The sequence below is a fragment of the Sturnus vulgaris genome, chromosome 3, assembly GCF_052056855.1.
Source record: "Sturnus vulgaris isolate bStuVul1 chromosome 3, bStuVul1.hap1, whole genome shotgun sequence".
Taxonomy (NCBI): domain Eukaryota; kingdom Metazoa; phylum Chordata; class Aves; order Passeriformes; family Sturnidae; genus Sturnus; species Sturnus vulgaris.
The window spans coordinates 95668306-95812484 of record NC_142245.1 but is presented as its reverse complement, the minus strand read 5'-3'; the positions used below and the strand labels follow the sequence as shown (position 1 = coordinate 95812484).

Sequence of the window (144179 nt, the reverse complement as noted above, 5' to 3'; positions counted from 1 at the left end):
CATGTGGAGGTTATACTTTTAGGAATCATTTAATAGTTTACTTTCACTCTTCTACAGATGCATCCACAACTAATTTCATAACGTAACAATTAATGTCATAACCAGTAACAATGGCATTACCCAGAATTTGCATATGCAGTTATTTTGGGTTAAGCATCCCTTTGAACAATTAAGAGACTGGACCCTATAAGGGATGCCTTTTAAATTCAATAGAGCTACTACCTCATGGGACAGAAAAGAGGTCTTGATCATTATTTGTGTTTTGGTTAGTAAGTGATTATAATGGACTGAAAAATAATTAATACCATTTTAACTAACGATCAAAGAGCAAGGGTAGTAGTAAGGAGACCCTATCCACTGTTCTATATGACTTAACCATACAGAAAGTGGATATTTGTTCTTCCAATAATGGTACATATTTTTGTGGGTTTATATTTGTAATAAATATTGATATATTAAAGACTTACAGCTGTTTACTTAACTTTAGTACAGACTGAGGAGAGGACTGGTTTTTTTCTATTAGAAGATCACTTGGCAGTATTTGACAAACTTGTAAATATGTATCCATTGGAGCCACATTAAGAGGTATTTTAATGTAGAATTTTAAAAATCATAAATTGAAGGCCAGTTCTCACTGGATTTATATCACATTTTGGAATAAAGGTGGTGGAATGGCACTTTCTGGTATCCGAGAGGACATACTAATTTTCAGAGTAAAAGAAGGTATTTCATCAGAGAAACATAAACAATGACACAATTGCACTTTTTCTTGTATTCACTGATGAACAGTAACACTAAAAGGAAGCTTTCTTTTAAAAGAGAAAACATATATATGAAATCAAAATTCACACGAATTTACACAATTGCACTATGACAACAGAGTGAGTATAAAATTATCTTGGAATCATTTGCAATAGCATATTCTTGAAGTTCTGTGTCACAAGGTCACATTCTGTCATCCAAAAGACATCATTCTGTCTTCCAAAGCACAGGAAGAACGTCTGGGTGTGGGTTACAGCCACGCAGCTGCCTTATGAGTGCCTGCCTCCAAATCCATCAGTACCTGTCTTAATCAATACCTATCACTCCAGAGTAACACATCTGTGGTGTGGTATTTTCAGTGGTCCTGTGACTCTGCATTAGGTACCATTCCACTGCTGCTACTTACTGTTCATTGATAAGTACCTATCCTTCATTTTTTTTTGGCACTCAGTATTGCAACTCAGCAGGGTTCATTTCTCAGCAGTAGCAGTGGAAGAAGGTGTGAATCAGATAGCAAAGGATAATTTCAACTACCCACTGCCCTATCATCACAGGATCAAGCAGGAATCAGTATAGTAGATAAGGTATACTTTCTTGGAACAATTGATTTTGTGGTTCTGTAATGCAATGACACATATTTGCTGTATATGTCCAAAAATGTACTTTCTGGAAACACATTCCTACATTATCTTCTGCTTCAGTTTCATTAATTGTAAAACTGGATTTATGTCATTGTCTAGATTGCTGGATCTGATCTCATTATGTATTTCTAAGAATACGCAGTCCACTTGTAGTTGGATATAAGGGTTTGGAAGAATCCTTTTTAAAATCTTTTATTCAGGTTAAGATACAGAGCCAGAATACTCTTACAATTAATGTCTTTCCATTCTTAAATCTTGAATGTTATGTCAACCAACCTGACAGCCTTCTAATAAGTGATGAATGGCTTCACGAACAAGGGGAGAACAGCAGAGAAAATGCTGCTCTCCACAGCCCGGAGGACTTCTGGAGAAGGCTCAGGAGGTGGAGATCTTATCAGTGTACATAAATACACGTTGAAAGGGAAAGGAGAAAAGAGGGACAGGCTTTTCTTAGTAGTAGCACCCAACGACAGAACACCACACAATGGGCACAAACTGAAACCCAGGACATTCTCTATGAACATAAGAAACCTTTTTACAGTGTGACAGTGGCACAACTTGTCCAGAGACACTGTGGAATCTCCCTTCTTGGAAATGTTCAGGAAGAGACTGGACATGGTTCTGAGCATCCTGCTCTAGGTAACCCTGCTCTAAGCAGGGGGTCAGGCTTAATGATCTTCTCAGGCCCCTTCTAATTTCAGCACTTCTGCAGCTCTGTGTCCACCCCTCTTTCTTGCTCACTCACATCTTCTGTTGGTTTATACTAAAGTCCATCAAAAGCAGAATAATTTTAAGAGACTTTCACTGTTCTCAGAATCAAATTAAAATATTAATTACTAAACCAGATTTTCCAATTTATATGTTAAATGCATACATTGAATAGGAACACATGTATAACTGAGGGCACAAATAGCCCCAGGTACTGTACATTATTTATGATGGAGTTCAACAGTTTTTTGTATTTAGTTTCTCCTTCATCATTTAAGCCAGAGTGCTACTACTGAAGGCAAATGAAAATATTTACAGTAGATGATCAGGAGAGGTAATTATTTTAGGCTCATGATAAAAAAATAATGCATAGTTTTATGCTTTGGGAATTCATCTCCCATGTCCTGCAAAATATAGTACTGAGACAGGTTATAATGGATCTAGTTTATCTGGTGCAAATACTGTAAGATATGATTTCCCCTTCAGCTAACAAGAATTTGCTAATTATTATCATGGATGATTAAGTGTTTTGAAAGAACAGTGAGAAGGAAATTGCTGTGAAAAAAATCATATTAGAAACTTGAAGCAACACTTATTATTCCCATTAAATATGAATCATTTATTAAGAAAAGTGACTGTAAGTGATACACATGCATTCACAGATAACCCAGTGTGAGGCTTATGAAATTAATGGGAAATAAAGCAATCTTTGTAATGTCCTGTGTAATGGCTAGATGGCTAGTCCCTGCTAATATAGAATGAAACACTTTGAAGGGTCATGGCCTTATCTCCTTGCCTCACTTCTTGTCACTGTACCGCAAACTTGGTACCATGACTTGCGTGGAAATACCCAGATGCATGTCGTTTCTTTGATTAGATACATTGTATAGGAAAAAGCACAGTCAGACCTGGTTAAGAATGAAGTTAGAATGAGTAAAAATTAAATCAGTTGCCCTGGAAACAAGCAGAAATGGTAGTGAGTAAGGGCCATATCACAGCAGACATTTGGGTGCCTTACATTTTATTTTAAAAAACAGGTATAAGGAACTCAAGTTAAAAAACCTGGAATTATTTATTCAAATTCCATTTTACTGATATTATTACGAAAGAAGATCATAGAAGCGTTTGGGTTGGAAGGAACCTTTAAAGGTCATCTGATCCAATGGTGCTGCAATGAGCAGGGATAGCTTCAACTTGATCAGGTTGCTCAGAGCCCTGTCCAACTCCTGAATGTTCCCCAGGGATGGGGCACGTACATATGGATGCACCATGGAAATGGTAAATATAAAGATTTTTCAAAGGATATACTGTCAAATTACTCTCTCTGCATTTAACAGAGGGAGGCCATACATCTGCAATATTGAAGTTACCTTTAAAAGAATTATGAACCTTTTAGATGAAATTATAAAGATGCTTTCCCTAAGCTTTCAAGCACCACACTGAGGCTTTCTCCTGCAAAAGACAGGCAAACATCGTGATATTTGCCAATACTGTGGAGGGAAGTTTTTTATACGTTGAAACCACTGGGCTATTTCCTTGCCTTTAATCTCCTATTCTCTGTACAGTTCCCGAGTTGACCCAGTAGCAGACCTAAGGACTACTGTATCTTCTATAATTTTTGATTAAAAAAACACATGAAGAATATAAAGTAAAGCATAAAAGGTAAATAGCAAGACAATCTGACTTGAGCTCATTCTGGTGTTTGTTAGAGAAGTCATATTTGGTTCCTGAGTGTGTACATCAGTAAGAGGGTGAGGGGGCCCAGGTCCCGGCAGATGCTCCGTGAGGGGAGGCTGGGGATCCCCCAGCCAGACACAGCCGGTTCCAGCCGGACACAGCCGGTTCCAGCCGGACACAGCCGGTTCCAGCCGGACACAGCCGGTTCCAGCTGGACACAGCCGGTTCCAGCCGGACACAGCCGGTTCCAGCCTGATCCAACTGGATCCAACCGCCTGCTGCAGGGCGCAGCTGAGCCTTGAAGATTATTTAACAAAGGGAAAAAAACACTGCACAGGCAGTCAGGAGTAAGGAAACAAAAGTGAGAGAAGCAGCCCTGAGAGGTGGGGAAAAGAGGAGAAATACAGGAGGAGGTGATCCAGGCACCAGAGCAGGGATTCTCCTGCAGCCTGTGGAGGGAACATGGGGAGCAGACACAAACACTGCAGCCCATGGAAGACCCCACGTTAGGGAAGTGGGATATTCCCTGAAGAACTGCAGCTCATGGAGACCCCACACCAGAGCAGGCTTAACCTGAGTGCCTGCAGCCATGAAAAGGATCCTTGCCAAAGCAGAAGTGTGAGGAGGAAGAAGCAGCAGAAAGGAACCACTGTTTACTGACCATAGCTCCGCATCTCCCCTGTGCTTCTCAAGGGAGCAAAAGAGGAGTCAGGAAAGGGGGGAGGAAGAGTGTTGGTTTAATGTATGTTTCTCACTATCTGAATCTATTTTTATTGGCAACAAGTTAAATTACTTTTCTTCAAGTCAAACATGGTTTGTCTGTAATGGTCACTGGTAAGTGATCTTGAATTTATCCCAGCCCACAAGCTCTCTCATCCTACTTTTTGCCATGTCCCACTGAGGATGGGAAGTGAGTGAGCAGCTGGATGGGAGTTTGGCTGCTGGCCAAAGCTAATTCGCCATTGTTCATAAGTCTTTTTCATCTTAAAATTTAGCTGACAGATGAGCAATCCTCGAATCAAAAATATTCCCACAAAGATTTCTCCGTACATCCTCATCAGAACATGAATGCTTTCCCTTGTGACAATAAAAAGGTAGACATTTATGTCCAACTTAGATCCCTTTCTGCAATCTAATTTGGTTTAGATTTCATTACAGTTTTCTCACAAGCTTTAGTTTAAGAAATGGCAGTAAAGAATAACAGGGTTATGGTGTCTGAAAAACATTTCTAGCTCAGGAATTTTATTAGTAAAGTTTGTCCTTGATTTCATTTGTAAATCCAGATATAAAATCTGCCTTCATTTCTTCTCTTTCATTTATAATGTCTAGATTCTTAAAAAAAACCAAGAGTCATTATACTAGATTTTATATTTATTAGTCTCTATTTTGTATCTGACTCTTTTCTTCCAAGTAGACTGTTTACATTGGTTTTCCTTTTACTGTTATACATCATTTCTTCGATTTAACAAAATCATGATGTGCGTCCCAAGGCTCTTGTGATGTCTCCAAAACTGGCCTTGTCAGCAAATTTTATCAAGCACTTTCATCTTTAATTCACTAAACACAAAGTTTCTCTGTAAGAAAAAGTATAAACTAGAGCTTACAGCTGGGAATTCCTCTGTGACAATGTAAGGAAGAAGCTTCAGTTTCCATTAAAACCAAACATTTACTTTTATATTTAATTATAATCAAAATCTGAATAAATGTGTAGCACAATATGTTGGAACTTTAGACATAAATGGAAAAGTGGTAAAGTGTGTCCAATTTTCCATTTTTTGTAAGAACTATCCAAGCCAGATTAGTGGTCTTGTATATTCCTTCATCTGGTTCTTCATTAGTGTTTCAAGACTACATTGACTACTTTAACAGACTGAGTCATAAACCAGAATAAAAATAAACCAAAAAAATGTACTTTATTATTACTTTTGATCCTTCTGCAAATGCAAAAAGTCTTGCCTTATCAAGAATTTGGGCAACCTTCCATGGCTTCCAGTGCTTCTTCATTTGTAATCTGAATCTTGAAATGATTATGAAGTGGAAAAAAAAGGTGGATACAGAATAAACTCACAAAACCTAGTAATGAATACATGGGCATGTCTGTTGCTTAGGTAATCTACCCAATCTGAGAAGTCCCAATTTATGGTTAAATGCAACTTCCTTCAGCATAAGGGCTGGTGCACACAGATTACAAACCCCATTCTCCTCCCCTCTTACCAACTGTTCCTTCCTACCCTGCAATGTCTCACAACAAAATCACACAGCTGTTTGAGAGGTTTCCTGTTTTATCCTTTAAAAACCTGGCACCAATGAAAAATAACTCTTTAAAGATGACTCATTCAAGAAGAAATTGCTTCTAGCGTTATTTTCTGTCTTCCACTCAATCTACTCACAGTTTAACATTCAGGATTTGTAGAATGCTGGCCTCAAGTCCATCAAAATGTCCAAAGAAAAGCTATTCCAGCTGAAGAAATGATATTCATATTTACAGAAGCTAAGGAAGTCTTCTTCAGGGACATTAAACCCAGGTTTCAATTCTCAGCAATAAATCTTGCCTCTGTGTGATCACTTCAGAAATCCACAAATCCACTCACCAAAAACTGACATATTCAGTATTCAGCAATTTAATTTTTCCACTACATATGCGTCAAATTTCTGTGTCTATTCATCTACAGGCAACTCAACTCTATTAGAACAGACAATTCAAGGACACATAAGTGTGTGTACATATATACATATATACATATATACATATATACATATATACATATATACATATATACATATATACATATATACATATATACATATATACATATATACATATATACATATATATATAAGCTAGCAAAAGATAAAAAAATTGAGTAATATAGGAAAACTAGACAGGGACATGGGAACAAAGAAGGCTAGTATCATCATCAGGATAAAGGAAATCCAAAGACAAAAACTAAGAGTAGAAATTGGCAGCAGTGCACCTTACAAATTACTTCCAGAGACTTCTACTACATATTCTGGGATGCATTTTTATGTATTTCTTAGACATGTATGACTATAACCACAGACACGGTGTGACACGTATTTAAAATAAAAAATATAGGATCCCTTGCAGTTAAAGTATAATGCAACAATCTAAGGAAGTGGAGAGTGCGTGAAGAGTCAGCCTTATCATAGATACTTTCAGCTATTGTGATACTGTAGCAGAGATTTGAATGGAATGCAAAACACACCTGAGTATGCAACTATTTTTTGCCTCAGAATCAAAATCAGGTATGATTTAGTTTATTTCACTTATATTATGGCCTAATTTTCCACATACATCCGTATTTGTAATTCTAAATATATTTACCTTGTTTTTTACTATATGCATAATTTAAATCACCACCAAAAGCATACAAGAACATATTAGTGTAAAGAAAAATGTACTCAGAGCTTTTCCACTGAAATTCTGGTTCTGAACTGTGTCTTTGATGGAATGACTTTTACTTTTTTATCATTCAGTAATCAATACTCCAATCAATAATATTAAGCACTCAGAATTTTAATGATGGAATTATTAAGGTTTTCTTTGTTTCATACTGCCTAATTTTCATGGACGTTTTTAGGGAGGGAATTATTACCTGATATTCTCCTGATTATGGGATATTTATTTCCATATCGTCTTTACCTCCCAATATTACGTTTTATTTCTCTGTTTCATTTTGCCTATAACAAAACAACTTCTTCTCATGAAATCTATGCTAGTTTTGGGTGGGGTAGAATTACTTTTCTTACCAGTGGCTGGTATGGGGCTGTGTTTTAGATTTGTGCTGAACACAGGGTTGATAATACAGAGATGCTCTTGTTATTCCTGAGCAAGGTTTGCACAGAGCCAAGACCTTTTCTGCTGTTTGTCCTGCCACGCTGGTGAGGAGGCTGAGGGTGCATGGAAGGTTGGGAAGAGACACATCCAGGACAGATGACCTAGACTCACCAGGGGAATATTCCAGAGCACCATGCTTAGTCTATAAAGTGGAGGGAAGAAGGGAGATGAGGGGGACATTTGGAGTGATGACATTTGTCTTCCCAAGTAACTGCATGCGATTGGACCCTGATCTCCTGGAGATGGCTGAACATCTGCCTGCCCTTGGGAAGCAGTGAATTTATTCCTTGCTTTGCTTTGCTTGTATGTGAGGTTTTTGCTTTTCATATTAAACTGCCTTTGTCTCAGTCCATTAATTCTCTATCTTTTACCCTTCCAGTTCTCTCCCCAGTCCTTCTGGTGGGGAAAACAGCAAGTGGCTGCCTAGGGCCTGGTTGCTGGCTGGGACTAAACCATAACGTCCCAAATAATCTGCTTAAAACACATCCATTGCTACAAATGAAATAAAATGACAGAATCTTCCTCTGTTGATAAAGCAAAGCTAGCAGTATAATTTTTATTGTCCTGTTGGATGCAGGAAGATGGCTGCACTTGAAGTACAATGATTTGCGTCTACTTTCATTCAGATAAAAGCAATCCTTTTTCCTCTAAGTCTATGACAAATTTATATTATGAGTCACTTTCTGTAAGGTCACTGTAGGTGCATTACATCACAGGGAGAGGTACAACTCAGCATTGCATTTCTGTATTATATCACTGGAACAATTCTGCCAAGTTTTGTCAGAAGGATGAAGGGTCAGGTTCAAAATCTGTGAGCTCTTTGTAAAATTACAAAACAAAACCAGATGAGTATTCATTCAAGCACCTGGGAAAATGAAACCCTTCCTCTCAAGGCCAAAGGTAGTCAATACTTTTCTCTTTTCAATACTTTTCTTTTTTCTTTTTGTGCATATAATAAACAAAAATAAAAGAAACCCAAAGCATTTATATTAAGGTTAAAGACAGCACAAGCAGCCAGGAATTAACAAAATGTTATGTATAACAAATTAGCAAATTAACAAATGTTATGTTTGTTATGTACAAAACCCAAAATTAATTTTGACAATAAACCTTTTCCTTCACTTCTTTTTGTACTGACACAAGTATTCATTGAATAAATGTCCTATTGACACACTTATCTCTTGGTTTTATTTTTCTTGTGACTTGGATTTATTTATTTTAGTCAGTGAACAGTCAGACTCAGGAATTCACTTCCATGGGTCCATTTCGAGCCCCTCAATGGAAAAACTCAGTGGCTTCTTTGGACACAGCTCTTCTGCTCTCATTAGCAGAGCTTTACTACTAAAGTATCTAATTTATGATCAGCCCAGAGCCATCTTCTACATGGTCTGCTCAGACAATGGACAGATGATCTTTCTAAACCCACTCCATAAGTGGACTACACCCATCAAATGACCTCTGGACCACATCTTCAAGCATCTTTGCAATAAACCAGTGAACCATGAGAATCTTACTTTCAGATGTTTAAATGCTGTGCCAAAAATTATTTGTATTTTTTCCCCAGTAAACTGCTGTACATAACAATCTGTAACAATTTGCAGCAAAGAAATGCCCTTTTATTTTTCGTGCCAAAACGATGCTGATTTTATCTCTGTGCTTATTTTGAGAACTGGTTTAAATTCTCATTCAGCTCTTGATGCAGCCTAGCGCATCAGCAGAATGTGTCTTCCCTGTGATTTCTCCTCTTGATTCAGCTGTAAATTGCAGAGCACTCATTTGGTTTTGACCCATGAAAACAAATGGAGAAAAGTGGTCCTTTCTTCTGATTTCTTTCTTCTGATTTCTTTCAGCTGTGTCTAGAAGCTAGAAGATGGAAAATCTAGTTTCTTTGTTAGGTATGGAAGAATGACTAGTGAAAGCTGAAACACTATCAGCCTTTACGCCCTTTAGATTGGACATGTAGAATCAATTCTGAGGTTTGGTGTTTGTATTTCTTGGTTCATATTCCACTTGAGGATCTGGACCATAGTCTAAATTAACCAAATGTGATCATCTAATAGGCATAGCAAAAGAATAAAAAACTGAAATATCATTATTTCAAGTTTCCACTGAGCCATAACCCATATAACCTCTGACACTAGAAATGCAGTTGACAGCTTTCTATCAAAGAAGGTAATTTGTCCAAGTTAAAAACAAAGCTGCAGTTGGTTTCAGTGGTAAAGACCAAACCGTAGATGTTTAAATCTTAGAAGTGAAGTTCTGTTTCTGTTTGACCTCCTAGATGACCTAAGGTTATAGATGATTTGAAACAGATGATGCAGAAAGAAAAACAATGATACCACCAACAGTTAAAGATTGGGAATGAATTGAGGAGGGGTTTTTTTCCATATGTTCTTCAGGAGGTAAAGGCAAGGTTCTTGGACTCACTAATGAGAAAATCTGTTCTACTTGATGGACAGTTTAATTCTTCATTCATTACTTACCTTCATTTGGTAGGTCCTTGTTTGATAATTCTTTTTTCTGTGTAAATAAAATGAAATAATATGAGGCAAAAGAAATAAAGGGAGTTTTAAGAAAATTATTTCCTTAGAAGTTCTTCACTTACACCTTTTGCCATTTTGTAACTCTATTTATATTTTCTACATGATGCGTCATGAACTTGTGTATAGAAATGAGAAATAAGTCACTTTCGAATCTGGAAAAATATTTCACTCCTGAAAAATAACAGGTCTCTTCCAGAAAGTAAGAGCAAGAAAAGCAAGACTAAAAACTGAAAAATTATGCATGGTTTTGGTTAAAATATGTTAACAAAATACTGATTTAAAATCAGAAAAGCCAGGAGATGTTCATAGTTTCACTAAGTTTCAAAAAGTCAGAGAGTAGACATTTTGCTTGAAAGCTGTTCGACACTAGAATAAGACAGGTTCATCCCAGTATGGCTGCATCTGTTAGTACTCAGTAGAGGACCTAACAGGAAAATCATATGTCTTAAGTTATTTCTGATTTATTAGAAACATAGCTCTGCATCCATTCTGGCTGAAAACTTCCAATACAGAAGGACAAAGTCCATCAATACAAGATCTTTGATAAGGATTCTGTTTGTTAGATGATCAAAAGTTGAATATTCTGGTTTGAATTAATAAAAGGGATGTTTCTGCTATAAAAGCCTTCCTTTTATGCCGTTGCTCTTTTTCTGCAGGGTACTACTGTGACACGTTTCCTAGGATTTTTTCCCTGATCTATTTCCCTCTTTTCTAAATAAGCATGAAAAGCTATCAGGAAGATTGAAGAGGAGACATGTTCTATGAACCATATTCAGTATTGTATCTTTTCCACCATATCTATCCAAAACTTCTGAGTGTCTCAGAATGTGGATGAAACTAAGTTTATAAAATGAAAAGATATCATGTGTACAAAACATCAGAAAGCTGGTAGAATTGACAGAAGTGATTTTTCTTGTCACGTGAACCACTTTGCACATAATTCTGTGAGCATTTTCCAGTATTCTCAGGCTGCAGCCCATTGGCCCTTCAGCTCCGGGTAGAGATGGTTTGCCAACTGTTCCGCATACCTGTAATCACTACATCAGAATTAATAAAATTCTGCAGAAAAAAAATAGTGTCAGTAACCTTCCTTCTCCAAAATACACCCCATTCTATTGAAGAGCACGACTCCACAGTAATTTAAATAATTTTGGATAGCAGAGGACTGTTAAAGCTACTCAGGTCTTATGTCTTTTTGCTGTCTTGACATTGTCTTCATTCACACCAGAAGGCTACTTTTTTTTTAAAATGTATACAACCTGTTGAAGCAAAATTTTAAGAAAACTCTCAAATACCTAAAAATTTTGAAAAAAACTACTGAATTATGCACAACATTTCAGTGTGTAATTCTGACTTTGAAGATAATTTTATTTATTTGTTACATATTATCTTTATCTCTGTTTTCAGGTAACACAAGATTATGCAAATCTTACTGTTGTTGATTCTCATCTTGGTTATTCACTTGATCCCACATTTCTCCAACTCTCACCTCTCTTTGCCAATAACAAGTGACAGAATTAAAAATGTTGAAGCATGGTCTAAATTTTCAAGAATGGATAATGATTTAAGAATGCTGAAGCAGCTGGGAATCAAGCACATGAAATTTTATAGATGCAAGAGCTAGCTTTCAACCAGTGAACTGCTTAATGTTTTGGGGAAAATAAACTTAAAAACAACACAAGAACTGAATCATTCAAAGGATGCACTAGAAAATTCTGAAATACAACTGAGATTATCTTTTCAGTTCTTTATTCTGGTTCTGAACTGCTATGCAGTGCAAATTTACCATACTGACAGTAGTGGCAATATCAGGATATAGACAAAACAGCAATAGACCTCATCTTTGTGTTGAAAGTGCCAATAGCTAAAATCAGAGATCAGCATAGTTAGCAGCCCAGACCAATCCATTAAGAGACTAACTTTCTAAAGGATAGAATAGGATAGAAACAAACCCAAACCAAAAACAAACAAACAAACAAGAAGGCAGTGTTGTACCAGGTAAAAACAAAGCTTCTCTGATATCCCTTCCAGCTTTTAAATGCAAGCAAATTAGAGTAGCAGTCTTTTCAAAGCAGAGAATAGTCGTTTTGCAGAGTTTTAATTCACAATGGTAATATCTTTTTAAAGATTTTTATTTTTACAGCATGGAAAAAATATTTCCTGTCTATCTCCAGCAACAGGAAAGAATTGTGGCATTTTGTCAGTGCAGAAAATAAAGAAAGAGTAGAGCTACATCAGTCTTTGGGAGCCATGGAAAAAGTACTTCTGGACACTTGAAGGAATGTAAATTGATTTTTAAGGCATCCCCTGTTATTTTCTTAAATCGGTTTGGCATGAGGAAAGGCTGGGGTTGGGACTTTTCCCCTTTTCTAGACCCAATGAGATTGGCATCCCAAAGGTGAATGCAGGTAAAAATCCAGACTGATGGCATTTGTTTCAGAGCCTTCTGACCCTGGTAGAACTTGAGCAACAACCTCAGTTCCACTGAAAGGTCACCTCCACCCAAATTTAGGAGCACACTAGATTTCTTACATACCCTCAGCTAAGATGACTGTTATCAGATGGCTGAGTTATCTAATCATCCAGGACTTTCACTTTCAATGATGAAAAGAAATAAGTGTCTACAGTAATTCAGTCTTAGATAAGAACACAGATCAGAGTGAACAGCCTTCTGAAAATATCTGTCATTTCCTCTCTACATTGAACAGCAAAGTTCCTCAGTTAAGCAGTTAAAATTAGGAGAGGTAAATCTGGGCCCATTAGTCCCAGAGGCACTACAACCTTAAGAAGTGCCAAGGGTCTGCTTTAAATTTCTGCTAAAGGAGTACCACGGTTTTGCTATTCTGCTTGTACATGGTTAAATTGTTCTCTTAATGATCTTCTTTCTGGTTAATTTAAAATTCTATTCTTTCCTTACATTTCTCAGTTTATCCTTTATACTGGATACTAACCACATATGTTACTTGGAAATACAATACTATTAAAAAGTGATAGTACAGGATAGGATCTTCATTTTGTGGGACAAAGTGCTAAATAAAAGCAATCCATTTTACTAGCTGAGATAATCTGTAATTGTAACAGCCCTTGTTAATAGAGAGATGATTCTTTGACAGTTGGATCTAACATGTTCACAAAAAATTGACTCCTTTTTGAAAGTTGACCACTAGTGAAATAAAGTATCTGATTAAAAAAAATTGATAACTTAAATTCAGTTGTCCAGGTTTTTCATTATAATCTCAAAACTCAGTCCAGAGGGTTGTCTCCATATGGAAGAAGGAAAATTCACCATCTTAGAGAAAGTCTTAATGAGACTAATGACTGTTAGATTAGATTTTTCACACTAATCTGCTCTATCCTGTATTACGACACCCATTTTTAAATTACCATAACAGTTTCTGGGAGATGATAATCAACTGGGCAAGCGGTGAGAATACATTTAGGTTTTTCCAATTCACAGCATTGTTGTTGATAAAGAACCTCACCAAATAACTTGGTTTTCTCCACATGGAAGCAAGTGACATATTTTTGGTTCTCCAGTCAGACTGCATCAAATAATTCATATTTAAAACAAGGATTTTTTCACTCATACATTCTGCAGCCTACTACAAATAATAACCAATAAAAATATTTATAGTTCTCACAGAACTTTGTGGATGACGTGTTTGTTTAGGCACTTTTACAATTTAACCTCTGGATTGAAAAAAATTACTGAAATAATAGTGCTCTTTAACTGAAACAATACTGCTCTTTAATTTGACACTCTCCAAAATTATGATCATAGTCAAGAAATCACAAAAATTTTAAGTTTGGATGGCATCTCTGGATATAGTCTAGTCCAACTTCCAATTCAGGATAGGGCAGGTGCCCAGGACTGACTAATCTGGCCTCTATAATGGGAGCATCTGCATGAATGGCTAAAGAAGAGCAACTGATGTCCTTTCCCTGGACCGCTGTAAGGGCTTTGGCATGGTATCACACAACATCCTTGTCTCTAATAGGAGAGATGGATATGAAGGATGATATATTTGATGTATAAGGGACAAGCTGGATGGATGAACACAATGAGCTGCAATTAGTGACTCAATGTTCAAATACAAAACAGTATCAAGTGATGTATCTCCACATCAGGACCAGTACTGTTCAATATCTTTATTAATGATACAGACAGCGATCAATAAAATTTCTTCAGTAAGAAACTTGAGGATCAGCACCTGTTTTCCATTCTTTTTTCAGAAATATCTGGAGAATGAGATTGCAACATTATTTTACTTGCACTACAAATACTGCAAATCTATGTGCACCCGTGCACTTCCATTTACCTGCATAAACATAAAAGATTAATAAACAGGCTAACTTACGCTCATCTTGAACGGAACTGGTTTTCTGATCCTTACTGATTCTTTGCTTTCAGAACATATTACTGAGGCTTGTTAACAAAGCACATGCTTCACTCACCTCGTGCTAGCCTGCATAAAGATCAGTAATCTGCTATTGCCCTAGTGTTAATGAAGTCGACTGTATTACTTTATTGCTTGTTGTTATTACTTTAGATTTGCATAGCTTCCAAAATGTAGTCTCATCTCTTAATTTCAAAGGGTTGATTTGTGATTCATCTTATCTTTTTTTCTACTTAGAGTGGTAGAAAATTGGAAAATAATCTGTGTTCAGATTCAAGTTGGTAAAAAGACATGGTTGTCCATATGGTACCATTAAAGTACTTTAAATATAGGAGAAGTTTACCCAGGTCCATTCACATATGCTAAGAAATTCCTGCTTAGTGCTTTCTCTCAGTAAATCTGCTGAGTAAATAAAACCTTCATAGATTTTTTTATCTCTTCTCATTTGTCCTGTATTGTGGCTGTTTAATTAGAATCCTTGGACTGCATAATCCCTATTTGTAATGTTCAAAAATATCTGTTCCTAAAAAACACATATCCAATTTTTTTTCCAATAGTTATTATGCACTGTCCCTCTGAATTTAGTAGACATCATGAGGTAAATAATTACATCTACAATGCAATGCATCTTTAGGGCATTTTTCAAAGTATGCTCATAAACCCTGTCTGCTCAGTCATGAAAAACATCTAGTTGAGTAGTGAACAAAACAGCAAACAATTTTAAGCTGAATTTCCAGAATGTTCCCCACAAACCCTTTCTATTAATGAAGTTTTTCTAACACCTCAGCAGTGTCATTTGCCAACATAGATTCATGAGGCCATAGAAGGCACGTGGCCTCTTCCAGCTGCAACAAGGCTAAAGTGCATGGCCACAAAAAGAGCTAAGGATTTCCAATACTCAGTCTCTGAAGAGGTTTTATTTTGTTCCAATTTTTGTCAAGCCATTATATAAAAATAAAAGCATGTGACAGAATCAGAGTACATATAAAGTAGAGAATACTTTTCCTGCTAGCAAGTAAGCAGTCAAGGAGTTAGCTGAGCAGAATGATCCTACATCAAGTTAGAAAGAGTGGTCGGAGATACCTAGTGTTCCAGAGTCTAACATGAACTTAAAATTCTGGCTTTTTCAGCTTTGAACAAGAATTGCTTTTCATCTACAAGAAAATCGAGGAGACAGGATACCACCACTTTAATTTACACAATAGCAAGTGTGGCAATTTTAATTCCCAGAGAGGTTTGAAGAAATATTAAAGGTATATAATTTTATTTTGGATTCCTGACTCTGGTCCTTGGGGATAAATCTTTGATCACCAGCAAGTCCCACAGAGAAAAAAACATGTTTTCTACCAGGATCAGCAATGGTCCTGTTTTATTTACATCATCATTCAATTTCTGGATGTTGATAGCCCAAAACTGAGAAGGCCACTGTGATCTCTGAAATCTAGCAAATCTGTGATTACCAGGTTTACCTGAATTTTCATGTTTTATCTAAACTTTTTCTTGTACCTAATTCATTCATGCTTTACATCATAATCCGTACTTTACTCACCTCAGGCTTTAATCTTTAGATTTTGTTATAACCTTGCTTACTAGATTTGGAAAGCTGTCATCAACAGAAAGCAGCTTTCTGTTCCTTATGTAGCTACTCATAGACAAAAGTCAAGTCTCTCTTTTGCCTTTCCTATGGGCAACTCATCTCAGCACACACCAGAAAGATCTGAGCAGACTTTACATTAGGTATTTTGAGGTCATTCTTACACATTCTGCTGTGGAATCATGACCTGATTTTCCTCTACAAACTTCTGTTTCTAGAGTACAGATGTGCATTGTCAATGACTTTTTCAGTCTCTTGAGAGCACAGTATCAAACATAGTAAGATTTTAGAAGAAACAAACATTTTATTTTCTATTCCAGAATTATGAAATTTTTGATTCTAAACCCAAACAATTTCTACATAAATACTTTTTACTTCCAGTGTTTTCTTTTTTGGTTTCGTTTTTGTTTGGGAGTTTTTTTGTTTATTTTTGTTTGGTTTGTTGGTTGATTGGTTGGTTGTTTTGTTGTTTTTTTTCGTGAGGAGGAGGTGTTTTATTTACGAAACCTTTTTTCCTTTCTCAGAATTCCTGCCATCCCTCAAAGTTTTCAGTCTATTCAGATTGATTCAACAGCTATTAAAATAAGTTCAGATGAAAAACAAAAGTCACTACTTACACTATGACGCTAAGTTCCAGTGTTAGTTTTCAGTACAAAGAAAATTCATTTCATCTAAAATCTGTGTCTAAAAAAGTTAGATATTTAAGTCCGACTCAGTTATATATAATATATATAATAGTATATAAGAAGTATCTTCACTAAATGACTCAAAGCAACATAAAATAGGTGTCTAAGATGAGTTAGTTACCTGAGTCACCCTCTCTAAGTATATATTTTTTTCTTCACTGACTATAGAAAGGATTATTATCCTAGAATTAGAAGAACAGTTTTAGGTATTTCAGGAATTATTCAGGTGCTTATACAGAGAAGATGAAGATTATCTGAGCTATCCTCATGGAGCCAACAGAAACAATACAGAAGTGGAGGCCCACATCCACCTGCAGCACTCTGAGCACTCAAAGGTGAGTCTCCAGAGGTTTTGGGAGGCTAATTTGACCAGAACCATGAAGGCCATGAGCATACTGGATGTATTCAGATACAGGTTTGTGTGCCAAACCAGCCACTGAGCATAAATATGCATAGGTGTGCAAGTCAAAGCAACTTAATAGGAGATAAAAGCGAGGGCAGATTTCCTCAAGATCAGTGCTCCACAAACACAATTGTCCTCTGTCTGAGTGGTGATATTACACAGTGCTGTGCTCTGTAGATCTACTGGTCACTAAGACTGTGCTACATATTAGTTAAACTTGAAGCATATAGAACCAAGCATTAGAACTACAAAAGCTCTGCCTTATCTAGCTGATTTCTTGAGAAACCTACATTTCTTTTAATACACCCTTCCTGAATTAAATCATCAAAACAGTGAAGCAAGGATGAAAAAAGTTCTCTCATAGTTCAAATAAATTGTCTGATCACTGGAATAATGATTCATTTTTTTCCTTTTTCTCCTTCCTTTCTGCTCAAAAATAGTCATTAAGTAAGTCAAAGTAGAAGAGTTTTGCATTTCCTTCTGGCAACAAGAAGAATGAGATTAAATGGACATGTTTTGGTCTCTTCCCACTCAGGGAGGACCAGTTCTGGTTTAGGCACTTAAATCAGGGACCTGATGAATAAAAATCAGCTTTAACTCAAGATTATTGCTTGAAGCTATGCTAAAGCACATGGAGGACAGGAGGTGATTCAAGATAGCCAGCACAGCTTTACCAAGGACAAGTCTGACTGACCAACCCAGTGGCCTTCCTTCAGTGGAGTGACTACATAATTAGACAAAGCAAGAGCTACAGATATCATTTATCTGAACTTGTGTAAAGACTTTGACATAGTCTACAAAGCATCCTTCTCTCCAAATCAGAGAGAGATGGATGGACTGTTAGATGACTAACAAAGTGATTGGACAGTCACATCCAGAGGGTAGTGGTCAAAGACTCAGAATCTAAGTGCAGATTAGTGAAAAGTGTCCCTCAGGGGTCCATACTGGAACCAATATTATTTAAAATCTTAATTAGTGACATAGACAAAGGGATCAGGTGCACCCTCAGCAGACTTGCAGATGACACCAAGCTGAGTGGAGCAGAGACACTCCTGAAGGACAGGATGCCATCCCAAGGGACCTGGACAAGCTGGAGATGGGACTTTTTCAAAGGGTATGTTGTGTCAGGAAAATGGGAAATGGCTTCAAAATAAGAGAGAGAAGGTTTCATTTAGATATTTGGAAAATACTCTTTACTTTGAGGGTGGTGACACACTGGAACAGGTTGCCAAAAGAAGCTGTGGATGCCTCATCCCTGGAGGTGTTCAAGGCCAGATTGAATGGAGCGCTGAATAATCTGATCTAGTGAAGGTGTTCCTGCTCTAGGCAGAGGGATTGGGGTTGGAACTGGATGATCTTTAAAGTCCCTACCACAACTGAGGACATGGTTTGATGGATCACAGTGAATCTATTGCACTGAGGTATCCAACCCCATGTGCATTATTAGCCCATCTCAAACGTGTTTAAAGTGCATTCGATTAAACTTCTTTCTCTGAAACTTAAAATAATACATTCCTCTCACATCTATGATGAATTAAGAGCATGTAGGTGGCAGCATACAGCAGATGGTTGACAATGGAAGTGTCTGCAGAGATTACCTGCTACCAGCCTTGAAGGAATTCAGTTCAGAATTAAGACACCCAAATGTAGGTGTTTACACATAAATGTCTGTAGGTCTGCTGTTTCTCAAATTTGCCTTACATTCAATGGACTATTGACAGAATCAATCTAAATTAGAAGTTACTCAGCTCACCATAAAATAGGTATCTGGTGGTATAATCTGGAGTTGAATTTTGAACACTGTTACTAAATATCAACAGTTGAGGTGATTATTTGTGCATTCTGACTGCAGAGAGATCCTAGACCAATAAATTAGCTCAGAAGCCTAATCCTTACATGGCTGGAATTAGACAAGATCAATCTCACTTGTTTTATTGCAAGCTTTTTCCTTTGTCTCACTCTCATATTCATCCATTGGCCATTATTTCTGCAAATTTCTCTGCTACATTGTGAGTAAATTGCTAACATTGTTAGCAGTGGTTGCAAAAAAATGGGGACATATCCTGATTGTTTTGATATATTTTCTCAAGTTTCTGCTGACCATTTTCAAAAGGAAAGAGGTAAACAGGTCTTGGCTTCTCAATGGAAGAATAATCTGATAAAGTGCTGTTTTCCTAATGTATATTTTTGGTTGCTCAGGACAGTCAGACTAGGGGAAAAAAAAAAGTATTTGAAAGCAAAATGACTTGTAATGATGAATCACAGCTGAGAAAGGGGATACACCAAATCAGCTTCTTGGCTGTATTGATTTCAGTGTACAGACAGCTCAATCTCTGATGTAATGGGAAGCACTGTCCATGGCACTTCCCTAAGGACTAAGAGGCTTTATGCTATTACATGAATGTCTCGTAAATGAGGATGAAGATTAATTTTCAGAACTCTGAAACAAACAAGTAAGTTTTGCTCTCTAACACTCAGTTGGATCTGTTACATAGTAACTCCCACTACTTTATTATCCAAATTGCAGCAAATTGTCCCTGACTTTTTGAGAGTTGGCCTTATCTCATGTAACCCACAGATAAACTATTTTATTTTGTATCGTTTTTTAAATTAAAAGAGCAAATTATACAAATTAAAGTCCCCCCAAAGCGTTCTATTGAAATATGCACCTAGACATGCTGAGTTGGGAAAAATATGAACTCCTGATCCTTTTCTCAAAATCTGACATAGAGACCTGAAGTCAACAAATTTTGTTTTCAAGAGATACAGAGTTTAGAACTATGTCTTTACTATTGGAAAGTCATTGATTAAATTAAATACAGTACACTTTCAGATCTAGTCAAATCAAGCACAATGCTTTTCCACAAAGAAATTCTAGGAGTCCACTGTTTCCTTAATAATGTTAGTGTTCTAATATATACGTACCATGTATAGCACCTTCATGCTGAAATTCACAATATCCATTTCCTGTCTTTGTCTTTCTTCTTCTTTGTATATAGTTTATGGAGTGGAATATAATAATATGAGCTGTTGAGAGCACTGAACCTCCAAATAAAATGTTTCAAGCAACATGATTCTTATTGGCTCAGCACTACTAAACTCTGACTTGGATATCCCATACAAATGCAGGCTGTTCAAGTATAGGTTCACGTTTGATATTGTTAATGGAAATATATTTTTATGTATGCACAAATATGTAACAATGGCACACAGACCAAAAGCCACATGCTACTCAGATTGCCTTTATCCGAGTCAAAATCATTGTGTTATCCTGAAACTTAACCATTTTTCTTTTGACTGAAACATGGCATTTTTCCTTTTTGTTGAATGTTTTTGATAGGTGTCTTGTTAGAGAGACTGACAAGGCAGACTCACACAGAGTAAATTAAAAACAAAGAGCATTTTTCATTTTGACATAGATATTTTTAAAATGAGATACCAACATAGCTATGTTACTCTTAATCTTTCATTAATAGCATGAGTTGTCTGATGCTTCTATCACTCCACAGGAACCATGATACACTTTCAGAATTGCATACACCTTCATATAATTATGTTACTGAATCATTCTTTTAAGACAGAAGTCCAATCTTCATAGCCATCTTCGTGTTTAAACAGGTTCGGAAATTAAAATGAATGCTCTTTGGAGAACAGCTGAAGAATATACTAGGAAATCCCAGGTGAGCTTCTGATCATGCATGAGATACTGCATGACTGACAGGCTTGTTCTTTCTTCATGTATGATGCACATAAAAGATCATGTTGGGTGACTTCAAACAGTAGGTAAAATTGTTCAGGAGAAACAGATCTTTAGGAGTTTCTGTAGTGCCTGTCTATGGCGCTATAATAAGACCGCATGTTTGGTATGGGCATGGAATTTATATTTTGATTAAAAATCTACCCTATAAAAAATATATAATAAAGAAAATAAATCTTAGTACTGTTATGGACTAGTCAACACCTGACAGTTGCCATTTAAACCTTAAACTGTGCCCACAACTGTCGCTTTGGACACATATCACACAGGATGGAGAGATACTGTTTGACTACTGTTTAAAAATTATCTAACAAAATTCATATTGAAATATAGCATGGAAGACCAGATATTTACAGCAGCATGAGCCCTTTTCTCCCCACATTCAGTGTGTTATGCACTTGTACTCAAAGAGTCAAAAGTGCTTGCGAGGAAGTTGCCTCTTACATAAAATTTCTTAGAAAATTTAAGATAGTTACAGAAAAAGAAGGGATTCTATAGTGATTTTACATTAGTGTCACCTTCATTTGAATTCCACAGCAATCCAGTATTACTACTTAGATTGTTTAATCTCGTAGGACCTTTGTCTTCTGCACCATCACAGATTTGGACTGAATGAAAGAACTTTGGGAGAAAAGACCTTGCTAAGTATCTTTATCCTGACAAAATTAATAACACTACTACAATATTTTGGCCTTGACTATTCACTTACTTTTAACTTTACTTTAAACATTTAAACTATCTTCTTTGCAACTCAGATACCTAAAACCTTGATTTTCAGTCCTTGCAGTAAAACACAGATAATAATTATAATACTTTTTCTAAAATGCTGTTAAATATTCAACTTTTCCATCTCAGAAAACCTCCAATTTCTAATAGGAGAAACCAGTGTTGTAAATTTTCCAAGAAATAACTTCCACATGGGCTATGCTGAACTTCGAAATGTTTGCCTTTCATTTCATGATATTAATGATGAACTTGCAATACTTCAGCTTCCAAAAATGGCTTGACTTGAGCACAGGACTTTGCAAGAGGATGAGCTAAGATTGTGGTAGAGAAAGGGAGAAAGAACAAGTGTGGAAAGATGGCTACAGGTTAATTAGAGGACACTGAGAAGTTATATCTACATCCTAAGAAGTTATAATGGTACAGGAATTTTAAGGTAAAATACAGCTGCTGCTCCCTGTCTGGAATGCAGCTGGCATGCTCAAAACCTATTCCACAGTGATTCCCATACACACACACCTGCTAAGGGGCTGGAATGGAGGGTGAAGCACAGTGGAGACACTGTGGCCAGGCTCTGTTGAAATCCTTGAAGGGAAAGGAACCTGATGGGATTTAGCAGCTGATAAACCACAGAACACCTGTCAGCCAGGGCAGAGAGCAGAGCAGATGTCCTGCTGCTGAGTCAACAACTGTGGTGAAATCTCTCTCCTCAGATGAACTTGGTTCACTCTACCCTAATTTTAATATTAACACGCAGCTCCATCCCAAAATTACTCATCTCCATGGTACAACCACCCCTCACTGGGCGTATGCTCAAAATTCTTTTTGACTGTATCTTTAAAAGCAAAGTGAGAAAATTTTACACCAATCAGTAACAAAGATGTATGACTAGGGTCACTCAAGCTCCACCTAAAAGTAGAGAAATAGCATAAATCAAGTTGAGAATGGGGGGAAAGTTAGAGAAGACTCAATTTTAACTGCTGGTTCAGTTGATGTCTTCTCCCCTGTAGGGATGCCTGTTGGGTAAGAATCACACTCTGTGCATACTGAACATATTGGGGATTAGAGCTTGTCCATGTATTGCTTTGAACATATTTTTGCAGTCACATACTATGACAAGCAATCCTTGAACTTTAAGCTGTCACAATTTTATATTAATAAGGAGTGATAATCCATAAACTGTTGGTTTATGGAATGAGACTTTCACATGGGTCGGCAGTCCCCAGTAGGAGGGAACATACTGGAGTAAAGAGGAACATCTGCTGAGGGGTCTCCCTTGTGCTGCTGGTGCATTTCCCTGAATAAGTCAATCCTGCCCTCCCATCCAGCAGGACTGTTCAGTGAAGGGTCCCTATAATGGGATACTGACAGACTGGTCAGGCACAGCTTTCCTGAGGTACCAACAGACATTTTAAACACTAAGGCTCAAGGAAATCTCCCGTTTTTACATTACAAACAAGCATGACCAGGAATTTCTTTTTGGAACTCCAGATTTAGATACTTGTTGCCTTTTCCCAGCCTGGAAATGAAACTCAAGATAATTTTTGTAAGGAGGTAATATAAAAGAGGATCTTTAATGAAGGCCTTCAGAAGCAGTTATGGAAAGATGTCCACAAAAGCCCATCCTCCCCCAGGGGTGAGTACATTTTTATACGTTTTAGGAAATTAGCATAATTGATAAAAGCACCAATTAGGAGGACACGTGGTGATGAAATTCCACACCCCCCCAGTCAAACCCCTTCTCTGGAGTCTCCCCTTCAGCACTAGCTGTACTTTACCTATAAGAACGTTTCTCAAAGACCTGTTCTCAGCCTTGGTTGCCAGGAAGAACCAAGATAGCCCTGGGGCCTGTACCTCCCAGGGCTTGGAGTGCTGGAATTTGTTTTGTCTTTCTGCTTAGGTAGAAGCTAAAGGAACTAATGAGATATGGCAGTAGCACACAGAATATCAGATAAAGGTGAGAACACAGCAGTATCATTATGAGTGGCCAGCGGGGAGTGGTATGGTATGGAAAGAGAGCAAGACCTGGAAGAGGGATTGGATGGGTGAGGCCAATGCAGGCAGATCCAGTTCAGCAAACGATAGAGAGAAGTAGCTAAACCATGCTATTATGTTTTTGTCAGGGCACAATGTTTTTGTGCACAGATTTGAGAGCTGACTGAACAGGAGAGGGTGTGACCATCCCAGCATCAAATCCCATGATTTCCTCAGATGTCTTGGACTCACTAGAAAGGCTGAAAGTTCCCGCTTGTCCCAGGCATCTTTCAAAAGGTGTGTGAGCACCTCTGTGAGTATCATTTGTTTCCTGTTTGTGCATCCTCAGATTGCCTGCTGTCATGACGGCTACAAAGACCAACTCTACATATGAGTGAGTATTCTGAGGTCCAGACATCCAGGCATTATGTTCTCTGAGTCCAACTTCAGGCACCTTTTAATTTCTGATAACAAGCTCCCTTATTGGGGTGCACACCTAACAGTCCGACCATCTGACTCTGTATTTTTCCGTTTATATGTGGACATCAGGACTGTCATTCTCGAAAGAAATATTATCCATTAATAAGGAGTCAACAAAGGCCTTGCTTTTGAAATATCTTGCTAACTGAATATCATACCATGCATCAGAAGCATTCTCTTGAATCTGGTGACAATTTGTGTAGGGAAATATCTTTTCTAAATTATCACACTGCACTCGTCTAGACTGTGCAGAAATACCCAGAACATAGCCAGAGTGTGTGCCTACTCATCTAGGGAGATGCTCATTTGCTACTAACGAAAAAGATTTAAAAAGACCATAAAGTAAGATTCTCATTTGCTAAAATTAGGGCCTGGCTTCTTAAGAACAAAGCTAAGAAATCATAAGAAATGGTTAGATTATTTAAGTTCTGCTTGAAAGTGGTATGTTCAAAGTTTTGTCTACAAGTCATCTGAGATAAATGAATGAAATTACATCTATTGTTTAATCAGACTAAACAACCTCGATAAAACCAGCTGCACTAACAAAAGGTACTGTATACACCTACAACATATCTGCACCAATTTCTACGTATGAAAATAGAAACATGTGGGCAGCAATACATAATTAATTCTGTAGTCACTTCTCAACTTTCAGTACTAATCTACAAAGATCTGTGAACATTATTTGACCACCTTGTGTGTTAAAATGTACAATAACATTCTGCATTTTAGACCTTTTCTCCAAGCCTCATAAACCTATAGAATCCTGATGCATATCATTAGTTTGATAAACTGAGGAAAGGATGGAGAACCATTCTTTCCAGAGATTCACTGTCTCAAGAATAATGATGCTCTGTCAATCAGCACTGCATTCCATTTGTTTTTAACATTGTATTTTTTGTTTTAATCATGTGCCAAAGAGGATAAAAATACTCAAAAATAGTGCAGAATTAAAAAAAAAAAAAAAGAACAAATTACAGAATGGATGACATTGCAAAAGATCTGTGGATATGGTCTAGTCCAACACCTAGCTCAAAGTAGTGCAAGTAATTCAAGACTATGTCAAATTTTATTTTTAATATCTCCAAGGATTAAGCCTCCATAACCTTTCTGGGCAACCTGGTGCAGTATTTGACACTCACTATAAAAAGTTCTTTTCTTATATTTAAACATCTTTTTTCTGTGTTTCAAATTGTGCCCATTGCTTCTTGTCCTGCCAGCAGGTGCCAATGAGAACAGTGTACTTCCCCTTTTCTCCATTTCCTCACCCCTGAGCCTTCCTTTCCCCAAGCTGAGGAGTTCTAGTTCTCTTACACTCTTCTGTCCATCTGACATATACTCCAAGCCCTAAATCATCTTTATGGCCCTTTGCTGGACTCTCTCCAGTATGTCTGTGTTCTCTCTTGCATTAGGGTACCACAAGTGGACACAGTACTCCAGTATGGCCTCATACTGGAGTACTGCCAGGCCAATGTCTCCAGCTTGCTGAGGGCAGCACAACCAGCTGGAGGAACCAACCACTCTTCTCAGTTTTGTGTTGCTTGTGGACTTGCTGAGTGCAGTCTGCTACACCATTTAAATCATAAATGTCAAACAGAAGTGGGCCCAGTATCAGTCTGTAGGGTATACTGCTAGTGACTGATGTCCAGCCTAACTTTGTGTTGCTGGCCACAAGCCCTTTGAGTCCAGTAATAGTTTTCAGTCACCCTCATTGCCCATTTCTTTAGCCTATATCTCATTAATTTTTCTGTTAGGATATGATGGATATAGTATCAACATCCTCATAAAGTCAAGATAGGCAACAGTCACTGCCCTCCCCTTACCTACTGACCCAGTCATTTGACTCTGGAAGATTTTGAGGTTGGAAAGGTATTATTTCCCCTTTGAAAATCTACATTGACTACTCCAAATCATATTTCTGTCCTTCATATGTTTGGGAATGGTTTCCAGGAGTGTTTACTCCATTACTTTCTGAGGCACTAAGAGGAAACTGCCTGTTCTGTAATTCTGTGGATACTCGCTCTTGCCCTTCTTGTAGATAGGAGTATTATTGGCTGTCCTTTAGTTGTCATGAGCCTCCCCCAGTTACCATGACCCTTTAAAGATAATTAGAAGTGGCCTACATGGGCATTAGCCAGTTCTCTTGACATTTGTAGGAATATGCCATTGGGTCCTCTGGACTTGTCCATTTCCCATTTTTTGGAAAGCTAGGATGAGACATAGCCTGGACAGCTGACCACAACTGACCAAAGGGATATCCCACACATGTGGCATCAGGCTCAATATATAAAGAGGAGGAAAGGGGGTACATTTGGAGTGATGATATTACCCGAGTCATTATTATGCATGATGAAGCCTGGCTTTCCTGGGGATTGCTGAACACTCACTGGCTGATAGGAAGTGATGAATTATTTCTTCGTTTTGCTTAACCTGTGTGTGCAGCTTTTGCTTTCTCTATTAAACTGTCTTTAGCTCAATGAGTTTTCTAGCTTTTACTCTTCCCATCTCATGGGTGCACGACTGAGCAATCAGCTGTGTAGTGCCTGGTTGCCAACTGGGGTTAAACCAAGATTGTGTTACTGCAATTATGTATCTTTTCCTTTGACCATTTGGAGGTAGAATTTCTAGCGATTTCTTCCCACAAAGGCTATAAATACTATGCCTCAAGCCCCCTGAAGAAAAATGAGAAATTAAAAAACACTGTGTGTTTACTCAGTACTTAATATCTCATTTGAAAAAAGCTTTCTTATGTTTGAATTGGCAAAATAACTAATCTCTATATATTCTGTTAGAATATTTCCTAATTTTGGTTTGTAGTCTGATGGAGAAGTCCAGCTGCTGGAAAGTTTTCTCTCTTGCCCCAGTCATGATGTTACCACCATCATCACCACTTTATTGATGTACTTATCACCTTACACCTCTACCCATTTTTTTCCAGCAAATGCAGCAGGGTATCCTTGCAGAGGAAGCTGAGGGGCTTGACTAAATTCTTAAGATGACAGGGAAAAGAAATTGCTCTTTCCTTCACATTTTCTCAATTTTAGTCTTGATCTTGTCACAGACAATAGAAACAACTGGCAGAATTTCCAAAAAAAGGCAGAAACTAATAAACCCAACTCAGAAACTCTGCTGAAATCAGCTCCAAGTGGGTAAAAGGTAGTTCTGGCAAGGGGAGATCTGCATCCACCGACTCAGGGGCCCCTGACACAAGAAACCCACTGACCCAAAAGAAGAGAAACACTGAGCACAGGGACTAATTAGCATGAGAGGCGAGAGAATCATTAACCAACAGAAGACAGAATACTAATTAATAAGAGAACTAAGTAACTTGTAGCCAATGAACACTAATTCCTTTGATAAAATGTATAAATAGTAAGAATGTTTGATAGTTGGTATATTTGATTTGAGGAATTCCACCAGCACCCAGCCTTGTACAACTCTGAAATAAATAATCAATGTCTCAGTAAGTGTGAATTATTGGCTAGTTGCACACCAGGTAACAAACCCAGTTTTTGCAGACAACACATAAACTGAGATCTCTTGCCAGAGGTTTACAATCTGAATAAAAATTTGACCATGAGAACCTATTGGAATGTTAAAAATGCCTCAAATCCTTACATAACTTGCTTGCAACTGGGGGTTAGCAGTTACCTTTACTTGCCAGCAGATGCTGGCAGAACACTTTTTCCCTGGGGAGGTTTCTCTCCATCTGCAATTTTAAATAACTTTGGATTCCTCTTTTGATCCATTTATCAACAAAGGCCAAAAGCAAACTTTTTGCTTAATGTTTCAAACCAGCATCCTAGCAGGCAAAACGGACACTATCACTGAGTAGTAGGTATGTGTGTTTACATACCCTTACTGGATTTTTTACACTAAAATTCGTTTCTTTTGTCCAGTCATTGGCACAACTGCTGGAAGAATGGGTAAGGTTCTTACATCTGCTCAGTCTTATGGGTTGTCAATCAGAATATTCTACTTGGAAACTGAAGTAAGATGTTAAAAATGCTGTGAAGAACAGAAAATGAGTTATTCAAATTCTAAAGGTATGCACATACCTCTAAATCCTTAAGTTGTAACCTTTAGCCTAGGAAGTCTTGTGTCAGGCTCATAAGTAACACACGAATGGATCTCTTTCTCTCCTCACTGAGTATCTTCCTGAAGGACAAACACTAGCCCTGTGAGTTCTGTGTTGGACTCTGGGCTGGGGATACATGCTAAATGTGTCTTTTTTTCCTACTGTGGAGCTAAAGACAGCCAGCCCTAGAGGATGGCTCAGCTGTGTCAAGATAGAACAAGCAAGGAAACTACTATAGAAGTGTTCTTCCTTATACCTTTTACCTGTCCACTGCTTCCTCATTTAGAGGCACTGTAAATTCCCAATAAACATCAAGGTAAATTTACAGCCCTGGCATCTGCTAAATCATTTATACATGTACACTACAATGTCAGCTATGCTGTGATTGTGATGATTGATTCTGTGCTTATAACATTGAAGCTGACAGATCATACAGTTGAATAGATTGGAAAGATATTGTGCCCTTAACAGTCTGGCTTCTGTGATAAAATAATACATTAGATAAATGACATATTATGTTTTGCATTGATGTCTCAGGACAGTTTTATATTTTTAGCATTACCATTAGGTAAGTAGCCTTCATAGTATGCCATTATTTACACTCATGCAGAATCTTCGAGGGTAGTATCCAAGAGCAGATGTCAGACATTCTAGCCTTGCAACAAAAGCCTCCAGCATATGATAAACATATAAAAGGAAATTTTCTTAAGAAGGCTGTCAGGTCCCTGCCTTTCTGGAGCCTATGAGCACATGACACACATTGGAGTCAATGAAAATCTTTCCATTAACTTCAGTGAGCTTTGTATTCATACTTCCAGTTTCTGTAATAGTCCTGATCAGCCACTATACAAACATTAATGAGATGAACTGAACAACCCTTTTAGAAGCTGCAAAGAGAGAAGATATGGTTTCATCCATCCACTTCTGACAAGGGTGAAGTGCCATGATGGAGGAATGTAAGGAGATACCACACAGTGTCTCAACACGGAAATGAAATTGCTCATTACACTCTTTAAAAATCCTAAAGGATTTAAATGGATGAGTTTCTATTGGCTCTCTAATAATTCCTCTCAAGGATAAATACATAAGAGGAATTAGAATAGCGATAATGACTGAGGTTGATATACATTTGCTGAAATTTCTCTCCTGTCAGGACCATGCCTGACATATAGGCTTTTAAACATTTTAGTACCACTCCTAAAGTGGAAAATCACAAATAAATACTTGGAAGTAAGTAAAGTGATCATAGATGATCACTCTGAATTCTGAAAAAAACCCTATTTTCTCACAATGCTAACTCGTTACTACAGAAAATTCTAGATAATAAAGAAATAAAAACGAGTTCAAAATTTTGGGGCATTTTTGGAAGAAATGTTCTTCTAACAGTATTGAAAATAATGCTATGGATACTGAGCCTTATGATGTTTCTATAAAAAATGTTCATGCTTAGGAATACTATTTCCTAAGCACTCACTTTTGGCTTCTGTCACAGAGTGGGCTTAGAAAAACTGGATGTCTTGATTTTCAGTGCAAACTCTGAACTGTCTGCACCTGGGCCAAACAGCACATCTTAAATGATGTGATTTCTCAAACAGTGAGGTAGAAAATAAAGAAGATAGAACAAAGCCATTTAAAGACATAAACAGAACAGTTGTGCATTAGGTGGAGGTGTCTAACTGACATACATATTTCATGTTAGTCTTTTGCAACAGAAAACATCATGAAAACACAGCAAAAAACCAACATACTGAAAGCAATAAAACTTGAATCGAATTAACATTAGGTTTAAGGTAAATAGTCCCATATGTCTATACTTGGTAGGGTTTTGTCCATTAGGTTGTCATTTGCCAAGATCTTATGTCTTGAAATATATATATTGTTTATATCTTGGAAAACTTACAAATTGCTGTGTCCCTCCTTCAAGCACGAAAGCTTCTGTGGGAGAAGTTTCTCACTGTTCTCATGTTAAAACTTCCTGTGTAAAAATAGAAAAAGGTCATGGTACCTATTAATTTTGTGAACCCTCAAATCATTTTCTAACATGAAAAGAGAGGACGCTTCAGAAAACAAAAACCTCAGACTATTATAATATGAAGTATTGGTTATATCATGTTTATTTATTATTGTTTTCATGTTTGTTTATCTGTACACTTCCAAACTGATTTTCTTCCAATATGTAGTATTTTTTTTAATATACAAACAATAAAGTATTGGAACAATCCCTGTCAAAATTGTGAGAAAGTGAAAAAACACGTTTCATTTGCAAGTATGATTAAAAAAACTTTATTTTAACTCAAGAATGACTGGATGAAATTCTGATATAATTACACTGAATACCAGACTGAATTTATTCCATAATCTTCTTGGAATACTATAGATACCATGCAGGAAAATTAATTTGAAAATTTTAAACATACAGAGGTTGACATGCCCTGTTGAAAGAATTAATAAAGTCACATGCAAAATGTAAGAGAACTGTTTGAGTATCAATTCCTTCAGACCTTGACAACTAGAAAGAAAAGAAATTCCTACTAAGTGGAAAACTGCTAGCTTTGAAGTAGACAGAATTGCACTGTATCTGCATTGCAAGCCCATAAGTGAAATATTTTCACAAGAAGTTAGTATCAGCACTGAAATATATATTTTTCAAAGAAATTTAATTACGCAACATAGTATTTTTCTCCAGAATAATTTATTGCCCATCTTAATATGCTTATGACCATAATTAAAAACATAATAGTTTGATAATGATGTTAGCATTTCATTCAATCTTTTATCTCTTTATGTGTTAATCTTTCCTTGTTTTGTGACTTAGCATCAAGGGTTTTGCCATCATTTCAAAGGATAATTTTCTTTTGCTCTTCTACTGAGCCTCCGAATAAAGCATCCTTTATGTTACTGATACCAAGTCAGGTATCTCTTTGGAATGCTCTCTTTACAGACCTAATCAGAGCTTCTGGTGGTCATTTCATTACTTATTTCACTCAGAACAGCAAGAGCAAAAGGATATACTGGAGCTCAAATCTACTTTAACAATTAAATGCTACAACCTTTTGGTCATCTGTGTATGGATGATAGCTAAGCCAGCATAATCATATCATAGGACTGTCTCTTCTCTATTCCACAACTTCTTGTTCATCTGTCTATGACACATAGCAAAGCCTGACAAGAAACCCTGTCTTAATTCAAGACAGAAATTCTTCTTTGGGAATGACCTTCCTATTAAAAATTGGAAATAGCAGCACCACATCAATGCAATCAGTGCAACAGTAAAATAAAAATGGTGTTTTGCTCATATAAAACATATTGTTATTTGGGAATTTTATAGGAAGTTAAGTTTTGGAAATAAGTAATTTGTCCTATGTGTCCTGCTGTGACTGCTATTTGGACAACTTTGTTTCCATATGCATCTTGCAGGAAGAGAAAAGACTGTGGCGTTTTGACTTTGGCCAGCAGAGACCCCCACCCAGCTGCTCGCTCATTCTCCCTCCTCAACAGGATGAGAGGAAAAAATAAGGTGGAAAACTCATGGATCAAAGGAAGGACATTTAACAATTAACATCACATGTTGTATTGCGTTATTTTATTGTTATTAGATGGTTTGTTCCATTGTTTGTACCGCCCCCCCCCCCCCCGTTATAATTCAGTTGCCCTAATTCCCGCCTTCCCTTGATCAATCAACCCAAGTCCCAACCCACCTTCCAGAACCTTCCCTGTCCCTCACTCTAGTCCCTGCCCCGGAGATTGTCAATCCCTCCTAGCCCCTCCTATCCCTCTAGTATCTTCTGTATCAGTCATCCCCTTCTTAGCATATGATTTGATGTTACCTGTATTTCCCCGCCTATGTTTCCCCCTATTCGCTGTGTGTATAATCAGCCCCGCCTTATGTTACACCCCCAACCTGTAGCGATTGGTTCTGTATTGTACCCTCCCTTGGGGGAGGGCCCCTATTTAAGTTGCTGCACAGCTGTGTTCCCTGCCTTTTGTGGTTCCCTTCCCTCGGTCCCAGTTATCATTCCTCCCTCAATAAATCCTGCTTCCCCGGAACCTCAGGAGGACTCTGTCTTGATCCTTTGCTCCTCCCCGGACGCATGTACGGCCGTTAGGGTCCAGAGCCCTTCCCATATTCCGGCTTCTCCCGGATCCTGGAAGTGGGCCACTCTCGGCGCTGGTCTCGCCTTCAGGAGCTAGCTGGGCGAGTCAGAGCAGGGTGGAGAAGGCGGGCCGCGTCAATCACATGCGAAAGAGCCTCAGCTTAGGCATAATAATTCAATTTACTGCAAATTCAAAATATAGTGGGATGGTGAAAAACAAAGACCTCACTCTCCCTTTTCCCAGGCTCAGTTTCACTACTTCATTCCTTATTCCTTTATGTCCTTCTCTCAACCCCAAGTGACACAGGGGAATGGAGAATGGGCACTGTGATCGGTCCATATGAACTCCTCTCTGTTGCTCCTTTCCTCTCCCGTTTTTCCTCTCTGCCAGTCTTTCAGGTCATAGACATGCTCCAGCATGGTGTCCCCACTGGCTGCAGCTCCTTTAAGGAGCCTGCTCCAGCTCCAGCACGGAGCAGTATATATCCATGGCTACCGCTTCCTTCAGAACCCATCCATGTGCTCCCTGTGGTGTCCTCCATGGACAGACAGCAGGGTCCCCTCCATGGGCTGCAGGGAACCACCTGTGTCACTGCAGGCTCCCCCTTGGGTTGTGCGGGAATCTCTGCTCCGGGGCCTGGAGCAGCTCCTCCACCTCCCTCAGGTCCCAGCTTGGTGTTCACAAGGTTGTTTGTCTCACCTGTTTTATCCTCACTGTTATAAATGAGAGACAAAAGTCTCGATATTCAGCAAAATTTTAGATTGCTTTATTTGATATAGAAAGAGCAAGCAGCGTGCTGGGGAACGCGAGGGGTCACCGCCCACTCCACGCTCCACTGAACCTTGGTTTGCAGCATCTTCTTATACTGTGGTTTCTCGTTGTTCACAAATTCACAAAGCCTTTGGTGATAATTAGTCACAGATAGTCATCCGGTCCTTGTAGATGACCACCAGGGAAGTTCTGGAGGTCTGGTCTTTGTAGATAACCACCAGAGAAGTTCTGGGAGTCTGGTTTTTGGGATAGGCAGTATTGATTAGACAAAGGTAGGAAGGGCTTTTTGGGAAGTCTGATTTCACAAGCTGGTAGCCGATACAACTTATTTGAAAAACATAACATAATATAACATAATGTAATGTAACATAATACAACATAATATAACAAGGTGATTTTAAACAGAATTATTTAATCATATAATTTCCTTTATCTAGTGTCCATGCTTCACTTTAGAGCTTAGTATTCTGGTTTATACAAACCCTAATGCTTTTGTGATTAACACGAATCTTTTATCAATTGTCACACTCACCACCTTCTGCGCACCGTTTCTGCCCTTCTTTCCATGTGCAGTCCCCGCAGTGCCCCCACCCCTGCCCTGGGCTCAGCTGCGCCCTGCAGCGGGCAGTTCGATCCGGCTGGAACCGGCTGGAACCAGCTGGGGAAGCCCTTGCCATGGCTCAGCCGTGCCCTGTGGCGGGCAGTTGGAACCGGCTGGAACCGGCTGGAACCGGCTGGGGCAGCCCTGGCCTCCCCTCACAGAGCTGCTGCTGCCGGGGCCTCGGTGTGGGAGCTCTGTGGAGCGTCTCTGGAGAACATGGAACCAGCAGCTCTGAGCACAGACAGCCTCTTCAAACTGGCAAAATCCACTTCATTGATGAGTAGAGATTCTTTAAAGTATGCCTTTGAGGGTTACATATCTTCTAGACACCTTAATGATTTGCTGTCACTATGGATACAGCCTGCCTACCACTCAGTGTAGATACAGTGTGCTCAGAGGCTCTGAGCAAAAATGAGGATGATTTTTTTTTAAGTGCATTGCGCACTGTATGATGGGGCCTGGCACTCAGGAAGGATGCTGTCAGGAGACTGCCATGGCTTGTCCAGCCCTAGGACTGTTCCCCTGATTGCTCCATTGGCATGGACATGCTGGTCCATGCTGGTCCACGGCATTACCAGGGAAGATGCAGAGTGTACCAAGCATGACTACAAGGCTCTTGGGCCAATGGTCAAGGGTGTGATGGCCCAGGGTTCTCTCTCTGTAATCCTCCTGGGTGAAAGGGAAGAACACAAAGATGACTGAAAAGATCCTGTGGGTAAACAACTGTTTGCAGACCTGGTATCATCATCAGGAATTGAGCTTTCATTACTATTTTTGAGGATTTGAGGACTCCTAGGAAGTTAGAGATCCAAATCATCTTTGCCAGCTGGCTGGCCAACCTGCTGAGGAGAGCTTTCAGCTACGAAAGATGGGAGAAAGGAGGTGATAATAAACCATCAGATGAGGAAATGAGATATGGGTGGCAAGCAAAGGATGCAGGGTGATGTGGTCAGGAGAAATATGGCAATCAAATCAAAATAATCAGAGTAATCACAATGAAGACTCTATGATGCCATAAAGAGGGAATAATGAGAAGGCTGCATTATGGGAGAAGATGTCACACTTCTGGGAAATCGGCTCAACTATGGGCTGTACACCAATTCATGTGGCAAGCAGGAGGAACTAGAGGACCATGTGCAGTTTCTAGGCCTCTACAAAGCCCATTAAAAGAAAACACTCATTCTGATGATTCATATGTACTTTATAACTTTGTCTCATCCACAATACTGTTGTTTTGAAGATACATCAATGAAGTGGTGCTAAACTGAACTGTTATAACTTCTTAGACTCTGATCTAGCTTCTTTTGTTCTCTGATGTTTTGAATGACTTCTCTGTGGCTACAGCTAAGGATGAGCTGTACGAGTGTTGTTAAGTTGGGTGGAAAAAAGAGATAGTGGGAAATAACAGATGTCCTTAGAGATAGCATCCTTTTAAAGTTAGGAGGACTATAATAGAAAAGGTTTAAGCCACAAGAATCTTTCTTCAGGTTTCAGCTAGAATCCTTAATCAAAGTGACCTCATCCCATTGACACTATCAAATACGTCTAAAGTTCACTTTTAAAGACAGACATCACATCTATTAAAAATAGGGCTTTTGCAGATTAGTCTAGATTTTGAGACAGCTCTTTTTAAATGAAGTTCACTCTTTATCAGTGTATTGGATCTGACTGAGCTGGAGCTCATTTTCACCAGAGCAGTCCTCACAGTACTGTGCTTTGTACTGGTATCTAAAAAGGTGCTGATTACACACCAGTGTTTTGGCTACTGCTGAGCAGTGCTGGCACAGAATCAGTACTGTTTCTCCAGGTGGGCAAGATCTTGGGAGTGGAAGCAACCAGGACAGCAGATTCAAACTGTCCAAAGGGACATTTCATACCATATGATGTCTACTCAGATGCAAAAGCATTCATTATTACAACACTTGTCTTCCAGAGCAACTGCTACGTGTACTCAAAGTCTGCTTCCCATGAAGTGGCTGATGGGAAGTAGAAAATAAAGCTTTTCTTCTCCTTTGCTTCTGTGCCCAGCCATTGCTTTTGAGTTTATTAAACTGCCTTTATCTTTATCCATGAGTTTTTTCCATCTTATTGCTTGGCACCATGGATAAAACTTGAGATCCATCCTCTGACACCTCCTTTCAGATACTGACAGACAAGGTCCCCTCTCAGCTGTCTCATCTCAAGTTTGAGCAGGCCCAGCCATTCTTTGTAAGAGAGATGCTCCAGTCCTTTAATGCTCTCCACAGGCCTCCACTGGACCTGCTCCAGGGGCTTCTTGACCTTCTTGTACTGAGGAGCAGAACTGGATACTCCAGATGTAGCCTTACTAAGGCTGGGTAGAGGGGCAGGATCACCTCCCTTGAGCTGCTAGAAAAACTACAAGGAAAATTTTTATGAACATCTCTATAGCCTAAACTGTCCCTAATGTGTTTATTTCCATTCCAACAAAGAGCTAAGAGGGATTTAGTGTCTTATTCTGGAGACATACTAAGAATGCAATTTCTCTGTTTTTTTCCTGATTACTGCAGACATGTGCATACATATCCCTTGTGAAGTGTGGACTCTCTTCTTCAGTTTGAATGTTCCTCAGTTTGAATGTGTGTCATAAGGACACACACACCTTAGAGTGACTCAGGCAGTTCTCTAAGACTTGTCATTTTGCAAGAGGAAAGGACACTCTTCATATCTCCTGTGGACATTTTCTACCTTGAAGGATTGAAGAATCGCCCATGATTTCAAATTTATAAAAAAAAAAAAAAAAAAAAAAGATTTAATCCAAGAAATAAAGACATAACATTGATACCAGGTGGCTAGGACAATCTTCTGGAAATGAGGAGGGTTGTTTATCGAACTGGTAACTATCCAATATAAAATGTAGATGATGAACAAGGAGCAGAATTACAATGGACTTTCCTTCTCAGCAGAGATGTCTGGTCATTAAGCTATGAAAGCACAGTCCATCCTCTGGTCTCTCTCACTCTCTTAATCTTGAACCATTTCTAGAATGGAAATACAGATTCTGTAAGGATGCAGAATGCCTCGTCAACACCACCCAAAGCAGCCTTAAAATAACATTGTCATGGAAATGTAATCTTATAATCTACTGGACCACACAATTTCCCTTGAATAGCACACAATTGAATGGCATACAATTCAGGTTCTCTTCTTGATGGAAGCTGTACCTATGTGTCACTGTACAGAAGGGAAGAAGGATTGGATTGAGCTTGGTTAAGCTTGGCACAAAATTGTGCTCAAGTTTGAAAAGACTTCTGTTCATACAGAGCACCTTGCACAAGCTCATCATCACCTAAACCACACAATGGTACACAAGTAAAGGTTTATGCTCAGAGTTCTCTAAATTCATCTGAATGTTTTAAGCATGTACAAAATGGGAAAACTGCAGGGAAAGGAAGACTGCATGTTAATTAAGCATTTAAGCTGTTAAATTTTGTCTTCTTAAATGAAGAAATATTTGAATGCATGAAAATATTTGAAAATAACTAAAATTTTAAAAAATATTATTTTAATTACTTCAACTCATCTGTATTTAAAAAAGCACAAGTATTTATTGAAACAAGTGTGGAGGAAATATTTTAAATAACCATTTTTATGCTTATATTTTTAAAGAAAAGTCTCAGGCCTAGGGCAATGTTGAAGGTTGCAAGGAATTCTTTAAAAAGCTTTGAAAGGAAAAGAGCATTTTTATCTTATGAGGGCTACAAATACTCTCAAATCCAGAGTTTGTAGGTAAGGGACAATTAAAGAGACCCCAACTATAATTAAATTTCATCATGCTCAGAGGCAAAAAGACATAAAGAAACACCCACTGAGCTTTAGGGGTATAAGGTAAGTATTAAAACAGAACACAGATCTCCCCAAGATTAATTCTATTGGTTCTACCTAAACATTCAGAAAGATCTAATAAAAATGAATAATTTACTCACAGATACCTAAAAAGAACTACAGAAAAAATAACTCTACTTTGGTTTCAAAGTCACACAATCAAAACCTTGAAAATAGCTACATTAAGGTTTCCTGAGTTCTCTCAGTTTAATTCTTTATGCTTATTATATGATCATTATTTTCCTAAATTTATTCAATTGTAAGCAAAGCAATGATATATGCAACTGTTTTAAGTACGAATTAACAGATATTTTTACTAGCATTTATTTGTTTATTGACACTGAAATTTTGGGTGAAATGGCAGTCTTGAGAAGATTTTCTTTTCAGCACTTATCAGTATGCTAGGACTTTATTCATATATTAAATAAGTCATTCTTAAACTATTGTTTAGGGTAATTTTTAGGGAAGGCAGGTGAAGAAACACTAAAAATGAAAATAATTTTTAACAAAAAAAAGAAAATGAAATGTTAAAAATGTCTTGTAATATTTCATAAGTTCTACAAGCAGCTTTGTATTTAGTTCAACACAACAGTAAGTCATTTTATTATATGTAGCATATATTGGTAACATAAATTAAGATCTCAGAATCTAAAGCTCTAGTTCTCAATTATTCAAAAACAATGAGTTTTTTGAACTGTCAGATAATAAATCCAAAATTGGTTTAGTTAGACAATCTAGGGTAATGAAGGAAGTTATTTAAAACTCGGTGTTTTATCATGGCATATAATTTATTTTTATAATGCCATAGTGAAGTGAAAGGTAGCATTTCATCTTGACATTTTATCTAGTAAGTATTTTCACAAAGTTCACACAGAAAAAGAAAAGAAATTCATAACCACATCTTTTTTTGTCCAGTAATTCTGAGATTAGTGCTACTTATTTTTAATAAGCAAGCAAAAGAATGTAAGTATTTTTAGTAAGCATCAATTCTGTATTCTGAAGTCTCTTGGGCATGTTATGTTATTTAATAACTCACTCATGAGTAGAAAATACAAGGAAGCATCTGTGAAAAGATAAAAAACGTAACTCTGATACAGAAAACAACACAATTTTAATTGAGTTCGGCAACTGAGTACTGAATTTTTATTCTAAAGGTGAGCGGTAACCTTGTTTAAATAGTGAATTGGGGAAGCAAAGTCTATTTAATGCATGTGAGAAGTTTTGACTTCAGATCATGAAATATTTTAAAACAATCTTATTACAAGGAAAAAGAGATTTGTGTATTTTGTAATGAGGATATATACACATCTATGATAAGGATGCAAATATAAGATAACCCCTGCTTCACACCGTTTTTTTGTTAAATAGACTCCAACTGGGAGGGAACCTCATGATGCACTTCAGAAGGAACTTACCATAGACCAAACAACAGACAAGTCCTGTGGCTGAGAAGAGAAATGAGGCTTAGCACTGCACTCACTGGAGTAGCACTGGCAAACTCCTGACACTGATGCCATGTTTGGTAGCAGCAAAGATGTCTGCTAGGACCAAAAATGCTTAAAGTGCATTTAAAATAAATTTTTCATTAGACATGAAAACTCTTTACTGTTACACATTTCCGGATCCTAGTGAGAAGACTCTGAAAAGCTAATTTATTTGCATTTGCAAGGCCAATAAAGTTGGTATAACAGTGAAGGCCAACAATAATTCTAGCTAGTTCCTTATCTTTTTGAGATATTTTCCTAAATTTGGAGTTACAGTTATAGTTGGACTGAAGATCTAGTTTTATTTTTGGATTCAGAACACAGATACCAGAGAACATGAGAAAATAACATTAAATGAATTAGGGAAGGGAATTCAGCCTCTTAGCAAGGCTAAAGCTGGATTAGAAATAGATTTAGCATCTCAGAAGAGAAGCCTGAAAATCTAGGTTAATTTCTGGATTCTCCAGTGCCTAGAGAGCTAATCCAGGGGTATATAAACAGACAATGGCTTTTGCTTACTTTGGAGGCAGATGTGAACTGCTAGTTTAAGAAAAGCTGTAAGATCACGCCGGGAGGGATGGAGGAGCATAGTGTTACTGGCAGCACTTGAAAAGCACAAAGGGCTGTGAAAGACTTGGTGCTAGAGCAGCAAATTTGGTTTGGTTAATTGTACTGAGTTCTGTATTCAGTTATCAAAAGGATAAAATTTAGCTCTGAGAATATGAGCAGAATTCACCAGCATGTGAAGGGTTTAGCAGCAATGCTACATATGACAAGTATGAATTAAATATATCTGAAGAAAGCTTTGATTTAACATTGAGAACATGAGGAAGTGAAAAAGATCTTTTTTTTCAGGTGCCTGCAGTTCTGCACTCTAGAATCCACAATATCAGAAGCTTGAAATGGGTCATATACACAATATAGTATAGTGCACAACTGTAGAGTACAAGTAAAATTTCTATTTTGTGTGGCAGTTTAACTTTGAAAGCAGGAATTAAATTTTTCTGTTTGTTATGTGTGATTTACAGGCCTAGGATGATATGTTTAGCAGAGTCAAAGAGGTCAGAATGAGATGGACTTGGCCAACAAGTATATTGTTTGGTTTATATTTCATTTCAGTGCAGAGATTCAGACCAAGACATATTGAAAATGTAGGTGACGTGTAACCCCTAAGGCTCACAGAGTCAGGGACAGAAAGGGTTAAATTGCTAAGACTATTTTTGGAAGAAGCACAAAGGCAGAAAACAAGATCTGAAAACTGTAGAAACTAATTTCTTTTAGTTGATCTCCTGTCTTTAAAAATCCTAACTGCAATAAATAACCTTTTACCAACAATCAATGCCCATATCAGTATTAGACAGGCTTTCCAAGGCCATTTCTCATCTTGTTTTAGAAGATCCTGAACTATATTGTTAGCAGTTTAGCTCTAGAACACTTGCTTTATAAGTACCATGAAACAATCAGAAAGATAGCTTTAAGTAAGATATACAACCTAAATAGGTGAGACTTGTAGTTCCAGTATAAACATATATTTTGAGTATCATATCTTCTAGTTCCTGAGACATTCACCCTTACTCTAGCTTTAAACACACTTTTCTTTAAAAACCAGCTGTTTTAGGCTATACAGACTGGTCTAATTAACTTTTTTCAGCTGATGATGAACTGTCATACTCCCTTACAATCATACACTTATTCTAAATTTATGTGAACCACATTTGAACAAGAAATAAAACTATTTATCCAGGCCACTTGTGGGATCACCCTAATTCTGCAAGAATTAAACTAACAAAATTCCCCAAAATTTTCAGCACCTCTTGGACCCATAAATTCCTTTACAGAACTTCTTGGTCCTGTGTGCTTTGCTCAGTTTCACAATAGGTTTAATTCCTTTCTCTGATCCTCTCACCTATTTCTATTCCTAAACCTCATTAGAACATTAAATTCTCCTACACAATCATCATAAAGACTCAAAAGAAGTAATTCACAACATTCACCCTCATTCTTCCTCTTCAAATTGCATCTTAAAATACTTCAGTCCTTGCTGTTCTTAGTACTACCCCATGCCATAAAACTAGCCCTAGACCTTTTACAGAGAACTATGCTGCCTAACTATGTTGCAGAACTAAACTTCTCATTCAGACCAAACTCAGCTATAATTTGTCTGGTCCTACAAATTTCTCAGAAGAGATCCCAACTCTGTAGTCATTATTACTATAATCCTTATTTTTAAACTTTTTAACATTAGTGTTTTCCATAGGAAGAAATCTTTAAAGACTACCTTTTAGGAGATAGCTCTGTGGCTACCCCAGCCTGCTACTGTGCCGTTAAGACAAAGCAAAAGATGGTGGTTATGGCAAAATTCATTATATTGTCAAGGAAAGCTACTTGGCAAACTGGGACTTGAGCTGTAACTGGCAAGGTGTTGTATCTTACAGTTAATTCCTAGGTTATTGTAGGCTGATGAAAAGTCTTAAGAATAAGATTTGACTTTGGTGTTCATAGTACTGTTGGGGAGTGGAGATCACAAAAATTCTGGGATATAGCAACAGTGCCTTCACCTGCTCTCTTGGCACCTCAAATGTCGTCCCCCCCTCCCCAGCCAGTTTTGAGATTAAATTTAAGAAGAGGAGTGATTTATTTCTTAAGGTTATTGCTGGATCTTTGTAAACGTGCAAAAATTTGATGAAGGCTGGGTCTGAAATGCCTTTATCCTTTTTATTCTTAACCTGGTATCAAGGCATGTATCTACCTTTAACCAAAAACAAAAATGAAGTGCTTCAAGTCATCTTAAGTCTGCATGGCTTGCAAGATGTCTTCAGTATCAAGTTCTTCAGTATCTCTGGTGCTCACATTAATTGCATCACTGTTCCTAATCTTCGGTCTCACTTTGCATCTATTAGTCAAAACTGCCAGAGAATAAGCTTGACTCCCCCACTCTGCTGGGCACCAGCTTTTATTCCAAGACTATGAGCCTTTTTTCCAATACTGTATTATTAACTATTTGGTCCCACTTTGTAACACTTCATAATGTGGTGGGCACTATTATCTTACCTAAGGATTTAGGGAAGAATTAATTCTCCTGGCTAAGTGTCTATGCTTCTGCAAAAGGTGTGAGATTCTCAAATAAGACACCTAAAAAAACCTAACTTTCCTGAGCTCTTAAGGGCCAAAAAAGCAAAACTTGAAATGACACAGGTGGGTGGGTTCAATGTAGTAATTTCCAGTCTATAATTCTCATCTATTGAATTCTCAGTGTTATTGATTTATTGAAAAATAATGTTTACGGTTTTAGTAAAGGTTCTACTTAAAAACATAACAGATATAAACTCAAAATGAGATGTGCTGGATGTGATACATGCAAATGTTTTAGAGCTGTTTACCTATCTACCAGAAGTATCCTTTGGTATGGTAAAGATGGGTTTGGTATGGTAAAGATGGGTTTGGGGTGAATGTAAGGGTCTGATAAGAACCAGGGACAAAGGCCTGAACTGGAATTCAGCTCCTCAGCCATCTGAGGCCTCAAACACAGCTTCCTGCAACTCTTTCACAAATCCTTCTGCAGCAATCTGCTCCCAGGTTACACAGCTGCACTGTATTAAAGCTGGCCTTGACCATGGGTGTCATCTTGGAGAGGGGAAAGGAATGAAGAGACTGTTGTTGGCACTCAGGGCCCCGACAACCAGAGTAGACAGGGAACACCCATCCAATTTTTTAGCAATAAACTCTTACCATGAGAGCTGAATGAATGGAACGAATGCTAACAGAAAAGAGGCACCTAAGAAGGCAGATCAGCCTCACAAGTAATTTCTCATTTGTTATTTGCTATCAACATTGTTGCAGTCCATGCAAAAGAGAAACCTTCAGGTTAGCCTGCTCATATTTCATCTGAGATAGACATCAAAAAGTTTCAACACACACAAAAGATAATTGTGGCACGGTCAATACATAGTCAGATCTCCTGTCACACTTTGTAACTAACATGGTTGATCTAAACTATTCCAGATCTAACTCTTCAATGTTCTTTAACACCCACCTTTTGATATTCCTTTATGCTGCAGGCTATTTATATCCAGAAGTTCTGCAGCCACCTGTGTAGAAGTGTCCAAAAAGTATGCATGTCCTTAATCATAAAACAAATGTCTGAAAACTTCTGAGGCAGGTGCTTATCTTTTCTCTAATCCTGAGGACAGAATCTTCATGTCTGTTACTGTGCCTCATTCCTGAAAATCAGGTGCTAGTTAAAGCAACAGCTTCCTAACCGTAATAGATCTATGCCCTATGTATTATAGCCATCCTTTACAATATGCCACAGAATTCCATGAAGATCAACAATCTCTCTTAAAGAAGTAAAGCACAGTGTTGGAGACACTTGATGTTCAGAGTAAGACCTAGCTTCCACTTCTAGTCAATGCTAGATCACATTTGACATGTGACCTTACATTCCCTACAAGAATTCCTGCAGCAGATCTGGGATTTTCCAAACCATCTTCCACAAACTGGATAGTTGGACAGCCTAAAGGTGTCTGGATCACATTAAGCCACTGAAAAGCTCTACAAATGCTTCCCAGTTACCCTCAGGCTGATTTTATTGGGAGACAACCATTCCCTGAGAGTTTCAACATCATTGCATTTACCCTGTGTGCTGGTTTCCTTTTTTTTTTGTGGTCTGCTGATCAGAGCAACCACTCTTAATCCTTTTCCTTAGTTCTGGAGCTTCTTGTTTTTAATGTTCCTCCTGTAGCAATTGCTCTTACTGTGCCCTAAGTTCTTGCAAGTGCTCACAGGTTCTCAAAGCTTCTACTGGATCTGCTGCTGCCACCTTTAACTGCACCTGTAGGTACATTAGCTGCAACTGTTGCTGGTGATGTGCTGCTACCTCCTGATTTTCTCACCAAGGAACTCTGAATCTGCATTTTCTATTGGCAACAGCCTTGATGCAGACATTCCTTCTCTCAGGTGGTCTGCCTTTGCCTACGGTCATCACAGGATCACTGGTATCACTCCACTGAACAATTCTTGATGAGTGTTTCAACACAAAGCAAATGCAGCAAGGCTACCCAAACAATAAAGTCCTTCTTCCTTGAGTAGACATCGTTTTTTCACTTATTACAGAAGAATCAGGACACACATAATGGCAGTCTCACACTTTTGAAATCCACAAATACTTGAAAAATTGGTATGCAAGCTCTTCTACTCCTTCACTGAGGTAGGAATTGACAAGCATGTGCGTATCATTTTATTAACGAATACAAACAGTCAATTTGCTAGATTCAAAGCAAAACCACATGAACTCCATTTGAGGGAACTAACAAAATTAGTTCTTGTGAGTCATCACTGTATTGCTGGTAAAGTGAAAGTATTCAGAACAGGAAGAATAGATTATTTAAACTTGAACCCTGCAAAGCTTGCATGGCTAAGATAAAACCAGGAACCAGTAGGCATAATATGGATTTTATTTTCTAGCAAGTATTGATAGGTGGTTTATAAGGCTACCAGAGCTGAAGAACAAAGCATAGTCATCTACAAGAATATAATGAAGGTCAGAGATCATAATTCTTAAGGGTCTTCAATCTAGAGTAGTTTTGCTTCCAATTAAGGTTTCTCAACAGCAACAGCTGAATTTTTTTAAAGAGGGATTTTCAAGATCTCCAGGGATGCCTGTAGGTCTGGAGCTATGACTTATTTCTGAAGCAAGTATGATCATATCATATAAGAAATATAGTTGGTTTTCAACAACTCAAAATACATTGTAGTGCATGTCATGGCATCCTGGATTATTTAGCAAATGGTTTTGTCTGGAAATGGGCTTGGGTTTGTGACTGTAAAGATCTGGCACAAGTACTGTACAATTAAATATTTGGTTGAGTAGGGTGAAAGCTGGATTTAAGAAGCATGGGATTTTGGTCTTTTTTGATGCTCAGTGTGGGCAGCGGCCACAGGTGTCAGGGCTTCCACATGAAAGAACTGCCCTTGTCTATTGGTTGCTCTTTCCAAAGGAAAAGGAAGGACTCACCACCTGTGATCACCTCATGGTGAAAATAGATCTTCATCATCTGTCAAAAGTCCCTTGGTCCCCCAAGAAAGACAGACACCAGAAGAGAGCAGAGACTAAGGAACTACCTGGTGCAAGGAAGCAGGAGTTTAAAAGGAAACCCACAGACACTCCTGAGGAGACCCTTTGAAAGAGGAAGAGAGAAGGAAAATGATAGGAAATTAAATCAGAAAAAGAATCAAAATCATTGCAGTCTTCAGCTAACAGACTCCAATAAACTGTAAGCATCAAAAACTTCCTTTGAAACCCAGAAAAAAGATCTACTGCTCCTGCCACTGTCACATATGTCTATTGCAGTCTGCACCAAAGTCAACCAAGATGGCCCAAAAAGAGACACACAACTGAGACTGACAAGTTTCCTCCCATGGATAACACTGCCAGGAACAAGAAGAACCATAAGAATCCTTCGCTCACCACGCAGAGGAAAGTGAAAAGAAATCACATAGAACTGTCAAAGGGTGTCAAAGGATCTGCAGGAGATATTACAAACCATTTCCCAGTACTTTCTTTACCAAATGGTACCTTCAAGTCAAGGAGGCCTCTCATCAATTCTGAAAAACTTCATTCAAAGAAACACTATTTAGAAAAGACCAAGAGGCTGAAGCACAAAGCTGATGCAATGACCAGCAAGGCTGGAAATGCCTTTCAGTACCCAGCAGAGACTGTCCTTTTATTCACCAAATATAGGATTGCCTTGAAACTGGTAGTGCTGGAATCAAAATCAGTATACAGCATATTTAGTGACACCATAGTTCTCATCGAATTCATTATGGCAAACTATTTGCAGACTCCTCAGTACCTTCACATGGAAAAATCTTTGCCATGTTATGAATGTGCTGCCAGCCCACTTTTCAAATGTTTAGTTACATTATTCCAAGCTCCTGAATGACTGCTTCAAGAATAATTCCATAGTAAAACAAATACTTTCTCCAGATGTTGCAAGAACAGACTTGCCTTATCCTCTCTATCCAATCCCCTCTCCTGCTGATTTTGTGAGTTCTGAGTTGCGATCAAATATCAACTACAGCATTGGAAAGAATGGCATTGTCTAGAATGTCTTCACTTCTGAATATATTTAAGCTCTTACCATTTTGATCATCTTGTATCAGGGTGTTTTTCAAATAACCACAAGCTAAGAAACAGTTCCTATCATCTCTTTTGAATCTAAGGCCTCCAAACCTCTCATTGGAAAGTGCAAGCATTCCCTATTTACTACTCTACCAATCGCACTCTTGATTTCATAAGCCTTTACCACACACCATCAATCATAACTTGCATGCTGAAAGTCCTAAAACATTTAGCTGTTCCTTGTATAGAAGCTATTTCAAGTATCTGATCACTTCTGTCAAACTTCTCAGAGCCTCATCCAGTGCTAAACTATTTCTGTAGTGGGTAGAGAGGTGGGAACATAGCTGCAGACAAAACACCATACTCTGTGGAAAGGGAAGGAGTGGCTTCCACCATATTTGTCTGTTCTTTTTGAAATAGTTTTTAATGATGACTTGATTTTGAGCAACAGGATGACATTTTAACCAGAACAACAGATTTTAATTAAGAGACAACATTCAGAATAGTAATAAATTTAATCCCCTTTTTCTGTAAAATCTATATTATTTTCCCCATATATTTTGTTGAACATCAGATCTATCTGTACCGAGTTTCACCTGCCATTGCAGTGATCATGCAGTCTTACATGGCTCTTTCCTACTTTTTTCACAATCAGGCTTTCCCCAATACCTTAATATCAGTAAACATTGTCACGTTTCCCAAGAAATGGCTCATTTACGAATACACTGGAAATAATCAATCTTAGCACAGATTCCTGAAGGTCTTTTGTTGTGCTTGCTGCAGTGAGGGGTGCAACAACTCCCTCGGGTCCTGGAGTCTTGGACCTCAGGCAGCCACTGATGACCAACAGAAAAACATGACAACAGAGCGGGTCTTGGTTTAGCAAAACTCCGAATCCTTTATTGAGCCAGAGAGCAAAATGAGAATGAAGGTAGAGTCATGGGTTTCATATGCCAGGGTAGGGGTGGAGTTTAGGGTCAGGGTGGGTCAGGGATGGGTTGAGGAGGACAACCAATGGGAAGAACTAAGGCGGGAACACTGCAGTAGAATTTAAACCAATGAGGGTACAGGAAAGGAAGAACATTCTGGGGCCATTCCTTATCTGGCAAAATGGGGTGGAGTGTCTTTTCCCGGGCTTGTGGGGGCACACCCCACAGGGTGGGGGGGCGGAATCTTCTTTTAAGTTATGCCCCTGACCTGATGCTGTCTGTCTAGGTAGAATCCCCACCTCCTGGGGAGGGGCACTCCACAGTCTTTATTGGTAATTTTACAGAATCACAGAATTAACTAGATTGGAAAAGACCTTGGAGATTATCAAGTCCAATGTATGACCTAACACCACCTTATCAACTAAACCATGGCACTAAATGCCATTATCCCATATTTTTTTAAATACCTCCAGGGATGACAACTTCACCACCTTCTTGGGCAACCCATTCCAATGTCCAACCACTCTTTCTGTAAATAATTTTTTATTCTCATGTATAGCCTAAACTTGCCCTGGCACAGCTTAAGACTGTCTTGTCATCCTATCACTGGTTGTCTGGGAGAAGAGACAGACTCCCACCCGACTACAGCTTCCTTTCAGGGAGTTGTAGAGAGTGAAAATTTACTGTTTAATCCAATGTATTGCACTGTGACATTTTACTGCTTACTCCACTTTCCATTTTCTGTCATCTACACATCTACATGTGTAACAGCTTTTGGTCTTATTCAGTGGATGCTTTATTTATGTAGGAGGCTTTTGAGATTTCCCTGATGTGTACTTATTTCTGAAACAAAAGCACAAGAGGTATTATGTAATTGTAAGGTATGATTTTCCTCTGCAAATTTTGTGTGAATAACATTGCAACACAAAACCCACCTGAACTAAAACTATCTAGACCATAGGAAAGCTAACAACAATGGAAAAAGATCCATCTGCAGCACAGCTAAGAGTAAGGAATTCTGATGCACTGAAAAAGAAATGAATCATAGCAATGAAACGGCCTTTTAACTAGACATGGATTGTTAAATTATTAATAGTGCAGAAAAGGAACATTTATTCAATTAATACTTTTCTTCTGTCTTTAAAAGAAAGCCAGATAAGATACATGGGTCATATTGGAATAAAAGAAAGATTCTTGATTTACTAGCAACTGAGAAAGATATTAGACAACATAACAACCAAGCAAGCATCTTACAGGTGCATAAGATGTTTCCAGTAACACTTAATTGTTCGCTGAGGAAATATCTACTGTCCTAATTTGAATTTTATTTATTTATTACAGTGACAATAAAACCATAGAAGACAGAAAACACTGATTTTTTTTTTTTTGTCACCATTCCGGATGAGGAAGTGGCGTGTTAATTGATTAGTCTGATTCTAGTCAGAAGTAAATTAATCAAAAATATTTCATAATCAATAAATAAAGAATTAAAGGACAGAATTCTAGTTAATCTCAGTCAAAAAATATATTTTTAAATACATATTTACAAACAAGATGGGATGGATTTATTTAGATTATATACATAATAGTGATAATTTAAAGAATATATAGATTTTAGATAATATTTTAGATAGTATATTTTATTTACAGAAGTCTGTTAACCAAATAGATACTGTATCACTAAGGAATTAAATGTGTGATATTAACATAATACTTCAATGCCATCCTGTAGCAAAATGACTGAATGAATTTGCACTTGAGTTTACTAACAAGAGATACACAACTGGAAATCCAGATACAGCAGTGGTAAGACTGTTATTGTCACACTGTGACCTCTTGAACTTTCCTTTTACAAAAGGTGGTAGGGGAAAACATGGAAGTCCCACAAAAGAGAGAACATAAAAATAATTTAAAGAGTTGTAGAAAGTGTGAGAGGAAACATTCTACACAAATTGGAACATGAGTCAGGTGCTCTTACCGTGAATAAAATGAGAATCTGTGAAAATAGGTGAACACAGTAACTTATCTCTGTAATCTTCCATTAACCCATGATTAATCCACTGATGTCTGAATAGTTAATTGGGCTGGTTTCATTAAGAACTTTTCTGGAGTCATAAAGTATATGGATATTTCATCAACTGAGAGAATTAGAATCCAGGTTAATGTGGTTTTACTGAGTTAAGTATCAGCTGAGTTTGATTTTCTCTATGTACTCCTTTGGGTAAGATAAGAAGGAATCATTCAACTTCACTCTCATAACAACAAAAAAGTACCTGTTTTCCGTATTATCTGGAGCAACTAATCAAAGCATCCATTTGTTCCAGACACTTATATTATCAATCTTGGAATAATGTTTCTTTTCCAAAGTACACTGTATAAAACTGCTTGCCATTCTTGTGGGATGTACCAGTGACGGGGTCATCTCACCTTGAATATAGATTAAGATGAATACAATGAAAATACTGATTTTTTTTCCCACGAATACAAGACCCCAGAACTTTTTCTGATTTTTCTACATACCTTTCTGCTATACGTATCTACTTGCCTACACAAGGACTTGTTTGTTCAATACATTGAGTTTTACCTTGTCTGCAGAACAATAAAAAGACCCCAAACAAATAAACAGTGGCAATATTTAGTGTTCTCCTACTAAGAAATACCCTAAATGGATCATGGTCATTTATTTTTTTTCTTTTACCCAGTTTCTTAGACTGAGAACTTCCTACTGCATGAAGAGAGCTAGTAAGTAGTTTCCAAACATGGCAGTATTTCATTCAAGAAACACTTCTCTGTTAAAGTGCTGCAGAAATATTTTGCTTTCTATCAACCTCTGATAAATCACAAATGCTGCTTCCTAGCAGGCTGCACTACACAGATAGCTTCAGAGTCTGGCAGCTGGGCACTTAACAGATGGAACAGCCAATCTCAAGTTTCTTGGCACAGTCAGGAGTTGTAGAACATCATGCAGCCAAGAACACAGCAGCCTTGTGAAATCTATATTCAAGCTTTAAAGAACCTGGAAATATCTTCAAGGCATTCCACATGTTGTGCTAGTCCTAATTCTGGGGAATTCCCAAAAATGCTCCCACTTCTGAATGAGATGTGTGCACTGTTTAATTTTGGAAAAATCATAGGCTATTCTGATTCCCTGAAATTATTTTAATATTTATTTTCCACTGTCAGTATCTTTGAAGGTTTTTTATTTGTTTGTGAAATTGTCTCAGATTAAAACTAAAATATTTTGAAATGTTGGACTTTTTCTGACAATGGAAGTTCCATACTTTATCTATCTTCTAATTATTATTACTGTGATCATGATCCTTTTCCTTTGAGTATTATTCTCTTGCTCTTCTAATGTGTGAGGAATGGACCAAGAAAAGGTGATAAATAGCTCCATCTGAAACAAGATGTTTTCTCGTACTGTTAATCTCATGTTTGGAAATGGGATAATTGCAGAGCTCACAGTTGCACTGGGCAACACTGCTCAGGGAACATTTTCTTCTTTACTATATTATCATGGAGGCATTACCAAAGTCTCTCATTGGCCCAGCTTTGGCCAGCAGCATGTCCATCTTCAAAGCCATCAAGGATTAGCTCTGCCAAACATCATGGAAGCTTCTGGAAGCTTCTCACAGAAGTGAGAAGTGGCCCCCCCCACCACTACCAAAAACCAGGCCATGCAAAACCTAAACAGTATGTTATAGCATTTTTACAATAATGTAATGTAAGACAAAGTAATTTTCTGTCTTAGGAGAAAGACCAGATTGTAATGGTCATATATAATTATTTTTTAATATTTTCTTTTTATTTGGACTAAAACTAAAGATATTGATAACTTTGGCCCATTGCCATACAAGATCTAAAAGATCTTGCATTTATAAAAATGGTCGACTCGAGGGAAAAAGGAAAAAAACCTTTTTATTAAGTTGCATAACTAAGTTGAGTTCACTGTGGTTCTACTCAACTTGCATTGATTCTTTGCTGCCTACAGTGGAAGCTGTGTACAGCTGCCTGACCATAAAGACATAGAACTATTTTTTTAAACTGATTTCAAGTCTTGAGGCTGCTTTTTGAAGCTGCTGCAGTTCCCAGTTTCTAATGCTTATTTTATTCGCATTTAGGACATGATGCAAAGAAACCTCATGTCAGTTCTACGAACTGGTAAAAGTCCCCAGAGCTTTTGTCTCTACACCTTGCAGCACAAGTAGGACCCACAGGTTGTGACTATAGCAGAAAACAAATGTGAAAACTGCCAGGGAGGTTTCCTGGCACTGGAACCCAGCCATCAATACTGTTAAATTGTTAGGGCAGTCCCTGGAATGTGGTTAGTCTGTGACAACTTTCCTGATCGATCCCTGTGTACTGTTGGGAAGCGAGGCTGCCCAGGAAGTGCTTCTAATGAGGACTTTGCGTAAGGCTGTCCTCTTGCAGGCAGTAAGAAGGATAGACAGAATGGATGTGGCCTATCCTGTGCCAGCTGGCTTAAGTGCCACAGACTTTATCAGTACTTGTGAGCGCATTATATTTATTCCTGCAGATGTATCCTGTGTATCCAGCTTCCTGCAGCTGAGCTGAACCAGGATGTTTTCTCTCCTCTAAAGGACAGCAAATTTGCATACAAGAAGAGACTACATTCACAACCCTCAGCTTGTGGATGTACAATACAGTATATTGAAAATATAGTCTGCACTTTAATATCTTTGCATCACTTCTAGTGTAGAATCAAGACAAGATACAAGCTGGACTCTGAAATCTAGAGACAGCTCTTAATAGTCTTCTGTTACTGTTGAATAAACTTTCTGCCTTTACTGTGAAGACAGCTTAATCCCATTATGAAGCTGGTCACCGGGAGGCTGACTGGGTACAGTTTGGGATGGTGGTGATGGTTTCAGGAAGAAGAAAACCTCTGGTCAACAGTAGACATGTGTAGGGGGCTCAGTGCTCCACTGTAGTTGTAGAACTGTTTATGTCCTGAAAAACAGCTGCCTGGAAGGGGTTTAACCCCCACTTCCTTCCTCAGCAGCTTTTGTAGGCATGTGATTTTCCAAGGGTGTGCTTGCCTACAAGAGGTCTCTGGAATATAGTCTGGCCAACAGGCCTCCTCCTTTACATCTGATCTGTAAGAATTCATCCAGTTCTCCACTGGATAGTCATGAGGCCTTCTTACTAAACCAGCAGCGTGCCTGCCTACTGATGACCTGCAGAAGGAAACAAGTACCTCAGCTTTTTATAGTTCTCAGTGTTTGTGCTAAGCATTCATATGCTGATGGTGAGTCATATGGGATATCCTTATGTTGCCTGAGATGGCATTTGTTTTTCAGCATAAATTTTTTAAGAAGTGGTGCAAAGACAATGTGAGATAAAAATTCTCAGATTTAGAGTACACTATCAAAACATGTCATCATTTATCAGCCATGGCTCTAAAAAACACATGTGATCCACTTGTCTCTTCGAGCTGAGAACCATGGCTGTGATGAAGGACAAAGCTACTCTGCTTCTAAAATTACTAAGTTCTTACGTACACTGAAGCTATCCTCTTTTCTTTGGCACAGAAAGACCAGAGTAGGCCAGAAAATGTAATGCATTCTATCAGCTAATGAGACATCAGCTAGGGCTTTTACTTGTAATCTTAATTTGATGTAGAAAGAGTTTCTGCAGCGAACTGCAGAGTTCTGCAGAGTTTAGCTGCAGCTAACTCTAAGTGAACAGATAAGAGTCCACAGTGAACCCACATGTAGCAGGCTCAGAGCTGCACAGTAGCTACAGAAGGTAGTTTCATAAAATGGCATTAACCCCTAACCCTCACTTACCTGCTTAAAAGGGGGTCTGGTCTATGTTAGTGTATTCCTGTAGGCAACAGTCTACAGTTGGAGAGATTTGACTTGCTTCACTGGGGCATTTATCTTTACTGTCTAAAAGAAAGTACCTCGGAAAACCTAAATACAGAATAATTGATAGGGATGGTCTCTGGAGATTTCAGGGGGTACCCTGAATACCATGAAAAGCATCTAAAAAGTGAGACTATCCTCTAAAGACTTACATTTCCTCCTGCTGGTTCAGTAGGATTCCCAAATGAACTTTGTGTTGATGCAGCACTGTTTCCCTGATGCAGCACTGCAAAGCTGATTGGACATAACTTTAAAACTGGCTCTATAACTGATGCATTTGCCAACTCAGAGCTGTCTTTAGCCTTGAATTTACAGGCAGAGAAAAGTTCTAGCCAAAAATCTAGTTGGGAATTTTTGTTGTGGTTTCTTTTTCCAACTTACGACCAAACATCAGGCCAGCCCTGGCTGCAGCTCTGATGAAACATTTGGGAACTGTATCAAAGTTCTTCAGTTTTGGTTGCAGTGATGATTAATGGGATTTTAATCTTGTTGGCATTTGCATCAGGTAGGAAGTGGGGAAAGCCCTTAAAATGCTCAATTGGCTTTAATACCCCTAACATCTGTTGAAGTTTTTGTTCTAGTTATATATGTTCTGTGGCTGATTTCAGTGCTATTGGAATTCTTACTGCCTCATCTTTAGTCTCCCCAGCAGCTGTCATTGGCCATTGCCTCTGAGAGTTGGAGGCTCACAGAGATGACTGAGCCAGGTGCATAAATATTATTTTATACTTATATACAATACATTATATTGAAAACATTCTGCATTTTCATTAACTTGGAACAGAGATTTTGGAAAGTATCATCTGTTGGATGCAGTGTGTGCATTTTTCTATACAGATTTTAAAAGTAACTATCACACATGCAGATTCCATGTGTGTGGTCAACATTTTGTGAGTTGAATTGCCATGTCAACCAACTGATAACTACTCAACCCAGCAGAATTACCAGCCCATGTCATCCATAATACTAACCTCTATTGGGATTGGTGTGTAACCTGAAGATTAAATACTGCTTTTCTTTCGTGAGGAGTGAAAAGTCTGGTTTTTAAACTAAGAGTTTTGTAAGTTGATGTGATATTTAAGAGAAAAAATGTATTTCAAAATATTTTTTGAGGTTCTGAGGTCAATAAAGAGCAATGCAAGAAGTATTTCTTTAATCTAGTAGTATAAATGTCCATTGGAATTTTCTTCTAAGCATACACTCAGTTCATGTATTGGTTATGAGCCTGATTTAGACAATCAACTCTGCTCTGCAATTACTTCAGAAAATGTTGCACTTGCTTTTATTAAATATAGATAGGAACTCTTATGTCTGTTATAATCAGCTGAAACAAGAGCATGCTTAAAACTGTAGAGCTCTTAGCATGAAAATTTCACCAGTCTTAGACAACAGAACCAAAGAGAACACATTTTCTTGTTTTCATGTATACCATGTAAGCAAAGGAAGTCAAGATATCTTTCTATCTTAGCACAGTATACTAGAATGGAACACTAGAATGGAATTGGTGAAAACAGTGACTAATGTGTGTTATTTAACAAAACTAGAAATTCTGCCTGGCATTTGTTCTGAATCCCAAATGTAGTGCCTTTGTTTCATAACCAAGGGAACAGGGAAGAGTACACCGGCTAAAACTATCCACCAAATGTTGCATTTGATCTCAATTTTGCATTCTTGCTTCCTGAGGTCTTTATCCTCAGGATCACAGCGTTTAGTTTAAGGACAGGGCATTTTCAATAACATTGTAGATCAATCTACACATAGATTTTGATTGTTAGAATTGTTGATTGAAGAGTTAACTGACTTCATGTCCTGTAAAAATAAGACAAAAAACATCCCATCACTTTTAAATGAAAACCACTCCTCTAGGACAAGCAAAAAAAAACCCCAAACTAATTGCATAGCATTAACTGTAGGGATCTGCTCTCTCAGGTACTTCTTGCTTTTTGAGACTGAGTTTCGTATGTCCCTCTCCACCTTCTTTCAAGGAAAGCAAGCAGGTTTTTGTCCTGGCAGGGAAGGTGTGTTCATCTTTCATCTCTGCCTGAAGGGATTAAAACTTACATCTTGTAATTCCTGGAAGAATGCTTTCTTCACCATCCTGGCTGTTTAGTGCTGACAAGAGTCAGGCGCTTCCCGGCATCCAGGGAAGAAGTCCAAGAACCTGTGAGCAGCCATGGCAAACAGTGCACCTACTCACTTTAGGAGCCTCAAGAGTCACGCTGAGGGTGAATGGAAGGCTGGGGGATTGTAGTTTTGACAATATATATGCAGAGTAGGAGCTTGGTAACATATAGGCAGTAATCATCTAGATGGCTAGCTTAGGTGGAGCCCTAAGAAAATATACTTAAGAAAATATAACCTGTTGGAATATTAAATTACCATCCTAAACCTATCAGTGGAAATTCCTATTTAATTATATTGCAGTCATGGGAGCTATTATATATCTTTGTATAATTCAATGTAAACAAATCAGAATAGACCCATGCCTCAGAGTCTGCATGCATAAAAGGACAACAAATTTTTCATCTACCTCATATCTCAGCTAATACCTTCATTGTACTTCGGGTCTATTTTTATATTAGTAAATTTAAAAGGAGTTCTCCTCAGCATTGGAATTCAACTGTTTATGACATTAACTTGTCCTTGGTGTGTCTTAGGGCAGTTCCAGCTATCCCATTCTCAGAGTCATGGTAGAGTTATCTCATAAGAGGGATTAATGCAGTTTTTGCATTAATGTCCACTGTCTTTCCAAAAGGAAGACTGCTACATAAACCATATTATTCAACTATTTGCTGGTTGTTCCTTGAGAGCTGGTCTCCATTGCAGAGCTAACAGGCATGTCAGGGTACATCCGAGAGTAGAAGCCTAGCATTCCCAACTTAGTGTGTACTCAAAACACAGGCTGCTCTTTTCTTATATGATGGTGACCAAAAACGACATGGAAATTGTAGCTCTAAGGAAGGGGACAATCCATCCAGGTGTTATGTGAAATCCTCTTTCAGTTATGCAGTTGCTTCTACTCTTTTCCAAAGAGATTACTTCAGGTGAAGGAGTACTTGCAATGTAATCTTAGGAACAGAATACATGCTGTATTCTGCATGCCTCGTTTTCCATTTTCCCTGTCTCCAATTGGTGACCTCAATGTGTCAATATTTGGAATGACTAACATGTAAATACAGCCATACCAAGTTATGTCATGCAAAGGGACATTCTTTCTCACTGTTGAACTGATTGTTCAATTTCTTTTTTCCCCCCTTAGTCTTCAGGTGACTGAAAACAAACCATGAAGCCAAGAGGAGGAAGGATTCTGGAAACCTGACAAAACAGTCTTGCCCAGTCTTGCCTCTGGGTCTCTTTCTTCATCATGTGGTGTGTATATTTTATCTTTTTGTACCTTCACTGTGACAGGACAGGCTGAGATCTTTGCAGTTAGACATGTGCCATTCATACGTTGGTTTCGAAGAGAAATCGATGGAGATGAAGAATTGGCGGGGGAGCGCAGGGGCACAGAGCGATGCGGGAGGTGACTGCGGCCGCCAAGCCTCACCTCAGGGAGCCGCGCGGGCCGGGCCGGGCCCCAGCGCTCGGGGCCGCGGGGCGCTCAGCGCCGCCTGGCGGCGGGAGGCGGCAGCGCCGGGAGCGCGCTGGGCTGCGGCCGCCGGGGGTCGCTGTTCCCGCGGCGCGCGGCCCCCGGAGAGGCGCTCCGGGGGTCGGGGAGCGCGCGCGGCAGCGGGGCCGAGGGACAGGTTCACCCACACGGGGAGGGAGCCAGGGAAGAACACCCCGAGCTCCGCCGGGTCGGGTTTCAGGAGGCTCCCCCCGCCGCGCCCCGAGGGGCTACGCGGGGAGGGCGGCAGCCCGCGTGTGCTCTGCGGAAGGGCTCTCGTTGGAAGGGGCTCGGCGCTCTCCGCAGACTTCCTCGCGCTTCAGTGCCCTTAGCTCAGGCTGTCACCTCTACCGAGGGGCCGGCAGCTGCGGGAGCGGACAGGGCGCTCCCGCCGATGGCACTGCCTTCGTCGTCCTCCTCCTTCTCCTTCTCTCCCGGCCCCGCTGGGAGCGCTTCCAGGCAGCGCCGCGCCGGGAGCCCAGGAAGCCGCCTGGCCACCCGGGACCGCCCGTGCCAAGAATCTGCGAGAGAGGCTGCACGCCCGCTCCCTCCCTCCAGCCAGACCCACTCCAGCCGCCTCTCCGCGGGCTTCCCGGCGGGCGGGAGCAGAAATAGCCTTCCCCTTCCCCGGCAGCTCGCCCCCGCCCCAACACCTCCCCTTCCCCGCCGCAGCCGGGCCCGGAGTTCCCGGTAAACAGGCGGCTTCCCCGCCCGCCCCCCGCGGGGCTGCGGCCGCGGGCCGGGGACCCGCCTGACGAGAGCTGCGCCAGGGACATCAATATTTCAGTGGCTCCTCAGCGCGGTTCTAATTAAGGGCTCGGGCGATGCGCGCCCCCCCCGTCCCCATCTTCCCGCCGCCGCCCCCTCCCACTCCAAACACACACACTTGGGACCGTCTCCTTACGTCGGAGAGCAGCGAAGGAGTGACTGAGCCCTGCCCGGGAGAACCGAGCAGGGGGAGGGACGGGGGGGACCGGGCGGGAGGGGAGAGAGGGCGGGAAGGGGGGGCTTGTGCAAGCAGCGACGCTCCCGAGGTTGCCAAGTGGACTTTTATTGTTTTCCACCCACTTCCAAGTCGATACTATCTGCCGTCTCATGTCCATCCTATAGCCTATATAAGCGGCTGCGCTGGGGCTGGCGGCGATGGAGTAGTTTGTGGATACGGCGGGAGCTCAGGGACGGGAGGGTAGCGGGCGGGCCAGCCGCGGAATACTCGGACTCCCTGCCGTTCGCGGGCTGCTGCCGTCCGGGGAGCGGCTCCTGGGGTGAAGACACCTCGGCTTCTGGGACAGAGACACAGGTAAAGCGGCCGGAGAGCGCCAGCAACCTCTTTTCCTTCTGTCTCCCTCCCCACGCCCCCATCCCTCCCGCCGCGCCGGGCCGGAGCGCTGCGTGCGGCGGGACCTGTGACAGCCCGCGGGCGGGAGCGGCCGCCGCTGGACCCCGCCAGAGTTGGCAGGGCACGGAGCGGCTGTGTGCCACGGGCGGTCAGTCGCCCGAAGGCGAGCGGCACCGGGACGATGCTGGCCGCCGCTCCGGGCTGCTCCTGCGGGGAAGGGGAGCGAAGAAAAAGGGGAAACTGGCGGTGCTGTTCCCCTGCCCCGGCCGGGTGCCCCCTAGGCGCGCACCTCCCGTCCTGCCGCTCTTGCCCGCAGCCCGGGCGCTGAGCCCCGCAGCGAGGGTGGGCACAGCCGCCGCGGGTCTCCGGCAGAAACTTCGGGGAAAGTTGTCGCCCCTCGCCCGTGCTCCTCCGCTCCGCGGCAGGGCGGGGATCTGCTCCGCCGGGACATCCCCAGCCTGGCCCCGCTCCGGGGCTCTGCTCCGGCTGCGGCGAGGCCGTGCGGGCGCCGCCCGCAGCGCTGGGGCGGCTCTGCCCGGGGCCGGCGCTCTGGGGCACGGGGACAGCGGCGGAGCCCCGGACCCCCCGCCCCGTCCCGCTCCTTCAGCCCCCGCAGCCCTGAGCGGTCTGTGCCCCGCCTTGTGTAACCTGCCAAGTGCTCCCCGCTCTTTCCTCCGCTAATGTTTCCCATTCCACCCCTACGAGTCTCCCTACCTTCGACCCACCCCCAGTTTTCTCTTCCAGTGAAACAAGAGATCTCACATAGCAGCGGATCCTTCCTCTTCATCCCCTCATGCACTCTTCAGGTCGGACTGCAATGAGTGGATTGAGGTCTTCTGGGCTGCTGGGGCTGGTACTTTTAATGCTCTCAGCAGGATACTGCAAAGAAAAAACGGACTCCACAGATTTGAAGGACAAACAAAGTCTCTTAAATCTCATCATGGAGATCATTCAGGAACTGAAAAGGTACCACATGGAGAAGGACAGTGGGATGCAGTACTTCTCCAAGCATGACTATAACTTGGATCGAAGGGAAGTGGCTGACTACGGAGGATACCAGGACGAGCAGAGAGTTGGTAAGTCACAGTCCTTTTTTTTTTCCCTAGGGTGCCTCGGTGAATGAGATAGTTCATCAGATTACTAATTTTGTATTAAGAGTTCACCACTCAAAATACCTGCAGATTCCCTTTGGTATCAGAAACAGACACAGATGGCAAATTTGGAATAGAAAACCTCCATTCATCTCTCAGAGTCTTTTACTCTCTGGATAATGTACTCAGCTGATAGTCCAACTTCCTGTGGCTTTGAATAAAACCTAATAATATGGGAAAAGACTGAAATGGGCTGAGATCAAAGAAACAAGGGATGAAAACGCTTTTTCCTGGAAGGTTACCATTTATTATCATGTGCTTGGTTTAAGTGTTTCTTGGAAATGACCTTAGCAAGAATTCTCCTGCAGGACTGTAGCATGTCCTTGAAGACCTTACATATAGAAGTCTTCCCTGCATCTCAGCCTCACTGAACTGTTCACCCTGCTTGTTAGTTCCTTTTGTACTCCAGAGGTAGCACCTTTGAAATACTAAGGAACTGAGACTGTACTCCTCTGTTACTGTGCAGGCTGTGACCAGTTTGGGACACTCCTGCAGTCATCCTTCTGCTCGTTTGACTGGCTCTTCTCTAACCTGCTTAGTTGGTGATGTACTTCTGTGCATCCAGTTGAAACTTGATTTAGTTTCTCCTGCTGCCATGTCTAATTTAGTGTTCCCTGTCACTCCCAAGCCCCTACAGCGTTACTGCTGCCCATCTGACCCCTCCAGCAATTATCTACTCACCTTTTCCCAAACTGGCTTTCATTTTGATAGTATGCTATTTATTTTGTCTTTATTGATCTCGTAAAACTTCATTGTACCTTTTTGTCATTCTCATTCATACTCAAATATCCTCATAATTTGCATTTATTAGTGGCTGTCATGAAGATGTTGCTTCTTCATTTGGTTGATTAATGAATGCACAGTGGAAGACAATTTCGTTCTACTTAAGGTCAACACAGGAGAGAACATTTTGTTTTACATATGTCGAAGAGTCAAAGAGGCCAGACCGTGTCCTGCCCAACTCTAAATCTCATCTTGGAACATGGGCATAGTTTTTGGTCACCCTGTTGGTGCCAAACATCTGGCTTGTGTGGAACAGTTATCTACAAAATTAATAATCCTGCTTCAGAACAGATTAGTGGTAGTGTTGCTACTGATTCTGAAACAGGATTTTTCATTCTGTTATTATAATGGAGTTTTTCCCAGCAACTCTGAAAAGGAACTACTAGTTAGAGTCTTTCATTTCAGTTTTGGCATCACTTTCCTAGTGAGCTTGTCCCATGGGAAATTTCTGAGTGAAGCATGTGTGTTTTTAATGCTCTTCATGACATAATTAGGTCAAATAGGATAAGGTCAATTTTACTTACACTGACTAAAGTTAGAAGTAAATGAAGAATGACTTTCGAGAAGTGTCTAAATTCACAAGTGAATCGGATCTGGATGGAAATGCTCTCTGCTTTATATCTGATAAGAGGTGCCAGGGGAATGAGAAAGGCTGCTCAAGCATTCATGGTCAAGTAAATAAAGCACCATATAGCATATCATACACAATCAGCACTAAGCTATCAGCATAGAGTTTGTAACGGAAAGCAATCAAAGATAGCTGTAAATCAGGAAGTCACAAGCAGGGGTTAGGGCTAAAATGGATTTCAGTAAACCAGTTTCATTTTGCCATCTGCTGAACACAAAACACAAGGCGGTAAACCACAAACATAGGGAGCCAGAAGAGAGCAATTTGCTTGGAATCATTTCCTGTGAATTTTATTTACTGCTGGGGAGGAGGGAGGGAGGGAGGGAAGATTCCTGTAAGTAGATCAATCCAGTTTCACAATTACAGTAGAACAGTGCTTCTACAGACATACCTGGGACAGAATAGTGGTTACATTTGCATAAGAGGATTAGAAGACACAACCCCAAACATGAATATATTTTTGGGTCTTTACCACTCATGTAATAGGAAAGAATTTAAATCTAGGTAAATTTGATAATATAGCCCATAGAGAGCTAAAACCTGACTCTTAGGTAATAACCATCATCATTAATGATTTCACACCTAACAGACACTGTTCCATCAGTACTGTGTTTTACAGAGAATTTTACAAGGTCTCCCTAAGTAAAGTGAATGCTTGCAATTTGGCCTACTGTATGCAAAGGACTTTCGACCTCCGTGCACCTGCCAAGATGCGCTGGTGATGTTGATGGACAGAATATTCCTTGTCCTCATACTATGCTTGGCAAGCATAGGTCCAGTGCAGCAGAGTAACTGTTCTTTTTTCTGTCCAACAGAAATAGTTCCCAGAGATCTGAGGATGAAAGACAAGTTCTTGAAGCATTTAACAGGTAGGTTTTAATTTTGCATTGTTATCCATACTTCACATGCATATTGTAAGATACAATGTGAGCTCTGCTGATTCATAACTTTTTATTTTTTATATATTTCAGGTCCACTCTACTTTAGCCCAAAATGTAGCAAACACTTCCATCGGCTTTATCACAATACAAGGGACTGCACCATCCCAGCATGTAAGTAATAGAAGCAGACACTTCCCTAAAACAAGAGGAAACTCTAAAATTTATTAGCTCTATCAAGTATCAGTAGTGATACAATGTCAGAATGCATTGCCTGCAAAGAAAAAGTTGGACTGCTCTAAAATGTACTAAGTATTCTCTACAGTATTGCTAGAACAGCTTTAGCATTACAGAGAGGAAAATGGAAATAAAACTCTCTCATTGCAAATACACTGTGTAGTATGGCTGTAAACACTGCATCCATAGGTACGTATTGTGTGTATTTACGTCATGGGTTCCAAACCAAGTGTTTGCTTTTCATAGGAACATGACTCCTCTCACAAATACCTTATCTTTAATATCCAGTGCTGTAAATTCAATATAGGATCACAAATCCACGTGGAGTTATTTACTTTTCATTGATTATTTATGTAGGACACATTTTATAGACATTTACTATTTTGACTGTTCAGCTACCAATCTACCAGTGATGCTGACAATGAATCTTTGCAACATTTTTCTTCAGTGAATTATAAAAGGATACGTTCTTAGCTTAAAAAAAATATAAGTGCAGATGGACACAACTAAGACACAACTAAGCAAATGCAGCTTATGATACCTCATCACTGTTGACAGTAGCGAGAATTAAATAAGAATCAAACACTGACATTTATCAGATAGTCAGTAGATGTGACTCCAGATTCATACTGAGGTGGACCTGTTGAGTAAGCAGATGCTATTTTAGTACAGGCTTTTCAGAATGGAAGCACACTTTATTTTACTTGTCTGAGGTCAACCAGTTGGGTCAGTAGCAGAGCTGAGAATAGAAACAAGAGTTACAGATTCCAAGTTTCAAGTATTAATAAATATGTCAGCCCAGTGCATTTTAAAGGCATATTTGGTAAGAATTGTGGACATTTTCTCGATTTGTAAGGCTTCAGATTAGGAATTCCTTGGAAAGACAAGGTTTTTTAGATGACAGGTAACCAGATCACACTCTGTTTACATGGATGGAGATGTAAGTTGTTCATAACTTGTCTGTTCTGAACAAGCAACAGTCATATAACCTTCTTCATAAGGATCATAGCGCAAACATCATTTGGCTCAGCACTAACGAGTACTCCAAGCTGTGAAGCTAAAAACTAGTTGGCCTTAAAGGCTGTAAATTAGCCTTTTCCTCCTGACAGGTGACATATCCTCCAACATAATGTCTGGATAATGGAGGATAATTTGTATGAGTGGCAATTATACCATAACTATGCTGTGAGTTGGGGTTTGTTAACATTTCATCTCCAGAAAACATTAGATGTAGTTACTCATTAATGAAATAATGCCTAAAAAAAGTGAACATCACTTACTGGGCTGGATTAAGTAGCATCTCTTTAATGTAACTTTCTTTTAGGAAAATGAGATGAACAGCCTGCTTTAACTCTTCATGCACAGAACGATGTTACTTTTTGATTATATCCTGACTTCAAATTATACTGTTGGTTCTGTGTAGAAATCTGAAGGCCAAACAGCAAAGAAAGTAAAAGTGTCTCTGATGCTGTGGTGTGGTAGCCAATACAAAAGCATTGTGTTGGCTTACCTTCTGGTACTTTGTAGTACTTCTAGTGCCTTCTAGTGTAGTAGCATTGGTACCTGAAAAATAATTTCTTTCCTATCTGTCCACAACCAACTTTCACAATATTTGCTTTCAGTTTTTCATGTAAATGAAAAAAACCCCAACCTTCTAAACAATTTCTTAAGTTTTGCATTGGTTCTGTGTCTTACTATGAATGCATCAAAAAGCTGAAGGTACCTAAAAAATGAACAACTAACAATAGGACTTCTGTGGGAAAATCAATTTTACTAGTTTTAAGATGAAACTTGATACTCTTATGAATGTTTATGATATGGTCATCTACTTGAGTTAGACTTAAGATTTGTATGACTAGAAGGTTTATTTGTCTAATTTAACAGCTTTCGCAGGAAGAAAATCTATTGGAGAGTGGCATTACTTAATATTAAGTTGACAGACTTGCTCATTGAGGGCTGGATTTCAAGGTGGATGAGCACTATTTATCCTTTCTCTAATATGGAAATATTACAGTTACATGTTTAGATCCCACACGGAAGCACAGGCACAGATGTATAAATTTTTATACATACACTTGGAGAGCGTCCAAGCACATTCATGCTGTTTGTTTACAGACAGAACATATGCAGAAGTCAGTTGCATAGTTACACGTGCCATTAGACATGGCTTTTAGTTATTACCCAATTTTTACACATTCCTCTTTTAAGTCAAAAGAGTTGATTTTTATTCTGTTGCAATCTAAAGTATTCATTGAACTTTGCTATGACACTAATATGCATACTGAAAACAATTCTGATTTTTAAAGGCAAATTTTATTACTTTGGTAATCTAGTCATGTTTTTTTTATTTTTTCATACAGACTATAAAAGATGTGCCAGGCTTCTTACTCGATTGGCAGTAAGCCCTATGTGCATGGAAGGATAAAGGTAAGCTTTTTCTTAGCAGAAATGACATTCCACTGCATAGCAAAGCAGTGGATGTTGTGTTTCATACATGAAAATTCATGGGGTATAACAACTCTCCTTCAGATAAGGTATTCCCCTCCCAGAGGACTTAAGTAACTGTCTTAATCTGGCAAATTTTGGCATTAAGGAAAGGGTACCCCCTACTGGAAGTCATTACATAAATGTCCATGTGCATCATCTGTGAATTATTTATAGCAGCATACAGTTAGCAGATAGTGAATTTGTTGTTACAGAACAAAACACAACAGCTGTGGCTTATTTTTCAAGAGTTTACTTAGTACACAATTGCCTGCATCGGCAGCAGCAAACATCAGTCTTTTATGTGTGCAGCTGTAGATCTGTGCTGTACTCAGTAGTACTCATGGTATGAGTTAATATATACATAGCTATACACATCAAAGATTTATAAATGCAGATAGGTTGTACGTGCTTTTATAGTAATTCAGTTAAAATGTATTGATAGTAGCATTGATAAACTAACTTCGAGCTCGTTGGATTTTTTAGGATTTCCTTGTGTACTCCTCTCATGTCTAGAGGTTAATTCCTTCCTTTGCCTAGATGGGCCTCTATTTCCCACAAATACTTAGGAAATATCATGCACTAAAATGAAAACAAAAGCCAATCAACCAAACCAAAAAGTCCTCCCAAACTATCTGTATTTTAGAGAACTGTAACATAAGAATACAGAAGGACTAATTTACATTCTGTCTTGAACATTTACCTAAGACAAAACGTGATCTTGGATAAAGGGATATGATGACCATGCAGATTTGTCAGTAACAAATGCTGTCAAGCCAAGATGCTTTAACTCTGTGATGAAATAGACATCTTGTGGAAGGAATCAGTGAGGAAAGTAATAACTATTAAGTATTTTATTTTATTTTAAGCATTGACAGTTTTGCACTTCACTCTCACAAGGAAGCTGGGGAAATAAGATCAAGATAAATGTAAAAATGACTGGAAAAAGATACATAAGTAAGTTGTTAGTGCTTCATTGTCAAAACTGGGAAAATGTACTGGCCAGTGTCACACAGTGTCATTATGGTTTTGATACTGTTCAGTATTTTCATTAATAACTTGGGTGATAGAATACTGTATTTATGTACTTCAGTATTATAGGACAATCAACCATGATACAGTACAACCTTGAAATTAAAAATAATCTTGGAAAATAAGCCAAATAGTCTAAAAACAGGATAACAGATAACAAGCAGCATTATGAAGTCCTGTAGGATTAATCAACTGCAGAAATACCAGGAATTTGGTGAATAGTTAGATAGTGCTGTTGAAAACACTGATTTTGTCATGGACTGCAAACTAAGCAAGTCAGCAGTGTTACACTTGGAGAAAGTAAAACAATACTGGAATTTATAAATAGAATCGTTGTTTATGAAACTTTTGACATAATTACTGTTACTGGAATATCTTTAATTAAGGGCACTGCACTTGAAGACACATGGGTTCTTCTTGTAAGAGTCCAAAGAAGAGCAACGTGGATGACCAAAGGTCTAGAAATCTCAGTATACAAGAACAGTTACAGGATTTAGGATTATTTAATCTAAAACAAACATGACTGCAGGAAAACTTGATGGAGCTATTCAAGTCATTCTCTCTATCCAGTCTGGATAAATGAGACATAATTTGTTAAATTTTGCAAATGGGTGAATAATGTTTTTACCAATACCAATAAGCAGATATATCAAGAGTGTGAAATTCTTTTCTCCCTTTCTTTAGAAAATTGTATCCGTATCTTAACAACCTGTCATGTCAAAATGAACTTGTAATATGAAGGAATAGCAACTAAAGTAGTTCATATCTCAAGATGGGAGTCTATTCAAAAATGTAATCTCTCAAACATCCTTTGCTCAACACATTTCTATGTCAATAACAACTGTCCACTTACTTTATTCACACAGACACAAATCGGTAGTGGTAGACTCCTTAAGCAGCCTCGATTAGCAGATAGAAGACTATCCTCTACCACATACATCTGGAGATGCACTGGTGTCTCTGTAAGATTAAGCCTCTTTTCTCCTCAGGGCTTTTCCAATGCATCAGTTCAATTCCTGTGAAACAAATTAGGTTTCCTGTTTTGTTCAGTATCTGATTTTTGTTTCATTGCAGGTTTATAAGTGGGCTGGGCTATAGATGGACTAGTACTTTGGCAAACTGGTAGTTTTGTTGGATTTTTCAGATCTGTGGACATCTATCCATGTTTAGAGATCAATTTGGAGAGAAGAAAAAATATAACTTTTATTTGTACTTATAGTGCATTTTGGAGTAGTACAACTTCAAAGCACAAAAGACATTGAAACTCAGAGCTAAGATCAAACAAGAAAATAATATATGAAAACAGGAGTTAGACATGTTAGTGTCACAACACATACCTAAGTGGGCACATGTATGGCATGATGTGTCTTATGAAGCCTTCACTTTTTCTCATGTATCCTATACCCAGTAACAGCCCTTCAACTTGTTGAGATTGCATGAATGTGAATGAAACCAGAGCAGCAGATTTGCATTATCAGATCTCTCAGTAATGCTTTTTTTTTTTTTTTTCCAGTCAGCCATCCAGGCTGTACTCCCTGGCTGCCACCAGCACCACCTCTAATTAATTTTATTCTGTAATCCCTTCTCGTGGTCAACACAGCTATGCTAGTGTCCTGTCCTTGATGCTTCTGGGTTTTTTTTTGTTCTGTTCTTCAGCCTTTTTCTTTTGCCAGCTTCCTAATAGTTCCCATATTCCATGCTTGCTTTGCTCCACTCCGTGCAGATCCATCCTACAACTGTTAAGTTGTCCATATCTGCAGTAGGTAAGAGATGCCAGGAACACAATTCCTGAAGTCTTCACCTAAATAAAGTCCACAATTCAGATCATGAGCAGTTCCTGTGACAAACAGTGATGAATCTGAAAACCCCTTTGACAGCATTTGTCACAGCCACTTTGGCTACAGCCATACAGATTTTACTGCTTCTGTTTGAAAACTGCAGGTGCTGCTGTTGGTGCCCTCCCTTTTCCATTCCTGTTCTTTCTGTGTTAGCTGGACACCAACACTGATCTCATAACTTACCTTGAAAACTCCTTGCACTGTCAGGAGTAGTTCAGGGACTAAGGACTGCATTATCACATATTATTACATACTTCTGTTTTGAAGATTTCTTCTTATTTCTGTACTGACAAATATTAATGGAGTTTTAAAAACTTCTAAAGCATCTACAGTTATTTCAAATAAAGTAAAACTAATGACACACACTAATAAATACAAGACTGGTGCAAGCAGTTGGAGTCTTGGGCTAAGCAGAGAAAATGAGGTTTATCTATTATAAGTGCGTTAACAAAATCTACCAGCTGCTTGTTTCCTTAAGATGCAGATGCAAATAATTAATATTTGTACATACAGGTCAAGTATTCTTCACAAAATTCCTAACTAGCTTAAAACTGAAATTTCCTTTGGAACTCAGAAAAATCTGTGTAAACTCCTCAAGATGTACTGACCATACTAGTAATTTGTGACAAATGCTGAAAATACAAGATAAAGTTGGAAACTTAAAATATATGAAGAAAAAACTGAAATACTCCACTAAATATCCCATTCCTATCCACCATATTATATATCCATTTTTTCAAATTATTCTTAAACCAAGATATTTGGGCACTTGAATTTTGCTTCAAGTATTTTGTAACAATGGAAACAGCAGCCCTTAATTGCATTCTCTTGTAGATTGCTGCTTTCTGAGTAACACCGAGTGCATTGAAGAAGTGTCAGACACTTGAATGTCATAAAAGTGAAGGTGAAATTAAGATGAGGGATTTGTGTATTATTCAGTGAAGACCTGTTTTCTAGAAAGTATAGCTTGATCTGTTTTATACAGCTGCTCAGGGTATATTCATTCACCGTTTCTTGGTGCCAGGAAGTGGTTCTCAAGTCAACTAATACAAGACTTTTATCAGAACTACTGCTTTGAGTTAAAAAGGCATACCTGTGCATGGTTACTACTGTAGCACTGTCCAGGTTTATTAAAAAGCAACTCATAGTTTTCCTTGCTGTGGGATAACTGTAGCTGGCACCAGATGGAACATTAAGAGCATCACAGTCTTCAGTGCATGGATCTCTGTGATCACATTACAGCAGAATTCCTGGATGTGCACACTTAGGAAAATAATTGTTTTAATGTAAGCATGGGAAGTTCTACTACAAAATCCTACTGGCACAGTATTTTAAAGTTTATATTGATATTTAAACTACTAAATTCTTCTCATACAGATTAGCTTTTTCTTACAGAGTTTATCATAATGCACAGGTAATAACCAGAATCAAATTTGGAAAGCTTCAATATGCCTTTACAGTCGCTTTCCTTGGTGCTTTTAGAAGTTACCACAGTTGGCTGGGGAGTTGTATAGTTACCTATGTTTTCAACAGAGGCTGTAGTCAAATTGCATTCAGGATATCCACTAAGACTATCCACCATCCTTCAGCTAGCTAAGTTTCAGCCTAATATTCCTAGACTGATGCATATAACAAGACTATATGAAATTAAAAAAAAAAAAAAAAAAGTAAAACAGATTTATCAGTGCTAAAAATCTGGGGTTTACCCAAGGGTTTCTGAAAAGGCCAGGGGTTTAGAAAACTGTGAGTTAGCTGATACAAAACTGTTAGGTTACCCATACAAAAGCAGGTGTAGATGAGATAAAAATGAACATTCTTAACAACTGTTTTTCACCTCCAGTGAGCTGCATATTCCCATTGGTAATGAAAAAAGTTTTTATTACATTTTCAGTGTTTAACTTGTAGATTGTACCACATACTCATCAAACCAAAAGCGTGTTAATTTCTTCTAAACATCACTTTTTAACATCGTATCTTAAATAAAATAGAGTAGGAGCATACATACAGAAAATAAGCTAGATGAAAATGCAAGACAAGGAAAATTTGCATCAGTTTCCTCCTCTAAGGAAGGGTATTAAAAAAAAATAAAAGTAATTGTCCTATCTGCAAAGCCAGAAAAAAACCCTAGATTACATTAAGATTTTCTGTAACATTATTACATTTCCTAATAGCTTTCAAAAATTGCAAAACTTAATGTTTAAATACTACTAACAAGTATTTCTGTATGCACCAATAGCTTGATTTGCAATGGATTATGTCAAGTCCAACTGACTTTGCATACAAATGATTCCATTACAAATTGTACTTAAGCAGTAGAAAATGTAGAGAAGCTCAGAGTATCAGAGAATTCGCACTGATCATGGGGAAGACAGTTACCTATGTTCAGACAGACAGTATGGAAGTTTGAACTGTGAAAAATATCATCAGCAGAATTCTAGTATCAGATTACCACTGTTTTTTTTATCTCCCCCCTGAATTTTTGATGGCTGTAAGAAACCAAAGCTTCATCTGGGTCTGTTTGCATATAAGAATCTTTCAGCTGTGTAGTTCCTGCTGACTGAAAAGACACTGTACATTTTTTACTTCTAAACAAGAACAACAGGCATAGAAACAGGTGAAACTGAGTGGACAGACTTGCAGGATTCAGTGCTCACCTGTCTAGAAGAGGATAGACTTCTAAGATATGTGTATATGCAGTTCCACTACATTTTCTTAAAATATTTAAAGGTGTGGGGGAGTAGGGTTATGAAAACCTTCACTGCTCAACCTCTGAATCAACATTTCTAGAATAGAGACAAAATACATACATAAGCAATGTGGAAACCTGTAATTTTGTATTGGTGATTTTGATATCAGTGTCATAGGCATGGTGGTGATTTCATTCTAAGAAACTCTTCTGGAAGACTTAATAGAACAGGCAGCAAATTGAACCACTGAAGCTCCTGCTTAGTTTGTGGTGGCTCAGTGTTGGCATTTTCCAGGGGCTGTAAGTTACTTCTATTTGTTTCTTGTTTATATGAATCCAAGTTTCTTCACAAATGGGCCAATGAAACATCAAATCCTTCCTAGATCCTTAAGATGGGCATGCCATCAATGGCTCCTGACACCAAGGTATTTAGACAGCATTTTGCAATCTGTTAATGCTATTCCTGAGGTTTATTCACTTTTTGACTTCACAGATGCAGTCATTGGAACAGATTAACTATAAGCACATTTTTAATAGGTAGAACTGGATTTCCCTAGTGTGTCTACCAAAAATGAACCATCAAAAAAAGTGATGCTTTCCAGAATTTTGGCCTTGATTAACAAAAGGAAGCATTAATATAGCAGTCAGGTTGATATGAACTGAGCTAAATCTGAAATTCACTGATCTTTCCAAAGTTATTACTGAATTCTCCAGTTTATTTACTATTTTCACTATGATAAACACATTCTCAAACACGTTTGTGAATATAAAAATAATGAAAGGCAATTTTCTTCTTTCTTTTAATCCACCAGATGTTATTACCATGACAAGAAACACCAAGAACCAAGAGAAGTGCCTTGGAAACCAACAGGGAAATAGAACTTACTACCTTTTAGCAAATTCCATTGTGAACAAGAGATTTATTTTTGCAGATTGACAGACTACTTCCCATAATTCTTTTAACATGCATTTTGTATGTCATCGACAGTTTGCAGATTGACATTCTCTACCGTAGCATAACTGCCAGTAGTACTTAATGCTCCGTACTTAAAAACACACTACAATTGATGTGTAATGCTGCCAAAAATTATGTAAACACAAATATTTCACCAAGAAAATTCATGTTCTATTGCTTAATTCTACAGTTTTAAGGAATGTTTGTTTGTATATCTAGAACTACTACAGATCTGCTCCACCATAGTTGTGGTCACTTGATATCCTTCATGCTTATACAATTTTTTAAAAGTTTGGTTAAAACAGACTTGCATTGGGGTCACATTGTACCCTGGAGTACAAATTGCATGACAAACAGGAACAGTAATTCCAAGTAGGCATACTTTTTGGGATAGTGGAGCATGGATTTTGTATACAAACACAAGCTGCCATTAATTTACTTTATATAATGTATAAAACATTCCAGCGAACGTGCAATATGTAAATACTGTAAATAACAAGCATAAGTAATAAAGTGTTTGGTATTAAGTTGTTCTCAGTTTGCTTTCTATTCACTGAATCCAGGTAAACAAACTACCTTCTGTTAGCTACTATCATTTATCCACACTTAAACTTATTTCCACAAAGATTTGACTTGTAGAAGATGTACTCACTTCAGAGTTCAGTAACTTGGACACCCTGGATTTATGAGGACAGAGAGATGTTTCAAACCCACAGAATGCCCAGACTACAAGGCTGCTCAAATTCTCTACAGCTTTATAAAACTGAATATTTTTGTAGGCTAACAGATATTCTGAGGTTTTTGTTTGGGGTTTGAGTTTGATTTGGGAAGGGGCTTTTTGTTTGTTTTTTAATAACGTGTAATCTGTTCATGATACTGCAAGGCAGTCTAATCAGAAAATACCCAGTAAATCATTTTAGTATTGTGGAATTTTTAAGGAGTTAGTGCTACTCCAAAAACCATGACACACATTTCCGTTTCTTCCTTAAATCAGATATTAATTCCAGTTGTCACAGTAAAATTACTCAAACAGGAAGAAAATTTTTATGTGTGATCTATAAATCCATATATTGGGTTTGCAAGGCCAAGCTTTGGTAGTGGAGGGGCTACAGGGCTGACTTCTGGGAGCAGCTGCCAGAAGCTTCCTCCATGTCCAGCAATGCCAGACAGCTCCAGGATGATGTGCTGGGCCAAGCAGAAATGGTAACACCTATAGGATAAGACAGCTGAAAAAGGAAAAGTTATTGCACAGTTGTAATTGCAGCCCCAGAAGAGCAGAGTAAAAACATGTGATAAGAACAACTCTGCAGACACCAAGGTCAGTGCAGGAGGGGCAGGAGGTGCTCCAGGTACCAGAGCTGAGATTCCCCTGCAGCCCATGGTGAGACCATGGTGAGGCAGCTGTGCCCCTGCAGCCCATGGAGAACCACAGGGATGCAGAGATGCACCTGCAGCCCATGGAGGAGGCCACGCTGGAGCAGGTGATGGCTGAGAGGAGGCTGTGACCCTGTGGGAGGCCCGTGCTGGAGCAGGGTCCTGGCAGGGACCTGCAGACCTGTGGAGAAAGGAGCCCACACTGGAGCAGGTTTCTGGTAGGACTTGTGACCCTGTGGGGGACCCAGGCTAGATCAGGCTGTCCTTGAAGGATTGCACCCCATGGCAGAGTGACCCACACTGCAGCAGATTGGAGAGGACTGATGCTTGTGGAATGGGCTCGCATTGGGGAAGTTCATTGAGGGCTATCTCCTGTAGGAGGGACCCCAAGCTGGAACAGGGGAAGGACTCATCTACCTGAGCAGGAGAAAGAACTTGTGATGAACTGACCACAACCCCCCTTCCCATCTCCCTGCACTGCTGGGGGAGGAGGAAGAGCTGGGAAAGAAGAGTGGGGGAAAGGTGTTTTTAAGGCCTTAATTTACTTCTTATCCTCCTGCTCTGAATTTGTTAGCAATAATTGCAGTTAAAATCCCCAGCATGAATCTGTTTTGCCCAGTACACTATTTGGTGTGTGACCTCTCCCAGTTCTTATCTCAACCCATGAGCCTTTTGTTTTATTTTCTCTCCCCTGTCCAGTTGCAGAGGGGAGCAAGAGAGAAGCTCTGGTGAGTGCCTAGCATCCAGCTAGGACCAACCTACTAAAATGAACCACAGGCACTTTTATCTTAATAATGGCATTTGTAGTTTCCATTCTATCCTCAGTTTGAACCACAAAATGTATAACCAAAACCAAACACAATCCTCCTCACCCTGAGAACTATAGGAGCTGAGATTCTGGAAACTGACACTTCAGAGCCTTCAGCATCCAACTGTGTAGAAGAAAGAATGGCAGAAGTACAAAATCCCATCCCAGAACATAGCTGTATTTAACAGGGGAGAAATATGTATTTTTATTTGCTTTCAATGATGACTGAAGGCTAAGTTCCACGTCTCAATGGATGCAATACATGCCTGCAGAAAACCTGTTGTTAAAGGGATAAACTTCTGTGGGATTCACTAAAGCTGCTCCTCCACAGTAAACGTGGATGGAACCCTGTGCTTCACTGTGGTTCCACAGGCCAGACCACAGGCCAATACTTAACACAGGAGTTTAAAATACTGTGAAGCTTTCTTTCTCTAGTAGGATACCCAAAATCTGGCTATACGAAAACCTTCTAGAAAATCTCCTTCTAAAAGGGAAATAGCAACTTATTTAATGATTTAATTAATTAATATAAATAAATTAATCCCCTAGAAGTTTTCTCTAGATTTAGCAGAAGCCACCATGCTCTGACAGAAAACACACCTATACTATAGCAGACTTTTTTTTAGTCTTTAACTTTACTACTTAAAATATAACAAGCTGTGGGGGTGGGGAGGGAGAAACAGAAGTCAGTTCTGTATCTTTTCCATTCAAAATTACATTTTTCATGAGTGGTATTTTGGATGTGTGAGCACTTAGTCATCTGCATGATACATGATTTGTGTCTTAATCCTGTATTCACTCTTTCTTTTTGAACCCAAATAATGGTTCTGTGCAACTGTCCTTCCCAAAGGCTATCCTTGTTCTGTATTCTGGGCTTCTACAAATTTATATAAAATACCATAGTGCTCCTTCTCCTCTCCCATAAAAAAACTACTGATTATAAAAATAAAACCAGCTTATTCCTCCTAGTAGAGGTGGTTCATTATTAAATCACTAGATTTCTTGCTGAAAATCTGTCTCAAGGCTGAAACTTTTAAAATGTGAACTGAATTTAACACAAGTTTTTGACTTAGTATCACTTTACAGAAAGAGTCCTAAGTCTAGTGAAGGTAAACAAACATATCCTCTTATTTTCTTTGTTATCCCAGCAGCTCACAGATAAAGATTTAAGACCTTTCAATCTTAGCCTTAATAAGTAGGAAACTACAGGCTGAATTCCTACATAGTCATGAATGGGAAAGCACAAACCATCCTGCTCTCGATCTTAGGAGTTATTTTACTTTCACTGGAATATTTAAAATGGTCATTCTGGCAGGGAATAACACTAGATTATGGCTAAATACTTTCACCTTTGAGGTTAGTGCATCAAACCACACTTAGGATCTTTTGTCCCTCAGTGCCCATAATTTTCCCCCATTTACTTTGTCAAAACATTAATAAAAGGAATCAAAAATATTTTTTCCAAAGTCAGTACTTAATTGGATCTGAAATAGTGTATTACTCTTTGTCCCTGAAAAGTGAAATAGCCATTAGCTTGCAATTCATTTTTTAAAAGTCAAAACTGATGTTAATGCAATAATGCACAAAGATTCTGATTTTGGTATTTAAGTATTCCTTCTGCCATCTTGCCTTTTCTAAGCAGATTCTGAAGTTTTATGTCTGATTGAACATTTAGCACAAAACAGAAATCTCAGTAACACAAACACATCTATTCTACAGCAAAAGTCCCAAGAAACTTAACACTGTGAAGTCTGCAACACACAGAGAGTGACACCAGGAGTCCAACCTCCCCAAGAATAACAGCATCTTTTGTTGAAAACCATCTCACTCCTAAAAGGTCGAGCAGGTTACAAGTACAAAGATTACAAGTTTCGAAGGCAGCAAGAGACAAAAGACAAGGCTAAATAAGAAAACAAATTTTATAGATCCAGTTTTACAGATAATGTGGTAATGCTAGTTCATACCAATGCTGAGAATATTCAAAACAGGAAAATCATCATGGTATCATGTATATTACTAATCTCAGTACATTTACATGTCTAAGGCAGACAGGAAGGGTGATGTTCAGAAAAGCAGGCACAGACTTTTACAAAACATTCAAATTTTGTCCAAGCGCAGAACTGTCTTACTGGCCTTCTCCTAATTTACTATCGTACTACAGATGGACTGTCTTTACACTGAACTATACTCTCAAAGAACACTTTAGACAGGCTGTACGTTCTCCTAAGTAAATCTGGAAATACTGTCTGACCCTCATGTAGGAACTGGGATTACAGCAAATTTCTCATCCATTGTATTTGCATGGATTTGAGTATTTTACTACTGTGAGATAGAAAGTGTAATTTCACATGTCGGCTTTTAAGCTGGTATGTCTTCTCCTCTAAGTGAATTCTGTGTTACATGTGCTTGTGTCAGTGTGCTAGGAACTGACCAGAAGAGCAAAGGAAGACTTAGTTCTATCAGGCAGCAGATCTTTTAGTCTAGCAGGCTCTACGTGAAACAGCTTCCATCCTAAGGCTGCCTGATGATACTGGGATGACACACCTAAGATACACATCAATTATTATCTCACAGACTACCACTGAAAATTGACTGAAATCAACTCACTGAGGACAGAATGACAAGACCTCGGTTCAGTTAGCATTACATATAAAGAAGCAAGGTGTCACTTTTGTAGTGCTTATGAGAAAGCACTGGAAGAGTTTACAGAAAAATTTATCCTGAATTTATAACTACATTGATGTGTGACAACATGGTTGATTATATTATCCAACTGAAACCTTTCTATATTTTTTCATTAGATGACAGAACAGCTAAAATACAAAATCAAACTGAGTAAGTATCGAATGTAGAGGCATAATTTTACAATTTAAATAATACATCAATCAAGAAAACTTTACATATTTCAGAAGAAGCTAATTATTTTCTTTTAGAAATTATATGATGAAGCATTAATGATACTTTTCCAAAAATGCTTTACAGCATCTGAGACACTGCTCGTAAACAGTTTCAAAGTCCTTTTCATTCCCCTAGAAAAGAAGAGAAGAAAAAGACTGTAAGAACAATACTGGCTAAAGAGCAAATATAAATTGCAGACTGGTTTCTCTGCTGTCAGTAATGGCAAGCAACAGACATTAGGAAAAAATAAAAACAGTGCAAATACTTGGTGATAGCTTTGGCATATTTCTCTAATTTGAGCTCAGGAATTTCCACAGACAAACTCTGACTTTGTATTCAACAGTCCTGCATGACTTTCCTTCACATATTTCTTCCACTCACTTTTGAGCTTTTTAAATCTTTTCCTTTTTTATGTTCATACTAACCTGTCATGTTGCCTTTCACAGTTTAGTGAAGCACTGTGTGGAAACAAAAAACCCAAAACAAATACCTTTTTGTTTTGAACCCACTTCCCACTAATACCATTTGATACTCTCTACTTCCTGGGTAATGACTAGCAATTCCTTATTCAGCTTTCCCCATGACATCAAGATTTTATAGAACCCTACTGCATCTTCTTCTCTTTCCTAAACAGAAGAATATTAGTCTAATTGTTTGCTCTTGGCTGGTATTATCCAACTTTTTTCACCACCTGTGTCAATGGCTTTGTCTCTAACTTTCCTGATGACATCCTCTTTGCAAGGAGGTTGATCAAACAGCACAATAACATTTTCCTTTCTTATCCCAGTAATATATAGTTTTCTTAAGTCATTAAAAAAAAAAAGTTCACACTTCACTTTGTGTAACATCAGATTATGTATCACATGCCAACTGTGGTATCTGGGAAGATTATACACTACACACACACTTTTTTTAATCAGGCCACTCAAAGAATTTCTTACATAGTACGGATCTTCAATGATAAGCTGTTTCTGTGGATCGTAAGTTCCAAGTAGCTCAATTTTGGCCTTGCAGTCTTTAACTTGGTTGCTTTTCCTGTTCAAATCTCTGTAAAAGAGAAAATAAAATTTTCCCCTAAATTTTCCTTCAGAATTTTGGCATCAGTATGAGATGTTCATGACCATTTCTAGACAACACAGGCAAATAATGTGTCTGGACTCTGTAAATTCTGTGGACTTTATGCTGCTTCTTGGTTTTGTTTTTCTTGTTATGTGCGTTCTTTTTTAATTGAGCATGGAAGACAAACTGAATTCAGAGCATAAACAAGCAGTCAGGCACTTGACCCATAGCTTAAAAAACCTTTGTAGCAGTCAGTTCATCAAGTTCTTCCTCAAATCAATTAGTACTTTCAACACTCACTCTTAGCTTGTATTGAACAAAAAACAGTGGAAATTATCCAGGCATTTTTCCAGAAGTACGAGTAAGATTCTCCTATCTGCTCAAAGCCACTGTTTTACATTGGTATGCTCTAGCTCATGTGAAATCCTACCACATTCAGTTAACAGAAAATGGTAAATCAGTTTTCCTTTTGATATACTTTAGCATTTCACCAGTTGTCACGTCCTCTTCCTTCTACATTGCCTCTCATTGATAAAGCATTCCAGTTTTGAGATGGCATTTCCCTATTTTCTTAAAAATGGTCATCTGTTATTCCAAAGGCACTTAAAATGCAGCTCCCATCATCTTCAGATAAAAGGCAGCTCAGTACTATCATCTTCACAATAAACTCCCAGAACATGCTAAATTATTTTAATATTACACATCTCCATACCAAATCATTTTACTCACTCACCATTAAAAAAGTCCAAGAAACCCCTTGTGAATACTTAGTCATAACCACATCAGTTTTAAGAAATTAAATTCTAATTATTAATTCTGATTAAAAAATTAATTTCAGATAGTTTAGAAATAGCAATGAGACCACAGTACCAGTTTTGCTTGAAGAAAAATCAGAGATCCTCTATCAAGATATTGTTTCAATTTGCACATTTTTCAATAAATTCTCTAGCCTTGTAGTATTAAAAAAAAGTCAGACCATCTCCTCAAAGGCTTTTGGCATACCACTTAATGAACAGGAGAGGGTCAGATGGCTCTGGTACTAAAGAAAATACATGTCCCAAATCTTCCTTTTCTGATATTACAGGCATTCCATCAACACCTGGAATCAGCTTGCCCTCCTATGAATGGTTTTAGCTTTCATATTTTTCAGATTATCTGCTGCTTGGTGTATAACTCTGAAACGTCATATTAGGTGTTAGTAAATTCTCTTCACAGGCTAGTTAAACAAAACAATCCCTTCCTAGCTAGAGAGTCAAGGACAACCCATACCCAAAAATCAGAAATAACGGTGAAGGGAAGGGGGCAAGGCAGGGGGCTGAGACGACACAGCCTGGGGCTGTGATTGGATAATCGACCCCAATATGTAGATGAATCAAAACTTACACGAGTGTAAAACTCGTGACCAGGATCCATCTTGGATTTGACCTGGGTGTAGCCCCAGCCGGGCTCTTGCACTGCCCAAGGTGTATCCTTTCAATAAATACCTATTTTATTCCTTTTGCTCTGCCTAGTCTCTGTTCCAGGTCAGCCTTTCCAGGCATCACCTAGAACTACAAATAAGCATTCCTAAGCAAAACGGTTGAACTCAGTGCAAGCTAAAGGCAAAACTTCAGCACAGCAGCAGCAATATCCCTGTTACAGTTCTGACATTTCTTCCGCTCTAGAGCTCATATAATATAAATTGTTAATTCAAATTTCTGTTTAAGAATTCAAGTGAAAATAGAAGGAAGCCTTGTCACGTCATTGCCTGAGACACTGCAGTCAAGCCAAGTGTTATATATCCTACATTCATTAAGACTGTGGAAGACAGTTTATTCAAGACATTCTAGAAAATTCAACAAAATCATACTTATTTCAGTTAAGTGGTGCTGCTTCTAGAAGACTTTATGTGTTACTAAAAGGGTCTTTATTTAGGTTTTGTTGTTGGTTGTGGTGGTTTGGGCTTTTTTAAACTAACATGACAATAGCCCTTACAAGCCCTTCCTTTGACACTTGTAGTTTATTAAATTCAGCTCTTTAATCCTCAATATGTACGTAATTGAGTAGAAATTTTGCTAGCAATATCCAAATTTTCACACTAGGCAGCTACTTAACCAGATCTTTCCAAAGTGCACTTAACTTTAGCACAGCTAACAATAAAACAAGACTTCCCCAAGCTACCAACCTTGCTTATTTCAGAGTTCCCTCTCTTTCTATACAAAAAGTAAAAAAAACCACACCATGTTTAATCCCTTCCAAGTTCCCAGTTAGTCCTTTAAATGCCATGCAATTAGAAAAACTGATCACTTCAATCAAGACAGTAAGTACATCCTCATTCTTAATTATACAGGCATTAGCTGTATATAGCATAAAGTAACTAAATTTCCATATCCTTAATCCTTGAGTAGCACGTATCACACAAATAAACCAATGAGTTCTGGCTCATTAAACTTATTAGAAGGGAAGAATCCATCCATTAGCACATCATTCATATACGTTTAAAAAAACCCAAAATCCCAAACAAACCCCAACACAAACTAAGCAGTAAAATGTGACATCTGTCTTCAAAGTGACTTATGAGACATCACTGCAAGTAATCCATATAAATTTGTTCAATTTCTTCATACAGTACCTTAGATTGCTCTCATCCATACAAAGTATATGATCAAAGGTCTGGAAATCCTCTTTAGTAATCTAGAAATAAAAACAGGTGCTTTAGCCTACAAACTGCATTAGATTACTAAAAAGGAGAGAAAAAAAGTGTTTTCAAATTCTGTAGCTTTAATTTATTAAAAAAGACACAGGTGGAAAGAATAGAATTGCGCCTGCATCAAATTTTACAATAACTTACAATCTTTTAAATATACTCTACTGTGATTATTTATCCATTCCTGCAAGTATTCCACCAAAAAAAAACTAAAAACCTGCATCAGCTATTTAACCAACCATTTCTATTTTTTTTTCTTTTACATTTCATGCATCAACTTAGAATATCATTAAAAGCTACATTTCTAGTACTTTTCAACTATTAAAACGAAAGCAATTTCCAATCATGGGAACCATGCAATAAAAGAGTTAAAAATAAAATAGAAAAATTACTTTCTTGATAGGACAACAGAAATGTAGGTAATCTTGAACCAATTGCAATACTTCCAATCTAGCAATCTGCCACTGCACAAGAAAAGATACTAAGTGAAACTTAAAACAGAAGTATGATGGTATGAGTTACAATCTCTTAAAAAAAAATGCATCTACAGTATTTTAGACCATGTAAATTCACAAAATTTGTAGTATGATGTGAAAAAAATCTGGGATCTATTGTACATCTTCCTACCACCTTTTTCTTTCTTGTAATTTATTGACTCCCAAACATAAATAGCAATTAAATTCAGAGATCTGAGTTCACAGTCATGTAGGCAAACACAACAGATAAACCACTAACTTAAATACTAATGTCACCTTCTTGTTATAAGGATGGCTACAGTTGTCATTTTATTTCAGCTTACGTTTAAGCCTTAGTTTAGAGTAAAATCTTCCCAGACCATTGCCACAATGCTGGTATATAAGGTATCTGAACCAGGTGTCCATAATAAGGATGAAGAAATGGAATAAATATTAGCATTCACTTTAAGACTGCCTTTTATGCATAGTCCTGTGCAAAGCATCATAACCAAGAAACTTGGGAAGATGGTTCAGAACAGGTTTTCTGGCACACATCCCTACAAAGGATGGGGTAGAGAAGGGAGTAAGCAAGTAAACAGCCAAAAGGCAAAATACATTATCCTGTAAGTCAGAGTTTTAACTTGTAAAAAATATTTACATATTAAAAAAAGTTTAGATGGCAAAACAGCCACTATTTTTTTTTGTGCAAACAGCAAATAGATACTGATTAAATTCCCATAACAGGGAGTAAGAAAACACAGACAGAAATTATCATCAGAAGAAAGCTATAAGTGAAACATTACACACAAAGAGAACTGAAGAGGTGAGACGTATCAGGAGTGCATATGAAAAGAAAGAGTTAATGATGAAAACCAATGCAGACTTGTTTATTTTCACTGTAAAAATATTTTCTGTATTCATGCTGTGCCTCTGACCTATGAAAATATTTTTGCAGTGGAAATAGCTCTGTTTTCCTGGCAAATCTAATCAGGACTTCTACAGGCTGCTTCTGATTGCTCTACACAGCTGAACACTTGCCCCTGTGAAAATATGAGGGCACAGATTTCTTTGTTGTACAGACAAGTGGAAGAATAAACTAGGAACACTTGTCAGTGTGACAGTTATTACCCTATGACCAGCACTAATATAGTTGTAAATGCAGCCCTAAAACCAAGGTTACCATTTGGTTTGTGCTTTTAAGCCCTACCACTAAGTCAGATAAAAAAAAAAAAGCTTTAATTGAGCCAACTCCAGGGAACTGAAGGTACTCCTCGAAACTACTAAAACTGGTACTTTGGGGGATGAAATTGAGGACGTAAAAATTTAGATACATTTTGAGAAGTGTAGCAGAGTGTTCAAGTAGTCAACGTTGGATGAAATTACACAGATAAAAATAATTTTACATTTTAAAAATGCATATAACAATTATTAAATTATTAGTGAAACATTTTCCTTTATTTACAGAAGGGAAATCTCATTTTCTCTGTTTGAAACCCACAGAGAGGTAGTAATCCTCAAATTTATCCAGTTGTAAAACAGTATTTAATACAACCTTCTTCTAATTTCAATTCATATTTAAGGCAAATGCATAGTATGAGTCATACCAAAATCAATTTTTGCCTCAGCATGAATAAAAGTGAAAATGATTAAAAACCTCTCTGGTTTGTGCATGAAAAATAGCAGCCTAGAGAATTTAATACAGCAATCTACCATCAACTAAAATAATAACTTTATTTTATATACAAATATATGAGGTTTTTTTTATACTTCACTTGAACTTAGAATATCACTGTATAGGATGGTAGGACACGACCGATTTATTATTCTCTTTTGCACAAACCATTCTTGTAGTATTGAATTTGAAAAAAAGCTAAAATCCATGATTATCATACTTACACAAAAAAATTACATCAGAGAAGGTGCTTTCACTGGGTGGGTAGTTTTCCACAGTATGAAGAGGACAATTGTACAAGGTACTTATCTTATGATAGTACTTCGAAGGCAACAGAAGATAAATCCCTACTCTCTATTTCTGCAGTTTCTGTATTAAATCTTCCTTAATCTGTTCTGAAACAAGTGTCACAGAAAATCCTTAAGTTTGTCTCTAGAAGTGAAACAAATACACTTGCACTTGTACTAACCTGACCACTCCACAATGTCCTATTCTACACTGTCAAGTACCTCTTTTTTCAGAAGTACCACAAGACCCCATCAGGTCTGCAGCTCAGAGAATCAGCAGAGACCATCTGACAGAAGTTAAGGAAAAAAAATAAATTTGGAGTTACACTGTTAACATTAGTGCAAAACAAAGTGTTACCTGTAGTTCAGGGATTTGAAGATTTTCTTTACAAAAGAAACTGTGTGTACTGGAATGATTTAGACAAATTTTCATCCTGTTAGTCTTTCATCTTATTGCCTCATTTTTTAATTTTCCTTCCCTGTATATGTACCATTTAAAGTTCTTCTGACTGAAAAATCTCTTCATTTGCCAGAATGTATAAGCAAATGTCTTCATTAAAGTCTTTTCATTCCTTTTCTGCCAAAGGAGATACAAAGATTTGCTTCAAGACAGAGGATCGACTTGTTTTGGGTCCTTTGCTTAAATTTAACTGCTCATAAATCGCTCTAGGAATACCTAGAAGAACAGTTCTCAAGTTTCCAAGGCATATCTTCTAAGAAGACAAACATGTCACACTAATGTGATGACTGAAACGCTGAATAATTTCAGTACCATTTAGCTTGTATATTGACAAATAATGACGTTTGTATACACTGATAAACAGTAAATCAAGACGTTGTAGCAGGAAAAGATCACAACAGACTTTTTTAGTAACCACTCTAATAGTAAATTACTGAAAAATCTGAAATGGTGATGTGCTTAATTCTGTTTCATATAAACAGAGATTAACATCAGGAGAGGTCAGCAGAGGGCAATTGACTAATTGAGAGAATTTATTTTTGAAAGTCAAAAAACTAAACATGTAGTCTTTGAAAAGTGAAGAAAGTAAATATGACCTCAGTGAGGTCTAGAAAAATTCTGAAGGGAACAGAAATGTAAGATAATAATAAGACTACTTGATCTTTTTGTCAATACAAAAACTAGTGGTGTAAACTCAAACTAAGTGAAGGTCAAGCCCTAAAGGAATATCTTATATCTAGAGAATAGTTAACTGAAGTAAATTATGTGCATTTATATGAGTGTCTGAATGATTTAAATAGATGCAGACACATTTACTTCCAATCTCTCTGGAATGCAGTATGGAAATACGTGTTCTTTTGTTAATGAAAATAGATACGAGTTTAGGTAAAACTTAAAGAGGATTTCACTAACTGGCAAACCTGCCTTTGACTTAAGAATGTTTCAAGGGTATGTTTTCCTCTGAAGATCCCACCAACTGTGCTACTAATCTTGAGTTTGAGTGCTTTCACTCTAATTTAGCACTCCTGATATTTTTAAAATATCTACATGCAAGCACAGAAGCTTTTTGTGATGGATGAAGGGGTATTCTACTTCTTTTTGGAACTACTAAATAAATATTCCTTGCTGAAGGACGCATCCCAGATTACTAGACTAAGTCCATTTTTAAAAAGTATTTTGAAAATGCTCAAAAAACATTTGGAGGCAAGAGTCCTCTATAATGCAATTGGTTCAATGCTTTCCAGTTATACTTCCAATGAACCTTAATAATAAAAAACTCTTTAAGCTTGACCAGAAGAGTTAAGTCATTTTGGAGTCCTTTAAAAAACTGCACAGAGTATTTACTACTTGATGCTTAACCATGCATTGGTCAAATGACTTCTGTGACTGCAATGGTTAGGGCATGGGTATGAATAAGGAAGAAAATATACTCTCTTCTACCTGTCGTGCTTTATGTGCAGTCTCAATGCCATGATTTCTTAGACAACTTAAAGCCCTTGAATCAGGGAAGCGCCCCACGTTCCAGTCTGAAACAGCGGCACTGTCTGTCCTCCACTGTAACAACAAAACAAATATATACACAGATTTTAAGAAAATTAAGGTACAGTACCTGCCTGGCAATATGATTCATGGTAATGCCATGCTTCTTCATGCAATTCTGTCCTCGATAGTCAGGAGGGCTTCCTATTTCATAGGCAGATGTCGCTGCACTGTCTATCCTCCACTACAGAAAAACAAATTCATATTTTTATGTTTCTTTCCTCACTGCTTATATTTCTGACTGGCTATGAGACAGTTATTTCTTGGAATAGAAATCAATAGCTTACCTTATGTTCAAGCTTTTCATCACTTACAAGTTTTCTGAAAACTGCTTCAGCTATTGGAGAGCGACAGATGTTTCCTATGGAAACAAGAGATTCAAGTGAATTTTCAGACTATTGAAAACAAAAAAACGGTAATTGTGTGGACTCTTCAGCCCAGATCAAAGATTTTTATTTACTCAGACGGAATGTAAATTGTGGATGTGAAAACCCAGACTGCTGCACCTGGGCTGGGGCAATCTCCAATATCAGTACAGACTGTAGCATGAAGGGATTGAGAGGAGCCCAGTGGAGGACTTGGGGACACTGGTGGGTGGAAAGTTGGATATGAGCCAGCAGAGTCCAAGTGCAGCCCAGAAAGCCAATCAAATCCTTGGCTGTATCACAAGCAGCACAGCCAGCAGGTCAAGGGAGGGGATTCTGCCCCTCTACTCAGCTCTCATGAGACCCCACCTGGACTAGTGCATCCAGTTCTGAGGCACCCAGCACAAGAAAGACACAGGGCTGTTGGAACAGGTCCAAAGGAGGGCCACAAAGATGATCAGAGGACTGAGCACCTTTACGTGAGAACTGAGGTTGTGCAGTCTGAAGAAGAAAAATACTGGGAAGATCAGATCTTACTGCAACCTTTCTATATATAAAGGGGGCTGTAGTGATAGGACAAGGGACAACGGTTTAAAACAGAAATGGAGAAGACTTGTATTGGACATAAGAATTTTTTATTTTTTTTTAATAGTAAGGGTGGTGAGACATTGGAACAGATTGCCCAGAGAAATTGTGGTGTTCCATCCCTGGAAATGTTCAAGACCAGGCTGGATGGGGCTTTGAGCAACCTGGTCTAGTGGAAGGTGTCCCTGCTTATGGCAGAAGGTTGCGGTCACATGAGATGATCTAGCTGATGGTCCCCTCCCACCCAAATCATTCTAGGATTCTATACTATTCATTGGTCTCTTGAACAAGTCCAAAACACAGTCACCACCATTGTGAAAATGTAATGAAATGGCTGAACAACCTGTAGTAAAACTGCTCTTGGTCACTGAAGTCAAGTCACTATAGGTAAAACTCAACCCTCATCAAGAGCAGCATCCAGAAACCCATTCTAACCCTCAAAAATTGAATTCAATTACACAAGCTCTAAAAATATCACAGGAAAAATAAATTCCTAACTTTTTTTGCCCAAAATACAGAGGATTAGGAACAAAACCTAACATGTGGCAAAGCTTAAGTGCTGTCAATCAGCCAACAAACAGTTAAGATACTTATTCAAATACATAAACAATCTTCCCTTTCAATGGCCTCCAACTGCCCTAGCCACTTGATCTGACCTTATTTTCAAAAAGAACCTATTTCGACAATGCATTACAGCCCCATTAGAAACTAAAAATAATGGATCTACAGCATATTTGTTCTGAAACTGTAACTACAACTGTGACAATCTATGGCAGACCTCTTAAAAATGCATGCAGAAATTCATATTTGAAAAGAATGAAGTGTCTCAAAAAAAAGTCTACTCAACTATTACTTCAGTTCCTTCTACCTCCCCATCCTTCCAAAATTTTCAGTAACTAGATGGATATTCATATTTGATATGCCACACAGATGGCAGTAACTCATACACACAAATCTTCAGTTCCCATCAAAATGTGTGACTTTGCTCATCTCTGATTTTTGAACAGATAAGTATAAAATACCAGAAATGGTGAAACTCATCTTTGTATCCTTAAATAACTCACTCTTCTACTGCTGATTACATTCTTTCCAAATCTCAAACTGTAAAAAGAAAAAAATGCCAATGAATAAAGCTAAATTTCCATCAGCAAAAAAAGACATTTTCACATGAGGCACTTAATCTCATTTTCAAACAAAACACCAAGGTAGATACTTCACTGCTAAAGAGAGAAGCTGCTATGACCTGGGCATTTAACAACTTGCTGTCACACGTGAACTAGAAAAGTCAGAAAGAGGGACGTGAAGGTCTGAAGCAACAGAAATTGACTGTCAAAGATTTAGAGAACATCAAATCAACTAAAAGGCAAAAGGAATAGGCTAACCATTGAAAAATTGATCTTGCCAAAACATTGAGTTCTATGTCAGTACATCTTCTTCCAGCAAAAAACATACTAATTCCATTGTTTGAATTAGTTTATTTAATGCACAGAAATGAAATCAGTCTTGGAAGAAAAACAAAGCAGGAAAAATTTGAGGCTCCCTATGTGGTTAAGTGAGAAAAGAAGTTAGTACTATTAATTATGAAAATGTTTAAAATAAGGTAATAAAGTAGAAAAATAATCTCACTTTTTGAGTTAAGCATTAAACAATACAGTTTCAAAACATGGTAACATACAGCACAAGACAGAAAATAACCTTCATATCAATGAACTCAATTCTTTGATATTGCAAGCCTATACAGCATTGCTCCTCTTAAAAACACATCAAGCTCCCTTTAAAAAAAGCATCATCTATCTTAAAAGGCTATTCCAGATGTTAATTTCCTGCGGCAGCCTAAGATCTTCCAGTTTCAACTTAGTATTTATTCCTAGAAGTCTCTGCTCATCTGATCTTGGTTAACACCAGTCTCTGTCTTTCCTTCAACAGACACAGAACTCTTGCCAAGCATAGCTGTGCCAAACGAAACAAACCAATCTTCATGAAATTAACTGACCTTATCTAATCACTCCAGTTAAGTCAGATCTGCTCTTCTTCTAATTTGAAATTACTTTTCTTGAATACTGACAAACAAAATGACATATTATACTACAGGAAAAGTTTGTTTCAATTTGTTTTTTAAATAAAAGTCTGTAACAAGTGCTTAGTGTTTTTGAAAATATCCTGAGAACTTCTACAATCACCTTTGACTCATTCACGAGTATCAAATTTATGATTATAACTCCATATTCATAATTTGTCCATTCCCCCTCTTTCTCAGTTACTTCAAATAGGTCATCTTTAAGTCTTTTTTCTAAACTATTACATTCTGTTTCCATTACACCAGCTGTTGAGGCCATCATATCATCCTGAAAAAAAAATTTTCTCTGTATGAATGGTCCTACACAACTGTGCATGGTTACCTTAATTACTACTCTCACCATTTCAGTACAAAAAAAAAAAAAAAAAAAAAAAAAGATTAATATTCTTGGACCTAGTAATTCATTAACTAGCTCCCAGAATTTCAAAATAGTGGTTTAGAAATAAATCTCTCCTGGCTTTTTCCATTTGTTTAGCCTTCTGCTTCACATGGATTGAACTTGTTCCAAATTTTCACTCTTCTACAGTTTGTTCACTTCTTAAAATATATGCCATAAATATAATCTTTAATGATAGTATATAAAATACTGTAACGAACAGCACCACGATCACTCTTGATTAAACATATTAACTACCACTTCTAGCAGTAACTAGAAATCAGTTGTATCATTTCTGAAACCAACACTTAACCCAGTTTGTGACTTAAAAATTAATGTCTTCCCTGATGACACATTCCAGGTATTAGCAGAGATATTAACACTGTTAGGGAACTTTAATCAGCATTCAAATCTGTTCTTGGGAACTACAGACAGAATTACAGAACTGACTTAACAGAAGCTCTGTTCCCCACATACTCTGCAATATTATTTTCCTCATGAACAACTTTTACCTCTGCTACTCCTTGCAACTGTTATCATTCATCTCAAGATTGACGTAAAGCCCTATCTTATCCCACTAACATATGCAAACTTAATCCTTGTTTTTCAGTCACTTTTCTCACTAATTTCTATCCATTACAGATACAGTTTTACATCCCACATTGGTCTTCCCAGGCTTTGCTGTTTAGTATTATTCATTTTTGTGCTGGGTAGTGCTTTGCCTGTTAAATAAACAGTTTTTTTCCACTTCTCTGTGTAGAGACCAGAGTAAGAACTCAAAAAATCAGGTGTTGGCGTAGGTCACTGTCACTGGAGGCTTTGTGCATAGAAAATGAATGAGAACATATGACTTCATAAAAGTGATTGACAAATGGTTCCAGTACTGATTCTGTGACTGAACTCCCTCGTCCTTGAATCATTGTATTTGGAGATGTTTGTAGGATTAATTTCAGTTGGCAAACTCTAGGTAGTTTGGGCACTAGTTTTCTATGATTGAAAATGTCACTACAACTTAAAGGCCTTGATATGCAAAAAAATGAAGGGAGAAGATGGATATTTGAGAATTCGAATGCTGCTATCTTCTACATAAAGCCAGCATGATCAGATTGGCTGGAAATACAACAAAGAGGAAAGCAACACCAGAGGAGGATAGATAGTGAAGATAATGTGTAGATAACGTTTAAGGAAAAGAATGGTTTTAGTCCAAGGAGGAAGGTAATTGCCCTATGACTCTTTCAGTGAAATTTTCCCTTCACTCTCCAAATATGTCTGTCAATCCATAACTTAGGAAATACTGTACCATCTGTGAGGAACCTCTCTGTAACTGTCATCTAATATCCTCACACCCACTAAATTAGTTGCCATTTCAGGAACAATTTTGTGCAGTCTAGATCCCCAGGGACAATACTTGTACTCAGTGATTCACAACATGCATTCATCTTCTGAAGACTTAGCCAAACTCACTTTGTACACCCAACAGTACACCCATCTTACAACTGCTCCTCCATCTCTGGAGGAGATCAGAAAGCCTGGTCTAAGCCAGTCAGCTTGTTGTGTTATAGTGGAGAAGTCATCAGAGAGAAAGAGGCAGACTTTATATAACACAGCATCATATTAAGCCCATTTCTGAAGCTCAACTACTAATTACATGAGCTATGTAAGTGTAAAATGAGCAAAGTACATTTTGATTCATCTCCACTTTTAATTATTTCTATGCTTAAATGAAAAAAAAATATATTTTCCGGTGCCTTTTCATATGTAATTACATATGTTGCTGGGTATTTCAATTATTTCTCAGTGATGAGGAATCCTTATCATTAATGCAGTTATGCACATTAACTAGATTGTATTTTGTTGTGTAATGACTATCTGCTTATTTCATTACAAACAAATAACACAACCAATAGACATTTAAGTCAAAACAATGTAGAAAGAAAATGTAGTTTTTCATGAAGAAATGTCCTTTCTGGAACCCACTCTCACTAGATGTGGCAAACGTTAGAATTAATGTACTGCATTAACCAGCAAAGAACACTACAGTTAAATGCAGTTCTGGAAATCTGTTTAGTACTTTTCAACAAAATCTCAGCTATTATTCCTAGTAAAATTTAGGAGGAAAAAGGCATCACTCTTGAAGAATAATAATAAAAAAAAAATATTAATCAAACTTAAAGCAGGAACAGGAAACAAGCTGCCTACAACATTTAACTGAGAAGAGTGTATATTTGACTATTTGACTGGAAAAATAGAAACGCTTATCACATCAATTAAGTTTTTCACACCGCATATCACTAAGGTTTTTTCTTTATAATCCAGTAACAGAAAAGAGGAAATTAAAAACTTATTTACATTTGATTAAAACAATCCATCCTATTAACATTGGTACTGATTGGCACTTGTCCACCCTTTCCTAATAATTCCCTAATAAAGGTCTAATAATTAATACAAACTATTATATATTACACTAAAAAGAGCTCCTGCATTAGAACCTTGTCATAGTGCAAATCACCACTGTGGGCTTACAAAACCACACGTATTAATTATTTCACAAAATCATAGAATAGTTATGGTTGGAAAAGACCGTGAAGATCACATCTGTTAACCCAGCACTGTCAAGTCCATCACTGACCCACGTTCTTAAGCACCATGTCTACATGTCTGTTAAACAGCTATGCAGCCTCAACTATTTCTCTGGGCAGACCCTTCCAATCCCTGACAACCCTTTTGTGATGAAATTTTTCCTAATACCCAATTTAAACCTTCCCTGGTGCAACTTGAGACATTTCCTCTCATCTTGTCTCTATTAACTTATTTCAGGTATTGTAGAGAGTGACAAGGTCTCTCCTGAACCTCCTTCTCTTCAGGCTAAACAACTCCAGCTCCCATAGCCACCCCTCATCAGACTTGTGCTCCAGACCCTTCACCAGCTTTGCTGGTGTGTCCTTCTCTGGACACAGCCCAGCACTTCAATGTCTTTCTTGATTGAGGAGCTCAGAACTGGACACAGCACTTGAGATGCAGCCTCACCAGTGCCGAGTACAGGGGGACAATCACTTCCCTGATCCTGCTTTCCACACTATTGCTGATACAGGCCAGGGTGCCATTGGCCTTCTTGGCCACCTGGGCACACACTGGCTCATGTTCAGCTGCTGTCAACGAGCACTCACAGGTCATTTACCACCAGGCAGCTCTCCAGACACTCTGCCCTCAGCACTGCAGGGGGTTGTTGTGATCCAAGGGCAGGACCCAGCATTTGGTCTTGTTTAACCTCCTATAGTTGGATTCAATCCAGCCTGTCCAGCTCCCTCTGCAGAGCCTTTCTATACTCCAGCAATCAACACCCCCACCCAACTTAGTGCTACCTGTGAACTGACTACAGCAGTCCTCAATCCCCTTGTCCAGATTACTGATTAAGATATTAAACAGGACTGATCCCAATACTGAGCCCTGGGGAACCAATACTCATGACTAGGTGTAAATCCATTCACGACTACTTTGGGCCCACACATCCAGTTTTTTTACCCAAGAAACAGTGCACCCACCCAAGCCCTAAGTAGCCAGTTCTTCCAGGCGAATGTTGTGGTAAATAGTGTTAAAGGTTATAGCAAAGTTCAGGTAGACAACAAACCTCTTTTTTCTCATCCACCAGGCAGGTCACCTGGTCACAGAAGATCAGGTCATTCAAGCAAAGACTTGCCTTTCATAAACCCTAATTCCTAAAGCCTGGCCTGATGCCCTGGTTGTTCTGTGCCACATGATGGCACTCACAACGATCTGCTCTATGACCTTCCCTGACACCATCATCAGGCTAGCAGGCTTTTAGTTCGCCAGGTCATTCTTTCAAACATTCTTGTAGATGAGCGTCACATTTGCCAACCTCCAGTCAACCAGAACCTTCCCAGCTGACCAAGACTGATGGTAAATCATTGAAAGCAGCTCAGTGAGCACTTCCAGCAGCTCCCTCAGTACAGGAAATATGGCTGGAAAGCAGCCTGGCAGAAAAAGACCTACAAGTGCTGGTTGACACCCAGCTGACAGCAATGCACCCATGCAGCCAAGCAGGCCAGTGACATCTGGGCCTGTACCAGCAATAGTGTGGCCAGCAGGACCAGGGCAGTGATTGTCCCCCTGTACTCAGTACTGGTGAGGCCACACCTTGAATCTTACATTCAGTTCTGGCCCCTCACTACAAGACACTGAGGTGCTGGAGTGTGTCCAGAAAAGGTGCCAAGGCTGGTGAAGGGTCTGGAACACAAGTCCTGTGAGAAGCAGCTGAGGAAGGTGGGGTTGTGTAAGCTGGAGGAAAGGAGGCTCAGGGAGACATTATCACTCTCTACAATACCCGAGACTGTAGACAAGTGGGAGTTGGTCTCTTCCCAGACCACTCGTAATAGAAGAAGAAATGGACTCAAGCTGCACTAGTGGAGGTTCAGGTTGGACAGCAGGAGGAAATTTTTCATTGAAAGGGTGGTTAAGAATTGAAAGGAGCTGCCCAGCAGGGTGAGAGAGTCCTTGTTCCTGAAGTGCTCAAGAACTAACTGGACGTGGCACTTAGTGCTATGGTTTAGTTGAGAGACTGGTGGTTGGTCAAAGGCTGGACTTGATGATCTTCAAAGTCTTTTCCAACCTTAATGAACCTGTAAATCTATTCTATGAATCTGTGATACTACTACCCATCCCTGTTTCCCAACTCAGGGAGCTGGTACACAGAGACGAACTGGTCTTAGCATGCAAGACTGAGGCAAAGAAGACATGAAACACCTCAGACTTTTCCTCACCCTTTGTCACTATTTCCTCCTGCATCCAACAAAGATGGAGATTCTACTTAGCCTCCTTTTGCTGCTGATGTATTTATAGTAATATTTTCTTTTGTCTTTTATGGCAGTAAACACTTTAAATTCTAGCTGGATTTTGGACCTTCTAATTTTTCTCCCTGCATAACCTCATTACATCCTTTAGTCCTCCTGAGTTGCCTGCCTCTTCTTCCAAAGGTCATAATTTCTCCTTTCTTCCTTCACTTCCAGCCAGGCCAATCTTCTTACCCACTGGCTCACCCTTCAACACATAGGGTCAGTGATTACCACTATCTTTAGAACATCATGTTTGGGAGAAAGGATTCATATTAATTAAGATGTTTTTGTACAACAACATTTGCATTGTATTGACCACTAGCTTCTAAACACACAGCAACTGATAATCCCTTACTAAAGAATGTTTTCCCTGGATTATTATTAGGGCTTGATTTTACTGTAATGTAAACATCAGAACTTATTTCACAAAACTAAACTCTTATTTTGCTATTCAGGTAATCTGCATGTCTCCTATTACAACAACAAAAAAGGCAGATAGCAAAAAGTCCAAACATTAACTAATGGTTTTGCAATAAAATAGGCAAAATGCCAGGGATTCACAGCACATAGGTAAGATTATGTGGGCTAGGAAGTAGATAATGTTAACAGCCCACCTACATCAGAGCAGAGAGCCATCCAGCTTGTTATGCACTGAAGAAAGCAGAAGTTTAGAGAAAGCATGTACAAAATGGGGCATGGCTCAGTAATCTATATAGTCAGGCTAGTTATGATTATCTTGCTTACCAGTAATTGATTGTCCTAAACTCCAGAAAAGCATTCAGGTGATTTCTGATCCCATCTACACTTCTGTTTTCTGGGACTTGGTGTGACAAGATTTACAACTGAAGCATGAAAAAATATCAGTAAAAGAAAGTTTCCTATTGCTTCCTTTTGGTAGCCTTTCAAAAAAGTCTTATTCTTTTCACTCGTTTTCATACCAGATCAAGAATTTCATTATTAGATCCTAACAGATCAGCCTCCATCAAGTTGTTTTTTTTTTTCTCTTAAATTCCTACCCTTCTTTCCCCCTTTTTACAGCGGCTCTAACATTAACGTCAGGGGTTCTTGTTGTGGTTTTCTCTCCCTTTCCCATGCCTGGTGCTCCCAACAGCAAGCCAGCGGGCAGACTCCCCGTTCCCATCCCGCTGTTCCAGAAGCCAAGTGCTGCACAATCCATCTCAGAAAGCCGTTCAAAGCCACCTCTCCGTGCTGCCCCTAAGGAGCAGCCTAAGGTCAGAGCTGGTTTATGCCTTTTTAGGTGTTGCGCTTCCCCACACACAACCTTTTCGTTTGTCAACACTGCATTTTACTTCTTTTACTACTTCCCACTGATTTCACAGAATCACAGAACTATTAGGGCTGGAAGGGATCTCTGAACATTATCTAGTCCAATCCCCCTGTTGAGGCAGAGTCACCTAGAGCAGGTTATACAGGAACGCGTCCAGGTGGGTTTGGAACGTCTCTAGAGAGGGAGACTCCACGACCATCCTGGGCAACCTGTTCCAGTGCTCTGCCACCCTCAACACTAAGCGCTTCTTCCTTGCTCCTATTGCAAAAAAGGCGCAGTTGCATTCCGCCTCCCTTCCTAGCTACTACTCCGGCCCTCCCCGACACGGCAAACCAGCGGAACCGTCTCAGGGCGGGACGCCTGCGACACCGCGGTGGGCCTGCCGCACTTTCCCCAGTTCCGGCCCTCGCCTCACAGCGCTCCCGCCCCACCCTGCCGGTGCCCCGGGCCGAGGAGCGGCGGGTGCAGTGCAGGAGCGGCGGGCACAGAGCAGGAGCGGTGGGCGCAGCGCGGGAGCGGCCATCCCTCGCCCCGCTCACCCAGGCACACGAACAGCACCGACTTCGACTCCACCGCCGCCATCTTCGCTCAGAGGACCTCGCGGCTGTCGCGCCGCCCGCGCCTCGCTTTACGGCACCAGCTGTTATAGGCGGCTGAGGGACTCGCCTGTTTCGAGGGGGGAAAAAGGAGGGAAGTGTGGAACGTGCCCGGGCCGGCGGGAAGGGAGGGACGGGGCGGGACGGGACAGCACCGGGCAGCGCCGGTGCTACTGAGAAGCCGCTGGCGGGAAGGGGAGCTGGCGCTCCGCAATCGCCCCGGCCCCGCCCGCCTCACCTGCGGCAGGTGCGCGGCTCAGCGGGGCCGCCCCGGCGCCGCCCAGTAAGGCTGCGGCGGCAGCGGCGGCAGCGGCGGCAGGAGGAGAGGAAGCGAGGGGGAGCGGGGGAGCCCCGGCCCGGGCAGGAGTGAGTATCCCGCGGGGTAGGAGTGAGGATCCCGCGGGGCCAGGTGGGCTCCTCAGGCCCGGCGGGCGCGGAGCCGCCCCCGCACCCCCGCGGGCGGAGCGAACGCGCTCGTACACCGCGGGCACGGCTGTGCTGGCACTCGCAGCCCCTTCTCGCCCGGGGTCACAGAATGTGCTGCGTTCTCCCCGTAAAAATCCAAGAGGCGTCGAATGCGGCTTTGGCCTCGCCAGGCTGCTGGTGAAATACAGCACTTGGGCGCTTCGCTTTCCAGGGCAGCTCGAGTGTCTCGTTTTTGGTTTTATTTAGTTGTATTTTATATCTATGTATAATATAGATAGGTTATATATACCTGCTATATATTGTAAGATATATATATGCGGATATGTTTTTATATTTTATTTATATTTAGATAATTATATCATTTTTTAAACTTTTGTATGTATTTATTTCTATTTTTTCTGCTGGGCTGTCCTGTACACTGAGTACCTGGCTGGGTTTTGTAACACCAGCAGACAGCCCCACCACGGCAGGGTGTGGCCAGGACTGGATTCCTTTGCTGCTTTTTAAAGACTTGCTTAGCTGGTCTTCTGGTCAAAATACAGCACTTTGGAGGCTAAATAAAACCTGCCAGATTCCTAATTTTGTGCCAGATCTGTAACTTACAAAGGAAAGCTGAAAAGCTTATATAGCATGTGCTGTGGAATGGAACAAACTGCGTGTTTCCTTTTATGCAGCTCGAAATGCTATCCTGCATACACCGCTTCTTTTGTAAATACAGTTACAGTACAACCACAGTCTTAAAAATTATCTAGTTGTTTGACTTTGCAGTGGATGTGATCGGTAATCAGCAACATAGTTTTTGTCCCCGGTGCCTGCAGCATCCTGCTGTTGTCAGGCCAGCTCACAGGTGTCGGGAGTGTGAGGTGGTGGAGCCAGGCAGGGGCAGGGATCTGCTCGCTTGTCAGACATGGCCTTGGTGAGGGAGGGCGAGATGAGTCAGTTGTGGCATTCTCATATGTGGCTCTGCCATATTGTATAACTGAGCAGTGCAGAGTGCCTTTAGTCCTGCTTTCTGTCGCATCAAGTCCCTTGTGGTGTCGACATTGGAAGCAGATTCCCCCCTCTAGACCCCTGTTCCTATGTGGGTTGGGGAAGATAAGGCTCTGTATAGAAGTGTGTGCTTTGAAAGGCCATCCTGGAGTTCCTTTAAAACCCAGTGTAGCAGTGTATGCCACATGTAGGCACATGCCTAGCTGTAATCTTGAGACAAAGTCTTTCATGTTTCCCTGTCTTTGGTAGGGGACTGGGAAGGATCCTTATGTGTTATCCTGCATTCTTAATTGAAGGGATTGTAAAGCATTGGAACAGGCTGCCCAAGGAGGTGGTGGAGTCACCATCCCTGAAGGTGTTCTAAGGTGACACTTAGGACTGTGGTCTAGCTGACAAAGTAGTGTTTGGTCAAAAGTTGGGCTTGATGATCTCAGAGGCGTTTTCCAGCCTAAATGATTCTGTCATTTTCAGCCCTCAGCAGTGGAAGAGACACAATTTTTGCCTTCTTCAGCTAATGGCAACTTCATATATTTGAAATGGACTGTGACAGAATTCACTGTTGTCCTTTGCATTGTGTCATGGTTTGTCACCATTAAGAATTACTCTTTCTGGTGTAATAAGCTCTCCATATTTGGGGACTTTTGAAACAGTTACTGCATTGTTGTAAAAGAGCCTGTAATGCAAGGCTGTTATGAAGGATAACCTGTATGACTTAGTGGAGAAGAAACACTCTTGTGAACAAGATAATTTAGAACTTTGGCAGAACTAGGGCTCTTCTGATTATTGATTAATAAATATCAAGCGCCTTCGCTTTTAAAATCTTTATTCCTTTTAGCTTGAAGACATTTTTCTTGTGTGATTAATTGTAGGAATTAATTAGTTCTGGGAATTGGTGACTTCTTAGATTTGATTCACACACGTAGTGAATTGAGACATCTATGAAGTGTGGAGATGAGAGAATCAGAATGATGGTGACAGTTTTCTTGACAGAAGTGTTAAGTATTTTCATTGGGAAATAAGCAGTCTATTTTGTTTAGGTAGTTAGTACTTTTTCATGGTGGTATAGAGGGCTATTGTGTAGTGCACATCTGAGTTTCATCTGTTACATTTTTATTATCTCTGTACTTCTGGCCTTGGTGAGAAAATAAACAAGATGTTGGTTTAGGATTTTTGTATATAAACAGCCTCGTTTTAGTTTAGCTTTTATGTGCAAAGGGTAATGTAATCTGCTAGGGTTGCCTTGAAGTTTATTCTTCTTTATTAAAATACAATTAGCAAGTCAAAATTAGGATTCCCTTTGGGATTTTCCCCTTACTCCCCTGTCTAAATTTCACATATCATACCAACTCCTGTATTAAGATGACATGAGACAGGTAGAACTGAATTTGTAGCTCTGACTTAGCTTCAGTCATGCTGCTTATCTTACTTGGTGGGTAGGACCCCTTTGGTGCCAATTGTTTACACATTCAACATATTATAGTAAGTGTGTATGAAGGACTTGCTGAAAGGGTTTCAAGTGGACAGCATCCTGGGGCATGGGTGTAGAGTGGATAGGTGTGGTGGCATGTTTTGAGCCAAAGCCTGCAATTCTTGTAGTACAAACTCGTGCTAGAGTTCACACGTGAGTCTCAGACAGCCCCCAGCACAACTCTGCCTTTCGTGCATGTTTTAGAGCACATCACTGTCTCTATATTCTTGAAAATTATGTTTTATGATTCTTTTTGCACAAATTGAGTGATTTCTTGCTCATGCCACTTGTGTTTATCCGCTCTTCTAGTGTAAAGCTGCAACTTGGTTGTAGAACTGTGGACTTGGGATTTTAGTATTCTTACAATTGCTAAAAGTTATAAGAATTTTGTAGAATTTTAGCTACGGGTATTCCACTACTCTCCCTCCTGTGCAGCTGAACAGACGTCTAATGTACTTTTTGGAACAAATCCTCTGTACCTCAGGCAGGTATCAACTGTCTTCATATGCCACAGTTCCTTAGAAATAAGGAATATCACCTAGTTGAAACATCTCACATCTATCAGGGGAACACATTTTTCTTTAAAGTATGGTGTTCAGCTTTGTCGATATCATTTTACCTTCATGTATTCCAGCTTTCATCAGAAAAGGACATGAGAGGAAATTCTGCATCTCTAATTAGAATTTTCTCCAAGCTGACTTCAGTACAAAAACTGCTGGGAACCCAAGTCGTCAAATGCTTTTGATAACACAGGAGACTCTGCGTTACAGGGTTTTTTTTCCTTGACTTTTCTCTGGGAAATAGTTAATTCAATGTGAGACTGAGGTCTGATACCGCATAAAGTTACAAAGTGATCAACTTTGTGTTTGAATTAGTTCTTTCCTCTCTGTGGAGAAAAGTTCTAAAAATTATGCCACAGTGAAACAGGGCATGGGTTTTTTACATGTTGTAGGATTATTTTATCACTAACAAAATGAATATTTAATGTGAAAAATATTGAGCTCCTGTGGTCTAGAAGTGCATACGTAATTGGTTGCAAGATTTGAAAAGGCAGCTTGTAAACACTAGAGCTGACCAAAAATCTTTGATGCTTTTGGACACTGTACATGACAGTAGTCACACTGATACAGGTATCAAGCATTATTACTTTTATCACATTTCATACCATTTAATTTACATCAGATTGCAGAGCCTAAGCTTATTTTGGATGTATTATTTTATATGATTATGGCATTTCAAATAAATCTTGCTTTGCTTTCCAAAAGGTCATCAGCTAACATTTCAATTTCTATCTCTGTAAACCTGAGTTTACAAAATACCTTTGCTCAGAGAACAACAGCCTGAAAACTTGACCATGAAGTTTACTTACTCCTTTTAAAAAGTTGTAGCAGAAAGCCTTAAACCTACATTCAGTGCTTATCCTCAGCAAGTTTGCTGATGACATGAAGCTGAGTGTTGCCATTGATACAACAAAAGGATGGGATGCCATCGAGAGGGACCTGGACCAAGCTTGAGAAGTGGTACCATGAGAACCTCATGAAGTTCAACAAGTCCAAGTAAAAGGTGCTGCACCTGGGTCAAGGCAATCCCAGGTACAGGTATCAATTGGGAGAGGAACTCATTGAGAGCAGCACTGCTGAGAAGGACATGGATGTTCTGGCAGACAAATGCTGGACATGAGTTGGCCATGTGCTCCTGCAGCCCAGAAAACCCAACTGCACCCTGGGCTGCATCCAAAGCAGTATGAGCAGCATGGCAAGGGACAGGATTCTGCCTCTCTGCTTTGCTCTCATGAGACTCCACCTGGAGTACTGCATTGAGCTCTGGAGTCCTTAGCACAAGACAAATGTGGATCTGTTTGAGCAAATTCAGAGGACAGCAACAGAGATGATCGAAGGAATGAAGCACCTCTCCTATGGAGACAGACTGAGAAAGCTGGGTTTGTTTAGTGTGGAGAAGAGACAACTCCAGGGAGAGAGGTGATGCTTAAAAGGTGACTTTTTACACATTCAATAGTGATAGAACAAGGGGTAGCAATTTTAAACTAAAACAGGGGGGATTTAAATTAGATGTTAGGAACACATTCTTTACTGTGAGGGTGGTGAGGCACTGGGAACAGGTTGCCCAGAGGAGCTGTAGATGCCTTGTCTGTGGAAATGTTCATGGCCACATTGGATGGGAGTTTGAGCAAACTGGTATAGGAGAACGTCCCTGCCCATTACAGGGCGCTGGAGCTGGATGGTCTTTCAGGTCCCTTCCAATAGAAACCATTCAATGATTCTCTGATAAAGGCTGTGAAGAGTTAATCAGAGTACCAGCTAATGGTAGACATAGTGCACATGCACGATTGGGGTGAGGCAGCTTGTCTCTCCAGGTTTAGAATCACCACATTTACATGCCTCTGATAATTCTGGCTTCCTTTGAGTTATCTTCAGAAGTATTTTAATTTCCATAACTCATAGTAATATATTTAAAAAAAAAAAAAAAACTAAAAAGACACACACGAAGGAAGAAATCTGCTCATCTATTCCCATTACTTCATTTCTATCAATGAAAGGCCGCCTGTGTTTGAAATGGTTCTTTTTTCAGAAAAGACTTGTGATTCTTTGTATTTTGGGCTGGTTTCATTCTGTGTATTTGTGTGCCAAAGTCCAAATGGAGATGCCTGTGTTACCTCTCACTGTCTAACTTAGCTGTCTTGCAGTGACCATACAGATGTAATGTAAGTTTGCATAAAGGTTTTCGGAAGTATTAATCTTAATGGCATTTGTTATTCCTCCCTCCACACAAATTGCTGTGATTTAAATGTATAAATATACGTAATTGTGGAAATATAAGCTTCACAAATTCTATTATAATTTGTTATTTTAATGTTCTCCATTAAAAAATTCTTCAAAATACTGTAAATATTTTAGCTTTTGATATTGATAGCAATGTCTGTGAGATTCTCATCTTTGAAATATAGAATTGTTGGACTGTTTTCCTTTTAGAGAATGTGGTATATTCTGTTATGTGTCATTCCTTTTGTATATTTGAGTTCCTGAATGCTGAATTTAATTGCAGCTTCAGTTTGCTCATGAGGTTTTTTTCATGGGTGCAGACTGTCATCAACAGCTAACTTCAGCAGGTTATTGCAGGTAAAAAAAGGAAAAACAGGCTGATTTTAACATGTATAAGAGTGGGGGGGTTTTTTTCATTTTCAGCTATATTTTTAAGCACTTTTTTACTTCTCTTACTGGAGTGTTTGGACAGAATATATTTCCATCTGTCTTAGGTAAACCTTAAAATACTTCCAGCTCCTTGATTTCTGTATGCTGTCGGCTACAGGTTCTTCAGACCTTTCTGGTCTGTTCTGCCTCTCTCACCACCACCAGCACCAGCTTAATGCAATACCATCCAGTAAACAATTTGTAATCCAGGGCGGGGAAGGAGGAAAGTGTAGTTACATTAATTCACAGTATAAAAACCATTAGAGTTGTGAAAGCACACATTAGAGTCTTCCAGTGGAGCTCAGCTGATACTCTTCAGGACCATGTAGTGCTTGCTGTAGTACTTGTACCTTGCCATAACTTGTACTATCATTGACAGATCAGTGATTTGTCACACCAGTGTTGATGAGCAATGAAGCATGGAAGCTGGTAAAGCTTCAGGAATCCAGGTGATAAAGATCATGGTAGAAATACATGAGCGTAGTGCAAAACTTCACTGTACTGAGATTCTGTTTCAGCTCTGCTTCCGTTGCCTTACACTGATATATGATGTGTTTGTCTCCTGTCTCCCTTGCTGTTGGTGCCTTTGTCAGAACTGTACAACCTTGCCCATTGGCTAACCAATGTGTCAGTGATGCTTTCTCATTCCCTGCTACTGCTTTTGTAGACTCCTTCCCTATACCCATAAGCAGGATGTTTAAAGTGTACATTCTGAGCCTTTCCTTGTTCATGGTCCTTGGAATCTGGAGGAAACCTGCTTGTTGCTGTTGGTTTCAAATCAGGAGTAAGGAGCTCAGGCTCTGAGCAGTCTGCAGAGTTTCAGCTAAAAAGGGTCATTATTGCCTTTATTTTGTGACATCCTTTTTCAACTTATTCCTCTATTTCTTTGACCTGCACAGATCTTTTCTTGATATCTCATTACCCTTGATGCTTTGCCTTCAATCATTGGCTTCAAGTGTTGGAAATCATAAATGGAGAGAGACTCACAGAGACATGTTTAGCATAGGCTGCTGCTCGTCATCCACGTCTCTGTATTGCATCACTTTTTCTTGGGCTGGGCAAAATGCTTACGATGCAAATATGGCATGCTGTTCGAGGAATTCCAAGTACCAGATGAATCCCAAGGCTGAGCTGGCTGCCACAGTATCATGTCGTTACACATTTGTGAAACCAAAATTGCATTAATCTCTAATTGCAATGCCAAATTGAAATTTCTTGTTTAGGCCCTTTTCCAGTGCTGCACAGTCTTGTTTTTCAGGTTTCTCCTTCCCATTAGAATGTTGTTTTTTAACTTTTCTTGACTATGCAAGTTTTCATGTTTATGAATGTTCATATTTTGAATGTTCTCTTTTCATATAAGTCTTTTAGCATTGATGTTCCTGTTGTAACCATGGGTATTTGCAAATCAGCTATGCCTTAATATGTTTTTGTGTTGTTTCTGAACTTCTTAGTGAAGTGAAAGCAAAGACTGAATTATTGTATGGGGCTCGTAGAGGTATTTGTCATTGTTTTTTCTTCTTCTTGTGGCCAAAAAATACCCACAAAACCACTTTTCACCAAATACTTCAAAGCTCAAACATACACAGGCAACATATGTGTGAAATCTGCATGCGAGTCTTTGTCTCCTCTTTGTCATCCATTCTTTGAAACTGTACTTTTGATGTTTGGATTCTCGTAATGCCACTAAGCTTTATTTCATCTGTTCATATTCAGCATAATTTTGATTGTATCAGAATTAGTTATAGCTTTTAAGTAAAAAGGCTTTATTTATTCTTTAATGCACCTTGCTCAGATAATTTCACCAAATGTTCAGCCAGCAAATTATTACTGTTAGTCAGAATGTAAATTAGAGGCTGACGCACTTGCCTCATCAGCTTACAAATTAAGCAGTTAATCAATTTTGGTGTGATATTCCCCCATGGGGTTTGTGTTGCTGACTCACATATGCTCAATATCTTCTCCTTTCAACAACAAGCAGGAGTGCAAATGAAGCTTGCTCCCAGCTGAGCATTCGCTGGTCACGGCATTCCAAATCCATCAGTCAGTGTAGCCTCCTGATAGATATTATTGTCTTATTGCTCCTGGTTACCTCTTTCCTGAGCAGTGCTTGAATACAAAACAGACAATTAGATATGCATACTTAAAAGCTAATAGTGAAGACAGTGCTACAGGGTTATTACGTATGTTATTGATGGGGTAAACTGAACACGGAAATTCTGCTTATGTCTAAATATTTCATACAGTATTTTTGTTAAAAAGCAGATATGTCTATGTGATTTTTTCAATAGATATTAAATGAGTTTCTAAGGAACTAATTTTGCAATCCAAATCCTAAGGCAAGCTTGAGGGAAAAGAGGATAATTTGATAGATGAACAGAAGTTGAAATAATTTTTGAGGTCACAGAAATCTCACTTACAATTTGCTCTGTTTATAGAGTGATTAAAATAAATAGAAACAAGAATTTACTCCTCTGCCTTCACTATAATATTTATTTTATTTCTGTTGTATTTTGCAACAGATGCCACTATTTTGTAGTGCAAACTTTGATGTCTTTTTTTTTTAAGTGAATAGCTTCAAATTGTCTGACATATTTATACTACTTTTTATTTACTAGGGTTTTTTTTACTAAAAAAACAATATTTTTTCTTTGCCCTTGGACAAAGTTTTATGAAATTGATTGATCTAAAATTAAATGGTAAGAGTCGGGCCTCAGCCATACTATATATACACTATATATCAAACCATTAAACTTTGCTTTTTTAGTGTTGTTGACTCTGTCCTTATATAATCCTGAACTCTGTCAAAATCCTGAGTGTGGCATAACCCAAGTGGGAGAGCCAAGCTTCCCCCTTCCCTCAGTAATAAAAATACTATTTCTTCTGCTGTGGTTCTAATATCCACCAAACTGGGAATCCAACCAGGCTTTATCAGGCTTCATATTATACATAATTGAGGTCAGGGTGTGGATTTGTTTGGGTTTTTTTTAAAAACAATTCATCAGTTCTTCAAGACTCCTGGAGGCATCCTGCCAGTTCCTTAGTATCTACACAAGGTTATGGAAGTAAACAAGGAACTCAAAGTGAGCCGCTATGGTTACCACTTTGAGTAACTGGGTTGGTTTTCAGCATGGAAGTGTTTAATCAGGTGGCTTATTCATCCTGCCCATTGTTAAAACCTCTCTGTGCCATGTTTGCTTGCCAATTAATGTTAATGCAAATTAAATTTTCATACCTGCTACTGTCTAAATTAAAATCTTACTTGCAGCCCTTCTCTGCAATGTGTAGCTTTGAGCTCTTCAGTTGGTAGCATGTTCAACCTCTTTCTTTCTTCCCTTTTCTCCTCTCTGTACTTTTATTGTGCTTTAGAAGTATGACCCATTTCTTAGCTTCTGAAAGTGCACAAGTCTAGCCACGTGCAAAGTAACTGCAGAGTGCAGAATGCTGTTATCAAATCCACCTGCTGTGTCTTAGTCCAGAAAAATAATCCTGCATTACTTCAGTCTGTGACAGGAAGGGAAAAAGTAAGAGATAATGGAGGAGTGAATTCCTGTAACTATCTAAGGAATGAAGAAGAAATAATGATACAGGAAACAAGTGATATAAGGAGAAGGTGAAGTTTCTGATGTTGGTTTGAGGATGGGAACTTAAGCTTTTCTGTGCATACTGTTGTAGTGTACAACTAGATGAACGTCTCTCCAGTTTCTCCATTCCCTGGTGATAAAGGTACCCCCCACTATGTGACACAAAAAAAACCCCCCAAAAAATAAAAAGAAAAAACAAAAGAAAAACAAACAAAAAAACCTTTTAGAAAGGTTGAAGTGGAAATATCTAATTTTTAATTTGCTTAACTAATGCTATTTTTCTGTGCAAAATTTGTGGTTTAGAATACAGTTTTTTGAATCAGTGCAGGAAAGCCATAGAATGGTTTGGGCTGTAAGGGAAAAGGACATCTAATCCAACCTCTCGGGCAGTAGGCAGGGACACCTTTGACTAGAGCAGGTTGCTCAGAGCAACCAATTATGTACTGAAAGGTGAAGGAACAGTGAAGTAGTAACAGTATTACTTTTGCTGACTCCTGATGTTCAGCTTTGAATTGTCTTCAATTAAATAGTAGCTCCTACGTGCACAGTGGCATGCACACAGTGTTTTCTGATAACCATCAAATCTTTCTGAAACAATTCTGAATCTGAAATCTGAAAATGCTTACAAAAACTTAATTGTTTTTCCCCCACTCTATTCTTCCTGTTTGCAGACTTTCAGGTCTGAAAACACCTCATTTTCTCAATGGATTTAGCTAAGGGATTTATTTTATAATCTGTATGAAATATGAGCTGCTTGTTTTTAAAACTTTTTAGGAGTAGGAAGAATAATTGGAGATGTTTCTCCAAATTCTGAGATTAGGCAAAGAGAAGGAAAGGAGAGGAAGGAATGTGTGGGTAAACAAGGAAGAAGAGTTTGAGAAGAGCACAGAAATTTATTTTATTTCTCTAATCTAGAAGCCGGATAATGCTTACTTTTGTTCAGTAATGTTTTTAACTCCCTAGTGTTTTCATATCCCCAGTGTTTGGTTTGTTTTGGTTTTTTTTTTGTCTCCAGTGTACTGGTCTTATTTTCATTGTCTTGATCACTTTGCTAAAAGTCCTGCATGGTCAGGCATGTAACTGTCCATTTTACCACAGTTTAATCTTACTGAACCATGAGAAAAATTAAGTACCATGAAACGTAGACTAGGTAGGTGAACCTTCCCAAACTCGAGACCTCTAGACCTGAAAAGTATCTTAAGTGAAAACCTACCTATAGAAGTGTTCAGCTGATTTTGCAAATGGACATGCACTGCATATTACAATGTTAATTGTTAGTTACAAATTATAATATGCTAGTTTTATTCTTTGTGCCTCTTGAGAAGAATGGTATTGCAATATGCTTTTTGGGACTGCTTCAGTTTATCTCCACAGGGATATCAAAGATTTTGTTTTCCTCTTACAACATGCTGGTCATATTTGTCCTCTAACCTTGAAAATGCAGTGTGAAGTACAAACAACATATGCTCCACCCCAGTTTGTTAATCTACCAAAAGCAATTATGAGTTCATGTTTTATTTGAGCTACACTGGCCTCTCCTCTTTCCATGTAGCCTGGTTCCAGTCTGGGGAAGCCTTCCAACCACAGAAGAAATGAATGTTCAAAACTCCTGCAAGCAGTTTGACAATTTTAGTACTGTAACAGTCACAGAAAATTCACATGCTAAGAACTTTTCAGAATATCCTGAGCTCTTAGAGCTTCACCTTAGCCTGTCCTCTCACACACGGGGTCTTGACTGTCATCCTAATTTTCTGAAAAGAGAAGGGATTATTAGGAGATAGAATTAATATTTCTAGTCTGATAACTGCAGCGTGGTTTAGAGTCTGTTGCATTCTGTACATTTCCTTTTGTTCCCAGAGAGGCTGATATTTCTGCACAGCCTTCTGATGACTGATGTCACTTCAAACTCTTCAAGGTTGTACCTGCGGCATCTTCACCAAAGCCAGATGTTGTGGCAAGCTCTCTCAGGCGACACTAATCCAGACATTCAGCTGTCAAAATCTTTCTTCTTCTTGGAATCTTCCTTCTTGCCCAGAGAACATACTAAAGGAATATTCTTCTCTTTGAAAAATGGAGGTGTATCATATTTTAGTCAATGGAGCCTGGACAGAAATCTGGCTGATTTGCTGCTATGTGCTCCACTTGATCTGAGCTGAATTTCTCTCTAAGCTTCATGGATGTAACCTCAACGTGTATTTAATCCTCACCTTATTGGTTTTGGGTGGGAATGTTGCCCAGAGTGAAGAGGTGAATGGATGTTCAGGAAATGCCAGTTAAAAAAGTAGTTCACTTTTGACTGAATATTGTTTCTCTATGCAGAGTCTTGTTTATATGTTTGTGAATTTAGGAACAGTAGAATTTTATGGAAATACTGTCACTAGTTTTTTTCAGAGATGTGCCATGAGATTAGATGCATCTTTGGTCTGGTAATATATTTATGTGTTAGCTGGACGGTTTGGTTCTGATAACTTTGGAAACAGTGAGTGTTGTTATGTCCAGATAGGAAAACAAGAATAATTTAAGTAGCTCTGAGGGATTTTAGTAGATGTAACAATCAAGACTAAACTCCTATCTCTTTAACTGCACTAAGGCTTCTTTTTGCAAATCTACAGGTGAAACATTACTATTCATACACAAAATGGTATTTATAATGTTGCAGAATACTAACAATTTATAATACTTTATTCTATCTAGTTGTTCACTAGTGACAGCAGATCTGGTGGATCAAATCGGAATAAGCATGTCTGTAGACTTTATGATCTTGTCCTCCCTTGTTTGGAGCACAGATTTCAAGATTTTGTGTGTTTGCTACTGTACTCTAAAGCTTTGTAAAGTAAACGTAACATCTCTAATCTGTGCTTTTTCCTCAGTTTAAATACATGAGGGGATTATGTTAGATCACATTGGAAAGAAAATATTGATAAGACTTTCAACAGGAAGTAGATCTCTAAAGGAAATTTCTTGATCTGAAACAGAATTTTGTTCACTTTCAGAACATGCCACATGTTTAGCTCTGTAAAAGAAGCATCCTGAAAAGATGCAAAACATTTAGCGTTCATGAGTCAGCAGTTGCCAGTTGCTCTGCTGTTTGAAGGACAGCAGAGTTGATGGTGGTGTAGAGAAGAGCAATTAGAGTGGTGAGTGATGGAGCAACTACCCTGAGGAGAGATTAAGAAGGCTGAGACTCCTGAAAGAATGTAGGAGGCTGGGGGCTTTGTCTATTTGTAAAAGCATTAAGGTAGTCGGTAAGTTGAATTCGTTAGGTATTCACCAGAACTTGTGAGACTTGAGCTAGCAGGCATTCACTGTAACTAGCAGATTAATTTAAAATAGAGCACATGCTTCTTTAAGTAGGAGGTGAACTGCTGCTGGTGCAGGAATTCTGCTGGCAGAATATTAGCAGATTTGAAAAAGCACTAGACAAATTTGTATGCAATAAACCGATAAATAAATAGTGACAAGAACAACTAAGGATGTGTGTCAAACACCATAGCTGTTACCAGTGTGGATTCTGAACACATGCAAGAGAAAGAGATTGCATAAAAGAATCAGGCTTGTGTATTTTATTAAGTGGTGTCTTCAGTTAAAATTGTCAGAAACAAAATGTGGATCTGATACAGAAGATAACTTCTTATATTCACTTGTGTTTATTTTATTTACTCTTTATTTGTAAATAACCACTTTTCCCATACAAATGATACTGTTTGTTTCATATGAGAGATCCTAAACTGACCATAATTTATTTCTTTCATGCTTTACAGTGAACAACCCTATACCTTCCAACCTGAAGTCAGAAGCTAAAAAGGCAGCTAAAATTCTACGAGAATTTACAGAAATAACTTCCAGAAATGGACCAGATAAAATCATACCACGTGAGTAAATAAAACACTTTGATTCAGCTAAAACCTTCAGCGCTCTCTGTGTTGCAGTCATGCTGTCTTTACCAATTTCCTGTTTCCACTGACCACAACTTAGAGATGAATGAAAATTTCAGGTGCCATAACTTCTTTGAAAATATTTTGGAAGTAAAGGGTTTCAGTTTGCTGTATTCTTGGTAGATGTTACTTACTGTGAAAGATCTTTTGAATGTTTACTGTTACAAGGTACCTGCACTGGAAGGATTCCCCCGTGGGTGGACGGACTGTCTCAAGCTCAACTCTGTAAATGTCTGTTCTTCAGAGAGAACCTGGCATAGTAGCTCTAGCTCTTGAATATCTGTTGATTAGAATTAGCTAGATGGAAATAAGTTGAAGCAAAGAAATCAGGGTGATTTTCCTTTTGATGCTGGTTCAGGACTCTTATTTGCTGCTTTATTTTTGCAGTTGTTACTCTGTGTTTCCCCTAGTGTCTTCCTCCACCTGGTGTTGCTGGTTGTGGTTTTGAATCCTTAACTGTTAAGTTCTGGAAGGTCTGCAATAAGATTTTCAGGATGATAACACATCAGTATTTGCCACAAACACTGTCTAATGATACAAACATGTTAGGCTGCTCTGTGTTGCTGTGATTGAAATTTAGACTCCTCCAAAAATTTGTGGAGACATGGTTGTCAGCTATTCACTGCCTGTTTTCTGTTTATCTTGCCAAGGGTACTCACACAGTGTGCGCCACTAAACAAATTAATTCTATACAAGCTAATCAGGACACACGAAGCAGTTGTGGCAGTGTATAGATTGTTACAAGCTAATGTGACCTGCAGCTAGGTTTGTGGTTCTCTGTGGTGGAAGTGTCATTATCAGCTCAACTTTTTTTGCAGTTTTCTTTAAGCTTTTGCTTTAATTATTTGACTCTTGGGTTCATATTTGTTGAATGTTTTGTTTTCCCCTTCTCTTAGAACTTCTCTTGCAATGTCTTGAGTAAATGATTTTGCTGTTTCAGCTCATGTAATAGCTAAAGCCAAAGGCCTTGCAGTTTTGTCTGTTATCAAAGCTGGATTTTTGGTGACTGCTCGAGGTGGAAGTGGGATTGTATTAGCTCGTCTTCCTAATGGAGGTAAGTGAATATTTTGTCCTTCATGAGAGAATTAAAAGATATAAAAATCTATTTTTTCATTATTCTTTTCACAGCATAAAACAGGAGATGTGTGATGAGTCAGGCAAATAGGTGACAGGTGACAATGTTTGGTGTGAAAGCTGTTTTCAAATCTTTGTACCTTTGTTTGACCAAATGTAAATGCTTTCAGTATCTTTGTGGAAAAGGATGAAATATGAAAGTACCTACTGTAAAATTCATTCGAAAAATTGGTTATATCTGATTATTAAGAAGTATATGATAAATAATCTGTAACAAGGAATTGTTTTGATTGTGAAGGTTTGTATTTCTTAAATCCTTTCTTATAGGATGAAGCATTATAGTTATGATTCTATTGTAGTGGTTTTGAACATAGTTTTAAATAGAGAATTTGTTTTTTAACTGTAAAAATAAAATTAGTATTTCTTGTAATATATGGTGAAAATGTATCTTCTTTCACATGACAGCCTGGTCTGCTCCCTCTGCAATAGGAATTGCTGGTCTTGGTGGTGGATTTGAAATTGGAATTGAGGTATGGTTTTGTATTTGAAATGCTCGTTGGTAACTTTTTTTGCAAGAAATTAAAATACATTGAAAAAGTTCTAAATGTTAGTGAGATAGTAGAATCTACTTTTATGTACAAAATACTATTATGAAATCTGTTTATCCAAACAAAAGAGTGATATTTAATCCCATCAATGAAATTATTAAAGACATTTAGATGAAAAAAGTGACATGACACTAATTTCCTTGATTTCTCACTTCTTGCAGACTGAATTTTTCACTTAGAGAGAGCTTCCTGTCAGAGTTCCCATATAAAACAATTGAAGTTAATTCAAAAAGCATCCTGTAAGGGCACAGGGACTCCATCTGGCAAGAAACAGTGTAAAGAGCTGAAGTTGGAGTAAAATGGACTCCACTTAATGTTACTGTACCTCCCACATTTGCCACTCACACTTGTGGTTACTGACATAACCCTTCAGTTTGAAAGCACCAAAATTGATGATGCCTCTTCTGAAGGAACACTACAGAAAAGGATCCAGTTCCAGCCAGCAGAAATGCTTAAGTAAAGGACTCCCAATATTCAGAGAAACCCTGATGAGCTGAGCCCTGACAGTGCTCTGCCTCTGCTTCCTGCTTCTTCTTCCTCACAGCTCCTTAACACTTGTATGTTTTCATCTTTCCTCTGCTTCCCCACCCTAGCCTTCAGACTTTTCCTTCTCTTTGTTTAGCTTCTGTTCTGCTGATTGCCAAAGAAAATCAGAATAACAATACACTGCCAATATGATCTCTTGCAATGGGCATTCTGCTCTTCAGAAGAATCCATGGATCTGGGTGATCCATGCCAGCCCCCAGTACATCTACAGCTAGCCAGCTATCCCTGTCCTGGCAGTCAGTCAGCCAGCACTCACATATTAAGCAACAAATCGATATTTTCTTCTCTCCTCATTTGTTCACTGTGTGATCTCGGGCATTATTGCATGCAGTTTTTAAAGGATGATGTGAATACAAAATCATTAATTTTTATAAGGAATTTTCATTGGTTCTCATTACTACAGGATCTGAATGCATTTTAAAGTGTTCATCTTGAGCCCTAGACCTTGTCTTGTTGTGGGGTTTGTTTGGCTTTTTCTTTTCTTTTAAGCCTCTTCATGTGTTTTGATTAATGTATGAAAATTTTCTTTGCATCATCCCCACCTGATATTTTAGATAACGTAGACATTTACTATTGATACTGAATCAAATAATTTCAATACAGAAGCTATTTGTGAGAGGGATTTTTCCCTGGGTAATACTTTGCCCTTCATTCGAAATTTAAGTCAGCTTAAAAAATGCTGTTTCCATACTGCCATTATTATAACACAATCTTTCTTATTTCTTCTAGAAAATATAGAAGTATAGAAGTTATAGAAGTTACTCAGAAGTACCTGAGTGACTTAGGAGCCCAAAGTCCCATTTCAGCATTTTTCTAGTCCTATATGAACTTAGATGTTTAAGAAACTAGGTGAAATTTATTCCTATAGGAGAGATTATAGTTGACATAGTTGTAATGATACTTATGGATGTTTTTAACAAACAAGAAAGGAGATCACGCTTCAGAAGTCACAGTGACTTGGTACTTCAAATTAAAGACCGGTTTTAAAATTCATATAAATTCTTTCCTTGAAGACTTTCTCACTATGGATTTGCTTATTTTTAACAATGGATTCATACTCTTAATGGGTAAGAGGAGGAAGCAGTATCCTGAAAGGCATTCTCCCTCCATGGCTGGATGATTCACAAACTGCTCCTGTAGCCATCTTTTGTTTGGAATGGGGTGGAGGTTACCAGGGGGCTAATGACAAAGACCTCTCTTATGCTGTGTGTAATACTTCTAGGCAGCCTTGTTTTGCAAATAATCTGGTATTTCCTCTTGTGTTCCCTGCTGTCACTGTTTGGATTTTGGGGTAAGTTGAAAGTTTTTTTCTGAACCTGGCTTTCAGTCAAGTCCATCAGATGAAAGATCAGGTGAAAGTCCTTGGGTATATTGCTATTTCTTCAATTATTAGGTTTGATAGGTTCTTGAAACAACTGACTACATCTCATATTCAAATCTTTAAAGATTAATTAATAATTCATATACACACACACAGATATATAAAACTTCTGTTATGAAAATAAAGTTTTAACAATAGAACCCGTATTCTCTTTGCTTTTTATACTTTGTGCAGGAATTTTTGTTCAGTAAGTTCTATCTTGCCTTTATTACTTTAATTATTGAAGGATTCACATCTGAAAATGTGCCTTCATAATTGTTTGTATAAGCCATAGAAAATAAGAAATTGTCAATTAGGAATTTTGAATTAACACAGAGTTTCTTTTATAGCTGTTGTTTATCACATACTGACCTTATCAGCACTTTGAAAAAAATCAGTCAAATTTGATTAAAAAAATAGTTGACAGGATTTTTCATTCAAGATACCTTGCAGAAAAAGAATCAACTTTGTCATGAAAGCTGTTTCAAATAATCCTTTACAAGAAAGGAAGATCATCTCCTGTGTTGTTCTTTCTTCTTAAAAAGTGTAGTACTTTTATTTGATATTTTATAGGTCTCAGACTTAGTGATAATACTGAATCATGAAAGAGCAGTAGAAGCTTTTGCCAAAGGAGGGAATCTTACACTTGGAGGAAATCTTACTGTGGCAATTGGACCTCTGGGGAGGTGGGTAATATGTTTTTCTAATAAAGCATACATGGAAGATAATTTTTAAAAGCCACATTGGTGTGACCTTTTTTTTATATGTTACAGAACAACCTGGGCAACAGGTTATGCTGACTGGACCATATTGTTCTTGCCAATTTTTTTTTTCTTCTTTCCTGATTAAGTAATTTATTGGTAGAAGCAAACTGTTCTGAGATTTGCTCTCTTTTTGCAAGAGACTGCTTGGTTAGGCTCAATGAAGAGCGCAGATGCTTCTGTGCCTGATAGAACTATGATATTTAGTAATATATGGGTCTGTGCTTTCTGTCACCACAGATCTGCCCAACATTAAATAAAAACTACACCAAATGATTTCTTTTAAACCTTTAGATGGTTAAGCCTGTTTACTTTGAAGGATGAGGTGAAATAATCACTGAATAATTTTACTTGGAAATGAGTTTTTACTGCTGGTGTTTAATATTTGCTAACAAAATAAAAGGATGACACTTATTGCACAGAAGAGCGAGAGATCCATGGATCAGGGAAGGGCAGTGAATATCATCTACCCTACAAGTCACTTAGTACACTGTCCTGCAGCATCTCTGTGTCCGAGCTGGGACATCAGTGTCAGGGTGGGGAGATGAGCAAACAGCTGAAGAACCAGATCGTCAGGTTAGAAGAGCAGTGGTAAATGGTTCATGTTGAAGTCTGAAGCCAGATTTCTTTAGAATTCCTCGGGAGACTCTACTAGGACCTCTCCTGCTTGGTATTTTTATCAGTGACCTAGAGGAACAGTTATAAAATATCCTCTTTAAGTTTATGGATGACTCCAAACCAGGAGCTGCAGCCAATGCACTTCAAGGTAAGGCCACCATTCAGAGCAATGGACCTAGGGAGTGTAGAGGAAAGACCCAGCATGAAACCCCATGAAATTAAACGAGGACAAGTGCAAAGTTCTGCACTCCTAGCTGGATGAACACCCTGTCAGGCTGAGCAGCTTCCCTATAGAGAAGGTGCTGGGAATCTGGTGGGCACTGGGGCTAAGCCAGCAGTTGGTTCCTGACAGAAAAGGCAGTGAACAGTGTAGGGGGTTGCATCAATAGGACTGTAACCAGTAGATATGGGAAGTGATTTTTGCCCTTTACTTGACATTTCCTAGACTGTGCCTAGAATATTGTGCTGAGTTTTAGCCCTGCAGAAAGTTGTTTATAAAGCTGTGTGTGCAGTGAACCACTACCTAAATGGTCAGGGAAATGCAGCATGTGAACGACGAGGCTGGGAGAGCTCAGCTTATTGAACCTGCATGAGAGAAGACCTTTGAGGCTGCATAAACAACGGCATCACCAAAAAGACAGACCTCAGTTCTTTACAGGAGTGCATGGAAAGGCAATGAGAGGTAGTAGTCATATATCGAAACAAGTAAGGTTCTGACTGGATATGAGAAAAAGAAATTTGACATTAATAAAATTGAGTGCTGGTACAGGTTGCTCAGAGTGTCTGTGGAATTATATCCTTAGAATTCTTCAAAACCTGGCTGGACAAAGTCCAGAGCAGCCTTCTTTCAGTTTGATGTATCCATTTTGAGACTGCTGTCTTTAAGTGATCCTGTGAAGGACAAATACTGTAATCTTCCAAATCTGTTAAAGTTCAGTGTGGCCTTCCTTGAAGTGTTTGTGCTGAGCATAAAGTCTAGGAGGATTTGGAAATATTGAATAGAGTTTCAGTCACCAGTCCAAACATAATCAGATAATTTTAAAATTTGATTAAAGTGTGGCTTAATAGTTTTCAGAGGAAGCTGTTAAGATCCAGTTATTAAAATTATTACAGTGATGCCTCTGCCCGAATTAGACGCAAGTGAGACCCTATGCTGAAGTCAATAGTATGGATTTTATTTAACAGTAAATGTGAGTGGGGGAGGGAGAGAGAAAGAAATAGAAGAAGAGGAAGAGAGGAGATAAAGAGTGACAGAAAGACAGACTGAGTAGAAAATATCACCTCTCTGTGGATCCAAACAGTGTCCTGTTGATCCTCTTCTTCTGGTCTTCTCTATGGTGAGGGTTCCATGGATGTATGTTCAATGGATATGTTCAGGCTATTTGGGAATACCCAGGTACCTCCCCTGGTTGGGAAATTTTACACTGTCTCTTGCCACAGGCTCTGATCTGTTGCATCCCTTTGCATCACATTCAGTCCTTTGGTGCAAAGCCTGAGGAATCAGTCTGAGGGTGCTTTGGAGGTCTTTGATGGTTTATGATCCCTTCTCAGACATGACAGCTGCCTCTAGTCAGTACATTGAGTCAGTTATATCCCATCAGACCTTCCCTAGGGGAGGGGTTGGGAATTGTGTGAGAGAGAGCAATTACCATGATATTGATAAAAGGTGCCATCCCACCTTGCAGGATTTGCTTCAGCAGCCTGAAAGCCTGGCTTGAAGCCTCCTCCTCTGTCTTGTGTGATTCCCACTGCACACCCCAACTCACCTCCCCTCAAAGGATGCAAACCTGGCCTCAGCAAATCACCCTGGAGCTTCCATGATTGTTTTGAGTAATAAACCATGAACAGTCCAGTCTCTCAGAGACCTAATGGGGAGCATTCATATGAAGCAACATTTTTTCTGCTTCTGTCTGAAAACAGGGTAAAAATAAAATGAAGGATTAAAATAAAAAGATGATTGCTGTTCATGCTAGAAAACTGTATTGAAGAATATAAACCAAAACTTTTTCCTTCTAGAAACTTAGAGGGGGATGTTGCCCTGAGAAGCTCTGCTGCTGTCTATACATATTGCAAGTCTCGTGGACTGTTTGCAGGTGTATCTCTGGAAGGAACCTGTTTAATTGAAAGGAAAGAAACAAATCGCAAGTAAGCTCTCTTAATATCTAAAAGGTCCAGTGAATGCATAGTGACAGAATTAACTAGGACACATTCACTTTGGAAAAAGAGGTTTTTGTGAAAACATGCTATGTTCAGTTTAGAATTTCTTGAGGGACAGGAGTTTCTTCAATTTGGATATCTTGAAATGGGTATTGAGATGATGCTAAATGTTTAGGGATTAATTATCTGTGGCAGTTGACCTTAGCTAGCCACTACATGCCAGTGCAATTGCTTTCTCACTCCCCCTCCTCAAAAGGATGAGAGGAGATGAAGTATGATGACAAACTCATAAATTAAGACAAAGGCAGTGAGATTACTTACCAATTGCTATTTCAGTCAAAAAACCTCTAACCTCATCCAGGGGGAATTAGTTTAATTTATTTTCAGTCAATAAGAGAATAAGATAAGGAGAAATAAGAACAGATATAGAAACACCTTTCCCCCGCACACACCTTCCATCTTACTGGGCTCCCCTTTAATCACAGCTTCCCTACCTCCTCCTCCCAATTGGTGCAGGAAAGTGGGGGTTGTGGTCAGTTTTCCAAATTTACAGCTTTGAAATAGTTCTGTCATCTCTCAGTAAATGATCAGTAGGAAAAATTCAGGGCTAGGGATGGAGATAGGGAGCATTTGCACAAAGTGAATTTATCTAAAAGTTGAAATGTAATAATAATCAAATATCTGTAATCTTTATTTTTTTTTATATCAGGTTTTATGGGCAGGACATTCGTGCTAGTGCCATCCTGCTTGGTGATGTGCCTTTCCCTGCTCAAGCAGATGATCTTTATGAAATTCTGGCATCCTTCACTGAAGTGTATGAAAATGAAGAGCAAAAAAATAATCCAGGAAAATCTGTAAGGGAACAGAGAAGGGTTTGTGCACTTCTTTTTCACACAGGCTTTCCCTGTTCCTGAGCTGTTCCTAAACAGTGTTAATGCTGATGTTCATGTGTCATTTTTAAATTCTCTATTGGATGACTGAAGGTGTAGCACATGCCAGTTACTGCATGTGGAACATTTGTTCAAGTATTTCCCTGGTAGGCTCTTGGGAGCAAGAATGTTGCTGGGTTTGCTTTGCATCTTCCAAATAACAAAGTATATCCTTGTTTTGTGATTGTGCATTATCAAATCTGAGGTGATGATTAGGAATGTTTGATCAAGTATTTTTAGTCAAGCTAATTGCAGATTGGATACTCTTAGTTCTTCCACTTTCTCTATCATCCATTCAAACATTCACATTTATAATGTAATACTGGGTTTGTAGAAAATATTTTCTTACAGATGTTGATGTTACTGATAGCCTTTCAGCTTTGTTAAACCCATGGTGATTTCAGTATCATGTGTATGTCATTTGTGTTAAGTATGCTTCTTGAGTTCCTACAAGTTCCGTGGAAAAAGAGTAATTTTATTGTGTAACTTGACATACTTCTAGGCTCTGAAGTCAAAATCTATGTCCAGGTGATGCTATGTTTTTAAAAAATTTGTGTACCTTAGGTAAATGACCGTCCTGCTAGACCATCATCCAGACCAGAGCCGCCTAAACCAGCTGCTAGACCTACACCACCAGGTGAAAAATTTTGATAATGGCTAATTATTTCTCTTCATAAAATTAGAGCATTAAAGCCAATTAATACTATGCAGTTATTATAGCAGCTGCCTCTAGAAAAACTTTTTTTAAATACTCTTCCTTGTACGAACAGTGAAGACATATTGGTGTACAGCCATGAGTGATAAAGACTAAAGGATTTGTTTGTTTTATATTAACAAACCTTTTCTCTCTGACAGCGTTGCTATAGACACTGTGTTTTTATAGTTACAGAATCATGTAATAATTCAAAGGAAATATGTTACTGGATACATAGTACAATTAAACTTCTTAGTAAAAATAACAGTCTTACTAGAAACTGCTGGTCCTAGTTCTAGAAACTTCTGGTTTCTAGAAATCATAGTTTATCTTTTGGTTGTCATTATCTTTTAATCATTAGAGGTTTTACAGTAGAAAAGAGGCAAATTTTTGGCTCTTTAACATTCATTCAAAGTGCTTTCATTCAAAGTGAGGCTTTGCTGTGCAGCTCCTCTTGTTAACTTAATTCTCTGGTTAAGGATATGAGGCAAAGTCTATATTTCTTTCTTCTGCACTGGTACTTAGTTAACTGCAATGATTTAATAACTGTTGAACTTGTATTAGAAGAACAGTATACGAAACACAACAAAATAAGTTAGCTTGTCATATAAGTTGCTACTTTATTTTCTCTTTCAGCTAAAAAGAATACAAATAGACTTTATCCTGAACTTCCCAATGATTATGCATCTGTGGGTAAGTACTAAGCTTACACTTATTTTATTAATACAGTGCAGAATCTGAGAAGTCCTATAAGTATTTTGAAAGCTATGTAAAAATATCTGGCCATTGATATTTGTATTAAAAAGAGATTCAGGTCTTGTATGATCTCCTGAAAATATTTCATAAACATTAATCCTATTAATAATTGAATTAATTAATCTTATTTTCTGGCTTAACATTCTAACAATGATATTCTTTTTCTGAGCAGCACAAGTTCTTTTGTTTTATTCTGTGAGCTTGAAAAATGCACTTGAAGTAGTAAAATTGTTTTATGTTACCATCTAATTGAAATGAAAAAGGAAGCTGATATAAAAAGCTTCTGTTCAAGTCCTTATGCAATGTACAGTAATTCCTATTTTAATTTTAAAAGTGCTTCTGCAGATGATACCTGATTATGCTGGCATAAACACAGATTTACATTGCTTCTTCAGGTTTTTATACTGGAATAACTCTGTGTCACACTAAGGATATTACTTGTTTGTTGTTTTATTGATTCTCTTATGTTTAAAGCACTTTCAGCTCTTAATCAGGAGAATCTTACTGTACAGTATTTGCATTCCATATCGCATATATATATATGAATATGTACTTACATTTTCATGTATTGCATGCTCACTTGAAAATAAACAAAATATCTCTTTTTAAATTCTGCAAATAGGGCTAAATTTGAGCTTGATAATAGATCACAACGAAGACAAAGAGTAATTAGAGCTTTTCACTAAAAATTAAGATAAATTATGTGTCATTGTCTTTACATTCTTTTTCATATCTTCTCTTCATACATGCTCTTGATATGTGTGTTGAAGGGGCCAACATAGGAGTATCCTAAGCTGAGCTGTCCATGTGGCTTCTGCAGATCAGAGACTTCCTGAGAATCAAGATTTGTTATTGTGTTGTGAGAATTTTACAAGAAAAAGAAAGATGACTGTAGTGGTCTGTACTCAATAGCTGTCAGCCAAGAGAAAACTGGTCTTCTGGCCATTAAAACTAAGCTTTCCCAGTCTTACCAAAGCCCTGACCAACTGAGGTTTCCAAAGCTTGCACTATTTGCTATATTGGGGGGAGTGTTCTTCTATTCAGGTGCAAGTGACAAGGTAAAAATATTCCAGAGCCATCTGTTGAATGGCTTTCAAGATTCTTTGAAATAAAATATAGACTCAGTCTGCTACTGGGGATTTCTAGCAATCGAAATATACAAGTTTATCTTTGAAGAATGAGAGGGGCAGTAGGATCTTGTCTAAATGATGGCATGGTATATTTGGCTTTCTGTTACAGATTACAATTCCATAGGTAACAGTTCAAATATTTTCTGAATCCACAGAAATACTCTAAGTTTCTAAAAGCTAAAGGTGTTTTCTTTTTGCAGGGAGCAATCAAGTCAAGAGTCACAGTCCCTTTCAAAGAGGATGTATTAATGCTGGGGGATGACATAGAAAGAGCTATAAGGCCATCCCTCCTGTCAGTAATTTGTTTCTGCCTATTTATAGTGCAAATTATTTCAACACAGCTACCTAGCAGCTATAGCACATACATGTCAATCTTTATTGTAGGAGTAGTTGCTGCTGAACACATGTTCTTCTACAGTGATCTGTAAAAGACATTCAAAATTTTTTATGTCTTTCTAGTTTAAAAAATACATATAGATAACCAATAGAAGAGAAGATGAATCTTATCTTTAGGAATCTACGTGTTAGCTGGTGGCTAGTGTGGAGGTAGGTTTTGATGTTGAACAACAAGCTGGTCTGGCTTGCAAGTAATAACGACTTGCCTTTGATTGGGGAAGGGGCAACTGGGCATTGTGTTAACAGCATTTGGTTTTGCAACAGTTATACAAGTAGTAGGAAGGTTGAAATATGAACTCTTCTCATTAGACGAAAGAAGAGCTAGACTTGTGGATGAAACATTTTTAATTATTTTCTGTGTACTTGAATTATATAGCTAAGTAATGTAATATAATCTATTTCAAATGCAAGAGGAACAATAAATGAAAAACATGGTTTTTCTAAACTGATAACGTGAAACTTGAACTCAGAAGCAAGGAGGTTGTTTTCATGTAACTAAATAATGCTTAAAGTAATGTATTTAGTTGTAAAATGAGCTTCAGTAGTGTTTTAAATGTTTCCAGAAACTTGGGAATACCACGTATTTTATTTAGATGCAGTTTAAAAATTTCACAGACCTGCAATTCTGGAAAATAAATCCCAAAACAAAACCGAAAAACAAATCCATTTAAAAAAATGCAATAAATTAACAGCTGATACAGTTATTGTGATTCAGTGAGGTATGAAGTTTCTACACTAGTAGACATTTTTCTGAAGACTCATTAAATAAAGAAATTTGATTTGCTTATGAGTATGAAAGTTCATGCCTTCTTTAATAGAATTAGGCATTTGCATCTTCATTTTTCTACTTTCCCCTCTTTGTTGTAAAATCTACTAAAGGGCTGACAGAGCCTTCCAAGATTTATTACCACAGCCTAGCTTTTCTTTTTCTGGATGGATGATTCTTTGGACTTCTGTACCACATCTGTAATACTAACAACCCATGATTCTTTAGTTACTACTTGGACATTGTAGACTCAGGAGTTTATTTCATCCCGACAATTTTTTTAGATACATTAGGTTCATAGTTTGTCACACTGCAATATCTAATCCTAGATATTAGATTTTCATTAGTGTTATGATTCGTAGGATTTTTCTGCTTGAGGCTCTGCCTTGGAGGAGCAAGTAACCAAAAATGTAGCTAAATGGTTACTTACCTGCCTACCCTCCTAACAGTTTGCTGAATAGTACACAATTCAGAAAATGTTACAATAATGTGGTTTCCCAGCTGAACTGATAGCAGCAAGAGTAATGATCTGCTAGTAAAAGTTGGATCTGGGTTGAGGTGAATGTTGGTGAGAACTGAATCAATGACAGTTTGTTCAAATCAGAAGTCAGATATTTTTCTTTTTTTCTTCAGCTCAGCTAATCAGGAAAGGACTGTTTCACATGTTTGGAAAATAATCACTTGAAATTGCCAAGATACTGAAACAATCTTGAAGCAGACTTGATACAGGAGTGAGGATGAAAATGGAAGAAATTTCTTCCTTTCAAGCAGTGTTCTTTGACTATTCATTCACTATTATCAAATATCACCATGGGCTTAAATTCTTACAATACTGTAATACAAAACACTCATATTAAACACAAAAGCAGTTCTTTTGATACCAATGTAAGTATTTTATGATCATTTGGAGAAAGTAATGATGCTGTCTGCATTTTTAAGGGATCGTATGATTTTCTTAAGAAACCCATAGGAACTTGTGGCTGTAAAGCCTGAATATTTAAGTTTTTTTGTTCTTTTTATATTGCTCTCAGAAACAATGTCTTTCTTACCTTCCATAATTATTAAACTAAATATTTTTAAAATTTTATCTTGAGAAAAATATTTGCTCTCTTCTTTGGATTTTTGAATGCAATAAATGACCTGCAGCCATTGAACTTTTTAACTATTGTGCATCAAAATCAACACACCCCAACGTGACTACAGTAAAACTAAAAACAAAACCCCAAAATATGAATTTTGACTAAGTTTTTTCTCAGCAGAAACCTTTCGCTTTGAAAATGAAATAAAATATTAACAGATTGTTATTTTCCCAATAGGCATATATTTATATTCTTGCATACTGAAATAAGTGCTATATCAAGCCTGCTGATGAGGACATGGAGGCAGATGAGAAAATTGTCACTGTTTTTAAGAAGCTAAAAAAAACCGCCTTCTTCCTTCAATGATGATTTGAATGATTCGTCAACCTCATTATTAAAAATTCATGCCTTCCTACATGAATTTGTCTGCAGCTTTTAGACAATATTTGCTGTGGTTTTCTTCACTATATTAAAGAGCCCTTTGCTATGCAGAGGAGTTTTTTTTGTTCCCCTCTTGTTCTCTTTGAGACACTTGTGCTGTAATCAAATCACATTTTGGTCTTCCTTCATCTTTCTTTTGATGTCCAAACAGATTAATGAGCTCTTTGTCAAAAGTAATTTTCTCTTTCCTCTCAAATTTTAAATAATAATACAAATACCAAATTCTGAGCTCAGTAAGATCACTGAGATCAGTAAGATTTGGGCTCCTAAAATCTCTAATGAATTTGCACTAAATTCCAGTCCTTATATTTTCTTTTATTTATTTATTTATTTATTTATTTATTTATTTATTTATTTATTTATTTATTTTAATCATCTTGAGTGTTCCTTATCTATGTTTAAAGCAATTGTGGCAATACCAACCCTTTTTGATTAGGTGGTACCGTGAGGTGTAAATTCAGTTTGTGTTAACTAAATGCATCAGAGGTGCTGCTTTGCATGGTTGCAGTTCTCCAGGAATCAGGCCCGGCCCACTTCTTTATAATTTCAGAGATGATCTCAGTGTTTCTTTCGGTAATCTATGAATGCCAGATGGTTCAGTAGATCTGTGAAAATCTGCTTCCCAAGAGAATTCCAAGACAGATTTTCAGGGCTCCTGAAGTCTGTTTTGTCAAGGAAAATTGAGGGTCTGTATATGAATTTGCCTTTGTTACTATATTATGGATTTTTGTGTGGCCAGTTACAAATGTGTTAGCTAAACCAACATAATCATATAGACTAAGAATTCATAGACCTGAGGTAAAAAGCTTTAATTTTTTTTTTTTGCTTGTGATTTCACCTCCTGTTTCACTTATTTTACTTGCTTCTGCGGTTCAGTTTACATCTGACTTATTACCTTGTTATTTTGAAAGCTACTACTCTCTAGGATAATATTGATCAAACTTGGAAAAGAAAATACAGGCTGGAATACGGACACCATTCTAGCAGTCTCTGCATTAATTAGTACCTCTACTTATATGTGGTGCTGAGCTTTTTTAACACAGTATAATGAAAAAAATTGAATTTTTAGTTAAGACTGCTTAAAGAGAGCATCACTATGTGCTTGCAACTTTAAAATAGGCTTGTTTTGGTAAGTATGTATTGAAGCAATCACATTTTTTCTTATATATGTATTTCTCAACTCAGATTTAACAAAACCAATACTATTTTAGTAACTCAGATTTAACTGGAAATCTAACATGCAGCTATTTATATTCACTGTTTAGTTCCATGTTTAGAAATGCCCACTGACAAAAAAAATCAGACAACTGTGCTACAAGAAAACTGTAAGTGTGCCCTGATCTCCTTTTGATGAGTGTCTTTTGACTTGGGCATTTTTATTTTAAATAAGACTAAGCACCACAGCAGGAAAGTAAAAATATTTTGTGAGTTTTGAAACAAACAAAATCAGCTATCTCTGTGGTCTCAGACTAACTTTTTCCCAGTGTAATGCCTGAATTTTTGCTTATCCTTTGTTGTTAGAAAGCATATACATTGAGTCTGCCTTTCTAGGATATTGTCAATAGTTTCATTATTTGCTTCTTTCTGTCATTCTGGATCAAGATGATTTAAAATGGTTTCATCATTCTGAAGTTTCCTTTGCCAACTTTAATTGTAGTAAAATTGAATCAAAAGCTGCTAACTTTTAGTTAAGTAAGACTTAGACCTGGAATGGAGGAGTCCACAACCTCTGTTTTTTTAAGGACAGAGGAAGACTCTGTGTCCCCTCAGTGAGGGGAAAAATGTATTTTGCTTTTGAACTGGAAATAAAATCATCCATGAAAACATGACAAAATCAGATGTGTACTCCTTTAGGTGTTGTGGATATGTGTTTTGTATCTGAAATTGGAAAAAAAGACGCTTTTTATTTTTCAGTTTATGATTTACTCCTTTTCCAAGAAGAAAGAGATTTGCTATAGGATCAAGTAGAACTATAGTAAGGAAGAACCCTCATCAAGCTGTGCAGTAATCTGTTCCTTCAATTCTATAATTTGATGAGAAACTCTTAGCAGATTATAAACTATAAAATCAATAAGACAGCTCACTGTGACAAACAGGTATTTGTTTTGGAAAAATTTTACAAAGTAAGACATATAATGTTTCTGCCATAATCCTTCATGACATTGTCTACTAATTTGGTAAACTAAAGTATGGGAGTTTTTGTTTTAAGAGTTTTAGCTGAGCTTGGTCTATTTTTGTGTTTTTCGTGGCAAGACTTGTGACATGTTTATATTTAGTTACTAGAAAAATAAAACATCCATCTGGTGGTCCCCCACAGTATTAATTTTCTTGCTTTTATGAGCTCTTTCTTAATACTAACCAAACCCAGGAAATCCCAGGAAATTATTTTTGAGACTATTTTTATCCCTGATTCACTTTTACTAGGATCGTACTATTACTATCGTGAATGTGATAAGTCAGATAATCAAGCTGCTTATGGCTTATGTTGTGGCAAGCTGAGAGGAAAATAGGCAGCATGCAGGCCTTCACTGGTCATACTGAAACAAATAACTTGATGCATATAATCAGCTAACTCAAAATACAACAAGGCACAGAGAGATTGAGGTCAGACATGCTAGAATGAAATTGGGGTCTTTCTGATATGTATGCATGCGTGGGCAGAGAGCTGTTGTGCTAGCTATGAACTAGCTACTCTGGAATGAGTAACAGTATTTTTTTCTTGGCATTTTTTGGTGGTTTGAAATAAAAATTACGAAAGTTGAGCTAAAGCACAGAAAAATTTCAGTGCAATCAATGCGTATTTTTTAAGTGTAAAGCACCACTAAGGTGATAATTCTGATTCACAGAATTAGAACATGAAATTGTTCACAGGAGCATATAAATGTTAAATAGTATAGATTGAAGTCTTGTCTGAAGCCATTGTAACTCATACAGATTAATGTTTTAGCATCTGGAATACATGCTTTAAATGTTGTTTCAAAGCTGGGTACTGCTGTAGATAGTATTTGCTTCTGCGTTGTTCAAATAGTAGGACCAAAGCAAGCTTAAATTGCTTTCCTGTCTATTATCCAGAAAAGCCTTTGGGAGTATGGGAGCTTCTGCTTCATTTATAGTACTTGAAGCCAAACAAAAATTTTAACTCCCTCAAGGAAGTGATAGGCATACAGAGTGTGGTGAAATGCCCTGTGCTTGACTGACTTGCTAAAAGCTAACACTATTGTAAGAAATGCAGATCTTTTTGCAGTAATGGTGGGCTGGCACTTTACAGATCCATCCTTATGGCAGGGACGAGATCATCTACTTCATGCTAAATGCTAAGGGAAGACTTTCTTTTCTCTGGGAACCTATTATTTTTCACCCTGGTGGAACACCTGCTTTAAATATATTTTCCCATGAGCAATAAAATTAGTTGCAAAAAAGTGATATATTCTCTGCCATGGAGGGACCTGGAGCCCTGCATCTACCTTGGCTGTGCTGTTTCAGTGTTACATCATGCAGGTCAGCCAGTTGGATATTGCTGATTGAACTAAGGTCCTTCACCTTTTGTGGAAACGCTATTGGTCACTGAATAAGAAATAGGAGGCCATGGAAAAAAAATTAAACCAGATAGTAACGTACGCTAAACTAGTACAGCAAATAACTGTTGTAGAAATGGTGTAATGATGCTTTTCACTTCTACAAAAAGACAAGGTTTCAAGAAACTTCTTACCTTTTCATGGAGAGGTCTGGCAAGGTTTGCATTGAGACTTCTCTGGTTATATTTAATTTGGTTTGTCTTTCTCATTAACCTTTTTTTTGCCATATTAGGTTACCTTCAAATATTCTTTTTCCAGCTGTTTTCTTTTTAAGAAGCTCAGCTAGAAGTGAGCTCTACTCTTGTGGAAAGGAAGTGTTATTTTTTTCATACACATTGAGACTTTCACCCCTCTTCCCCTTTTTCTCTCAGTGGTGTATGTTTGTGTTTTTAGCAGCTCCTTTGCTATGTAGCAAGGAAGGTATCAAAAGAAGACTAAAAATAGGAAAATAGAAAACTTCTCTGTAAGGAAAAATATAATGAGAAAAACTTATTCTGGTCCACAATTTCAAATATTGGTCTCTCTGACATAATGTTTGGACTGTGTCTTCTCTTGTCCTAACATTTCTGATTTTTGTCAGCAACTACAGAATGATGAGACAGAATTTGAGACTGAGACAGCAGAGTAAGTTTGGATATACTGTTGAGGGAAAAATCTGCGTTCACATTTGTTGCACATTGGACATATATGAGGTAGTGGTTGAATCCCATCTGCAAGCCTAAATTTCCTCATGCTTGAACCAAGGGATGTGATTACTGTTAGTTTTTTCTTTTTAAGGAGCATCTATACAGCTAATATTTCACTTTACTTAAAAGCATATGTATGAAGAATACTGTTAATACCATTCTTAATTTTCAATTGAAAGTTGTGGTACTATTTGTTTTTTCAAGAGCTTTATCATAACTGACTAGGCTGATGTAATGAGTATTCTGCAAAGTTTGGTTGTGTGGGTGATAATGGATGTCCAAGATGCATCGTCCATGTGATGGTGGATGTTGCAGGTTGCAGAGTTTGCACTGATCAGAATAGGCTCTAGTTTATGGTTGTGTGCCATTTTTAGCTCTTGCTGAAGCTGTTCTGTAATGAATACTTTCTCCTACCAGTTTAAACTGTGGTCAAAAGATTACAGGATTGTGCCGTGGGATACTGTAAGTGGAAGTACAATTGCCTGAGTCACCATTTAACACAGAAGGGGAGCATTGATGCAATACCTTTTGAAATTATAAGTTGATGGAGCCTCTGGTGTAAGTAGAATTAATAATGGCTGTACTGCTGCTGAAGGAACATAAAAGCAATGAGAATTAGTAATTGTGGCAAGAATAAATCCTAGCATGGATTTCAGAAGCCCCTATGCCCCTTAGTGCAGCTAAAGTTAACAAGAGTTTTCTATATAGATCACAGGTGTTCATAGAATATGAATGCTATCATGAAAGTGCTAGACTTTGTATTAAAACAGGAGATACTCACTTGTTCTTTTTACAGAAAGCAGTTTCTGAATCTTTCACAATTACTTGAAACTCTTTCTCCTTTTCATCTATATTTTTTTCTTATCAAGATTAATTCTTCTTTTCTCATGCTTTCTAGTTCTCCAGCAAAAGTACTTTTCTGTCTGATTCCTTTGCATGGTAATAGTAACATCTTTAGTTTTATTCTGTGAAGCTCATTCTAATTTTGCCTTGAAAACAGGCTTTCTGTTCTTGCTCCACTATTTTCTCAACCAGTTTTAAACATTGATGATAAGGATTGTGAACAGACCTTCAAATGAGGCCTTGTACAGTACTATTATTTAGTATGTTTCCATATGAGATACTCTTTGTCTCATATAATTTTGTTATTTTAACCATTTTTCTAGCTAGTGCAGAGAAGTATTTCTCCATGCAAGGCAAAAAAAAAAAAAATTCAATCTGTATTTCACAAAGCTTTACCCTAAGAAACTGGCAGAAACGGTATAGAATTGTGGCATTTACTACTCGTTGGTTTCTTCTTGAGGCTGTAGATTGTTTCCCAGACTGTTCTAAAAGCTAAGACTTCTATCAAGTGAACCAGCTTATGTGCCAATAATACCCTTAACAGAAATTTTGAAGCTGACTGTACAGAGATTTGAGAATCAAAATGCAGAGACAGCATATTGAGATTGAGATGCTAACTTGGTATGTGTAGAGGAAACATGGAGAAACTTGTCAACATAAAAGAGCCCCAGATCATTCCTAAATCATCAGTTTGACCTGAATAAAACTGAGCTCAGTTCTTGTCACTGTACTTTGCTTTTCAGAATATGAAGGCTATGCTTAGCATTGCATCTCAGCTTTTGCAGTATGATTTCAGCACAGGCATTGTTTGCATTAATATAGTCTTGAGCACGATAAAGCTCTAGACATTGATATGGTTTATTTGACTTTTTCACTTTGACTGAAAATCTAATTGTTTTTGGAAAAGATAGAGAAAAACAAAAAGTAATCAGCAAAAGTACTGTTATGGAATTGACACTTCCAAGCAGGAGGTAGGGTTTTTTTATATCCTAAATATCAAATACATCCACAGATGCTTAACAAAAAAGGCACTTCTTTAATGCAAAAGCTGAGTGTGCTGAAACAAAGATAGAAAGCATTCCATCAGCAGCTGAAGATGATGAGCCAGCATGTTCCCTAGTAGGCCAGAAACTCAAAACCAGCGAAATACGTTTCATACTGAATGAGCTAAATTTGCACAGTGACTTAAACTTTAAATATAGTCAGGTCTGTTTCAATCACCAGTTTTGCTTGCTAGACATGACACTGTTCAGTAACAACATGAGCTGGTGATACGGAATCTGCTTTGAAATGATCCATTTCTAGCTTATATAGAAGAGGTCAAAAATACATAAGCCTTTTCCTGGGTTTTGTGAGTCTCTTACAAAAGTGTGTATAATATCTCATTCCATGCATGCAGATTTGCAGCTGATGATGAACTTTTTATCTGTTGAGGCTTTGCTGCAAAATTGAGGGTCTTGTACCTTATATGGAACATCTGTAGCTAACTTTGTCATGAATAGTTTTTTTCAGCCACCATTTCTTTGTTAATGGAGAATGTAGTTTTTAAGTTATTTTGAAAATTTATTGGAGGGCTTTGTAACACTGGAAACCTGTACAAAGTACTCAGTTAAAATAATATGTAACATCTCGCACTGCAACTAAATCAAAAGATAGGGTTTGCTGAGGCAGTCCTCATGGAAGTGGAAGAGGGCTTAACATTTTTCTTTTGGGGGGGGGGGGGGTTTACTTTCCTTTCAGGAACTTGGGTGTACATTTAGTACTGAAATATATTAAAGAGGGTAGTTCCTGAAATGATCTTGATCTTGATCTTGTTCCTTGATATTATCAATATACCTTGAATGCATTTTCCAGGTGACTGATAAAGGGAAAACATTGTACACCTGTTTAAAAAGGGTGGAAAGGAGGGCCCCAGGAATTACACACCTGTCAGCTTTACCTCAGTGCCTGGGAAAGTCATGGAACAGATCCTCCTACAAGCTATACTAAAGTACAGGGAGTCAGGGAGGTGATTTGAGACAGCCAGCATGGCTTCACCAGGGACAAATGCTGTCTGACCACCCCAATCAACTTCTATGATGAAGTAACTGTGATGGAGTGCACCAGGGAAGGGCTACAGATGCCATTTGTCTGTATTTCAGGTCCCTTCCAAGCCAAGCCATTCTTTGATTTTGAAATTGCCCTAAATCTACAGATGCTGTACCAAAACAACCTTCAGGTGTTCTAGGTATAGAACAATTCTGTGCCCATGAGTGAATGTAGACTAGAGTAATGCAACTTTTGCCTTCTCTCCCTTCTCAGAGCAGGTTTGTTTAACTGAGCACAAATAGGCATTTGTGGGGCATTTGAAGAGTACTGTTTTATCCCAGTGACAATGAAGTTCGCTTAATGCAAAAAGTCCACCCTCATTTTCTTAGTCATGAAGAACTGATTTGCAGACTTCGATATTGAATTTAAATATTTGAGTGTCATAAGAAGATTTTATTTAGGAGATGGAGAAATACAGGTGGTTTTGTTTACTTGCTCAAAACAAGCTGTAATTATTGGCAAAGAAACAGCTAAGCAAGAGATTATTTGTTCTGATGTGGTTTGCTGAATATCGTGTCTCCTGACCTTTGATCAGATGAGCATTATTGGGGATTATTTGGATCAATGGTGGTATATGACATACTTCAAGTATCTGTACAGAATATATCTGATTATAGCAGATTAGTACCTGTAGATGTAAAATATCAAATCTACTGTGCATATTTAGGCCTTCCTAAACATCTGTTCAGTGAGATATGAGGTTGTTATTTTGTGTATGCAGAGGGTTTTTTGAGATCAGTCTACATTTAAAAAAACAAAATTAAAAAGGCCATTAAGGAAATTAGTAGTTTAATGTGAATAGGACATTTGAGATTTCACTTGTAAGGCTTGGTTGAACAAGCACTTGGTTCGTTATTTGTCCAGAAACAACTAAAATTAAATTTGTAAGTATACATCTCTTCTGCTCTAGAAGTTGAGATAAACCCCTTTTTTCTTAAGCTAAAAGCTGAGAGGTGAGAGCTTAGAATATGGAAAATGAGCACATTGAGTAGAGAAAAGAGCTCATCTGTATACTGGTGTGATTCAAGAACTGAATTTTTTTTCATTATTTAGGAAGCAGGCTACTATTTTTCTTTCTAAATGGGAGTTGCTTGAAGACTTTTTCTAAGTAACCATTAGAGTGTTGCTATATAGGAGTTGAAAAGTTAATTTCTGCAGAGTCACAGTGTATAATACACTACAATATGGTTCTTTACTCCATTTTCCCTGGTCCTCACTGGCTGATGTTTTGTCTTGTCATGAGAGAAGAAAGCCATGAAATCTTTTAATTTACTGACCTCTTATTCTCTGTGTAGTAATTCACAAGGCACTTCTTTCATCCTTTCTCTGACTTTCCTTACTTCATTTCCTTCATAAACAGATCATTTGCCACTTCCCCAAGATGCTGCTGTTTTAGGCCTATTCAGGATATTAGACATAGTGAATGGTAAAATCTGAGAATGGATATTTCCCAATAAGTGAATCTCAGCATTATACTGTGTTTTATTTCTGCTTATCATGATGGTGTAACTTAGATAACTCAGTAATTTGACTTAACTTTTGTGCATCCTAGCTGTGAACATGCATTCAACATCACCTTTATGGCTCTGAGCTGCAACTTTGAGCCAAAACTGACATTACCTAAATTTGTTAGAAATCACTTACAAATGTAAAGCCTTGAAATTGAGACATCATCTGAACATGCAATATTATTTGCATTAAACTTCTTCATCCATTAAATATTAAAAAGTATACATATTCAGTGAACTATACTTAATGACATCTTAATCTCCAAGGTGCCAGTTTTTGAAAAGTCATATGGTATGAGATACTGCCTCTGCCATGTTCTCATTATTGAATGTAGTCATAAAGGGACATTTTGAGGTAGTGTTGTTTAAATATTTCATTAGTTTGGAATTTTTCTTTTTTTGTTTACATTCCAGAAAGTAAATGATCCAGTCCTTTTTCATAAAAGTATTACATAATATATGCAAGAGGTTTTTAAATTTAAGAAGATAATCAAAATGGTAGTCACACCCATTGCAAACTATGTATTTTCTATTTAAATAACAGAATACTTATTTAAATAACAGAAAACTGATAGAGTTGTCATAATTTTGATTGCTTTCTAAAGTCGAAAAGTGAAAAAATTAGTTGTAAAAAGAGATTGATTTTTTTATATGTGCATGTAGTAATAAATGTAGAATTCTGTACTTTTTTAAACTTTGTTTCTTTCCATATGAGAGTATCTTTTTTGTGTTTTCAGAGTTATTTAGTGAAAATTTGACTTTTATAACATAAATGAAATTGTTTCCATTGCTTTGTTTCTAAGGAGACGAGTTTAATTGCCTACATGTATTCTTTCAGATACTGACACAACTTTCATTTTCGATTATCAAAGATGTAGATTGGTTTTAGAATATTAACAAAGTATCTTCAATTTTTGCTTTCTTATAACTCAGAGTGCAACTTATCAGACTTATTATGATCAAGACTACTATAATTCATATATTTTAAATTTAAAACTAGTATTCTTTCCTGTTTTAAAAGTTTTTAAAGCAATTAAAAGAATGTAATAGTGAGATAAGGTGTGAGATTCTTAGCAGTAAGGGACTGAACAGCTTTCAGGAAACTGGTATGTTGGAATAATTAGTGGTTTCCTCAAAAACCCAGCACTAAACCTTACATTTTTCTGCCACACTTTCTTCTCAGTTCCCTTTGAATGTTTCTTTGACTGTCCCTGATGCAATTCACCTAAGAAATCAAATCTCTTTCTTAGCTGCTTTTCTACATAATAGTTCAGAAATAGACTTCAAATATAAAGAAAACCAAGAGGGTAAGTTTAGATATAGTAAAAGGTCGATACTCCCCAGTATGACTGATCATAAATAACCAAGATGTTGGATTTGTCTCATTCTTGAAAAAGGTACTGTATCACTGAGGCTTTGGTAGTTTAAGTTTCATTATTCTTTGGAGAAAAGAGCAACACAGAATTAAATTAGCGTTGTATCAGACAATGAACCATCCAATTTCTCTCTCTTTATCAGTAGTCTGGTACATAATTAATGCTTTGACTTCAACCTGATTTATGCCTTTCTTGAATATTTTCTAAATTAATATAGACAGGTCAGTTTTAGGCTTGTTTTCTTAGCCTCTTTGAAACAGCTTCACCATTTACTTCATGTACTAGTATTTTTTATGGTCAGGGAACAGATCAAAGCACTAATCACAAAGACATCTTTATCTTCCTCTTAACTTTGCATCCCTCTGGTCTTCTGTTTGCTATGGGTTATTTGGAGGTTTGGGGGCTTTTGGGGGTTTTTTGTGGGTGTTTTTTTATTTTGTTTTGTTTTGTTTTTCCTTTTTGTAACCTTAAAATAGGTTCCCTTATTGTATGCATAAGCTTCTCTCCTTTGAAAATCCACTAGTATTTAAGCAGTTTATGGAACTAATGACTTTTTGTTCAGTTAATGATTGTCTAACTAATGAGTAATATCCCTATTCAGTACTGTATCATGTTGAATTCTAATTTGACTCCGTTTAGAGTTCTGTGACATGGAATACATTCATTCATTTTCAAAATCTCTGTCTTATATTTACGTTTCTTTAAATTATATACACATTCCCTTAATTTCCTTTTTATTAGTTCCTGTAACTTTGTTAAGATTCTTCTAAATGGATTTGACCCCTTAGCTCTGTGTTGTCTAGGTTTATCACACATTTTACATTAATCTCAGCCTTCGGCTACAAGAGTGGCTCTGCTACATTACTAATACTTCTCCTGTTCTTGTACTTCACCTTTCTGAGGCTTCCAGTTGCTCCAGAGTTCTCTGCTTTCCTCTCCCTTCCGTTTTTCATTTGCTGATTTCTTCCTTCATGTTTATCCCCTCATTAAAAAAAAAACAAAACAAAAGAAGTAAAAAAAAAAAAAAAAAAAAAACTTCTTGCTGATCACTGCACCGCTCATGTGTTCTTCAACTTGAATTTCTTTAGAAGTTTTCACTTTCACTATAGGAGCAATGAGACCTATAGATGTTGAGTACCATTTTAAAGATGCAACCTTTTCTTTCTGTCTCCACTTTTGTCCACGCTTTTTTCCTGTTATGAATCAGTTGTTGCAACATCCTTCTCCCTGACCTTTGCAAATTCAATATTTCTTTACTGTCATCTAGATTCAGTTCTTGCTTCAAAGTTAATTTCCTGCCCTATCATTTTGTCCATCTTTTACATTCCCCCACTGGCTTTCATGTTTAGTATGTCTTTAAGCTCGGGCAGAACCTAAAGCACCCCCTGACAGATCTAGCTTTCATCTCAATCTTGTTAGCATCACAGGTTTAACTTAGTGGTTCACCTGCCTACTTCAAAGTTGAACTTAAACCATTTCTCTGCCTGCCTTTAGGCATCATCGTGGCCCAATGCTGCTGCATTTCTCAAGTCAGAAATTTAGTTCTTCAGTTCCTCCTATCACGAGCCCTAGTCTTCCTTTTTAATATGATCATTTTGGGCATACATCCTTCAGGCATTTTAGTGTAACCAATAAAGATATACACGCAGTATTTACACTCACAGTGGTAAATCTTAGCACACATCTTAGCAGGTGGTGTTATCCAGACTATTTTCTAAGGTTGGCATTAAAATTTCCTGTCAAATCTTCATTGTTAATGGCACCAACTATCATTTTTACTCCAATTTGCAATGGGCCCAGTAATTGACCAGTAATAGTTCTTTAACCTACTTTGGATTTTTTCCTGAATTCTGATTATAAACTCTATACTAACCCTTTCCAAGCAAAAGCCCATCATGGGTAAAGAACCAGTATTTGTCTGTTCACTGTTAGTTATATCTCTCATACTAAACCTATGAGCAATACCTCATCCTTTCAATGCCTCTGAACAGTATACTAAACCTTTTGATACTTGATATGTTTGTTTTCAAAAGCACAGATTTTTGCATCTGCCTAATCTGTTTGTTGTTTTCCATCATTTGGTCTGTTTGTTGGTTTTATCTTACTTCTGCACAAACAGGGTCCATGTGGTTGCTTAGTTTGCTAAGTTTCCATTTAAGCAATGAGAATTCTATTACAGCTTGGACAGCTGACCCCAGCTGGGTAAAGGGATATCCCACAGAGTCATGCTCAGTATATAAACCTGGGGGAAAGCTGCCTGGGGGGGCCACTGCTTGGGACAGGCTGAGCATCATCTGATTGGTGGTGAGCAATTGCTGTTTATTTGCATCACGTGCTTTTCTTGGGTTTTATTTTTCTCTCTTCTTGTTATTTTCATTACATTTTAATTTTTTAAAAAAATTATTTAAATTATTTTAGTGTTCTTATCTCAACCCATGAGTCCACGAGTTTTTTTACTTTTAGCTCTCCAGTTCTCTTTCACATCTCACTGAGGGGGCAGAGAGTGAGGTGTGTGTGGCACTTAGTTGCCGTTTGGTATCAAACTATTAGATCAGTGCACAGACAACTCATAAAGTCATGCTAGCTCTCAAATTACTGACAGTTAGCAAAATTTCCAAAGTGGATGTTTAGCAATCTCACCACTAACCTCAAGTACATGAAACTTACTTTGGTTTTATTGCTGTGTCTATGGCAAAAAGCAGCATGTCTTCTGCAAGATATTCAGCATCAGGAATTAGATGGCTGGGGATATATGCATCTATGCGGGTAAAATTAAATTTGAGGCCCACAGCTGAACTGTGTTCCAACTATTCTGTGTTCCAACTTAGACATGGGTTTTGAAAGTATCATAAGCTCAAGCCAAAATTATTACAAATGCCTATTCTTCCCTAAAAACCAGTCTTAGAAACAGTCTATGGCTTTACTAATCTTTTATAAGCTCTCATTAGAATGTGAAACTAGTGGCTACTGTATCTACTAGTAAATTAAACAGTGCAAAGGCATGGGCCCAAGCATTGTAAGTCATTTACTTATGTGGTTGTATTGTTAGAAAATGCCTTATTCTTATAATGGCATTATTCTCACCTTGCACTTTCCCATATAATTCCAAGATGTGGTTTAGTTGTTACTCCAGTATAGGAACCAGGCAGTTTGCATGTGGCTCATCTCTCTGGTCAGTGTTTACTGGTATGCATGTGGCCAGTTTGTGCCAGCTGGACCTGTAGTCAAAGACTGGCACTCTTAACTGAGTCACAGAAGTGTAGACAGTGTATATGTTCTACAGCAACTTTATAGAAAATGCTTTTATTATCCGATAAATGTGCTATAATTAAAAATAGTTTTATTGCTCTTTCATTCACTCTGGAGCTGTATTGTAGCACACCCAAGAGGTCATAAATTCACTCTAGTTTATACCCCACCAAGTCTTATCTGTAGCAGTGGTCCTTCACAAAACCTTCAAATCATTGTGGTATGTAAAGATAAATAAAATGGAAGGATATTGTGGTCAGGGAAGTTTGTCATCAAGCACATGCCATACCTGTGTATGCTGGAGCATTGAATATATGCTGGCTACTGTACTAATTTGTCTTCAACCAAAATGTCCATGTTTCTGTTTTGACCACTGTGGAAGTGTGTATTCAGATAGCAATAACAAATAAGGATTTTCCACAATGTAGTTTGTTTTTCTTGCAGTGTGCATACTCATGAATCTCAATGATTTTAATATCATATGCTGTATGTAGCACTGTAGCACCATCTTGTGTGAGCTGCAACTGTCGTTTCTGTATATGCATTCAGCAATCTTCATGTGGAATATAACAACTGTATTTAATACCCTTCTATGTAAAACTGAAATTGGGAAATGAGAACACAAAATAGATCCTCCTTATAATCTATGTGGTAGATTTTGTAATGGTGCACTCATTTAACATATCTGTTTGTTAGGATGACCCATGTAAATATGAAGCATGGGATGCTGAACTCTGGAGGCAAAAAATATGCATTTTATCTGCACTGTGGTACAAAACTACAGAATTAAAGCAGAGAAATTAGAATCTTTATGAGAAATAAAATGAAACATTTTTAGCATGGGAAAAGGCTGCTAGGGAAAATTAAGTAGAAATGGCTTCGAAAGAACTGAAGATGAAAAAATGAAAGATGAAGAAATGAAGATGAAAAATGCTTTTAAATGGTTGCAGGTAGAAAATGGGCAAGGACACAGAACTCAGTGTTCATATTCAGCTGTAGTGCTTTGAGTTTTCTCTATGTTTGGAAAGATGCACATGTATAGAGACAAAAAATTGGAAGAGAAACACATAAAACAATATTTTTCATATGACAGAACAAACAATATTTGGAGGCATGGGAGTGGTGCATTGAATACACTCCTACGCTTTGATATCTCATGTGGATCCCTTTTTCCACCCTTTCATGCTTTAATTTGTGTCATGTTTCCTTTCATTTTTTTTTCCTACTTTTACAGAGCCAATTTCAGAATACTCAGCAGTTTGTGTAAGAGGAATTATAGTCTTTATGCAGGTTCAGCCATGGAGGTGGTAACTGTTAGTTACTTACTATTGCTATGAATGCAGCATATTATAGTAGTCTTGACAGCTCTTTTTTGAATATAATTAAAAGAAGCTCTCACCTCACTTTTAGTACTTTCAGTCTTTTTTTTGCTCTGTAAAATATCTACTTTTTCCATGTATTTTTGGGGAAGTTTTAAATATACCATAACTCCAATTCTCTTTGAGTGATTATTCATTTACATAATGGAAACACCTAGGTTTAAGAACTCAAAGCATAGGAATTTTGTGGCTTCACTGTAGCATATAAATGCACTTTACCCATGTGTGCTGCCTAAATATGGCACAGGGTAAAACACACCCCTTCTTCCTTTTTGTATGGAACTGAGTCATAACCATTTTCATGCCATAGCACCTAAAGAGTTCTGGGCCACAGTATTTTCTGACTATTCCTCAGTTAGTGCTAGGAGTAAAAAGTTGATGTTTTACTTCTGTGGATTTTTCTATGATTTCCTCAATCAAAATATCTAGCTTCAAACCACACTGTGCATGCATACTATCTCAACTGCATCAAATGCTTGAATTCTTGGAGGAAAATAATGTAATTGCTGAATATTCAGTCTGTCAGGGTTTCGGATGTGACAGTAAAAGAGCTATTTAGAGAAGCTGTAATGCTGTGTTTTTTGTAGGAATTACTGATGGAGATATGGACCTGATAAATTTGGTTTTATTTTCACAGTAAAGAAATGTGTTGTATATGACTTTAGATCATGACTATAGATATCAGGAGAGAGATATTGTGCGATCAAGAAAGATGGCGTTTGACTTCTCTGCAATGAAATCTCGCCCAGCTCTTGGCCAAATACTTTTCTATTAGTCTTTGGTGATTGCTAAAAATGCAGACAATGAAGAGAAAGCATTAACATGTAGAATGAACATATATATTGACAGATGCTGGGGAAAAAAACCCTGTGCTCTTTATGCATACATTTGTGGTCCACTGTTCTTCTTTGGCTATACTTTGTGAGCCTTAGGGAAAGACATTTTTCCTCTTTCTTTTTAAATGATAAAAGCAACCAGAAGAAAAAATCTGTGGGTACCAATTGCTGAAGATAGACTGCAAAAAACAACATTAAAAAGTTGAATCAATGTTTCTCTCACCACACTTTCTATCTCTCTGCTTGCAACGTGTAGACTAGTGAGAGGTTGGGTTTCCCCTTTCGCAACAGTTTTGACACCAAGAAGGTGCAGCAAATTCTAAAAGCCTTTAATCTAGCATGCTTGAGCATTTATGCAGCCATCTTGTCCATATGAGCAATACATCCTGAAATCTCTCTACTTGTGTAAACATTATTTCCTCTTAACTAATCTTCCATTGCACCTTCAGTTTTTCACTTTTAGATTCACTCATGTGAGAGATTTAACTGTTTTCTAAATCGACATTAATCTAGAGCAACTACCTCCTATAGCTCAGACAGTTACAGGAGTTGAGAGAAAATATAATTATTGTAAAATTGAAGATACTCAGATTAAAAGTTCAGTGGTAATAAACATTGGCTAAATAATAAATATTGGCTAAAATTTTTCTACAGGAATGGAGAGTGGATAATAGTATCCAAGATTTTGATAGGTTTAAAACTAGTTTAGAAGCCTAATGGCATGATTCCAACCCCAGCCAAGGACTGAAAAAGTTATGTAAGAGACTAGTGTAAAGAGAATAAAAGCCATTTGTATATGTGGTCAAAAATTCCACTATACAAACCAAGTTACTTCCAGTGCATCAAACTATAACCGGTTCTTTTCACTGGCACATTTTGTGTGTTCTGTTTAACATCTGAGATACACCAAAATCCCAGGCACTGCAAAACCTATGGAACAAGAAGGGAAGTGCTGTGGATATTTTGACTTTTGCCATCCTATATCCTAATTTTTGATTAAAAAATCAAATTTTCTCCTTTGAGTTTTGCAGTTTCCATGGAGAAGCTTTCACAGAGAACACAAACCAAAACTCAAACCTGAGCAATGGCTCTGATAGCAATCATTCAGGAAATATTCATACTTTCTTCAACATACCACTTTTGTTCCCATTGTCTCTGACCATATGAGGCATACAGAAAAATGCCTGATCTATACTTTGCATAGAGTATTTTTTTGTTAAATAGACTGTGCTGATAGGCTGGAATTCAAATTTCACTCACCCAGGTTTCTAGTGGAAATGGAGGGGATTTTTCATCAGTGGTTTATATGCTTATATAGTTTATTTTAGTAGTTTTTTCACCCTTTTCTACTGTCATTTAAGAATTTAAGAACTTAGTGTGTGTGCTGACATTAGTAATTTCCTTTTTGTTTAATTTCTTTAATTTCAGATAACTCTCGGAGTGATCCAGTAGAAGTGACAGCACTTTATTCATTTGAAGGACAACAGCCAGGTGACTTGACTTTCAAAGCTGGAGACAGAATCACAGTGACAACTAAAACAAATTCCCAGTTTGATTGGTGGGAAGGAAGCATAGGAGGAAAAACTGGCATCTTTCCAGCCAATTATGTTGCCATAAGTAACAACTGAATTTGTACAGAATAAAATCTTGAGGTAGTAATATATTTACACTGAAAAATAGATTTTAACTTTTCAGATTTTATTAAAATGAGATTTTTGATCAATACTATTCTAACAAAAAAAAAATATTAAATGCTTTGTATGACCATAACTTTCCCCTAAATTTATTTCTTAAGTAAACAGTAGGTCATAGTCAATTTATGAGTGTTTTATTTTTGAGCAAGTTGCCCATAAAAAGTAATCCAATTTGTGTATAGTTTCAATTCTGTCTTGCTATATGTATTAATTTTTCACATGAGGGAAAAATTTGGAACCGTTTAGAATTAGATATGCTGGAAAAAATGTTGATTTTTATTAAACTGTAATTTATGGTCTCCTTAATAAATGCTCTTAAATTTGCTTCAAACCATGTCTGAGTCAGAGTTCTTTACTTAGTAAATACAGATATTTTTTCACAGGTATGGTAGATAAAAGCGCCTTCATACTTGGTTTAAAAAATCACTCTAGATATTGCAGTTTTTTAGTAATTGCTTTAGGTCTGGTCTGTAATGTTTCTCATTGTTAGGCGTACAAAGACCTTTTTTAAAACAACACTGTGGCAGTTAAACAGTTCAGCTTCTCTGATAGCTTGTCTTATACTGCCCTCACCTTTGGAGAATTTAAGCACTTCTGAAAGTTTGTTTAGTAAAATGCATGAATAGTCCCTCAGAAAACATATAGGCTTATCCTTGATTCCTGTAAGAACTTGTTCCACAGATCTCTGTCCACAAGACAGAGAAATTTCTGGTTCACAAATGAGCTTGAATTCTTCCTGCTTCTTCCTATTTAAAACTTTTCGAATGTTTAATCTTTAAGAAAAGAGCAACATAAAGTAAACTGTAGAGTAAATAGAGTATAATTCTAATAGTAAAATAGGGAAGATGTTTCTGTAGGATAGATGTGGTAGCAATGTATAGCAGTATCATTCCTAGATTTCAACTTCATTTTGAGTATATTTTTAAATCAACTTTATTTTACAGATACAGATGCTGCCTTTAAAGCTGTTGTGACAAATCAGAGCTAAGGTCAGAATGAGACTTTCCGTTTTTTAGAACCAGCTTAGTTCCCTTCTCAATGCTGAATATGATGAATTTGCCTCTTATATGGAGTTAATGCCAAGATGATAATTGTGTTCCATCAGTCTCAGCTTTTTCCCATTTAAAAATGTATTAAGTCCTTGTTTCTTCTATGAGGACCAGAAATTTAGTATGTGTGATCTTTCCAGCAACCAAGTTATAGCTGATCTGTTATGATCCATTAATCTTATCAGGTAATCTTTAGCTTTAAGTTATCCTATCAGAATGATAAGGCTAAGCCTAGTGTAGATGGAAACTTAGCATTAGGAAGTTATTCAGTTCTACTCATTGGCAAACGTTTTTGTATTTCTTTCCAACTTGGCCAAAATAACATTTTGATAAACAAACTCAAAATGAGGCAGAAGAGACTGAAACCATAGTCAAATGCATTTAAAACCTTTCAGTGAAAATCCTTCATATGCTTTGCCTCATAATTTAGACAGAAATCTGTCATCAAATAGATACCACCGCCATCTGTTTATCCACACTGTTTGCACGTGTTTTTTAAGTAAATATTTTTCAGCTAGTGGGAAGAGTTATACAACCTCATGTAACTGCAGTGGAAATGCTAATATATGCCTTTAGAAGGATTGTTGTAGCATCTGCCAATTTGAGGTGAGAAAACAGGTTTTCTACTTAGCTATCTTTTACAGACTGCATCTATTGCTTCTTAAGTCAGAAAACACCAAATAAACTACTATCAGGACTCAGTGAACAGGATTTATAATAGTGTGATGGTCCCAGAAGCTAGATATTGTCACATATTCACAAAGAATAACTCCTGCATCTATGATATCCTGTTGCTGCACTTTAGTTATACAGTATAAGCTGAAGCATCCACTAGCAGAATTCTGCTGTAATACTTCATTAGTCATTTCCAGAATGCTGGCTGCTTTTTCAGCCAGTGTACTTGCCTTTATGTAGAGTTGTTAAAGCTTCTTAACTCATCTCAAGTGTCTTCTTCCATGAAACTGTCAGGATTAATGAACTTGCACAGTAAAATCTTTTTATTGTTTATGTAAATTCAGTTTCTTGGATTGTCATAGCTGACTTTGGGGAAAAATGAGGATTGTCTAATCTCAGTGTTCATGATAGTCTGTAGACTCTGCAGGATATCACTGATTAATTACTAAATCCAAACTGCATTTTAAGTGGGAATATTAGATGGAAAGGATATCTTATAGCTGGAATGTGTCTTACTTCATTTAAATGTAATATAGGAAAGAGAAGATTCAGCAAATTAGCTTAATGCAAGAAAAGTCATTGGTTGTCAAAAACAAACTGTGAAGCACTACAGAACTCTACTGCCTGATTCCAAATGTCGTTGACACAGACTGGATCAGTTCACATCAGTGGGCTTAGGCTAATTCCAAAAGTGCTTTGGCAGTAAAAACACTTTACAGTAAAAGGCAATCTGCACATTTCAGTAAACTAAGAGCTCTGTAAGGAACAGCAGTTGAATCTCAGGTTCCCTGCAGTAGGTCTAGGAACAAAACCCTAGAGATACACAGAGTCACCCATGAGACACATGTTCTGGTAAGAGAGGTTTTCCTTCAGTGAAAATCCATGTATGTGTTCCTTTGCTACAGGATGCCTTACCAGATCCAGAAGAAAGACATTGGAGAGGATGGTGCCTCTGGCACAAAGTATTTAATGAGTTATGAGGTGCCTGCTGTCCAGCTGTTAGTGGGAGTTGGGAGGATAGATGTCTGCAGCACCAAATCAGTGGGAATCTGTACTGGAAGAGAAAAAATGAGTTACAGAGCCATGGGAATTCCATCAAGGGGATACTTAGTAAAAGGTAACAACTACAAGTGAAGTACTTCTGCTGTGTGTTGAGCAGGTTCAATAAGCAGTTTTATAAGTAGTTACCTTCAGCATATAAAATAACTGTTTTTATTGTTGAAACACAGTTAATCAGACAACAGTAATTTCTATACATACGTACAGGGACTTTCCATTTTTATTTTATTATTGTATTAATATGTGGCAGCTCAGTTTCCTGTCAGTCCTCATGGGCTTTATTTTGAGCAAGGTGGTTCCTGAAGGGTCATAATTAGGACTAGACTATGTGCTCTGTGTTCTTTTTTAATTAACAATTTAAAATAATATCTGTGGTTTCAGAGATTTAAAAACTTGTTTTGAAAATCTTTTTCAGTTTATTGAGTACTGGCTAAACAGCAGATCCCAAAGGGTAATAATGAGTGGCATGGGGTATAGTTGGAGGCCTGTCCCTAGTGGTGTCCCCCAGGGTTCAATACCGGGCTCAGTATTTTTTAATTTACCAAAACTTATTTGTCACTGACTTGGATGAAGGGGCAGATGCCTCCTCAGCAACACAAATCTGTGAGGAGTGTCTGGTACCCCAGAGAGCTGTGCAGCCCTTCAGAAGGACCTCAGTGGGTTGGAGAGATGAGCAGAGAAGAACTGTGAAATTCAGCAAAGGCCAATGCAGGGTCCTGCACGTGGGTAGGAACAATTCCATGAATCATTACAAGCTGGGGGCTGATCTTCTGGGACTCAGCTCCATGGAGAAGGACCTGGGGGTCCTGGTGGACAGCAAGCTGCTCATGAGCCAGCAGTGTGTCCTTGTGGCCAAAAGGCCAAAGGTGGCCTGGGGTGCATTGGGAAGAGCACTGCCAGCAGGGCACAGGAGGTGATCCTGTCCTTCTGCTCAGCCCTGGAGAGGCACATCTGGAGTGCTGTGTCCAGTTCTGGGCTCCTCAGGACAAGAGAGACGTGGAGCACCTGGAGCAGGTCCAATGGAGGGCTACAGAGATGATTAAGGGACTGGAACATCTCTCTTATGAGGAAAGGCTGAGGGAGCTGGGCCTGTTCAGCCTCCAGAAGAGACGGCTGAGAGGAGACCTGACCAATGTCTGTCAGTACCTGAAGGGAGGGTGTCAAGAGGATGGACCAGGCTCTTCTTGGTGGTGCCCAGAAATAGGACAAGAGGCAATGGGCAGAAACTGATGCACAGGAAGCTCCTCCTGAACATGAGGAAGAACTTCTTTACTGTGCAGGTGGCTGAGCACTGGATCAGAGTGCCCAGAGAAGCTGTGGAATCCTGTGTAGTATGCTCTAGGATGACCCTGCTTGAGTGGGAACTTTGACCAGATCACAGAATCACAGAATCAGCTTAGTTGTAAGGGACCCACAAAGATCATCGAGTCCAACTCCTGTCCCTGCACAGCACCATCCCTGAGAATGCCCAAATGCTTCTTGAGCCCTGTCAGGCTTGGTGCTGTGACCACTTTCCTGGGGAGCCTGTTCCAATGTCCAACCAACCACCCTCTAAGTTAAGAAACTTTTCCTGATATCCAGCCTAAACCTCCCCGACACAGCTTCAGGCCATTCCCTTGGGTCCTGTCACTGGTGACCATAGAGAAGAGATCAGGGTCTGCCCCTCCTCTTCCCCTCATGAGGAAGTCACAGACTTCAGTGAGGTCTCCCCTCAGTCTGCTGTTTTCCAGGCTGAACAGGTGACCCACTGCAGTTCCTTCCAACCTGACCCAGTCTATGATTCTGTGATTCCCAACATATCTTTGGCAGCTTACATAATTTTGTCCCTTTGTTTTTGTGCATGATACTTTAAATACATGACCAAAACCATAATTAGACAGTGTTCAGATTCTATTCTTTATGATACATTAAAAAAAAAATCTGTTCCTTTAGCAGTATTTTAGCTTTAACTCATGATTTTAAAAGTTACTTTAGTAATAGGTATAATTGGAAAACTTTTCACCTTCATTCATTTTGGTTTTTTTCTTTCAAGCCATTCCAGACCAAAAAATATTTCTGTTATGTGCACGTGTAAAGTTCCATCATGACTAATATCTCCAGATCTTCAGCAACAAGTAAACACGTAATCCCACTCTCCCTTCTCATATCAGGCCAAACACTCCTGTTTATTGAACCTTTCACAAAAACTTCTCAGGCTGGTCTTTCTTGATTAAGTGTTCTGTTTCACTTTTTCTGTATGCACACACACAGACTGGGTGGTTATTTTGGAACTGTGTTAAATTTTGAAGCCAGATTTTTACAGATCAAATTGCAGAGACTTAAATCCATTCTGCATACATTTATGTGAATTCTATATATAGCCTATGCCTAGAGTCATAAGAAAGACAAAAACGTTGTTCATGTTTGCAATTTATCTTTAAAAGAATTTTCTGATCTAAGAGGAGCTAAACGTCACTTGTTCATGTTGATTTATTGAGAGTACTTAGATGCAGAGAACTTTTGAAATTTATACCTTTCTTCTGTATTACCTAAAAACATAGACACAGCATCCTACCTATAAGCATACATTTCTGAAAAACTTGGCCAGAACATTTTGAAATCAAATTAGTTTTTATTGGAAATCTAAATTTATCCAACACTTCAGTCTAAAAGTTCATGGGAAACCATTTGACTTTTAATTGGTTCTTGCTCTTAATTTAATTAGAAATACTACAAAGAAAACCTCTTGGGCTTTTCCCATGCCATAACTAATGTAAGAAAAATAAATTAAAAGAAATTGTAAGCTTCATTCTTTGGAAAAGATTTTTAGTTAATTTCATCTAATATTAAGTGCAAATAGTTCCTTAAATGTCAGGAGTTTATAAACTAATGCATGCTAATCTTTGTGCTAGATTGATATCCACACATTCTATGTCTGCTTTCCATTGTGTAATTCTTTACCTACATCTGGTTTTTGACAGTAAAAAAAAAAATCTGATAATTGCAGACTACAGAGGAATTCTGATATCTGCATTGCTAAGATGATCCTTTGCATCTGCTTTTATAAAGCTTATTGGTAGCACCACTTCCCAGTTCTTTTCAACAGTTCTTGAGCCTTTTACCGGGGAAAGTTCATATTCCATTTGACATTCTGAAAGAGGCAAACAGTCCTGACATGCTTATATATGCCTATTTCTAGCCTTTGGCTTGAGAATTTGTTGTATTCATGAGGTCTCTTACAGGCAGAGAAAGC

The 144179-nt window shown here is 38.2% G+C and overlaps 3 protein-coding genes across 10 annotated transcripts; 2 read left to right on the top strand and 1 right to left on the bottom strand.

Moving 5' to 3' along the window:
* The first annotated feature begins 57631 nt into the window (after window positions 1-57631).
* Window positions 57632-71158, top strand: ALKAL2 (ALK and LTK ligand 2). Of its 2 annotated transcripts, none has more exons than XM_088162348.1 (6): window positions 57632-57920; window positions 58704-59035; window positions 61337-61390; window positions 61493-61573; window positions 63997-64063; window positions 70489-71158. In XM_088162348.1, the coding sequence occupies exons 2-5, from the start codon at window positions 58753-58755 to the stop codon at window positions 64059-64061; spliced, it is 483 nt and encodes a 160-aa protein (XP_088018474.1). In that variant the 5' UTR covers window positions 57632-57920; window positions 58704-58752; the 3' UTR covers window positions 64062-64063; window positions 70489-71158. The 2 variants fall into 2 exon arrangements, with proteins under 2 accessions (XP_088018474.1, XP_014725027.2); XM_014869541.2 differs by having other exon boundaries at window positions 57673-57920; window positions 58691-59035.
* Window positions 71159-74714: 3556 nt separating this feature from the next.
* ACP1 (acid phosphatase 1) lies at window positions 74715-94097 on the bottom strand. Of its 7 annotated transcripts, none has more exons than XM_088162351.1 (7): window positions 93950-94028; window positions 85842-85920; window positions 84157-84230; window positions 83940-84053; window positions 79382-79443; window positions 76653-76758; window positions 74715-75842 (listed from the first exon to the last, which is right to left on the bottom strand). In XM_088162351.1, exons 2-7 carry the CDS (start codon window positions 85858-85860, stop codon window positions 75765-75767), a joined length of 453 nt encoding a protein of 150 aa, XP_088018477.1. In that variant the 5' UTR covers window positions 85861-85920; window positions 93950-94028; the 3' UTR covers window positions 74715-75764. The 7 variants fall into 7 exon arrangements, with proteins under 7 accessions (XP_088018477.1, XP_088018479.1, XP_088018478.1 ...); XM_088162353.1 differs by lacking the exon at window positions 83940-84053 and adding an exon at window positions 83771-83884 and having other exon boundaries at window positions 93950-93987; XM_088162352.1 differs by lacking the exon at window positions 93950-94028 and adding an exon at window positions 92867-92965.
* A 4776-nt stretch (window positions 94098-98873) lies between these two features.
* On the top strand, window positions 98874-138495 carry SH3YL1 (SH3 and SYLF domain containing 1; the record flags this gene model as incomplete). The annotated part of the gene is made up of 10 exons (XM_088162354.1): window positions 98874-98883; window positions 107442-107552; window positions 108556-108669; window positions 109155-109219; window positions 111777-111889; window positions 114599-114727; window positions 115449-115611; window positions 116233-116305; window positions 116999-117055; window positions 137899-138495. Coding segments are annotated over 10 exons (1035 nt in total), but the record flags the coding sequence as incomplete, so codon positions are not given.
* Window positions 138496-144179: the final 5684 nt, after the last annotated feature.

Bases quoted from the DNA above. Each gene is read 5' to 3' on its own strand.
- ALKAL2 (XM_088162348.1), top strand. From the start codon at position 58,753: ATGCACTCTTCAGGTCGGACTGCAATGAGTGGATTGAGGTCTTCTGGG. The intron at 59,036-61,336 runs GTAAGTCACAGT...TCTGTCCAACAG, and splicing joins CCAGGACGAGCAGAGAGTTG to AAATAGTTCCCAGAGATCTG. The intron at 61,574-63,996 runs GTAAGTAATAGA...TTTTTCATACAG, and splicing joins GGACTGCACCATCCCAGCAT to ACTATAAAAGATGTGCCAGG.
- ACP1 (XM_014869540.2), bottom strand. From the start codon at position 93,992: ATGGCGGCGGTGGAGTCGAAGTCGGTGCTGTTCGTGTGCCTGG. The intron at 84,231-93,949 runs GTGAGCGGGGCG...TTGTTTCCATAG, and splicing joins GGTGCTGTTCGTGTGCCTGG to GAAACATCTGTCGCTCTCCA. The intron at 83,885-84,156 runs GTAAGCTATTGA...TTGTTGTTACAG, and splicing joins ATGAAAAGCTTGAACATAAG to TGGAGGACAGACAGTGCCGC.